The sequence below is a fragment of the Scatophagus argus genome, chromosome 4, assembly GCF_020382885.2.
Source record: "Scatophagus argus isolate fScaArg1 chromosome 4, fScaArg1.pri, whole genome shotgun sequence".
Taxonomy (NCBI): Eukaryota; Metazoa; Chordata; class Actinopteri; family Scatophagidae; genus Scatophagus; species Scatophagus argus.
The window spans coordinates 4,180,398-4,324,576 of NC_058496.1; the positions used below are offsets into that span (position 1 = coordinate 4,180,398).

Sequence of the window (144,179 nt, forward strand, 5' to 3'; positions counted from 1 at the left end):
AAGGTCCTAAAGGTGTTTGAGCCCAAAGCCAGCCAAAAGAGTTTGCGGTAGGTGGCCTGACCCAAACACATGAGAACACAAACGAGCACAGCTGGCGGGGACAGATGCCCCCATTTGGAGAGCAATGGTGGGTTTTAACCGTCTGTGTCATTGGGCTGGCTTGCTGAGCCAGCCCTCAGAGTGGAGTCGCTGCTCAGGCAGCCACCATGCACTGTTTTCAAGCTCAGACGATGCCCCAACAGGCTGCTTTATTAAAACACCATCTACTCCAGGAGGGAGACAAGTGTTGTGCTGTTCCTGTCAGTGGCTTTCCTTTTCTTGTGCTTATTCAAGAGAAAAGTCTCTTTGCCCCCAACGCTCAGAAATACACTTGCAAACAGATGCTACCAAGCACGTATTACACACAAGAGTGCTGTGATGTTTTCACCAGGCAGGTTTATGACACAGTGTGATATAAAGACTCGTTACATTCAAAATTATTATATTACATGAGTAGGTATTATGTTACAACATGTAACTGAGATTAAGAAAAAAAATCAATTAGTAAATAATAAAATAAACGTTCTGCACTGTCTGATGAGGTACTACAGTATCACTAGCAGACAAACTGAGGATGTTTTAAAACTGGGTCTCTCACATCAGAGTGTGTGAAACATCAGTGAGATGTATTATTATCACTTCTCCTGGGCTGACTGCAACTTCCCCTTCATTCAAATATCATACCTGTAGGAATACAATATTTTCTTTTCCGCCAATAACCCTTCAAATCAGAGTGCCTCTGCAGCTCTCCCAGTCAGAGCACTGCACAGACTGAGCGAATGTTCCTCCCTTAGTTGATTTAACTGTCATATCACATCTGCATCAGCAGCAGTGGTGCTGAATCCTGTGTTGAAACCCCTCATTAGTGTTTCAGTGCGCTCTGATTGCTGATTGACCAGATTGAGATTGCAGGCATCAAAGCTATTTCCTCTTCCCAGTCACATCCTGCCCCATATACCCTTCTCTATCCTGTCCTGTCTCTCAAGCTGTAAGTTTCGAAGGGTTTGGTTCAGGTCAGACCTGAATTCTCTTTATTCTTCAGGCCTGCTTTTCTACATCTCTGACTTCAAAGTTTGCTCTCTTTTTTTGTTCAGTTAAGCAGTTAGAGATCAGATTAAATACTGAAAAAGCCAAGAAACCCAAACTCTTCTTCACACCAATTTGATCGCATGAAAAGTTTACACAGGGATTCAGCCAAGTACACGCCAGACCGGAAAGAAAAGAGGATTACATTTGTGTTATATCCCCCCAGTATACTCACAATATAGTTTACTAAAGATTAAAAGATACTACTTTCTCTTTGGCTTTTGCCCTTCTGAGACTGTATGAGAAGAAACCACATTTGTCTAATGCTGTCAGAATCACATTTGCCTTCCTTGTGAATATTACAATGCACCTGCTGTTACCAACCATTAACCAGCAATCACTTTCACCTTTCTTTCACAGGAGGAGCAAAATATTTCCTCCATGCATATCATAACTCCATTGAGTTTCTCTCAAGTCAATTTCAAGTCAGCGCCGAATATATTTTGTGCAATAAAACATGCATAACTGCAGCGATGAGCTCAGTGGTTATTCCTTTTCATTTCCCCTTCATGTCTTTTTCTCTTTCCTGATATTGATTTCAAGTCACAATTTTTCTCTCTTGATAAAACTACTCGGTCGTTTCCTGTGTTTTGGCATTAAGTTTTAATGACATGCAGCATTCATTGGCAGAGATGAGAGGGCGGTTGGTTTGAAAGGCTCTCTGAAGTGTAACGCTGCACCCAAATGGCTCACTGGGCTTTCATGCCAATTTGGTATGATCTCTGCCATCTCAAAATGTAAATAAAAAAGCTTATGCAAATGGGAAGGATTTCATATTTCTGCAAGGATTTAAATGTTTGTTTACTCATATGAGTCCCTGGGAGGATATGTGTGTGTTTTATGTGAAGTTGGGGAAAACATACTGTGTAAATATGCAGATAATATTGGCTTATTTTTGATGATTTTGATGACAGGTTTCAATTATCTTGTTAGGCATAATATATGTGAAAGAAATTCAGCAACAGAAACAGATACGACACATAAACAAAAATTCTCTCTGTTCTTTGTAAGACAGTGACTGAGTCATAAAATGTAGACCATAGCACAACAGTACAAACACGTGAACATCTAAATTAAACAGAGCTAATCTAATTTCAAGGACAGATGTCAGAAATGTTTTCAAAAACTTGGCTTGAAAGTAAAAATGTGGTTTTTTGCTTATCTGCTACAGACTGACCTTTGTTTGAGAGATGAGCAACATTTCAAAGACTGAATACAAATACAAACCCGAAAACGTCCCTACACCAAAATGCCACATTGAATTAGGTTGTGTAAATTCTCTGCTGTTGTACAGATGGATGTTATCAGTAAATAAGCCACTGCATTCATCACAGTGACCCAGAGATTCAGTCTCACTCTTGTTAAAATGTCCTTGAGGGTCTGATCATGAATGAGATAGTATGTTTACCCTCCAGATAACACAATTACCCTTCAAATATCCCAACATGCATGCATCTCTGGCTTCAGAGGACAATCCATGTGGCACATTTATGAGAGGGAGCTTCCTCTCTTAAATCTGACTGTGTGCTCACTCCTGCAGCTCAGTCGGTTTGTGAAGCTGCTCAGCTATCAATACTCTGGCTATAAGCATTGTACTTGATAGCTCAAATGCACACACACACACACAAACACATGCACATGAATTTATACACACACATACAAACATACATACAAACATATGCGTCCAAACATACAGCATGAATATACGCACACTTCCTGCTGATGGTTTAGTTTGAGGATCACTAGTCACTGGAAAATATTTTCTGAGGGAGTCATCCCATTAAAACACTTTAATTACAACTGGCTGAGCACAGTCCGCTGGCGAAGTGCAGCAAAACATGTGATGAAATGATGATGAGTACATTCATGCTAGTGGCCACTGTGTGATTTCCACTGCATGCTAAACAATAGAGAAGTAAATACCTCAATTTACAGGGGGGTTGGCGGCGGGGGGGGCTATCCTGGCCTGACTATCCAGCCTATCCTGGCTGACTGACTGGTCAGTGGCAGGGCTGACACACAAAGACGGCCAACCACACATACACGCTCACACCTGGGGGCAATGTAGAGTAGCCAGTTAACCTAATGTGCATGTTTTGGGGTCTGTGGGAGGAAACCGCAATACCCGGAGAAAGTCCACGCAGGCACAGTGAGAACATGCAAACAGATCGGGATTTGCACCTGGAAGCCTCTTGCTGTGAGGCGACAGTGAAATCATAAATTAATTATTCACATGTAAATAATATAATCATATAAATATCATATAAAAGATTTTTGTGGAATGGAAGGACTCAGTTGTTGACATTAAACTAAACTAAACCTTAGTTTAACTACATACTGACATATTTTAGTTTTACCATTAGGGCAATATCAATGATCTTGAATGTGGGTTTTCTGTGGGAAATTGTAAGAATTTGCATAAATAAATGTATGACCACAGTACAGTAAGAATATAATGTCAACATTTCTCACCGGCAAACCATTTCTTGTATACTAGGGTTTGAATAACGTTTGTCCAGAATCACTTCCATTAACACTGTGTTATTAGTATGACAGTATCACTTTAATCACACTATGCAGAGTTTGTTATGTATTAGGGCATTAAATGAATCTGAAGTGTGTTTTAGTGGTAGGCAACAAGTTATTAACAAATTGTTAAGAAAATATAACCTATAACAAGCAAATGTTATGTTTCACAGCCTGAAATATAATATAAAAAGCAGCAGAGGACAATAGCAATTGTAAATTATAGTTGCTGTAAGAAAAAGGATGAAGAGAAGGAAGACAAACGAGTAAGATGAAGATCCATCAGCAGAACTAACTGGATAAAAATTACAATTAAACATTGAAGTAATTTCTTTAATTTGCACAGGACAAAGCCTGAATGGCTAAGAGGACTTCAGATGATGGACTTCATCATTTATAACACGTAATTATATTTAAAATCATGTATGTTGAAACTACTGCACTTCTCCAATCATCTGCAAAAGAAATCTTAAAGCTTTACCTACAGTATTGAGTGGTTTAGACTCTATTCCTACCTGGACGTTGTGCAAGACACTAAAAAAATCCACTCTAACAGGCCCTAAACTCTGCCTTTTCTTTTTGACGTGGACTGGAGGCTCATTGGAGCTCGACTCATGCATCTTTCATACATAATAAAGTTGTTATCACCTCCATTAAGCCGTCACACTACAGAGGGACAAAGACTTCATATCTGGATGTCTCATCTATCTCGTTTTGTCATAGAACAGTAAATATTTTATTTTATCTCTTTATCTCTTAAAGAATCATTTAATGCATCTGGCAAACCACAGTTTGCTTATATTCATACTGAACTAAAAAGAGAAAAGAAGCTCAAAGCCTGCAAATATTTAAAGAAAAAAGCAAAGATAAAGTAAGTCATCCCAAGTTTTCTGTAATGTTTTCTGTGATGTAAAGCGAATGCAGTCCAGTAGGCCAGATGCATATTTTTTGGTCATCATTCAGAACACCTGTTAAGGAACCAGTTCTGATCAAGTTGAAATAGTTAATTTCAGGCCATTATTCCCTTTCACCCTCTGCTCTTTCTTTTAATTTTCTCGCCAATCATTTGGATCTTTCACTACATAATAAATCTCCTCATTAAAGCTTCTTATTCTTTTGCAAGGGTCATGATGCTCACCCTTAACTACACACAGAAGAATGAAACATTGAAATTAAATCACAATGAAGCCGTGAATAATAACCATATCCAAGTCAAAAAAAAAGAAAAGAAAAGAAAAGAAAAACATCTCCTGCTGATGTTTGTTGCTGTCACTGTCACTTTGTCTGGTGAGATGTGCAAGTTTTTCCTCATGTCACAGTTTCCATGTAATTAAGTAGTTATTTATTTATTTCACTTGTGACATTACTACTTCCGCTACTAACACGACAAAAGGTTGAGCTGCAGCAAAAGCCGTAAACAAAACAATGACATATTATCACCCTATAAAGTTGCAATGCTAGGCAAACATTCTGTTTGCACATGGGGCTGATACAGTGCAATTTTAACAGTAATAATGATGTTTTTTTGGCAGTATATCAGATCTGAAGCCCCATATTACCTGTCTTTTTGCTCTGTTTTGGGCTAAATCAAAGCCTAAAATAAATATCTGGCTCTTTACCTGCTAAATGCTCCATTCTGTTCACAAGGTAGTTGCTAACTGTGTCCATATTTGGTGCTGAGCAGATAGCATACAGAGGATTAATCAGAGCATTTTAGCAGAAAACAGTTTCCTGCTGCAGCTGGAAATGATGCTGATTAGAGACTGAAGAAGCCACACAGCCATTAAATCCAAAACAATGAGCTAAAAGACCCTCTGTAGAGCTGCAGATCTGGATGAAAATCTTCTGTAGGTTCACTACTACAAATGACTTCTCTCAAACTTCTCAAAATGTTATTTAAAATAATATGTGAAGTCTCCTGACTTGGAGCAGAGATTCTGTCCACTAAGGATTGTACCGTAAAATGTCCTTGTGTTATCTATTTTAAATAAATTAGGCTTTTGTACAAGTGTTCTCACAGAAACCGGAGTCGTTTTAACACCTCAGTGAGACGTGAGACTGAGGCTCTGAATCACTTTGGATGCACAATACATATGTAAAGATCTTTCCAAGTTTACCCCAATAATAAATGTTAGTTTGAAGCTTACAGATGCTTTGTAGAGGTAATTTCTGTCCCACTTCAGTGTTTTACAGGTACAATAACTGAACCCAAAATAACAAATAAGTTTTTCATCAGTTTCATTAGAGAAGTGAACAGTGCACACAAGAGTGGCCCAGTTCTGCCAAGAAGTCCCAAAAGACTACACAAACAAGATAACAACAGGGCGCTTGAAACTCATTTGTCCTCAATACTGATTGTGACAAACAGAGCACCATGCAGACAAATTTGGTCCATATGATAAGTGACACTATATATAGCTCAAACACCGGGTGGCTTTGTGATGTTCCAGATATAAAATGCTCAGACAGGCATGATGAAATTTGTCTGCACCGTTTTTTCAAATGGGGCAAAAAGTCAAAACCCTGTTAGATCACAGAGCAGACGTTGTGGTTAAATTTCGTTACTTTATCAGCTGTAAGCACTTCTTCAGACTGTGTCAAAGGCAATTCCGATCAGACAAATTAGATTTCTTTTTAATCGCTTTACACGGGAGTCCATCCTGGAAAAATGACAAAGGTTGATTTCTTCAAACACTTGTGACCTTTTACACTTGTGCATTTAGATTCTGGATGGACAGGTGTACAGGTGCTCCTCATCAGTCAGTGAGAAGAGAAGAAACAACTACTGTGATCATTACTGCTTTTGATGATTTTTTTTTTTTTTTTTTTGAAAGATATTACATAATGGCAGACTGGTAAAGGTGTTGAACTTAAGATTTGAACTTTCTGTGTGGTTTTCCTCACCATAAAAACATGAATATTAGATTAATTCTAGCAGTGGCCTATAATGTTGATCCCATGAGCTTACTGCCCACTGGAGAGAAGAAGTTTCACTATGTCGTGCTAAGTAGATGATCAAACAGCCTCCATTATGATGGACAATGGGGCTGACAGGAGACGCGGTTGGAACAGCAGGTCATCAAGTAACTGGAGACAACTTGCCAGTTTTTCCAAGTTAGTGTCCCATCCAGGTACTGGACAGGCTCTTTCTCCCCTGGCACCACCTTGTGTTAAGTTAGAGTTTATGATTTTCTGCATAATTTTTTTTCTTATTATTATCTTATTCAGCCTGGTAGTGTCATTCCCTGCCAGACTTATTTGTTTGAACCAGCTGAACCAATTCAAATGTAAATGCACACATTTGATGTAACTAATTGTACTATTTTTTTTATGAATTGCAAATATTTGATAACTAGTTTCCATGACCGTGATGTTTTTCAGTGTCAGCATTCGATATTTGCACATATTTAGATGACAGTGGAGTGTTTTCTGATTTTCACAACTTTTGCTAAGCACAACCATATTCTAACATAATTCTATTAGTTCTGGAAATACGTGTGCTGGTTGTACTCACAGATTTACCAGACATGGAAAACTGAACTATTGTCTGAGTTCCTTCTAGTTTTCTGTGGTAACGATGTGACAGTTTGGCAGCTACGCAGCAACCTGTCTTGCCTTTATGTTGAAGTGAAAATGGTTCACCAAGAGACAGATATGTGATCTTTTGAGCAAAAGGGGGTGTTAAATGCATTAAATTCCAGTGCTTTACACTTTGCCTTACATTTTCAGATAATGTACTTTCCACTCCTCAAACCCAAGGATCAGAATGACACACTCACATCAGCGCTGGAAATTATTTTGTGTGTACTGTACTGTGAAGCAGAATCTGCTCTGCAGAAAATCTTGTTAAGATGTCTACCTTGACAAAATGAGCTTTATGCATGATGAGAAAATGAAATGACCCGATACTTCACTACTGTGTTTTCAACTTAATACACCACCAGACAGAAGGGGACCCATAAACACAAGCTCAGAAGTGTCCAAAGCTGGATTTACTAGTGAATGCCACTGGTTATATTATCAGCATAATGTTGTGTATTATCAGGATTGGCTCATTCATCCCAGACAATATACTTATTGTATTGGATTTATTGGATTTTGTCTTTTGTGGCACTGAGCGGGTAGCATGGATAACACAATAAATACAGGAAGGATTTTGTGGCTCTAACAGCCATGTCTTTTACAGCTATGCAACAAACAGTGATATGTGCCGTATGGTGTGAGAATTTCAACCATATCACAGTTTTCATCAACTGAGGGCTTATCCTCAGCTCTTAAAACTTTGCATTATTCTGCCATTAATATTTCTAGGATTTTGTTCAGAGCGATATAAAGTTTGAACATCTAAACCTCCACTGCAAAGAGCAAATTCCATCTGCTTATGAAGACTATGATACAACCAAACACTGAGGGAAGAAAGTGGACCGTAAGCTGAGATTGTCTGCCAGCACTGCAGTGTTGGAGCCAGGTCTAGTCACACCTCTCTTTTCTTCATCTTTCTTTTAGCGTTGGGGCAGAACGTTTCTGATGGGAACGAGACCTCTAATTTCTACACCTTCCTACAACTAGTTTTTAGCAGATACTATAGACGGAACATTTTATTTCCCACCCTTTCAGTCTGGCAATTTAAAAATAACCTCTCTGAATCATTATATGATCCATCTAAAGGGACAGTCCACCTCTTTTTCACAGATGCATTTTAGTCTGCCGATTCGTTTCAGCAGTTTGTTAACCTAAATGTGATCAGGAGGTCCCCAGAGCAAATTTGATTTGCCTTTTGATAAAAGAAGTTACGCTGGAAATAAAATGGTCAAGAAAATGAGTCTGTACAGTCACACAAATATTGAAACTAAGATGGCAAACAGAGTGTGGCTGCTCCATTAAACTGACAGCCTCATGCTTTTTTTAACAAACCAGGAATTGTTGTAAATTGACAAATGGATAGATTTTAGGATGTTGGGAGTACACCAGCACAAAGTGAGAAAACAAGAAACTGCAAAAGAACTTCTTGTTAGCAGTCATTTTCCTGCCTGTCAGCGCAGGTTCCTGTGAACAAGGCGATGGAGCTCAACTCAAACAAATTAACACAATGAAAATGAGTGTACCTTACTTGTGAAATTTTGCCACAAACTTGAGATTTTATACACACATGCAAATAATCATTGAATCATTAAAAAGAGTGGATGACTCACTCTCACAGTGTTTGGGCTGTGCAGAACATCTCTGTGAAAACACACAGCGCTCTGTATTGATTTTGATGCAGGTAAAATGCCACGTTGGAAACATCCAGTTAAAGAGGGAACAATTCTCCTCAAAGACCACCAAAAAGTTTATGCTCTCACTTTGAGTGTAAAATCACTACCAGTCAAGCTTTAATGGAAAGGACAACCAGACTAACCTGATTGTTTTCTAATAAGCTTTTAATTGTCAAGTGACTTCACTCAGCTGTGTTACAAGGCAGTTACCCCCCCCCCCCCCCCCCCCCCCCCCCCCCCACACACACACACACACTGACACTTTGATAACTGAAACATTACTGGACATTTCAGCTATCACCGCAGCCGCTCACACTTTGATCTCCTGCCACAACTGTGGGAACTCACCTGAGAGACAGAGAAACTGCCAATGGCAGGACAAAGAAAATCAATGAAAGTAGCTCGGTGCTGTAAAACCATGTTGACACTGAGCCAAGCTCTATGGAGTAGTGGTTCTGGCAGTGCAAAGACAACAACTCTTTAAAGGAAGTTTTTATCTTATTAATTAAACTTTTAATAGCAAAGTTGTATTCATACTATTTTTTAACTAACATAATTTGTAATTAATTTCACTTTTCAGTTATGTTCCCAAATGTATGAGAAGGCCATGGTTAGTTAAGTCAGCAGTGGATGTGTGGAAGATGTTTATCTGATGCAGATGGCAAGTAAAGAACTCATTCTTGCATCTACTTGTGATCTGCTGGTTGCTGCATTAATACTTGAGAGACAAAGGAAGGTTAATATTGATAATTTCCTTCACAAAATGTGTCTCTCTGCAACACTTGAGGGATGAACATGTGACACCTCAGCCTCAGGCTACTGCGTCTGGACCTCTCAGCGCGTCAAGATGAGTGACAAGAGCGGTGGTGGGGACTTGACTGACTGAGGATGAGGAAGGTGGGATAAAGAATGCATGCTGTATCAAGATCTTTACTGAAGGAATAAACACAATAAAAGATCAGACATTTGAATAAAACAAAGCAACCATGTCATTTTCACAGATATGTTTTTATTTGTCAAACTGAAAGAGGTTTTTTTGTTTGAAGCAACACATCTTTTCCACTGTACACAGTTTTTCGCTCTCTTCTCCAGTCTTGAACCTAACCAGCATTATAATAGGTATGTTTTCTACATAGTGTTTGACACTCAGATTGAGGAGGTAAGAAATAATATGTGAACAGTGGGCACAGAAATACCAAAACAGGATGACTTTCATCTTCCGCTCCCTTTTTGAACATGTGAGATGAAGCTTTACATTTCACAAGACAATCGACGATGAGTACAAAGTAAAGGCTATTAGATCCTTACGATGTGCAAGAACATAATGTGCCTGTGGACATCTTTGTTATACTGTACTGTTAAAACTCATAAATCATGCAAACGTCCTCAAAGCTTCGTAGCAGGACTGCAAACAGGAACCTGTCTACAAATATCAGTCAGAGCAGATGCTCGCCGAGATTTCTTCATTTGGCAATAAACAACTGGAGAGTAAAAATGGAAAATGTTTACAGACAAATAATCTGTTTATGCTTATTTCGTGTCCTTGAATCTAAGGAATGACTGAGCACACCAATGACAATTTTCACACGTTGGTAATCTACAGCAGTGTAATTTACATGAAAGTACACAACAAGTTTGGCAGCATGACACAAGATATCCCTATCTTTAAACACATCAGCGCCGTTATAGTGGACTCTATCATATATTCAATATCAGATTCACCTAACCAGAGTACAACTGGCTATAGTCTGTTCCAATTATCCAGATAACAATCAAACATGTTTTTGTTTTATTTTCAGACTTCATACAGTTACTACAACAACATCCATGTTGATGACATGACAGCTGAGAAAGCAATAGCACACAAAAGTATAAAGTAAGCTCCAAAATAGTTGGACGGTGACACACTTGTTGGTATTTTCCTTGCTGTGCTTTTCATCATTTTAGATGCAGAATGAAGTCCAAAAATGTTGCATTTTAGTTCATGTTACTTCCTCCTTAAGGCTGAGCTGCAATCTGATACTATTGTATTTCAGTGATATGAAATGATTGGTTGGTTGAGTGACTGAGAGCTGACATGTCTTAAGTGAAACATGAAGCATACAAGTGGACGTGGCTCCCTTCAGCTCTTATTCTAGCACTCAAGAGCTTTGGGAAAACTAGCCAAGGGTGGACACCAGGCCTGACTAATCCAGGACTAATCCAGGCCTGTTTTTAAGCTGTGCTGAATGGGCTGTAAGGTTTGGCACCATCGCCATAGCTCAGGTACTTGTTTGCTTCGATTTATTTAACCAGCCAAGAGTCGCTGTTCATTTACTACAGGATGCAGCAGAACCCATACAGTGAAAATTGCATAAAAAGAATGTTTTGACGTGATTGACATTGCAGCATCTTTATCCCCTGTATCCTTAATGCATCTGAACAATTTTAGCATCCATTTGAACATACAGAGAACTGCTGTCATGTCATGCGAAAATACCCACAAGTTCTTTAACATTTCATTACCAAAGCATCTCTCATCCAGTACAATAATAACGAACGGATCTCCTGGAATAACACTGCCCATATTTAATTTAGAGCTCCGTGCTGTTGCCATAGTTCATCATAATTGTAGGTTTCAGATAATGACATGTGTTAATATATTATTAATCTTCGACATTTGTTCTCTTTTGAAAATGAAGAAATTAATTAACCATTATCAAATAGCATATTATGGGATCAAATAAAATAAAAGCCTGCTTTCAGTATTTTCCTTATGCATATGTGGACATGGTTTAATAACTGTTCTTTCTCGTTTGCCATTTAAAATAATAATAATAATGATAATAATGATAACACACAGAAATCTTTAAATAGGTGGCCAAAAAAAATCATACATTTGCGGGTTATTGAATGACAACAATCCTGAGCTTTTTAATTGATTCACCTTATTTCTCCAAGACAACACAAAGACACTGAACACAGATTTTATGTATCTGACAGACAAATTGAAATAAATACAAAAAAAGAACAAACACAAATGGTAATTCCAAATATCTTAGAAAAGGTGTGGTGATAACTGAATACATAGAAATGAAAAAAAAAGAAATTCGGTTTAAGAGCATGAAAACATTTTAACAAGAGACAGCCTGTAAGCCTCAATGTCAGTGCTGCAGGACCGCGTTAAGCTGCACCGCTTGTTTATTGTCTCCCACGTCATCATCTTCAGCAAGCTTTTGCAGTGTGTTGTAATGTTTCAGAACTATTTAAAAATGCACATAAAAATAGGTCCCTAAATCAATGCTAGTAAAGTAGTAAATTAAGTTGCTCTCTGGGCTGGAGGCTTTAAATGATTTGTCATAATATACATTTATAATTCACGCACCATGCAATTTCTTAGTCTTTTACATATAATACAAGAGCATTAATAGTGTTTTGACTGTAGTAATGTCAGTGTCCATTAAGGTAAATGCCTTGAAGACGTGTGGTAATCAAAGTAAAAACACATCTGATAATGTGATAATGCGTGACGTCTACGTGGTATTTTAGACAATTTACTTATGTTATGATGTTGGTTAATCATGTCTGATGAAGTACGGCAGACATATTTCACATCTTCGTTAAAAAGTGACACTGTACAATAGCTTTCATGGCAACAAGTTAAAACCACAGCGAGACCCCCTATTCAACTTCACCCTCTCCAAAGCCCACCCACCCATCCCATATATATTACAGAAGTTCATTCCAAACAGGATGATAAATCTTGAGAAGAAGACAAAGATCACGCTTTGAAAGAGGAAACTAAAAGACAAAAGTGGATCAGGGGCAGGTCTGAAATCATTGTACAAAAGAACAAACAGCAACCCACCACAACCAAACACGTATTCTTGAAAAATCCATTGGAAATTGATTTCTTTTTACAGGTTGCACAGTTTATTTTTGAAGTACTGGGTGGGACACTCCAGTATGGCAAGAGAGATGGAGGAAAGGACTTCACTCTTCCTCTGTGCAGCCGAGTATCTCTACACGCAAAGTGATCCTGCCGTACCATGACCAGGGGAGGATCCGGATGAGCCGAGCATAGATGGGGGGATCTATCACGTTCTTTCTGTGTGTGTCGTTGTCAAAGTTCCCTTGGAATACCTATGAAAACAGCAGCATGGGGGAATCATTACATTTGCAACTTATCATGAGTTCCCATGATAAAACCAGAAACAAGGAAGAAATAACATTAATCTCAAAATTCAATTTAAGTGACTCAATAAATCAAATTTCCCCAACATGAGGAAAAATATCTCTGATGGCTCCCTGAGAGGCAGGTACAGAACGTTCATGCTGGATTTCTTTCCCGATTTCTCCAGACTGCTACCTCTAAGGCCTCATGCCCGAGCGGGTACTGAATGAAGTGTAGCCAATCAGAGCTCCAGTTCCAATGCTGCCAATAACAGTTGTAGCTTCTCTGAACCCAGCCCTATTCTTTCATAGGCGCCACACATGTAAGCACATCAGCAGTTTCCACCTGTGCAAAATTGAGGGTTTTTAGAGCAGCGCAGCTGGAAGTCACACCTCTGCAATTAGCGAAAGCCATCTATTGTTGTCTCTCCTGCTTACTGAATGGTGTTATTAACATGCAACTCATGCTTGCTGGTCTTGTTTTCTTTCAATTTAGTTTCACTTTTTTTAAATTCACAGCTTGGAAAAAAAAAGGAGAGTGGCTTTGGTGGCTTCCAGAAATGCTGTTGTAAAAGAACCCTGTTTCTGATACGCTTTGTGTGCGAATACACACACACAAACACAAATCAAGATATATCCAGCTAAACATTCAAGTCCTCAACAGCGGGATTTCATTGTGCGCACCACTTTTATAATGATTCTGTGACATTTAGATAAGGCTCTTTAGATAACAGATCCAGATATAAACAAACTGTCATACTGGGAAATGTAATCTATTATTAGAGGCTTCATGATGGTGTGTGCTTAACAGACAACATAATTCTGTATATGAGAGGAAAAAAGATCTACAGAGACTGCTTTATTGAAGGATATGATCATTTCAATTAAACACACATGATTATGCCTGTGTAATTGGGATGAGATGGGTTCACTGTTGTGTGGAATGGAAAAATCTGTCAGCAAAATCCAAGCAGGTGGTGGAGACAAGGGTTGACCTTTTTAGGATAAAGCTTCAGCTAATTCTCTATCCGTTATCTGTTGTGTTGTTTCCAACTTTGCACTTCCTGTCTTTGTTCTTTTCCCTCCAAGTCTGATTGCTTGCTCCACCCTGATTAGTTTCACCTGTGCTGTTACCTCCTCTCTACAAAGAGCCCTGCCTAGTTTGTGCCTCCTTGTTTGTTATGTTCCTCAGTGACATTTGTACCAGTGTTCCTCCGTGTGTTTTGCCTTTGTGGCAACACCAGAATACAACTGCAGTAAAAATGTTCAGTCCACAACACTATATGGACAAAGGTTTTGGGCCACCTGACCATTACGCCAACAGGGACTTTAATGACATTGCATTCTATATACATACACAGCTTTGCAGCTCTAACAGCTTCCACTCTTATGGGAAGGCTTTCCATGACATTTTGGAGTGTTTCTGTGGGAGTTTTTGCCCATTTGTGAGGTTCACACACTGATGTTGGACCAAAAGGTCTGGCTCACCAAAGGTGTTGGATGGGGTTGAGGTCAGGGCTCTGTGTGGGCCAGTCAAGTTCTTCCACACCAAACTCATCCAACCATGTCTTTATGGAGCTTTGCTTTGTGCACTGGGGCACAGTCATGCTGCAATAGAAAATGGCCTTCAACAAACTGTTGGCCTCAAGGTTGGAAGCATAGCATTGTCCAAAATGTCTTGGTGTGCTGAAGCATTAAGATTTCCCTTCACTGGAAGTCAGGGGCTGAGTCCAAACCCTGAGAAGCAGCCCCATACACCCTTAAATTCAACAACAAAGAAGTATATCCAAATACTTTTGTCCATATAGTGTACTTCTCCCAGTCAGTCTGCTTAGTGTGTTCTGAGCTTGTATTTTCTGTTTTCAGTCTAGTCCTTATTTCCTCCTTATTCTTATTCTTGTCTTATTCTCACCTTCCACCACTACACTGATATGTATATAGCCTGTACAGCAGTATCTTGTACAGTGTTTATTTATAACTCTTTTTATTTTTGAAACTGTTTTGCACACTTTTGCTTTTTGCACTCTCTTCTGTTCTTGTGAGCTGCCATGACAAGTGAATTTCCCTGCTGTGGGATCAATAAAGTTCATCTGATCTTATCTTATTTATTTGAGCCATTCGTGTCTGTTTTGTTGTTTCCAGCTTTGCACTTCCTGTCTTTGTTCTTTTCCCTCCAAGTTTGATTGCTTGCTCCACCCTGACTACTTTCACCTGCGGCTGGTTACCTCCTCTCTACATATAACCCTGCCTAGTCTGTACCTCCTTGCCAGTTTGGTTTGTTGCTCAGTGACATTTGTACCAGTGTTCCCGCTTGTCTTTTACCTTCCTGTTTTTGGGGGGCTTTATGGAAGGTTCTACTTCACCCAAATGTTCTTGATTATCAGGGGCAAAGTACTTTTCGATGGTATAGTGACAACATGAGGAAGTGCACAAACAGCAGTAGATGAGGCCTTTTTCAGTGTGGTTGCTTACACAGAGAATGTCCACAGAGCTACCTTTTGCTCTGTCATATCCATCTTTTGACTTGATCAAACATGCTACTGTTTGACTCTTCAATATATTCAATTATGAACCATTGGCACCACTGCTCCAATTATGTTTTTGGGCCACTTTATTCCATTTCATTTTAAGCCTAATGCCACACCATCATTAATAAAATAAGCCTTGATGATTCACATAATTGCATGTATCTCAGTAAGGATACAGCATATAAAGACTGAATCATGGTTTGCAGATGTAAAAGACAGTCTCATGAGAGTATTCGCTGTGCATTAGCAGCTGGATATATAAGATGCAATTGTTGCAATGATGTGACAAGATATCAAACCTTCGGCCCCTCTTCTTTGCATATCTCTGTGTGTGTGTGTGCATACAGTTCTTTAATCTGTCATTTTCAGTGCACTTGTGAGTTGCTCCCAATGCAGACTAAAGCTGAAATCATGTGACAGGTGTATACTTTCATTACTTTTCTTATTTCAGTTGTTTAATACAACCAAGTGCAGGGCCACCTTTTCATCCTACACACATTTTCATCATTTTCCTCCTGCAGTGAGACACATTATTGTGCTGTCTTTCTCATCTACACTGACCTGAATGTAATCACTTTTCTGTGATGTGAAGAGGTCATTTCAACATAAGGTTTTGAGTGTACACACACTAAATTTTAATTATGAAACATAATCAGTCGTAAAATTGTCATTTAGAAGAAACCAGAGAAACTGGCAAAAGGTTTAACTAAAAGGTAACAATGAAGAAATATACAAGAAACTGCAGACACATTTGTGAGTTTTACAGGGCTCTCGTGTTTAAGCAAGAGCAAAGTTGAGACTCCTGTGTAATTAGAATTTGTTCAGCAGGATGCTTTCACAGAAAAAGGAGATAAAACAACATCTGCTGATATGACTCTGTCTGAATGTGCACATAATGCACTTTCTATTCAGCTGACATGCGGACCTAAGAGATGCATGGATGTTTTAGTAAATGGGTGCTCTGCTGCAGGGCTTGCAGTGGTACTAGTTTTCATCAGACTTAGACCCTTATAAATGATATCAGCCCTTGATTTCCGAAAATATAATAATAATAATAATAATAATACTAGCTGACAGACACTATCATTTTGCTCTGAGCGAGACTGAACATAGGAGCTCAGCTTCGCGGCTGAGACATGAACAGACTATTAACTTAAAACTTTTACTCTTAAACATAAAAGGCAAGTCCACTTTAAGAAAAAAAATAATACTTATTAAACAAACCAGATCAAGACGAGTGCAGAAACGAAATAAAGTGCATAAACAGTGGGCACAGCGCAACTGCTCAAAATCAAATAAATATTCTTCAAACCACCGGAACTAGGTCTTCTACTACGTTCTTTCATCTATCTGTCTCTAGTGGGTTGGACTAATCCAAAACAGTGAAAACAAGGGAGGTGTTCTGAAGACAGACTGTTACCTGTGAATCCAGGGTGCTCTGAAAACACCTGCATTAGCACTTAGTACTTTCCTCCTGATTAAATTAACATGGCAAAAAATCAGACCAATCAGAATTTTGGTCAAGCCAGAACGTAGCGAGCAATAAATCGACCAGTCGACTGGGAGATTACAGCCCTAAGGGCCTGCATACTGAAACCTAACACAGATCATGAAATTCAACAAAACCTGTTTCTAAACATTTCACATTGGAGAGTGGGAAATGTGTCCATTTTTTTGCCTCAGCTGTAAAGCGACAACCAGGGCACATGATATCACACAATAAAAGGCAGGACAAAAAACCATAAAAGCAGCAGCTGACTGAAATATGACAAGAATCTCTCCTAGACTGTCTGGGGAGCTGTGCAGTATCAGTGCAATGTCTCCAAAATACACTGTCTGGAACAGGATATGTGGAGAATCACAATAAGAGGACAGATACTACGACACTTGGAAGGAAGAAAAAGAAACGGGGATGAGCAAGGTGATGAAAGTCTTGTCGACAACGACGTATCGGCAAACAACTTCAAGTGCATGAAATAATTCAGGGGGAGAAAGGAAGTGAGAACAAAATACTGTATGTCATTTTGATTCACTTGGCAGCATTTCAATTTCACACAGCTACTCTACTGTAAAGAATGTACATAACATTTTGAACAGTGTTTACTGCAATATGACTGAGCATCGTAAACTTCACAATGTCAAGTTTCACACAAGTACATATACAGATGTCATAATTATATCTTATATATTTATTAATTCATCTCTTTTGTTTATTTGAAAATGGCCAAACACAGCGCCTCGATGGATGACCTTCCCAAATTTCATCAGGACTGAACTAGTTGTGCAGTAGGGTGACAACAGCCGTGCTGTGCTAACATGGCCACAAGCCAAAACAGCTTCTGATCTCTTTCTGTTGATCCAATTTTGACTGTTTTTCGTGACTGTAATGGTGTCAAAAATATGATTACTGAATTATTAATAGTTAGAGAAGCCTGAAAACTACAACAGTCAGTGCTCTTGTTTTGTCCTATAAAACTTTGGTATCAACATGTGTGCTGATTGTGAGACACAGAATGGCCCCTCTGCATGGTGACTTAGCTGTAGCAGAATCAAATGTAAGTTCATTTAGCAACAATATCAGGAAAATATAGGAAGATCAGATACTGACTGAGCCCGTTGGTGGAGCCGACCGGTGGGATTTATGTGAGCTGTGAACTGAAATCGTCTCACTTCATTGCCCCAAGAGTAATTATTTTACCCAAGAATCAAGACACGAGGGTACATTTCTCTGTGGTGAGAATGACCCAGGAGCCCCAGTTCTGCACACAGTATTGATTTCTAAGGGAGGCTTTGTATGCCTCTATAGACACAATGCTGCCCATACCCCCTATTAGTTAAACGTGCAGCACAGGTCAAGGAAGCAGGTCGCTCAGACCTCTTTGCTCTCTGCTCTCTCGCTGCCTTAGTGAGCCACAGTGAAACCAGGAAATCTGAGCCATATCTTCACTGAAAGGTCAAGAGTGGCCTGCTGGCCTAGAGAAGGCAGTTGCACTCAGTCATGCTCAAATGCAACCAAACTACTTCTTCAAAGAGGATGGCAATAGGTTTTCTCACCTAATCCTGAAGTAGCCTACATTAAATATTGCAGCCAATGTTTTTACAAGACGGTAGGTAAAGAAAATATTACCATTGGTGGTTAATCTTAAGGATGACTGTATTCTTAGCTATCTAACATTCAGTTACCCTCTGACCTGGTGAGAACTGAAGACTCTAATGGCTAATTAACCCTGTGTCACCAGAGTGAAACACCATTAAACATAAATCAATTACTTTTGTGCTTGATTGCTCCCATCAACTGACTGTGTAAATATTGACACCCAGGAACAAAGCGGTGGTGCAGGACCGGGCCAAGTAGTGACCCAGGTGTGGATGGTGTGTGCATGTGGGAGTGAAGCCAAGCCGATATGTGCAATTATGGAACGTATCCCAGTTTAATTATGTTTAAACAATGGACTGTGTTGTTACTTGTCTCAGTTACAAGAGCAGTACACAGGTATTTTGGGATTTGTGTGTAAAGAAAAGGTAACAAGGCACCAGTAGAGGGATACTGGTGTGTGTGTGTGTGTGTGTGTGTGTGCCACTGTGCCCCGCTTTGACAACATCTGTATTCTGACAGAGTCTCCTCTCTCAATCTAGATCTGACTGCCTGCAGCCTCTGCCACACAGGAGCTGGAGGGGGGAGCTGAGAAGAATACTTACAAGCCTCTATCACTTTGCCCGAACCAGACACACACGCACACACACACACACACGCACACACACACACATGCACGCACGTTCACAGTATATCCCTGCCAACTTGAGCATTGTGGCAGGAGGAGCCTCAGGAGTCCGACAGCCAAATGTGTCCTCTAGCATTAATGGCTGCTTCAGCTGACTGAAGGGGGAAAACACCTTGAAGAATCATACATCTGAACATCCCCTTGGCTCTGTCTAGGGACAAACTGATTGACATTCTCAAAAGCCTTGCTAAACACGCCTGCCCTCTAATACAGAGCACATACACTCTGACTGACTGCCTGTCTTTTGTTTTGCTCTGAATTATACAGCAGTAACAACACAGAGAAGGCTGTAGATGGTTACAGAAATCCTTGTGTAGCTTTAATTAAGTGTTGCCCTCTGTTGAGTTATGTCTGAAAATCAGATTTAAAGCTAAGACATAATAAAAGTAATGAGTTCCTAGGATTTCACCTGCATTTTTCTCTACCTCCTTTTTGCTATCTCAGTCATCCAACACTCAGTATTGGGATTGCTTGGGTGAATATCACGCTGAGCAGGCACTGGCTCGTATCCAAAGATCATCATGGGTGTTGAAATTATAAACTCCTCAAGCAAGGAATCTGAACTGCAGAAATGGAAAATATTTCTGGGCAATGCCTGGATAGGGGCATAAATTTATATCTGGCTACTAAAGGGTATTATTTAACTTAACAACGTGCAGTCATATTTCAGCTATAGGTCCACCTCACAGAGCCAAGCAAAGCAGAAGCTCATCTTTCAGAAAATCAAATTTTGAAAGTATATAAACTCAAACAAACTGCTCAGAATATATGAGAAAGACAAACATCGTAGCTGATGCTTTCATGTGCACAGATTGCAGGGCATGGACTGCAGCTGAACTGTGAAATCAATTATGATGGCAAATTAAAGAGTCAAGGATTTTAAGCCTTTTCACAAATGTGTGAAATAAATTTGCATGAATAAATGAATGTATGCCAATGTGTATTAAAGACTGAATCTAGTGTAATCTAAATTGATCCATTTTCAATTACTAATCCAATATTGAGCCAAATAAGGCTCCAAACTTACACTTACATTCTCAAATGTAATGTTTATTAGATACACAAAGGAAGACATTCTCTCTCTGCATTTGAAAATTCAGAGAGAGAATGTCGTCAAAAGTCCACAGACAGCTGACTCAATCAATCAAAAATTATACACCGTAAAGCATTCCTTAAATGGTCTTAATTACTTTTATACTTGTGACATGGATGAAGATTGCATTGCAGAAGTGATTTTACAGCGGATTATACTATAGATATATCATGGTCTCAGTGTACACAGAGTGATTTGAAGCACCTCTACAGTATTTGCTTTTTCTACAATATGCATGTTTGCACTCTACGAGATTTTGGTTTCCTGACTTTCCATAGTCAACACATCACTAACACATGAATGAGCAAACAACATAGGGCTTATCGTTCAATAACGCAGCAAAGGAGAAAAGTAAAGACTACCTCTCTTACCACCAGCACCTGAAAGACACGGGGCTGCAGCCTTAGCTGTGACCCTGTGCCTGCAGCTCTCCTGATATCAGCAGAGAGGCTGCTGCAGTCTTATTCTGTCTCTGCTGCTGTGGCCGATTGGAATGGACGTGTACTCTGTTGAAGGGCCGTAAACAAGATTTTCAGCATCTTACTGACCAGGCCAAGTTGACAGCATGGTCTTATCAGATCCCAAACCAGAGAGAGAAAGTAGGACAGACCAAACAAGCCCAGTTTGAGCCACAGATAAGAAAATGCTAAAGTGAAGTGGAAAGGAGAAACAGACGAGTCCTGGATTGGACCTTTTCCACTCTTAATACTTAAAACTTGTCGACATTTGCTGCTGTGTATATTGTCTGTTTCATGTCTGTGCACTTCTTCTTCTCTCTACCCAGACTGCCCCATTCTTTCGTGGTGTGATACATTATTCAAAACTTTAGGCCTCGCAGTACTTGCAGACATGCATTTATGATGCCGTAGTAGTTTTTTTTCAGTATGTTTGCTTGCTTATGGTACATGACAGTAAAGACTATTGGATTAATATGTTAGTAGAAAGGACTTAACCTGTGCAGCTTGTGTTTGATCTTGGTTATTCTCTGAAATCTCTTTACCTTGTCCTTCCCCTGTTTCTGATCTTGATATACACTCCACCGCTCTCCGTCATTACTGTACGCCACTTTGTATGAGCCGACAAACTGGACATGGCCAAAGTCTTTTGCTCCCTGGGTGATGATACCTGTGACCTTGGTGGGCACGAGCAAGTCCACCTGAAAGAGGAAAGAAAGATTGAGAGAGAGAAAGATCATTAACTGTTAAGTTAAATTTCTCAAAAAACTTGGCTGATGAAAAAGTGTTAGAGATGCAATATTTTCACCATCTATTAAGAATCTTTTTTCTATTTTCTAGTAATGTCATCAGAGAATTTATTGTAAAAAGACACTCGGCACAAGGAGTCAGTTTCCATTTTTCACAGAATATTGAACAACAAGCTAAGTCCACAACCTTGTCTCAGCAAAACAGAAATTGCATGCACAGCAACTTCTGGGCCCTGCACTGCTCCATTTGGGTTAATTTTTAATAGCTTCTCATTTGTTTCAAACAATTTACAGCACAAGGGTGCTATAGGCAGTACAGACAAACTTAGCTTTATTGATATTTTAGGGTTCAATTATGCTTCATTATTTAGGAAAGTACACAACACTGTTGGGCTGAGATTCAAAACGTAGTTAAACCGAAACCTGAAACATGTGACAAAAACAGTGAGTAATATAGTTATATCACATTTACCCGATTCACTCTGCTTCAGAGAAAATGTTGTGCAATTACATCTAAAATGGGTCAAGCTTTTTTTCTAAGTAAGAACTCTCCTCTCTGTTAATCATGTCAAGTGAATAATGTATGTGAATAGTTTTAAGTGGTTGTGGTGCTGCCTACCATAAATGACAAACAAAAAAAACAACACAGGTCATATTGTAAAAGAACATTAAGGGTATCAAGAGTATTAAGGGTATAAAATAAAATCAGACACTGAACTGTCAGAAATGTAAAGCAGCAAGTTTTCTGTAATGTTAGGGTTCTTTGAACACAATGGGAGCTGCGCAGAAAAACCTTCACATCTCTGTAGCACATTAAGCCAAATGTTCACTGTTTTTGTATACAATAAAACACCTTTAATACTTCTAAATATCTTTAAAAATATAACAAATTATAAAATAAATATTTAATGGCGCTGCCCCGTTTATTTTTTTTCAAATCTTAAAATGCCAATAGCCTAAATGTCACTGTAAAGCTGCCTCACTTATCGGCACCAGTCGGCAGCGGCATGAAAAACATGGCGGGACTTGGCATTTTGCTGTCACATGGGAAGATAGCAGTGAAATTTAGAAGCGCAAGAGAGAGACAAAAACGTACTGCATGCAGATTTATCTCTTCTGCTGAATATACATAACGCTGAGACAGCCATACATCATACTAATTGGCCTGGTCATAGGCCAGCGCATGTTGTGTCATGCTGCACTGACAAACCAAAGTAACAGCTTAAAACAAATAAGTAGACAAATTTGTGCATGACTTATGTTTCATTCCACCTGCTCGTCCTGACTGACTGCAGAACACCACTGTGCATCTCAGCACATCGCACTGCACTTTTATTGCCTGCAATATGTTTCAAGAGCCAGATATTTTTTTTCTTCTGAGCAGTGATATGAACGAGCCTTCCGGCTTCTTAAAGATGGAGGACTGCTCCCTGGGTATTTGAAGGGTCCTCTAAAATGCAGACCCCTGCCGTGCAACATAAGCAGACACAGACCTGGGTCCTGACAGGCACGTAGCCAAAGTGACTACAAAGCCAACTCTTTACTTTCAAAAATGCATCCAAGTGGAAAAACTCCCAGTTCTCCATTTGTGAGATGTTGAGCTAATGAAAACAGGACAAAAGCCATTGAAGTTTGCGTGCAGACATAATTCAACTGTTAACAGTACTGTGGTGCAGGTACGCAGTTATGCAGATGCTGCACAGAACGTATGCATGTTTCATTTGTTGTGAATCCACTATTCATGAAGTTTCTCCTGAAGCCTCTGCTTCCAGTGTTGTATAAAATTCATTTCTGTTTATGAATGCAGCTGTAGACACAGTGTGTAATATGTGTCCTGTGATGTATATTTATATCTTCTTAAAAGAACAGCCCTATTAAAAAAAAAAGTCACAACAATCCCTAAGGTAAGGGGGGACTGTGCAGAAAAACAACAGCAGGGGCTGCTTGGTTGATTTAAAGGAGCATGACACTGTGAATTGCGAGGCTTTGATTATGCTCCAGTTGCAGAACATTGAGGTAATCTCGTTCTACCCAAGCAGCCAAGTCTGCCACCAAAACAAAGGCAAGCTTGAAGGGGAACTTGTAATTGCTGTCACAGGTAGCGGTCAAAAAATACAACCGCCCCAAGCGACACTGGCTTTCAACACTTTGATGGCCCAAACTGAATTAGGGAGCGAGATAAGCTTGTTAAAGCAAGGCCCCTCTACTCCAGCCTCCACCTTCTGTTCTTTCTTCCATCACGCTCTAAACCCCATTCCCTCCTCCATGAGCTGTTAACCCAGACATACTTGGAGTGTGTAAAATCTTTGCAGCAATCTCTGAGTGCTAGTGGCATAGATGTTTCAAAGAAATAAAACACAAGAATCAATTTTAGGATTTTCCTTGCTGTGGCTGAGAGATTCATGTTGCTCCAGTTTAGCTTACATATTCCCAATAATATAGCTGCACACTGAAAAGGGAGACAGGGTCATTTACTTATTTGTACTTCTCTTTGATGGCAGCATACGAAGGGGCAACATTTGTGCACTTCTGCCAGACAAACACTCATCTCCTCTGCTCATTAAAATGAGAGCTGGTGTGTAAATCTCAGGTCCTTATTTGAAGTGGCTTTGCCAATGCAGGATAAAGAGATTAATGCAGTGAGAGGCAGCCTTATAAGAAGCAGAATGAGGCCCAGTTTCCTTTTTTATGAATACAGCACATGCATACATAGCATCCTGCTGACATTCCCCCTACAGCTGTGCTAATTTAACTATGTGTTGAAGACTCATTTAATCTTCAAAGCCTGCGGGTAGTGTGTGTGTGTGTGTGTGTGCGCGCGTGTATAAAATGCATACTCTGTATATTCTCCTAGGCCACGATGCAGAATTCAGAGTTGCTTACACAACTCACAGAGCCATGAGGAGGACATCGATATGGCCCATCAATCCCACCACAGGGCAGCTATCATCAGTGTAAAGCTGTGGCAAAAAACAGCCTGTTTCATTGCTCTTTTTTTGCTCATACACTGTATCACTAAAACATGCTTAAATGTGACCTTTTGCTCTTTGAATCCCTCTGTTGGGAGTCACCCTAACCTTATGGACGTGGCTCTCAGGTCTCTGACCACAGTTACGTTTCTGTGATTTAACCTGAACAATTCAATTAGCCCCTGATCACCAGAAACTGCCCATATAGGAAATGACCAATACATTCATGTTCATAGAGAATTTCAATGTCAAGCTTATTCTAATTTTGAACACTATTATAGACATACCAATGACAAATAAATAAATAAAAATAAAAATTACAATTTATATTGTTCTATCACTGGATAGGTAAATAGAGCATTTACAGTCACAATGGTTTCTTTGAGAGATTCATTCCAGTGCAGTGAATAAAAAGCAAGCAAAACCCCAATGAAAGTTGATGTGCTATCACTGACATGACATGGAGAATAAACTGGGAGCCATCACAGCCCCTCAGTGTGTTTTGGGCCATAGCAGGAGTGACTGGACTGATTTTGAGTCCTCTTTGTATGAAATTTTACAGGAGATGTGCTTTATAAGGTCTGCATGATATCTGATCACAAGCCGCATGCCGAGGAAGACTGTTCTGTCCTGCTGTAACCCTTCTTTCTAAAGAAAAGGCCCTTGAGCTGAAAAGCAAACCTACACTGACTAAAAAAATGAGAAATGAGGCTAAAGGCAAACGATTTTCAGGCAGATGGTTGACTGAGTACAGCACCTCTTTACTGAATGCAAAGAAAAGCCCGTTTTTCAGTGTGTCATGACACCTCTCTGAGTTTAAAACTGTGCTATTTTACACAAAGGTGAGCTGGCTGAGCTGGTTCTATTGGAAGAACCAGAGCGCCACACGACAAAACAAGCTCCGCATAGCCAAGTCTTCTTTGCCTGGGCTGGCTTACCTTAGCCTTTTAACACGGTGATCTAGCCAGGTTAAAAGAGAGCCACTTTGCACAACTCGTTCGCTTGAGATGTTATGTGACAAGTTTGATTATTTTTGTTTGCAAGCAACATACTGCATCGTACTTAGAGCACTCGGTAGTAACATCAATCCAAACTAATTAGAGTTTGTATTTATTAATTTTGCTTCTGTTTCTGTTTGTTTCTTGTGTAGAAAATAAACAGCCTGCAGCTCTTTTTTTGACTGTTTGACAAAGAAGCCCTAATGATTTATTAAAATGTAAAATCGAGAGTGCTGATATAAATAGCCGCAGGTCAAAGTGGAAAAAGAAGAAAAAGTGCCATAAAAAGCTAATAGCTTGCTGATGGCGAGATTTAAATATTTTTGAGAGGGGTACACCTTTACACCTTCAGGCAGCTTGTAGCATGAGGCAGACCTACATAAGGGACTGTTAGGATAAAAATCCACAAATTAACCCACATCTCCCACCAGACACATAAAAAAGATTTCTTTTATAATAATAAAAACAAATTAAAAGCCCTGCTTAGTGTTACAGCAAACAAAGGAGAGATGATGACTTAAGAACATGCAAGATTTTTCTGTGCCACAGCCTACAAGTTAATTATATAGAATGAGATGTTCTGTTTGGAAATGTGTACCACTAACTTAATTAAAGAATAGTGTGATAGTTTGACTAAATATTACTGACACATAGTTGTGTCCTTAGATAGCTGTCACATCTTGTCAACCTAAACCTTGTTATTAACCTGCTGCCACTCCATTTGGAAGCTGTTTTATTTTATACTCCTGTTTACATTGTGAGGAGATGGTCTCACCTCCATCACTGCATTCTCCTCTCTTGCTGTTTCTTGCACACCTACCCACAGACAAACTCAACACAAATTGAGACAAATTAATTAACTTCATTTTCTTATTGTTTCTTCTTGCACAGACTGTGTGACTGTGTTTCACTCTGTGGTTGGTCCTTTACATCAAAGTCTACAAGTTCTCAGACTTGTGTAATTCAAATTAATGTTAAATTGTATTTTAATTTTCAGTGAAGCTTTTATGGGACACACATCCTCAGATACACACACACACAAGTTGAAGTCCCCTGCATCATATTGTCTCATGTTGGTCAGCATGACACATTTCAGCAAGAATTTAAACATTCAGTGCAGTGGTTAGAGTTTCAGGTTCAATTCCCAGTCTGGGCCCTTCTGTGTTGGGTTTGCATGTTCCCTGCACCTGCGTGGGTTTTCTCTGGGTACTCTGGCTTCCTCCCACAGTCCCAAAAATGTGCACATTAGGTTAACTGGTTACTCTACATTGCCCCTAGGTGTGAGTGTGTGTGTGTGGTTGTCTGTCTTTGTGTGTCTGCCCTGCACTGGCAACCAGTTCAGGGTGTACCCTGCCTCTTGCCTGTAGTCAGCTGGGATAGGCTCCAGCCCCTCCTCCCCACGACCCTGACAGATAAGCGCTAGAGAAGATGGATGAATGTTTTTTTTGAAAGTGCCAAATGTGGAATGCAACTCTAAAGGCTTTTCTGCTGACAGAAACATCTCCATGTAGAATGAGCTGTTCTGACATGAGAAAAAGATGTCTTTGTCACATGATGATTCGATTTGGCAGTACATTAAGAGTCAGCTGGCTGGCTGGTCAGGGCACATCCTACATCCAAAATGCTGGAGATATAAATACAGGAAAAGCACTATGCAGTGACTGAATTGCTAAATGGTGGCAAGTGTACAAATTTATAAGCCAAACAGTTTTACATGGCATGGACATTGCTAAGCATTGAACATCCTCCCCCTTCCTCCCCTTCTCTTGAGTCTTCATGCCAACATACATTCACCTTCACAGTATGCCTAATACGATTAAACACATCTTGAATGACACCTGCATGTATATAACCCGAAGGAATCTGCAAAAACCAGAATGAATCTCTTCAAAAACAGGATGTGCACATGCATTTTTAGCCTTGGTAGCAGCATGGCTCTAGGCCACTACTTTGGCCATAAAATTTAGAACAGATATCAGTGGTGCTCAGAGGATGAATCTTTGTGCATTTGGGAATCTGTTGACTTGTTATCTCGTGCAACATGTATCCAGTAAAACACTTCCTGATCGACTAGAGGGATTGGCACAACATTTTGAACAGACATTTACAGTCCCCTCTGACTGGATTATAATACCTTTGGCGTTTCCAGTTCAAAATTTCAATTCTCTTGCATTGCCATTGCGTACATGCTGATGCTCAGACATACTGAGCAGCTCTTAGTCTTATTTATACAACATACAGACATATGTCCTGGTCCTGCGAGCTTCTGTTTTTAAAAGATGGGATTCTATCATTTTTGGGGGGTTTCACAAATACTTCTTGCTTAGCTTAGATGAACTGGCAGAAGTGCTGGCAAGGCTGTGCTATGCAAATATAAATTCTAATATTTTAATAAACTCTGTAGAAAAGTCAGACCCTGCCTTAACAGTTTGCAACACAAACACCTGCATGCTCAGCCTTTTGTTCTGCAGACATCTTTTTTCTCCATCTATAATTCAACACAATACCAAAGTGCTTTAAAATAGAAATGCACCTTTAAACCATGAAAGTATTATTCACTCCCTATTTTTTCCTCTCCAAAACAAAGACAGCCTTTCATAAAAGCCAGTGCATTAAAGAACGAACATTACTACCTGAAATTCTAATAGCCCACTCAGAGCAAACGGCCACAAACCAGATGGAAGCTCAGTTAGCATGTCAAGTTCGGTCTAAATGGTTGCATGAACCAATGAAGGGAATTGGCCATGGCAAAAGGAACAGAAAGGAAATCATCCATGGTGGTCTGGCTCATTTCGAGCAATTACAACAAGGAGAACAGCATCTGTTGAACCAGCAAGTTGCCATGTCAGTATGAGTGAAGTGAGGGACTCACATCCATATGTATTAAAACAAAAAAAAGGCTTTGATGCTGCACTAGTAAAGGACTTGTGGGATTTCACACTCTGTTTAATGTTCACTGTGACGAGACATGTGATGGGCACTTACTGATAAAATCTAAAGTAGTCTCCCTGTGTGATCATGTCTGAAACCAACTCTGCAATTCTTGCTGGAGGAAATGAAAGACACACTTCATATTTCTTTCAGAATATTAAGTCAATGTGAAACATTAAATGATTTAATGATCAAAAGAATGATGTTCTAATCCTAACAATGATGACACAGGTTTTAATAAGTGCTACAAAATGAGTAAAAAAATATAAGATTGTTCAAGACCCGTTCACGGCTGCTGCACTTACAGCTCATCCTACCTCTCTCCCCTCCCCTGCTGCTTCCCACACGGTATATAAAATATTCATATCAAACTCTCACATGTGTGCACGCATACACACAAACAGTTTGCAAATTAAACATAGTGTGCTTCATATGCAATAAAAAAAATAAGAATAATAATAAGAAATTACAAAATAGATATTTATGGGCATGGGTGGTCTTTGCAGTATGATACTTGCCCTGAAATTGTTCTACAGAGCCATATCTTAACTTTGGACTAATCTGAATTAATCATAACACTAGTGCCTACAGCACGTAGCAGTTCTGTTTAAGTGCAATCCAGGCTCTCAGGGGTACAAAACGTATAGATGTCTGATTTAAACGTCAGGAATGAGTGGGGGATACCCTGGCTGTCAAGAGATGGCTCAGAGACACTCTGAAACCGTAAGATACACATGCAGAACTCAGTGGATCCAGTCTCGGCTGCACTGATTTAAGCTCTGGCGCCTTCACATTCGACAATTCCTGCAGATCCCACGATTGCAGCAGGCGCTGCTGCAGACTCATGAATCACTCATCCCAAGATAAAACGGATAAATACATCCTACATTAGCTGAGAGTAAGTGAGAGGGATGGAAGTAGAGAGAGGGAGAGGGAGAGGGAGATGAGGATCAGGATGTAGTGCTGAAGGATAAGATGGCTTCCTTTGGATAATGAACACAAAGGAGCTGCATTGTACAGGTTCCACTCAGACATGAGGAAGTAGATGGAGGGAGGAGACACTAAAAACTACCCAATTGAATCAGAGAAGCAGATGGATTTACCATCCCTTCCGTAACTCCATTTGGAAGCTAATTGAATCAGCACAGTAGCTGCAGGGAAACTGAATAAAACAGAGCAAAGAAAGAGCCATATTGGACAGGATTAAAATGAGACTCTGATGATAATGCCTTAATGAAATTTCAGGCATGTTTTCAAATGAGTGTGGATTCTTTCAATTCAGCATTCTTCTTGAAGTCGTGGATAATGTTCTCAAGATGAAGTAGCAATAGCTGAGGGAAAGATTTTTGAATGAAGGAGTCTCTAACGGGGTAGCCAGCAGCTAGATATCCAGTATCAGAAGACTCCCATCTGACATGCTTCTCCACAGAAGCCTGATAATGACCCACAACAATCACCATTAATAGGATCTTCCATACTTAAAAAAACTTGCCAAGTCTTGTAATCATGCAGACACTGAACATGGCTACATGGTGCAAATTTGATCTCGCCTTTCTGAAACTGTGCTGGCTCATCAGCTAAAGCAAATGCTGGCTGAGCAATCTGCAGCCATGGTTGCATCTGTTATCCTGGCTTTCAAGCTTTGTACCAGTGGGTAGAGCCATAGCTCAGATCTAGTCTACAAATTGTGGAAAAGAAAGATCTGATGCACTTAATTATATTAGCTAAAGCTGTATTTTTAATAATAGACATAGGAGTACAATTTGCTATATACAATGACAACTTGTTGGATCATTTGTTTGGATCACGTGTCAGTTATACCAACATTGTGCTGGATGATTAGTATCATCATGCTAAGCTGTGAAGAAGTTGCATGCAAACAAGTGCAGATGCAGCCTGACAGGTTGAAAAAGTACGCTCAAGCCATTTCATACATTTCATACTTTTTCAGCTAAATGGTTCTGTGCTTCTCACTGATTGCAACAGAACCCACCTGGAGACGATGTCCCTCTTACATTCTGTTTCTTTAATTAGTTCAGCAAGAAAACCTGGCTGCAGGCGCTGTGCCTATTGATTCGGTTTTAGTAGGACAAATAATGATAAAAAGCTGAGCAGCCAGTAGAATGAAAGTTGTATCTAATGTGATTAGAACATTGAATAGTCCGATCTGCAGGGACAAGTGCCTTTATCTCTTCAGCCAGATCAATATTGTATGACAGTAATAAAAAGTGCTGGATTTAAGGGGATATCCTTTGTATGCTGCCTTACAATTCATGGTGGGAAGGACTGTGTTTTCCATTTGGGGGCATATCAAGTTTGAAAGACACAGAAGATGGCTCAACCTTGAAAGCTCCAATACATTCTTATTGTTCAATTTCCCGTGCAAATATTCGCACAAAAAGTATTAGTCTCTGGTCCTTAAAATAAAGACATGATCATTGCCACTCCAGATGATCAAAATCCCTCTTCATTCCTTTCATGCCACAATGCATTTACTCTCTCCAAGGCAGCTTTTCTGTTTTTTTAGAAAGGACAGGCTTCATCTTTGCTGCATAAACACTTGAGAAGAGATGAGAGTTTCAGTGGGACAAATTAAAGCCATTCTCCTCTGTGGATGGACCAAAACAACAAAAAAACACCAAGCTAATGCTAATGATGAAAAGAAATAGACTTTGTTGTCAGCAGAGCTGGTTTTGAGGTAGCGATCTGATTTGGAAGCTGTACTTGAAAATGATAACACCCGATTTGATTAAAACAACCGCAAGCTCATAGGCAATGAGCAGGAATCAATCTTGCATTATGTTTACTTATTGTTCCTTCTAGCTGAGACCATTCCTCTTTGCTTTTTGTGTCAGCCTGCACTGATGCATTAGGATCTAATGGCAGCTCCAGGAATTTACATCTGTAGTATATTAATTTATGAAATTGTGATTCATAAGGACATCCAGATTTACACTACAGTGAGATGAAAACTTTTAAGACAATCAAAACTAACTGCAGATGAGAAAATGGTGAAGCTTATTAGAAACAAAGGAGAGGCACCTGATTGATGCTGAAACTGATTTACAATTCAGCCCTAAACAAGCCCATATTACAAATTTATCATGTTTTTGTCCTTAAACCTCACATTACTCACATAATTACACTAACCACTAGGCCCATTTCAATGGTCAGATACATCAATATGCCAAAATGGACATAGTTTATTATGTTGTAGCTGTGTTTTTTAGGTAAAATAAAATCAGACTAAATGACTGCAAGCTCTGCGGGATGCTCCAGTATGGAAATGTGACATTCATTTGATTTAACTTGCTATGATTTCAAATTTTAGAAATGAAAATGGAAAAATCCATGAAACATTGCTCTTTGAAAAATGTATTTGATTTAATATTTGGTCACTGCAAAATAAAGTGTTTCCTTAGGGACTTACTGACCTTGAGTCTTTGGATACATTCAGTCCTCAGTGCCTCAATGCTACTCACTCGCCCATTCAAAATGTGGCCATTAGGAACAAGCCACTGCTTGACCCCTGGTATTGGTCATTTGCAGCTTTTTTCAGAACTATTCATCAAACTATTTCACACTCAACAACAGTGATTGAGTAGGGTTATAGGTGATAGGCGGGCTAAGGTCATGGTGTGTAGAGATTTTTTTTTCATTAATGAATTTAATGATTGTTTCAACAATTTGTGGATTAATTTAACGACTAATTTATCGATTATTCTGACTTTGTTTTAGATTCCTTGATTAATATTACTTTACCCAGATCACACTCAATATGTCAGGAGAATCACTGTTTTGTCAAATCCAGGAAGTGAGAATTCAGTGTCTTGCCCACCTCTTTGCTGACCATCATCATATCTGGAAGCCATGTACTGTACAGGTGGATTTTTACCAAAGTCAGGAAACAAATGGCCGCAACCCAATTCTGTCACACAGCTGCAATGTTTTCTGAGAACTGTAAACTTCGACCACCAAAAGCTGCACTTTTGAGGAGGTACCATTTTATCATTCTTGCCCTCAGTTCACATTAGCTACCTGGACACCTGGGTGCCAGTACAGTGTGTCTGTGAAGCTCAAGCAAAGCTTCATCATGGCATCTACTGTATATTGATCCACCCTGACCATCACAGTAGTATTCAGTAGGAAGGCACCATCATTTCTTCAATAATTACAGACTCCACACCTTTGCACAACTCACCAACCAACGGTCAGCTGTGGAAAGAAACTTTGAGCCCTCAACAAAGTTTATACAACTGGGGCTGTGATAGGGCACTTTACTTTTCTGTCAACTTGTCTTTGTCTCTTCTGTCTAGGCTTGCAGTCCCCTGCTGTGTTTTGTCCTTGGAGCAAAGAGATGCTTCTCACCCATGTGCCTACTGTGTCTTTTATTTACTATTATTTACCTCATCGGCGCAAGCCTGCACTCTCAAAGTAGTCATTTGTTTAATTGTTATGTGGGCTCTTCTTTGCATATGTCAGTTGACATTTATTTAAGTTCCCAGGATGCTGTTATTTTACTGCTCTGCCTTTAATCAAAAAAAAGGATGAAAATAATTGGATAAACCTGTCTAATATAACGTAAACATTGATCTTTGGCCACTTAAGTAGAGCAGACATGGTTATTATTTAATTACTGCAGGGTTAATAGTGTAGAATTTGATTGATTCCATGGATGCAGAAGTAAAACTGCATGTAAAAATACAATATGCAGGCCTCTGGAACATGCTTATCCAATATGTCACATTAGCACCAATATACTATTTGCACAGGGGCTACTGTAGTTCTCTCAAACTTTCCACATGCACGTTTTAGCTCACTCTGCATCATCAGAGGCAGAGGTGATTATCAGAGTGCCACAGCCACACAACACACATATTTATCACTTTAAGGAGATAATTGGCTGTGAAAACCCCGGAGACGGGGGATAACAAATGAGGCACCAGAACGAAATTACTTCCATAGCTTGTTTTGTAACCTTTGCAGGCTACAAATAAATTTAACAAGTTACAAGAAAAGAGATGCAGATTGCATTGTAAGTGTCTATTGAGAGTTAAGACATTTTTACACAACATGTTGGGCTGTTATTCAGGAAACCTACAGCTCATCATTACTCAATGCACAGATGTACATGATATGAGCACATATGTTAATGTTACCATGTCCATGCCCCTGCAACAAACACAGCTGCTGATGTTTGGAGAGGCCTAGCGAGGAACTGATAACCCCTGATTAGATATGGAAAAACAGTGGAAATGGTGTTACTTTAACTGATAATATTAAAAACCTTTCTGTCTGTTACATTTGTGAACTTTTGTACCACTAACACACACTATGTAGTACCTATACACAATCCAGCAATGGTCACATGAGGCATCCCACTTGCTTATTTGGATGCTGTGTGACAGCAAAAGAGAATTTATTGACATAAAGGAAAACAACAACAGCTAAATAAATTTAATGTATTTTTAGTGATAAATCACTTATGTAGTGGAGTGTCTGCACAGCACTAGCTTAGATCTCACTGGGACCTGCCGCTGTACTGTAGCTAAACTAAAAGGTTAGTATTGAGTTCAATCTTGCGTGCAAAGCTTAAAGATTGCACCGGACCAAAGCAAACTCAAAGACCCTTTCTTTTTCTGCTTTTTTGCCACAGGGATTATAATCTTAAAACGTTGTGGCAAAACAAGCTTGAAGTTTTGCAGGAAATGCAATTTAAGGCCTGTAATCTTTTCATCCTACTCTGATTAACAGTACTTTGTCAGACGGCTAATGTCCACTTCATAGACAGTTTTTAACCTGATATCTTTATGTGCTAAAGGATAACGAATCTTTAAATGCTGAATGGATTACTGAAGATATAACAGCACTGACTGCATCAGTCAAATATCACATACATGCTTAGATTATATGAGACATTTTCTCTTTTAACATTTTCTCTTTATTTCAACCACACACACACAGTAACACACTAACAAACAAACATTTATAATTTTCTGTATTCTCTCATAGGTGAAAAAACGCTGGTGCATGTCTTTTTTTTTAACTCAGAGCTAAACTTAATCAAGACATAAATAAGATTGATATAAGAACTTGAAGATTTCTTTCAAATATTTAAATAAAAATAGCCTCAAAATTTAGTGCAAGGCCCGGCCCATCAGTAATGCTCATATGCACACCAAAACATAGCAAAAGATGAGAAAGAGAAATGATGATGGTGAGCCCAGGTGTGTCTGATTGGGGTCTTTGTTTTCTGTAATTTAGGAAACAACAGGAAACAACTCGTCTCCTTCACTTCCTGTGAATACAGATACCACCTGGAACATTTTCAGTGCTACGAGCCACATGAGAGGTGATTCAAAATTCAACACCCAATTCCAGAAAGCAAATCCTTGCTCAATACTTTGACTGCAACGCAGTTAGGAGACGTAAGATGTTTACCATAATCAACAAAAAAATAAATAGTTAAATTAAAAAAATGCAGTGTACATGTTGCATTAAGAGGGACACTGTGAAATTGAAAAGGAGCTGCTGTCTCTCTGGCAATTTGTCTATGCTATGTGGACATGCTAACGTGCATAATTAACTAATCAGCTTATGCCAGCTGGAACACTTGGCAGCTCAGTCTGACAGCTTCGGCTCCTCTCTTGAAAACATCTTGAAAGATTCTGGTTTGGTCTCCCTCTGTGAAATTTTATCTACTGGCAGGCCAGAGTAAGTTCAGCTTGGGCTCCCACATGTCCACTTTGTGGTTTTTCTGTTTTTTTTTGGATTAGTTTTGTGGGCCAAAATTATTCAAATCTTCAGTGAGAAAATGCAATGATAACGTAATGTAATAATGTAATAAACTGATTCTTGAAAAACTACAAATCAAGAGACTACCAACTATACATAACAAACATACATACATACATACAAAACATATTGAGGTTAACAACTATGAAAAATAAAAATGAAATCCAAAAACAAGAATATTTACAGCTTGGGTAAATATTCATATATTGCTTACATGTATTTGAAGTATTCAGAGGAATATAACAGACAAAACGTGTGTGTCAGTTCCTGACTCTTTGGTTTGCAATTGAAATGAGATCTTGTCCAGTCCTAATCAAGAACTCCGACAGTTTGACAATCAGTGTCTGTAAAGACTTTCCCACTGCTTCCACCGCTAATCAGGAAGCAGGTGATTAATAGAAATACTTAATTTATCATTAGCACTGATTAATTCTGTTAATCTTTAAGGTTTAAAGTCGTTCAGTAACGTCACTGAGAATCAATTATTTCCCATAGCAACCAGTATAAAGACGACATCGACTGTGGGAGTTTAACAAATGCATGTAAGATGATGAATAACAACTGGTCAGTTCCAACAGCTGTATCAGTACAAATGTCGAAGAGCACCCCACAGTATACGACTTTTAATGTCATATATTGTATATGCTTGTGTGCGCAGAATCCTTGGCAGTGGAAGCCATTGATTTTCTCACTGTGTCCGTGTAGCATCTCCCCATTCCTGCCGGCACAGCATGTAATATGAGACCACAAGTTTTCCTTTACCCACAGCAATCAATTTTGTTTAGCCGTGGTCTGGATGGGGCCTGCCTAAGTACCCGTCTCCCCCACCACACAGCCCTGCATACCTTCATGCTTGGCTAAAAGCTTTCAGCGTAATAAAAAACATATCTGACTCAAGACCCTTCCAATCAGTCAGACGAGTCAGTGAGACTACAGAGGGCTAACTGTGTCACTGCTAGTGAGGTGGTGTGTGTGGTGTGAGCGCAGCAGAAAGGCCAAGAAATCAAAGCAATCCCTCTGATCTTCAATTCCCAGAGAAGACGATCCACATCATGATTCCTTCTATGCAGTATCAGTTTTGCAGTTTGAAGATGTGGTTTCTCAGTGAAATGCAAGAAGCAATTACTTTTTTTTTATCTTAAATGAAGAAGAAAGAAAAATTCCAATATATGAGGCCATGCATGAGGGCACACTGGGCATGTGTGAATCCAACTGATATATATCTTAAACTCCCTAGGTCTCAATCAGTTTCACAAATAGTTAATCTGAAAGACTGGGATGCAACAGTTCACTTGGAGACATGCCTTTCAGGAGACATTTTCAGCCATCAGTTACTGTAATGAAAACAAATGGATTGGTTGTTTTCAAAGAGATGGAAAGCTTGGGCTGCAGCCAAAGATAACAAGGCTAAACTCCTCCAACACCGGCAGTGTGGGTGTTAGATTCAAAAAGACTGGCATGGAAAAACAAGAAAAAAAGAAATCACTACCTATTACTGACTGTTTCTAAGAATAATATTGAGAGCTATCGAAAAGAGGTAGGATTTCAAGATATAATTTCATCACAGCTGACAGTGTATACATCAATGAAGTCTTTCCCTATCAAATATAATTAAAACCATTAGCTTGCAATACCATGTGAACACCATTAATTACTATGCCAAAGAGGTAGGAGCTAATCTTCAGCATAGTGAAAACCAGCTGTCTGCTACAACCTGGCTGTCTGTTGTTTATGTCCCAGCTAATGCTGTAGCAACAAAACAGAACAGATATAGCTCAGATAGCATCTCACCTGTAGCCACTGTGATTGGTCACTGTGTCCGGCCGTCCAAGCATTGACCTTGCCCTGTTTGTCCAACCGGGCCTTTCCCGGCTCCCAAGTGAACATATCCATGTTGAGAGTCCTGAAGATGCTGGATGCCGTGACCTGGTAGTCCTGGATATGGCCTGACTTCATTCCCAGTGGTTCAGAGCAGCCTAGCAACAACAAAAGAAAGCAGATTGCTTCTAACCTTCCTGATCTTATATCCATCCATCAAAAAAATAAAATAAAATCAGAAATCAGAATCGGCTGAATCTGAATCTGAAATCCAAGTAGATTTCACATGAACATGAAGACTTTGTTTGTGTTTTGCAACATAACAGTGAACACAGTAAGCAAAAAATGTTAGGAAAAAAACAATACAAGTGAAGAAGCATAAATATAAAATAGATATATGGCACTTGAATTTACAAAAATATATGTTAAACAATGTGCTGTTTTGTCTAGGAATGAACAAAGTTCACAATATGAAGCATAAAAAATACTTGAAATCCACAAGATAGTATGAAAAACATACTTTGTATTGTGTTGTATTATATATTTTCAGCACTCTAATCGCATAAAAAAGTGCAGAATGAAACTATTTATTTGCACATACCTGTTAGCTCACAACCAAGCAGCTCCATGCGTAAGGTGCAGTGCCTCCTGCAGACTTGGGGGTAAATGCGTACGTACTGGGCTTCGATGGGAGGTGTGAAGGAGTTGGCTGATGGGGCACTGTTATCCACATTTCCTCTGAAAATCTGTTGCAGGGGATGAAATAACAGCAGATGAGGGCAGGGAAAATGGTGAAGCAGATCAGTTTTGCTGTAATGTGGCAGTCTATCTGTCTCCGTCTCCCGTGTCTACTCCACACTCAACAAATTGCTATCATTCAAGGTCAATGAGTTAGAATTACAGGGAAAAAAAAGACGATTTCTCGCACCATTTGAGCCCGTAATTCATAAGAACAGTGGTGTGTTTAAAATTAGTGCTCCAATTATATCGCCATACCTTCTGGAGTGTTTTATTCAAATGACCTCAGATAGTCTGACAGATACTGTCTGGTTTGAATGACTGATTCACAGCATGTGTAAGGCACAGGAAAAGGACAGCAGAGCGGCAGAAAAACCAGGGAGAGACAGAGCAGTGTTTTCATTAGTAGAATCTGTCGTCAAGAGGCAACAGGTCAATGTGAAAAAAATCCCCAAACGTCAAAGACTGAGCGTGTGCGACTACTTGACGACTGACAGGTCCTACTGTACAGGTACTTAACCCAGTCAGCTCGTGCTGTTGTCATTTCCACCTCCAAAATTACTGCATACACATTTAGACTCTATCGTGCACATACATAATTTCCACATGTCCAATTTCATCTAACAACTACTCGCTGAAAAAGAGAAATTTAAACAACAAACAAAAATGAGATCATAGAACACACAACCCCAGACTCAATGTTCAGTGTTATAAATCTGAGAAAAAGTTTGGAGGTTTGAGGTCATTCGGAGCCCGGCCAAATGGAGGACAGCCGTGGTTTGCTGTCAGGAATGATAGAATGCTGTGTGCCCTATTTGGTGGCTGTTCATCCCCAAATAGTATAAAAATTCAATCTAGAAGTCATAAAAGAGGAGGGGGGTAAGGGGCAGCAAGATGGGCCCGGTGTGTGCTAGCTAATTAAAAAGCCATCTCATCATGTCCTCCACTCTGCCCTTGACTGAGTGCACAGTCTCTAGTCAGTGTGCACGTGTGTGAGTGTGGGCATATGTGTGTCTTTCTCTGTGTATTAGAGAGCGAATGGCTGAATGGAAAGAGTAGAGTGACGGTGATGAGTGTGTACATCTGAGTTTGTGTGCCCACGTGTGTCTCACCATATCCTCGTCTTTCCCCTTGACTTTGTATGTTCTCCAGCTCTTCCCGTCATCACTGTAGGCTACTTTGTAAGACTTGACGTACTCAGGGCTGCCGATACGCTTTGCACCCTGGGTAATTAGGCCGGTTACCCTCATTCTCCTCTGCAAGTTTATCTGTGAAGTAAAAAAAGAAAAATCATGAAATTATAGCTTCATTTTCAGATATTTTGAATGTGTGTGTTCGTGTCTCTTTGTGTGTGTGAGGACTGTGCATGCAAGTCATGGGAATCAATTTGCTCCCTTGTATCTTTTCTGTCAGGGCCATCCATCTTATTCAGAAAGTCTGTGATCAAATGGAACATTTAATCAATCCTCACGCTCCAGATCCAGTCTGACAGCCCTGTGCAGACTGTCAATATGGTGCCAATGTAAAGCAGCTTGGAGAGCCAAGAGGAAAAGATTAAGCTACAAAAGAGGAAAGTGATGAATGTTTCCAGAGATCCTGTGTAACACACACAAAGTGGGATCATTATCATCTAAACGAGATGAACGTGCTATGTGCTATGTGCTAAGGTTTGCTTTGACATATTTTTCACTAGCAGACTTTGATAAAATGTGTTGAAATTTGAAAATGACATCGTTCATATTTCCTGTCACAGATTAACAAGAGCAAGTTCATCAGGGTTGGGATTTTGCCATTATCAGAGTGGTTTTGGTGTGTTTATGTTTACATCACTACATATTCATAGTGCGACAGTTCTAGTTGTCAAGTGCAGCTTTAATATCACGTTTACCTTAATGTCTTTACTTAACGTCTCTACACTGAGTGGCCATCACACTGTATGGTCAAAACAGAAGCCAAAATCACTCAAGGCTGCTACATGATGGCTCCTAAAGGACCCGTCCGTGCAGCATCTCTCGCAGAAGTTATTCTGTTGGTGTATCTTGGTCATAATTAAAAATGTCACATTAAAGAGCTATATATTTCAAAGCATTTATTCAAAGCAGCTGGTGCTTCTGAATCTAAATTCATGCTCCCATGTCTCTGCCTATTAAATAACCTACCTCCAATTACACAATGGCAGCAGGCCATAAGAGACCTATAAGTGATGTTGCACATGTCACACCCATGTCTGTCTACACTCTACACTCTATGTCTTGAAGTGGCTCACTCGCTCCGTAATTCTGCTGAACTTGTTTTAAAATGTCTCCAGAGTTATTTTGTTATTTTTCTTCACGGCTGATGACAGCTCACTGCACTGCAACAACACGAAGAAGCCTGTGGTGACTAAGGAGCGGTGCTGCGTTACTCCCAAACTGTCATTAGAGGAATCCTTTTTTTTCTTTTTTTTTAATGGAGGATATTAATAATGATAAAAAAAGAAAAAATGAGATAAAGGAAATCAACAAGCATGACAATTATTCATTAATCATTTGGCACCAAGATGCTCTGTTTTCAGGGAAAAAAAAAGACAATTTAGATTGTCTGGCTCACCCACTGACAAAATATAAAAAGGAAGCTGTTTAGCATAACTGCAGAACAGAAGGGTGGCAATAATACAGCAATAATGAAAGGACTGGAATCCAGGACCTGGAATGGCCAGAGCTAAAATAGAAATGCAGACAATTTTGAATTACAAACCACAATGATTCAAGGTCAATATTATTCTTACCGTTCTTACCAAATTAAGCACACACATTCGAGACAACAAAATCCATACCTTAATGTGACATTGCAAACCAACAAGACTGTATTTAAGTTTATGGTTGTTTGAAGTTGAAATTTCTTTCTGTTTAAGAACCTGAACCACTTTAAAGCTGATTTGTAGGAAATGAAAGCCTAACTCCAGTGGCAATGAGACCACATTCAGGATGGTATATTCCAGGGACTTGAGCTCATTTTCCAGTACAGAATGTTAGTATTACTATGAAATAAGGCAATTTACAAGTAAAATATTTGAGAGCAAAGGCTCAAACTGAAAGTCTGAGCCCACTAATGTCTCCTGAGGACATTAGAGATCAGAGTATTGGCTCTCATGGATCCAGCACAAGAAAAGAACTGTATTTTCATCAACATTTGAAAGTGTCAAAAACTAATAGAGTAATGTATAAAAAAATTCTATTGTGGCATGGGTTTTCTTTTCTAATTTCCATTTGTAGATACAACACTCACTTACACCTATTTCTCGACACACTCAAACCAAAGTATCAAGGTAATTATACTTTAGGAACACTCTTTTAACCTTAGAGCTGCAATGACTCGCTTTTTCTCATTTGTGGCATTTTGTCCCTTTGCTCATGTTTTCACCATAAACATAGATATGTGTGTCACTAATTAGGAGCCCTGTCACTAAAAGGCCACTGCTGGGGTAATTGGGGGAATCCTTCACCTTTTTAATGACCACTCAGAAACATACGTCTGTCACGTCGGGGCTAATAGAGATGGATTTATTTGTTTGACTGAGGCGCTGTTGTCAATCTCTTCTATAAGCAGACATTGTCTTATATGAGTCAGTTTGAAGGAAAAGTGTGAGAGAAAGTTGACCTAAAACGCTTAAAATGGGAAACAGTGGGAGACAAAAAATTACACGGAGAAACACAGATTATATCGCAATAAATTTAGCACATAACCTTTGCAAGATACAGTACCATTTTCTAGTAAGTATAGAAGCTTCACAAAACTGCCATTATTCTTGAATGCCTTGTGCAATTGAACCCAAATTTAGATGACACATAAGCAGCCACGATGTTTTGATGCAAATCTCTGTGCCCTTGGCATACGAATGCACTCGCTGAGTTTGCTTTAGAGACTTTGAGCGAAAGAAAGCTTGAAGGAACACTGTAGAAGACAAAGTTTAGAATGAACTCTTACCCTTTCACCAATTCACCCTTTCCATTTGCCTGAAACTCAAGAGTATCTTGTGTATGAAGTGCTTGCGTAAAGTCTCCGAAGAAAAGCACTTCTATATCAAATCGTTTCTGTTCTCTAACTTTATTTGCAAGACAAAGAAAATACCATTTGCTTGCATGCTCTATAACTGGGTTTCTCTATGAAAAACATTCACGCTTGTGAGAAAATGGTTCAGCATGAAACCACTGCCAACATTCTGGAACTGATTATGTCCTGTGGCTATAATTCATACACCACCTTCAGGAAACACAACTTTGAAGCATCCCTGATATTTTTGGAACTGTTTTTCTACAGTGAATTTTAGTAAATGGGCAGCTGTCGACTTTGTCATGATCCTTCTGAGAATCATATCCTTGATTTTCCACTGGTTCTTTGAGATCACAGGTATATTTATACTATTAACAGCAACGACTGACACGTTTATTATTAACATCTAACAAGCCAGATCCTGAATTGTACTGAATAATGGCACAGGCTGTGTTAAGATCTGCAGAAAAATCTCATGACTCATCGTGACTACAACCAAAACAATTAGCAACTATTTCTTTAATCAATCCATCATTTCAGTCACGTAACCAAGCAAAAATATCAAAATGTGAAAGTTACTGTTTTTCTTCACCATATAGCATATGATTGTATCTGACAATCATATCCTATAAAATCATATTTTCATCAATCATTTTGGATTGTTGATTTGAAAAGCTAGCATTTTTCAATGTGTTCTGAAATCATACGGACACAGTTATCTCATAACAGAGAAAAATTATCAATAGTATAATAATTTGTATATTATATAATATGTATATAATATTATCCTATAATCATTGATTGCAGCAGAAATTTAAAAATGTCTCCCAAATGCTTGTTTTGTTGTAGTGCAGCTGTAAGGTCCCAGTTCACAAACGCCTCATATCTGAACCCAAAAGCCCTCTGCTAAACAATGAAGAACAGCATTACACTTCTTTATACTTTCCACTATTCTCTCCAGAGCTCATTAAGCCTTATTTCAAGAGTCCAAAACACCTTTATTTAGAGCCTTTAGGTGAAAATGGAACCAACTACACAATGGCTAGCTTCCATTCCTTTGTACTGTCAAGACCACTTACAATTACCAAATGTAATCATACCAACAAGCAAAACATCACACACGCATATAACGGTCAGGAGCATGTTGATCACACACTGAGATGAAAGTGTTGAGGGAATTGCAGCAGTACTGTAACAATTAAATTGCCCTCTGTCCTTGAAACTACATAAGAGGCCTGTTGTACTGCTGTGGCACCTGAGCACTTACACAAACACATACACACATTAAAACAGCCTTAACTTAATAGAGCACATTGTAATAGTAACCAAGACTATGCCACAACCCTACAGTAACAACCAACAGTATAAGTAATCATGTCATCACTCAGACAGTTCACAACTGGATTGCATACCTTTAAAGGGTTTGAAATGACATGAACAAAAGACCATAAATATGACTGAGATGTTGTGGCAGGACCAGAAAAAGGCAGCCCCATCACTTGGAGTGATTTGAAGCAGTTTTAGGGAAGTGGTCAGACAACTGTTGGACTGCTGTTAGAGAATGATGAATTACTCACAGCTGACGTGTTTATAGAGCTAAGTGCTAAAGGTGCTGCATTCAGTTTAGGCTCACTAATAACTGCAGTCATGCTGTGATCACAAGATAAACTGTGATGGAAAGATGATGATTTGTCTCAAAACCACAGAACAGAATGTTTAAATGTAATGTAACACTGCAATGAAAAGGGAAAATCTACCCAGAGAGACACAGAGTTAGACTCTAAGCAGGCCTCATATGTACATACTGGCACATTTCTGCAAATGTGAATACTGATGGAAATGTCCATCTGAACATTATGACATTAACAGTTCATCTTTCACTGAACTATGGAGAGAGCTTCTTAGCTTTTGCAAGTGATTTGGATTGTTTCATTCTTCCAACACAGTCAGCTGGAGCTATTCTCTGGTCAGACTGGCAGCATATTTCCCTTGAGTGTTCAAATGCAATTTTATGTGTGAGGTAGTCGTGGCGACGCTGTGGAAACTTGATATGCTCACACTGCACAGATGTGTGAACAGCAAGCTTGCGCAGGCACAATTCGCAAACACAAGAACCGACATAAACATAAACAAACACATATACGGTGAATGCTTTGTCTGCACTTCTGTGATGTATTATTCAGAGTATGTTGCTCTATGCTTGATTCATTTGTTGAGGGTTTATGGGGAGAGAGCTGACTCTGGCTGACATCCAAAGATACATACTGCACCAGAGAAAAGCTTGCCAAATAGCCAGATAATTCTGATCCCTGTCCTGATAGGTTTGTCATCTGTCTGTACACCCCGTTTCACCTGACAGACATGCAAACACAGTCACTCCACATCGCTCTGCACTACAAAAGCGCCAGCAACGACTCCTTAGCATAATCCCAAAACACTGACATGACTGTACACCTCTGTACTCACGTCCCAATTATCCAGGCCCTCTGTAGAAACACACAATGCCAACAGCATCCCGTGCAACATCCCACGTGGCATCATTAAAGTCAAACAAACCGCCTGAATGTTTCATGTCTCCTCAGCCTCTGCATGAGCCAGGCTTTTCTCTCACTCATGTCGGCTTTTTCTTTGACTCTCTCTCTCTCTCTCTCGCTCTCTTTTCCTTGTTTTTTTTTTTTGTTTTTTACAAATCCATCTCTACCCTGTCTTACTGTTCTCTTGTTGTTAGCTACAGCTTCAGTTTCTCTATCATGCTGTCACACTGTAGTATGTTTTTCTATTATACTTTGTTGACGGTTCACTGAGTGTGTATCATGTGTCTGATAACATTTCACTTCAGAGTTTGCTGTCTGCATTTCTGTCATCACAGACGTGCCTTGAGATTAAGACCATCATAAAGCTGAAAAAAACATTAATAATACTTAATTTTACTTTACTATAATATCTATCTGTGGAACACAGTGTGAGTCACTGGGACTGGACTAAACATTCAGCTTGGAGTTGGCGAGAGGGTGGTGGGGGTGGAGGGTTAGCATTACATCATATAAGTCGTGTCACTAGTTGTTTTATATGCCACAGCTGTTTCAGCCTGGTCATGATGATTCATGACTATTTGTTCAATATAAATCCAGACAGTCAGTTCTACGCTGGTCTTGTATTCATACACCGGGGCTTTATCATTTCAGGTGAGGGAACTGCAGCAGTTTCAGTACTATCACTTTAATCAATACCTTACTGAATGAGGCTGGCAACATATAGGTTTCAGGGGTTAAAATTCTGCAATAATACAAACTAAAAATGATTTTTCTGTGTTGAAACAGGCTCAAACATGTGCAGCAATAATTCTGGACCATCAGCCAATCGATCTGTCTGTCTTTGACAATAAGCACAGGCTAATGGCACAGCATGAAGGTCGACTTTAACAAAGCCTCAGTAAAAGGAAAGCTGTGTGTATCAATACTTTGCTGCTGTAAACATATAATTTCTTTTCATTTCACAGCTATTTCAGATGAATGAATGGCCCCTGAATGACCACAGTAATCACAGAAAGAGTCATCAAATTGTCACACTAAATTCAAACTTTTCTGTGGATAACAGGCAAATTAGTAACAGTAGTTGTAGTAGTTAATATTACTATTGAGTGTTGTGTAAAATGTTACATCTGTTGACAGCACAGTGATCTACAGATCAGCATTGACATTAAACATAACAAAGTAGCAGTGCACTGAATAATTAGAGTGCTGTGCCCCCAAGGAAACTCAGTTTAAGACACAAAATACAGCGAGTGCCAATGCAGCTACACTCATGAGTGTGTCACAATTAAATGTCAAAACAAGGGATAGCACAGTTGACTAACTGGGAGCAAGTCATCATCATTAAGTGAGCTGCAACACCAGCTGAAAACTGTTATACCCTCTCACATTGTTCCTCACACTTCACTACACCTGCATCTGTTCTACCAGCAGTATACCCTTTTTATTGTTCTTTATTACCAGTAAATGAAACATCAGTTTTACAATATCAGTGATTAACTCTAAGGAGTTGCATTTTTGCATTCAACGATTTATACTATGGCTCAACTACGACCAAGTGGACAGTAGGGGACTTAAATAAACATCAATCAAATTAAAAGGCACAACAAACAAGACAATAAAGGGCATCTAGAAATAAAAGAGTGTCTGTGTCTTAATTCATGTGCTTGGCCTTGTGTGTCTCCTGTCCTGTGATTCTGCTTTACCTGGATCCATGGCCATCTGTCATTCTCGGCAGCAGTCCAGGCATTGACCAGGCCCTTTTTGTTGAGGCGTGCAAAGTACGGGTACCACTTCTGCAAGCCGAAGAGAGCACGGTGGGTGGAAGAGGCTGTTATCTGCTGGTTGGAGATTATGCCGCCCTCCATGCCCAGTGGTCCAGAGCATTCTGAGTGCAGACAGGGAGAAACAGACAGATGTGTTTTCATGTAATTTCAGCAGTCACAAATCTGTGAGTCTACGGGCTGCATTTATATTTTTAAAAATATCACAATGGCCGCATTTTGTAATAGCTGTCATTTTGTCCCCACATCTTGTCTCATTTTTCTCCTCGATGTATCCACATCAGAGTCAATATCGTTGTTTATCACAGTCTCACAGGTGAATACGTTCAGTCTCCTGTGCCACTTTTCCTTCAGTCTCTGCTGCTGTATCTGTATTGCGATGGCCTTCTATTGAGAGGTTCTCTTTGAGGTCATCATTGATTTGTCCAGCTTGACTCCTGTCTCTCTGACTATAAATGTTGCTTTGATTCATAACAAGAAAAGTCCTAATGTTGCCATTATGGCAAAAATCTTTTTGAGTCTCAGCAGTCAACAAGGAGACTCCTCTCTACCTTCATGTTGTCCATATCCGAGGGACTAACAGGTTGCTCCTTCATCTCTTACATCAGTAACAGAGCCCTCAGGCTACCCGGGAGAGCTGCGGCCATTTCTGGACAGCATCATCCCCTAAGTCAGCAAGCTTCCTAACAGCTTTAAACATCCTACAGGCCGCAGTATTAAAGTGGAGAGGCATAACAATTAAATCCTAATTGGTACATCCAGAAACATCAAGAGCATTTTAATAGACATACCTGTGCTGAAAGAGATTCTGGCAAGGTTTATCCATTAGGGAATTTATTGTACTGCAAAACAAGTACTTCTTTGTGTTTCCAATTTCTGTATATATATAAATAAAACTGTCTGCTGCTGGCTCAGAATGTGTTGATGGCATGGAATATATATGCAAATTGAATAGTCTGCCTATAATAAGTCTGCCTAAAATATAAGATAACTCAACCTCTGTAAAGGCATCATTACTAAGGACTCAGGTTTTCCAAGAAAACAACCTAAACAGTTCAGCTGGGATTGAATCGTGGCTGCTGTGGCATATTTCCATCAAATCAAAAGCAAATCAGATGTGTTTGCAGGTCTTCAGAATCCTTCAGCTAAATAAATTGTATTACAGAATTGTTCAAATGAGATTATAAATGAGATTGTCTCTCCACTGGATGTTGCTGAAACCTTAAGTTGTAATATTAAACTCATTCAGTCACAAATATCTCAGAAATTAGTTTCCCATGCGCAATTGGAAAGAAAATAAAACAGCTTAGAGGTGACACGAAGTCGGCTGAAATTCTGCTAAACGGGCAGGATGTTGAGACCACAGCATCACCGCAGCTCTTCTGGGCTGCAGTCATCACAGCTGTACTGATGATGTACTGCATTAGATGTGACACATGCTTAAGTTTTAATTACTCTTTAAGCCAAGCATAGTTGACATAAATGCAACGATTTCTAGGCGAGCTTTTTTTTTTGTTCTGATATATCTTCCCTAACTCAACATGATTTGCAGTTATTAATTCTGCAGCTACCCCGCCTCAACTTTTTACTGTACAAGAAGTGGCCTGACAGCACTTCTGTAACTAATTGTCCTGTCAAGAAAAGACAAACAACCATTGCAAAATCTGCTCAAGATAGAACCACTAACCACTAACATTGACTGAATACTCTTCTGAGTATAGCAGTGTGTATACCCAATGGCAAGGCAGTGTGTGCTGCACAGAGAAACCTGAAATTGCAGTTTGAAGCACTTAATCCTCTATCAGTGATGAAAATCATGAAGCTGAAATGGTAACTTTGTATTGTGTAGGTGCAGTAAATAAATATAACAGCTGTGTGTGCCTTTTTCAAATTTTGGTCTTTTCTGAATGGAAAGATAGTTTAGATCTACAGAGGTATAAGGATTAGTATTAGTGATGTTGTATTTAATTTATTAATACACAATCATATTCAGTTTATGATGAATATGATGTGGGAGGGAATCCTCCCACTCTGTTCTTGGTGTTTATTTCTAATGAAAACATAGATAAAAATTATTAGAGTAATAAAACAGATCACACAAGGGATTTATTAGACTTCCTGTGTTGAACTGTGGTGGGTCAAAATCAGATTAAATTCTAAGACTAAAATGTACAAAACTCATCTGAATTGCCCTGTTGGTCACAGGCGACTGAATGACTCCTAAAACCACAAGTGCTGAGAAAGTGAAAGAAACCTGAAAGTGTCCCAAAAGAAAGACTACATATCATAAGCATTCAGTTTAGCCAGAGGCACCGCTCGCACGGCTGAAATGTACGTGTCCGCTCAAACCAGCCTTCAGGGGAAGCCTGGAGCAACGGTCACAGGAAGGCAGTGATACAGTCCTCTTCATTTAAGCAAGTAACAACCATAAGCATTTCAAACGCAGCGCTGACACACAAAGACGCCAGCAGACTGGAAGTGATGAGAAGACTTCGACGAAGAAAGCCAAGCGAAGGATAAGAACGGAACAATGAAAACAAAAACCTAACACGACGTCTTCAGCTCGTAAAACACTGGGGGTTCTATGGCAACACAGAGCTGAGGAGACAGTCATGTCGGAGGACAGTCTAGGGGGATCAACTGGAGGCTGAGAGCGAGCAAAAAGTATATCTGTATGTGTGTGTGAGTGTGTGTACTGCCAGGCATGTGTTTATACATTCCACTACGGTGAACTACTCTTGCTTCTTCACTAGTTCTTCTTTGTGTGTGACTCATCGCCTCCAGCCTGATGAGAGGATGGTGTAGGTGGATGCGGTGGCCTTCTGCTGAAGCAAAGAGAAGCTTCAGATTTCCTGATATCTGACAGATGAACTTCATTTGGTCCTTTTAACAAGTTAGGAAGAATAAGGAGCTTACATTGTGAGACATGGTAATCCAATTTAAACTCATTTAAACTCTAAAATGGCACAAAGCACTGAATATGTTTTCTTTTTGTAACACTAAGAAAAAACAGACTGAGGGTCTACAGTCATACAATGGTTTTGTAAAGCTGTGTAGGTGCTCTCTCTCTCTCTCTCTCTCTCTCTCTCTCTCTCTCTCTCTCTCTCTCTCTCCCCCTTGTCTAGCTGTCGGTAGCCTCATCAAGACCCTTGGATCAGGATCATCATTCCCCCATGAGATTTGGCCTCCGCCCTTCTTTCCTCCTCTCCTGAGTTTGCTTGTTATCCTGTCTCTCTCGCTCTCCCCTCATATGTTTGTTTGTCCCCACCTCTGTGTAAATGCTGTGCTTGCCTCTTCTGTGTTTGTGTGGCCTGTCCTTTCATCAGGTCTCCATAGTGGAGAAGAAGTCATGTGGCTCAGGTGCTACCTATCTGGTGACACCTGAAACTGCTCAGTGTGCTTCTGGATCCGTACTGTTCACTTAGGTTTTGCAGCATATATCTGGATCTTCTTATCATAATTTGTATATAACGGCAATTTTGTTTACCTGTTCTGTGCGTAAGACATCTATTGCACATCTGGTAGAAGGATTCCTCCTATGTTACTCTTCCTGAGGGTTCTTCTTTTTTTTTTACCCTTGAAGAGGAATTTTTTGGATATGTTTACACTCTCTGAACCAATAGTCTGAGACAAAAGGTGTCGTCTTTACAGATTTTAAAGCTTTTTATGATATCGGACTTTAAGTAAATTTAATTTGAATGCTTACACACAGCAAACTAAATGCTAATGTCATTTTGTTCGTGTTGTTTAAGGATCAAGGATCAAAGAACTTTTATTGTCATACCAGCTCACATTTACATGCTTATGGTACGAAATTAGGAGTTAGGAATTAACATTCATCAGGTTGGAATATGAGGATGTCCATATGTGCCACACAGCTTACAAAAATAATTAGGAACTGGTAGATGCTGAGATTTTAGACAGCACACTTTGACCTGCAGGTGGAATAGAGGAATTGTCAGAGGATCACCAAAGTCACTGGATTCATCTTCGGTGATCCCCGAATGATTGTCCAAAATTTGGGCGTCCCCAATCACATACAGAGATTTTAGTTTGAACCAGAGAGACCACGACTGCCACCCTGAAAAAGTGTGTTTCAGACAAGCCCACAGAGAAACAGGAACCAGCTAGGATCAAAATATCATTTACCCCATTTCCTAATCAAAAGTAAAGAACGTACAGGGATCAAATAAATACTAAACAACACTCTTCATGAATCCTGACTTTCAATTTATTAGGGACCCCACTTGCTATCACACATGCTATTCTGGCACAAGCACGAAATGGCATATCAAGCTGATTTAACTCCAGCAGTGAAATAGAATCTATTTTTCCTCATTACGACTTGACATTAGAGCTGAGGTGCAATGTTGCATCAGCAGGGTATCATATTTTATATATATTTATACTCGTTGTACCTCTCGAGCAGCTCTCTTGTAAGGTATTCTGAGTGGATGTTGTGGCAAGACATTGTTCCAAAGCCGTGGTCCTTCTCACCTTGCGGCAATGATGGGCCACCCTTAACGAGCTGCCTGCCTGTCGCCCGTCAGAGCAGCACAGCCAGCCAGCCCCCGGGCCTTGGCCTGCTGGCCCCTGAGCATACATCAGTCCTGCGACAGCACACATCACTAATGCCACCACTACCATGATGTGACAGCTGAATCCATCTCCCACAAGCCCTACCTACAGCCTAAACAATTTAGAACCCTGCTGAAATTAATGCCAGCACACCAATACTAATGAGCATGCGGTGGAGAGAGGGGATGAGGAAAAGAATAATAAACACACAAAACAGACGTCAGCCATACGCTGGAGGTTCCACAGGTGACGAATGAGACTGAATGAATGCACCTGCGTGTATCATACGTGGGCGTATGCGTGTGACAGCATATGTGCAGCTATGCTTTCCATCATAAATAAGCATTTTTCCTTTACATTTGCCAAGAAATGGAGAGGAACTTTTAAAGTCAAAAAACAAACTTTTCACCATTTTGGTGGAAAAAAACCTATGCATAGATGGTCAAACCTACAAAAATTAGGACGCAACCACAGTTTGGCAGGATGATCAATTAATTTTATAAATTTTAACCTGCCATAATTAAACAAGTAAACCAATAATGTAGTGCCTTGAGACCAAGCCAAAGGAACCACAATAAACAAAGACTTTAATTAAATACATTAACTGTATTTATAGATTGTGTTGCAGATGTACGAAATAAATAGGAAACGTTAAAATCAGAAAAACAAAAACTGTTTAAGAAGGGGAGTTAAATACAAAGACAAGTGAAACAAACTAATGAATTTAATGGCACCATTCGAAAATGTGGTGAAGGAGGCATGTGGTTGTTTTTCTTGAGCGCCACTCAATAGCTGTTTTTTATGTTTCTGTCTCTGTGACTTTCGGTAAATAATGTGTTGTGTGTTGTGATTTGTGTCTGCTACCTTGGCCTGGCTTCCTGGTAAAATAAAGGTAAAGTAATAATAAGAGAAAAGAAACAACCCAATGAACTTTGCATTATCAATGTCATGTCAACATTTGCAGTAAACAGCCTGAGCTTCCAGCTTTCTGCAATTTATTTGATACAGAGTTACAGGGTTTTATTTCATGCAACAGGGTGGAAATAAGTTGTACTTCTACTGACTTAGCTGCTTTTGAAACCTTGACTGTCATGAGCTTTCCTCAATATTGGCTCTTTAACCAACCATTTAACCTGTATTTGTGTCTGATTGTGAATGTCTCTGGATGATTACAGCAGTAACAAACCCAAATTTGTTTCAGCGAAGAGGTTGAAGCTTGGACCAAGTGTTATCTCATTGGATTTTATGCATTTTTGAAAATTTTAATGATATTCATGTTGGCAAGTGATAGATGTGATTCTTCTCACTTCTCGCTTTCCATTGGATCATTGGATTCAGTACTGAAGATGCTGTAATTATTTCAGCGAAATTGGATAATCACTGAAAGGACTGGCAATAGCCAAAAGCTCAGAGCGGCTTTCACATAATATTCTCTGGCACTATATTTCTGGTAGAGCCAGAAAACGTACAGCAGCTTAATCTGCAACAGCCAGTGTGTGCGAAGGACTTGCCATCAACCTACGTCGTGTGTGTGGGTTGATGGAACAAGTCAGGGTAGATGATGAGTTGTTACATAGAAATACAGTCCAGGCACCTTGTTTCTGTCACCGGGGACCCAGCCGACTGTTATGATAAGGCTAACACATTCAACAAGTAATGCATTCAAACAGCAGTGTCAGAATTTGGATTTTAGTGTAAAGGGGCATTACGGCACGTTTACACATTACAATCACTTTGCTCAGCTTGTGAGAAAAAATTGTCGTCCGAGCGTGTGGAGAAACTTTGTCAAATATAACTCAAACAACATCACAGCGATGTCATCAGACTTCTCTCAACTCGGACTCAAAGGCTGCTGATTTTCAGCTGAAGATCTTACAGAGAAACTATGTTACATTTGCAAGATGTGAGCGCTAGTCAAGCAGGGAGATTGTAATGAAAGATGCTATTCAGTGAATTATGGGAATTGTAGAGTTCCATTTTGGAACTCAGAGCACAGTTAGGACTGAAACTCTGGAGAGGCTTTGATTTGCCTCAAAGTTTTCTAACTTTATGGAGATGCTTTCTAGAAAGTATTAAGATCACTGTTAAAGCTTAGACGAGTATTTTTTTTTTTCACATAAACTTTATAAAAATCCTGCTGGTTATCATTCATATCATTCATGTTCATAAATGCAGCTGCTGATTTCTACATTTTCATGGTCACTGAAACTGGCGGAGCAACTGCAATTTCACTATTTAACATTTGTGTCTTTGTTATGTTTTCCTTTACATATTTCTCAGCTCCAGCTCAGCTTTTAGGACTTTGGTACATTTAGCTGTACTCCAGAACAATGGATTTCAAATGAAACACACAAAAAGTGCTTTTTAGCTTGAGCGGTGTTCCAGGGTCATCATCATCTATAGTGGGATGTGTAGGACTTACTTCCCTTTTCACCCTTGGGTGACATGTATAAAAAGGGCTACAGTTTCCACACAATTCATATGCTGTGGCTGTGAACACTAAACTGAGAGTCAGCACTTTAATCTCACGCTCACTGCTCAAATCTAATTCATGAAGGCCAGAACCAAAACAAACCATCCTAATAAACTGCCCTGGAATTCTGAGAACAACTAAAGATGAATTAATGGATGTAAACTATGCCGTAGAAATATTGAATTAATATGGGAAAATGGAAATGAGCATCATTAAACAAACAATGGAGCTTAGCATGTGTTCAGTCTGCAAGACTAAATCTTTTTCCTGGAATTTTTCACTCACACTCCAACCAAATCCATCAGGCCATGCCTCTTTACTCCTCTTGATTGTTCATAAATTTCCGTTTGCCTTCTGTCATTCAGCATAGGAAAACAAGAAGAGCAGCTTGTAAAAATTTCTCTCTCTCTGTCAGACATTTCTAGTCTGTTGCCATGCTGAACCTACACTAAGGCAGAAAATCTGATTAATTAATTTGCGGGTAGCAGTACAGTACAGGGGTGTACACTGATACATTAATCCTTACACGTTCCTGGACAAAATACCCATGGTAGCATAATAAACACACGGGGCTCCTTTGAGCTTGGGGTCTTGTAAGAGAAAGCCACTTCTCATAAGACAAAGCGCTCTCTCTTTCTACACAGCCACTGGACACAAAGAATTAAAAGAAAACTTGCAAGCCCAAAGTGGCCGTGAGTACGATTTCATTTCTTTTAAGGTTTGTCATCCATCCATCTATTTCCTATACTGCTAATCCATCAGTGTCGTGGGGGGGCTGGAGCCTATCCCAGCTGACTATGGGCGAGAGGCTTCACCCTGGACTGGTCGCCAGTCAATCACAGGGCTGACACATAAAGGCAGACAACCACACAGGCTCACACCTCGGGGCAATGTAGAGTAGCTAATTAATCTGATGTGCATGTTTTTGGGATTGTGGGAGGAAGCCGGAGAACCCGGAGAAAACCCATGCAGGCACAGGGAGAACATGCAAACTATGCACAAAAGGGCCCAGACCGGGATTCGAACCTGGAACCCTCTTGATGTGAGGGTTCTTTCAGGGAATTATCAGCTATCCCTGGTACCACCTAGGTTTGTTATCCTTTAGGGTTTATTATGTTTGTCTGAACATGTATTTTTCACTGTTACTCGTGTTTTGAGAAATTTTGAGTCTCTTTAGCTGTGTGAAAATACTTTCAAATGACAGTTCTAATCACTTTGTAAGATACAGTTGAATACTTCATGCTTCTGTTGTGTAAGTACAATAATCAGGATTACGAAACAGATCAAAAAGGAAACAAATGTCCACCAAGACTTACAAAACAACCCTGAATAACCTCTGAAAAGTTTTCACCAAAGGTTGCTGCAATATCCCCTGACGTGTGGTTAGATGTTCTTTCATGGAATTATCAACAAGCTGTCTTTAATTGATCAATTTCCTTGGTTGAGATACAACCTGGCATCTGTGCAGCTACCTGCAGCATGAGGTTTGCTTAAAGGAAAAGAATGGATATTTGTAAAAGAGTTAAAATAAACATGAGTACTTACTGTATTGACAGTTCCTCCCCATGTACTCCCCTGGGCATTCGCAAGAGTAGTTGGCAACCAAATCTGTGCAAATTCCCCCATTCTTGCATGGGTCTCTCTCGCATTCATTAATATCTGGAAGAGAAACCGAGAAACAAAAACAGGTGCATTAATTTATTTGAAGCAGGCAGGAAGGCAATTAGAAGGACCTCATCCTCATTAGAATGCATTGGTAGCAAGCATATATTGAATTTTCTCTGCATGTTACTTGATTCTGCCTCCCCATAGGAGCTCTCACAAAGACAGTGGCTTCTTGAAACAACTACATCACTTAGCTCCTCAGGAAACCATTAAGGCTATGACACAAGCTGATGTTGTTAAATGTTAAAGACAATTAACCTGTAGTGTACTTTCTTTGTAACTCAAATAACTGCCATACTTATCAATGTAGTTTTCAATGTGATGTGCTCTACACACCACGCTTGCTCAATTCTACCAAAGTATATAAAATAAACAACTATGTTAACAACTGCTTTACAACATTTTATAACCTCCAGTATGACATGTACAAACTGGATGAAATGTGCCTGGACTCTGTACTACTACTACAGTACATCTGTAGTGTTAGTAGTAAATTCTGATGCTAAACAAGATTTTGGAGTGTTTGTGATGTCAGGGCTCTGTGTGGGCCAGTCAAGTTCTTCCACACCAAACTCATCCAACCATGTCTTTATGGAGCTTTGCTTTGTGCACTGGGGCACAGTCATGCTGGAATAGAAAAGGGCCTTCAACAAACTGTTGCCACAAAGTTGGAAGCACAGCATTGTCCAAAATGTCTTGGTATGCTAAAGCATAAAGATTTACCATCAGTCAGGGGCCGAGCCCAAACCCTGAAAAAGAGACCCATACCACACCTGAATTTGATAATAAAGATGTGTGACCCAATACTTTTGTCTATAAAGTATAATATAAATGACACAAACTTTGGCACATATTGTCTTCTATTCATGAAAGCACCACAAACATATAGAACAGCAAAAAAGAGTATCAACATGTAAAAATGTCACAAAAATTACTTTCTGGATTAGCTCTTCTCTGATTGATTCATCTAACCAGTTACAGACAGTCACAGAATCCAGTGTAACCCATCACACCTATTTGCACTTTACACTTTGAGTTAAGGGGATTATAGGGATAGTTTATGAAGGGAGGAAAAGGTGTAAACTTTTGAACAATTTCGAACAAATTTCTAACAATTTCCAAACTTGCCTATGGCATCTACATTACTTATAATCCTCTAAAACATGAGTCTGTGACTCATAGGTGCATTTTGGTTTCATAAATATGTAACCAGGCTTGAGATTTGGAAAGCTTAATAAAGTGAAACATGATTAAAGTAAGACTGTCACGGTGCTTCATATCTCTGAGATTTTATCTACAATAGCCAACTTGGGTGCATTTGTAATATCTTGAAATATATCTATTTTTTTCAGCGAATGTCTTATGCTCTGGAGAAATATAGTCATGGTCTTCACACATAATGGTCACCGAGGTACTGTGACTGCAAGCAGTGGCAGCTTTAATCTGCAGCAGAGCGGAAAGCTAAATAAATATATAAGTAGAGTGAAGTAAAAGAGAAGGAAAAGCCCAGGGAGAGAGAGAGAGAGAAAGAGAGAGAGAGAGAAAGAGAGAGTGTAAGAGAAATGAGAAATGTTTTGTAAATCACCCAAAAGTCCATGGGGGATCCAGGAGACAACTATATTTTGGGTGAAAAGATGTTTGATGAAATTGAGCTGTAAAACCTTTCCCAAAAGACAAGAAAAAGGGGTGTGCAGGTCGAACTCGAAACACATGTCTATTTTGTATTTTATTTATCTGGTACACTTGAGGAGATACTGAATGTCTGCCTGGACGTGCAGGTTTCATATCGAACAGACATATAGAGCACAATCTAACACACGTTTTTGTTTCATTTATTTTTCCGCTGCGAGCACACAAGCCGGCACATGCAAGGCGAGGCCTGCTGTAATGTGGTGGCTACATCTTGCTTCAGATATAGAAGATGACAGAGAAGCCCTTGTATTTGTGAAATCATATACACAACTATTTTAATTAACTAAATGTATTGAAAATGAAATAAACAAACAAAATGAACAAACAAAAAAACAACACTCCTACGGACGTGATTTGACTCAGTTCGTATATTTCCCTTCTAGGCATGTCATCTTGTGGACTACTGAGTACAACAAAAGAGTGGATTTTCACAGTTGGCACAAAAAACACCACTCTTAAAAGACAGACCGGATCAGCAGAAAAATATGCAAAGGCAAACCGTAGGGTCCACTCAACACATAAATTAGTAGAACAGAGAGAAGTGTTTATTTACCCGATCATTTGACATATCAAGCTGTGAAGATTCATTCTTATGGCATTTATTATGAGGGGGTATAGCCTTCGTCTGCCTTTCACTCAGTCATTGCACAAGTGGTTTGTGATTGTTTCACAGGTTCAGAGCTATTTAATAAAGCCATTAAGCCCCGATGTGCAGTTGGCCCACAGTCCCCATCTCCTCAAAATGAAATCAAGGTTGGATGTAAATCGTCTACCATCCACTGGGGATCGTGCACTTCTACATTCTATGTGGTTTGCATCGACCTTTATGAGATATCTGTGGAGGTACATTGTATTTAAAATATTGAGTGGGGCTTAAAACTGAAGTTTGAAAACAGACAAAAACAACTTCTTCATGAACAATAACAACACTGTGACATTTGCACATACTTTATAAAAAAGATCCAGGCAGACGGTATCTTTGAACTGTTATCTGATCTGTTTCATCAAATTAGGTTGAAAAATGTCATGAAAAAGAGCCACCCAAAGACTTATGGTCTGTCATTAATAGGATGGATTTGGGTGTTTTTGGGCATGCTGCAACATTCTAACTTCTTACTATGATCATCTGCAAAGTAAACAGTATTCAGTTGTTATTGTACTTCTCAATAGCAACCTATCATGTTTGTGGGATCTTTCGTATAGCCCAGCCTCCACTGTAACCGTGCTTTGATGAGCTTTAGTACAGGACAATATATCATTACAAATCAAAAAAATACTCAACATGAATAATACAAGAAACTAGACTCCTACTGACAACATAATATTATACAGTGATGAACAAACACACAATTGTGAGGCGTAAACATCTTGATTATGGGAGGTTATTGCAATAAGGGGAGATTATGTTTTAATTATAATAAGGAGTCCTCTGTGAAGAACTGCTAACCTGAAAAATACAGACCCTAGCCTGCCTTACAGAGGAGAGTAACAGCCAATCCTCATTAAACAGTTCAACTTCTCAGTTTTAAATGCCCCTAATCCTAAAAATACCCTTACTGTTAGCAACAGAGCCAACACAAAGAAAAACTACTAACACAGTTATTATTCGAAGCTACAGCATGGCTATGTGAAACATCATTCATGCATATCACAGCAGAATAATTTGTACAGGGAATATTTGGTGTTTACTAATTGTCTTAGTGGAACACTCAAATGGAAATGTGATTTTATAGCCACTTGTGAAAAGTGAGGTTTAATGAATTTGATGCATTAGCTGAATGTCGATCCATCTGTGACTAAATGCGGCAGCATTAATGTGAATATCTTAACATAAATGACTGTTGTTACAGATTAACTTAGCTTAACTGAGCAAGCGCTTGTGTGTAATATGTGCGAAAGTGAGCCGAACATCCTCTATAGAGACCATTACCTGAAATATCAAGGAAGCAAAAAGCCAAGAAAAAAAACAGAAGTAGGAATGTAGGTCCATCTATCCATCCATCCATCAATTCAACCATACCAGCTAACACTTAGGGCAAGAGGTACACACTGGCCAGTAGCCCGGAAAAATGTCAACAACCCTCAGCTCATCTTGCACTCAACACAATCCACTGCTATTTCACCACTGCAATCATGCCAAATGATAAATGATGAATATCTATCTAATATCTGGTAAATGTAAATGTAAAGTTCATATCCTGCTTTGTTGCCACCAGTACGGTCCATTCAAACACAAACGTGAGCCAAACAGAAAAGCAACACAACCAGCCTGCTTTATAATTTTCTTCCTTTTCAAGAGGGGGGACCCATCAGCAACTGGGAGATCAGCACAGAGAAAGTGCTACTTAAAAGCAGTGTATTGCCAGCAAATCAGGCGGGGGGGAAAAGGATTACTTCAAGGAATGCAGTTCATCCACCTGATAAAAGCTAGAGAAGAGCGAAGAGGAGAAGCTTTAAGACGAGAGAGACAGAAACTGTGAAAGAGTGAAAAAGAAGAGTGAAAGAAATGTATGGAGGGAAAGATGTGATGGCCCGGTGGTCAGGTAAATAAACACAACTTGCGTGACATCCTTACAGGCATGCATCCAAGGTTTCCAAAGTTTCCCTCAATAATAATTCTCCAAGTCTGCCATTCTGCATTTAAATATGTCATTAAAGACTTAAGTATGGCAAAACAACATTGTCAACTGATGTCTTCAGTTTAATGGGAACAGTGCTATCTTTGTTATAACAATTTCACAAGCCAGTTCAAGTAAAGATTTCTGCAGTGCAAGGAGACAATAAAACTACAAGGCGTGCAATTTAATGCAATAAAACATGCAAGCTCTCCAATAACGCTACTTTTGTTGAATCTGTGCCAGGAAGACGCTGATTCAACTCAGATTAGATTTAGTAGTGTCACACTGGATTGTAATACTTTGCAAAGTGGCGGTTGGTTGTTTCTGAGGGACGTTACGATAAATGAAAGGATTACCACAGGCTCTCTGTTATCACCTTGAGACATTATCATCTCTCACCCTTGCCTCTGCTCAGACAGAGCTTCCTAAAGCTCTGAACCCCAAAATATTTTTCTTCACTCTCTGGAAGGCTTCATCATTCTACTGGAACGTGTCACTCCTTGGCTTTTCTCCTCTATTGCTCTCTAAAAAGCGTATCAGTCAGACAATAATGAGAGCAATGAATAGTTCTATGTGTCAGGAACTGAACCTGGTTGAACCTGGTTGTGAGCACTAAACTGCCTGCTGTGTCCAGAGGCCCAAGCAGGGAGGGGTCACCTGCTCCTCTCCACTGAGCTGCACTGGCCTTTACAGCGTCTGCGTCTGCGACTGCCACACAAACACACATCCCCATGAATCTGCTTTTCCAGTTCATTCAACACTAAATCCATTGTGTTGGATCTTGCACAAAGAAGAGTTACTGAAGACGTAAATGCGCCATAAAAAAGAGGTATAAAAAATGATGGAATTCCATCAAGTGTATTAAAGCCTTCGTGTCCACCTGGGTGGAAATAATTACGTGGTAATTGCTGTTGGGAGGCACTTTAAATAAGAGGTTAGAGAACTGACACAAAGCAAATGTAGAAAACAAGTTTTGCCGACAGAAAACATGCACTATAGTTTTTCAGTGTAATTCTCAAAAGCAAGAAAAAAATGTCTTTGAAAACATATTCAGAAATGTCACTTTAACCTCCAGATTTCCTTGTTATTTGTCTGACAGTTGATCCAGCAGGAACAAGGAGACATAATGTAAGTGTGGATTACAAACCAAGGGACAGGTACAAAACACTGCAGATGTTAAAAGTGATATTGGAGAACAATACCATTGGACTGCGGTCGACAATTGTTTTGACACTGTTAAAACCACCAGAGCTGACAAGCAAGCGGTTAAATCCAGCATGCAAAATGACGCTTGCATGTTCACTTTTTCTCACGTGAATGTTTGTTCCCTACCTCGGTCAACGGTGCAAAACAAGACATGTGTTCAGAGAGAGACACTACAGCCAGAAAGCTAATGTTTGCTGCAGTTCACAGCTCATGGCTCTCTTTTTGTCTGCACCCAGAGTATTGTTTGCCTGTCAGTCAAGAACTAAATCATACCATGGAAATTCAAAGTATATATGTAGTAGCATCTTAAAGAACTGGCCCCAAACAACAACATAAATCACTCAAATGATTTAAATAAATGCCTGCTAATAGCTGGTAATCCTTACACACTTGTAAAACACCCAGACTCAATTAGCAGATTAAAAGGTAATGTCCCAGCAGTACTGCCCCGACATCACACCCCCTTGCTTCATTAAATTACAGTCAGATGTTGGGTAAAACTGAGTAAAGACCCCTTTTTTCTCTGCCAAAACACTTTAGCCGCACAATGTCAAGACTTCGCTTTCGTGTGGAGATCTCTCATCGTGTTACAGCTCTGCATCTGGACTCATGCACACTTTTCCCTGGGGATGTTTCATCTTATCTCATCTGTTGTCCAGTGGACTCACAAATGTTTGGTAGGCAAGCTGGCTCCCTCTTGACCTCTCTATCTAGAAAAGATGCAGTGGTTTGACCCGTATGGTCAGTGATCGACAGGAAAGAAGTGGACAACAGCTTGTTTATGCCTGCCACATCATTAACCCCTGACACTGAACACTCGTAATTCCTTGGAGATAATTATCTAATTTTTGTTGCTGATGCTCTGTAATTCACGGTGGTAGATGCTGGTTGGAATGATAAAAATGATCCAGTCCACACAGGACTGAAATATTTTAGGACTGAGGAAAATAATACAAAATTAAAAAGGAGTAAAATACTCAACGATAAAGACAATAACATCGACAACAATAATAAACCAAATGAGGTGTGGGGTAGTGGGGGTTAGAGAGCAGCTTTTAAAATAATTTTGAGAAGTGATTCATGAGATGCCACTGATTCTGCGAGCCTCAGATTTTCCAGCAGGGACACTGAACAGAGACTGCAGCCAATTGGCAGACAAAATGAATTCATCAGGGCAAAAAAAACAAGCCCAAATCAAAACACACAGTCATTGATTTTACATTGGATTCTTGTAGCGTAAGAATCATTTGCTTATCAGCTATGTGAAAGAGAACTTTATTAGCAGAACAAAAACATCTCAGGATAAAGACCATTTATATATTTATATGCAGTCCACCCAAAGGATATAATATTTAACACTGGTTTTGGGTTTATATGCTGCACATGGTTTATTCAATGCCCAGCGATTCAAATAAGAGATGAGAACATGACATGTGATTGAATGCTTCAAAAATTACAGGAAAACACCACAGCGTCTTCTGCTATCGTGCCACATTATACACATGACAACACTGTACTAACACCATGGGAACAATAGAAACATATGGTCAGCCAATAAGAGTTACAGTTCTGATAACAACAGCATAAATCGTGCTGTCCTGTCTTCTGTTCCCGCTGTGATCAGTGGGTTCATCTATCCTAAGATGCAGTCTTCATTTCTATTTATTTCCTTTGTGATTATCATTTTTCCCCACCTATTTTTTTTTTTTTTGATGTCACACAACACTCATTCGACAGAAGCAAAGATAAAAGAGCCAACTGCTCACATCTCCGTGACAGGACACCTCGGTAGGCTGTATGCACAGAGTGTGGGCTTTATCACCTGTAAAAGTCACATACATGCAATGCTTTACCACCTGCATTTCATCTCATGTCATATCTAATCTCATCCCTCCTGTTATTGTCTGTGCTTCTCATTCATTTTTTCATGAGTGAAAACTCACAGAAGCTTTAGCATATTCTGTAGGTGCAATACACATGGACGCAGATTGTACATAAAGTATCTATGCTCAATAGATTATTGCATGTCTATGTGAATTCTAGTCTGGTTAGTTCAATAATGCTGTGGTACTTCAAGCAGTGCTGCAGTACTCAGAGCTACATCCTCACACATGGATGATCAGCCTTGGATGGTTTGTTTGACAGGTCCTGGTGTGGTGAAATGTGTCTAGTCCACGCTACACAAGGCCAAGACAAGCCCTGTCTCTCCAAGTTGAGTCAGATATTGAAGATGGAACACGGAAGTGTCTCTCTCCGCTGTCAGTCTTCAATCTATCCTTGCCTTACCAACAGCACTGAAGTGACTATCAACACATAAGACAGGATTCACAAGTCAAGCATCCAGTGGAAAGAGACATTTTAAAATCACCAGATGTATCCTTGAAATGTGTTTTCAGAGTGATTTGTGTTATCCTAAGTCATACACAATAGGCTTAACATGAGCATTGATTTTATTGATCTCTGATTCAGAAATTTCTAAAATCTCATATCACATGAAGGTTAATTTTCACAGTGGTGCATGCTGTATGCTTCAAGGGATATGATGATGCATGAGGTTGTGAATTCAGGATTAAGAACAGTGTATTCCAAGGACGCGCTTTTTCAAGTGGGATTAGCCCACTGAGAAGTTATTCACAGCAACACTCCCGAAGCCGTTGAAAAGGTATTTTAGGATGCATTGCATAGAGGTTCTGAGAGGCAAAACACTCATCATTTCGAAGATATGCAGACCGGGGGCTCCTCCGAAGCTGGGGTATGCAGAATGTGAAGAGACAGAATGACACTCGGAGCAAAGCCTTAAGTGTCATTTTAAGCTTACAGATGGAGCCTCCACAGCAGGTTTGTGAGGGGAATACTAATCTACCTCAGAACAACGGTGCGATCCACAAGCTCTTTAACATCACAGTGGTTCACTTACTGGAACGTTTCAGAGACACCGAATTGGTATGAAATGCTGATAGAAATTGGAAGGAGATGACGACAAAGAGCAAGCAGAGGCCTGATGTGGGGGGGGAAACAAGGATAGGAAGAGACGTCCGCCCCAAGACCACAAGGATTGTAGGGACATTTTAGTAAGATAGCTGAACCAAAGTGCAACACAGCCACATAAATTTGATTTACCATGTCAGTTTAGCATGTGTGTATGCTAACATTTGATAATTAGCAAAGTGTGATGGGGATGAAAAAATAAATTTTGACCGCATGATGGTGGCAGACCAAAGGTCAGGGGATCAAGTGAGTGCAATTCATCCACTGGGGAACATGAATGTATGGACAAGGGTAGCAGTACAGGCAGACTTCACTGAGCTATAGGGCCATTAGCTCCACGGCTAACTGAACTAACAGTAGCCACAGCCAAAGATAACATATCAACATATCAGCATCAATATAACATATCAACATATAACATATCAGATACAGCTATCCAGATAGGACGTTTAAGAGCAATTGGTCGTTGCTCTGGTGATGTGATATTTATTGGAGCTACCTTTGAGTTCTTACTATATTTCACAGATTACTCCTGTAACATAAAATCTGAAGAAAAAGCTTCATTGTGACTGAATATTTAAATCATATCTACATCATCACAACAATCATCACTAAGAGTTTTGATAAGGGTCAGCTTCTGAATGGCTTATGCAGGGTTTAATATTGATAGTGCTGCTAGATTAAGGTACTTCAGTGGTTTCAACAAAGAGCAATTTCACACTGATTTTATTAATTCCTTTCCTTGCTGACACTCTCTCTTTTCAGTATCTAATGAACACAAGAGGAGAACCCACAAATGGTCATTCACATATCCATATAATTTTCTTCAAAGCTGAGTCAAATTTATGATTAGATCACAGGTAGAATAATAATATAAGGTCTCCCTGCTATGCACCAGTCAAATTATATGGTCTCAAAACTGCACATTCCCAAGACCATCAACCTTAATTCCTTTTTTCAATCACACTGAATGAAGTATGTAGTAAAACAATAATGATATTAATTTGGCCACACACACTGAGCATCCTGAATTAACGCAGCTCTGTGAAGTCAAACCAAACATTAATCAGTTTGCTGTTTTGGCCTGCAGTGCCAGCCAAAAGCCCTGGGCAGGACTGGGTCCACCACATGGGATTTGGACATGCATTTCTATTTATGCTTGGGCCATCTGCCAACAGGTCCATGCCTAATGCAGAAGCTAGGAGGTGACAGTGCAGCTCTAGTGTCCAACGGGGCCTTACTCAATTAAGTTCTGGTAACAGCTCGTTCCCTATAGCTCCTCCACAGGAAGGATAAACCAGGTGAATGGGTGCTCATGGACTGAAAATACGGGAAGGAAGAAAGAAATGACTTGAACAAATAGATGCAGCCTCCTTTTCTAGCAATTCTCAACTTATTTAGTTAATTCATTTATTTTGCTGTTTTTTTATAAGGCACATATTATCTCAAAAAAAAGGTAATTCGGATGCACTTTGACACATTCACATTTGTTCAAAAGTGCTTCTCTTTCTCTAGAAGTCATCAGCCTGAACATTACATGTAGCTTCCTGAAGGAATTCTGTGCCATCATGTTTGGTTTTAAAACAAATGTTGCACTGTAGAAAAAAAAATGGATTACCTGTAATTTTGCTAGCAAAGCATCACTGTGCCAAAGAAGAAAGGTCATCTCACTCAAAGTATATTTCTACAGCAGTTTTTACTTGGCAGGATTTGCAGAACTGAGTGCTTACTAGAGGAATATAGAAAAGGTGACTTATCACTTTTATATTGTCAGTGATGAGTCAGAGCATTGACAGATGAGGGTGTGAGAACATGCATAGACCCAACGTTGACAAGATCAAGACGAAATAAGCACAGACTGATCCTGGTGAATAGTGTCTGGTGCCATTGTTCATTGTCTTTTGTTCTATGTTCAATTCAATGGGGAAAAAACATTCTGTTTCGATCCATCAAACAAAAAGCTCTATCTAGGAAGCTAGATGGCACAGAAAAAGTGGCCCTAAAGACCTTGATTCCAGCTTGTTTCCCCAGCTTGTTATTCAAAATGACCTCTGACAGAAACAAGATGGGGTCAGCTCCTCGTGGGATGCAGAATGGGGCAGCAGGATACCCGAGAAAATACGACAATTGAAGCACAACACTGATCTGTGACTGGGCCTCCTTCAATTTTGTGAATGGATTGTACACACAAAGAAAGAAAAAACCCCTCACACACACGCACACATAGGATATAAGCAATTAAAACCCCTATAGAGGTAGTGAAAGTAAGGAGGATGCACATGTCAACCCAGCAGATGCAGCAGACTAGAAAAGGTAGGCGCTCACCCCACATCTGGTATGGTGGGAACACCGTGCACATGCTCCCCAGTGTAGGTGCCAGCAGTTATATTAAGACAGTAGAGACGACGTGCAAATGTGAGCTGCATAGGCAAAGTGGCAGTGACACATATCTCAAGAAGTGGCACCACACCACAATGCCTGAATAAACCTCTCTGGGTTGTCTGAAAGCTTTTTGCCTGAGACTGACAATATCAATGAGACTACCACAATAACACCATCAGAAACAGAAAGTAGGGGAACTATTAACCACTATTCACAAAAAAACAAAAAAACAAAAAACAATGTATTCCACTCTTTCTTATATTTTTTCCTTCATTCACTCTTTTTGTTCCTCGTGAATGCTGTGTTCATAAAGTCTGGTTGTGTTTTAAAATGTCACACAGGTGTTAAAGATGTATTCGACATTCTATTTATCTACACAGATGAAAAAAAAGTTAAAACATAAAAGTCAGCCTGGAGGCCATTTTTGCTGATTATAACTGAACCACTACACAAAGAGGTAGTCTGCTGTTTCCCTTCCAGTGACACAAATGTGCAGTGCTTTGAACAAAAAAAAAAATCAAATATAAAGCGAGGCTGAAACAACAGGACGAAAACATACCCATCTTTCCATTTTGATCTGCACACACCGTCCAGACCGTTGCAGAGTCTTCATGAGTAATTGATCATTGACGTTTGATGTTTGGCTGTGTGACTGTAGTCACTTATTTCGGATGTTTGGTGGACTATGGACCCTTTCCCCCCAGGATTCTACACTCATCTCTTCCTGTGAATGCTACTTTCTAGCCACAAACTGAGGGCAGTGGGTGGGCTGTGGGGTTGTGAATGTAATGTTGAGGAGGATGTCCACAAATGGCCATGTCCTCCACACAGCTCTGCATCACAGTAACGGAGCAGTGGGGAGAGCCTTGAGGCTGGTAATGTTCACAATAGTTCTGAAGCCACCTCAGATAGTAGGGGACTCATTTTCAGATCTGTTATGACCTGGGGAACCTCTAGTAAGAGCCAATCTTTATTCTGAATATATGAAAAAATTTAAAAAGAAATACAACATTGTAAAATAAATATGCTAGGTGTTCTTGAGTGAATAACTTGCTAGGAAATTAGATGATGCTATAGTGTACCACTGCTGCTGCTAATGTGAAATAATGCAACACAATAATCAGTTATGTGTTTATTACTCAAAGATGAGGAACAAAAGAAGGGTAGGAGTCCTAAATTTTAGAAAGTTATTCTGCAAAAACAAACTGCTGTTAAAAGTTATTCACGTTAATTTATGCATATAAAAATAAAACTGGTGCACAGAGTAACATAATTTTAGTAAAACTTCCCAACTCTTGTAACCCTTAGGCTGTAAAGACGAGACAGATTTATACCTACAAGAACAAACCTCAGGCACTATGACTAAACTCATGCCTCTGTTTGTTTTGAAAATAGGTTAAGTTTCTGTGGGGACAAAGTGCTCCTTCCGCCTGTTTACCATGGAAAGTTTTTCTTTGACAAACTTTTTTACTAACTTATAGTTCTACTTAAATCAATCTTAATCCAGTTAGCTAAGCCTGCCCCGAAAACTTTTTTTTTTTTTTTTAAGTCAAAGTGAAAATCCGCCCTAAAACAAAATTCAGCTAAACTTCTCATATGATCTAAGACACTTAGTGGATTTCTGCACATGAACAACTTTCCCCCGAAGCTATAAATAAAATAGCAACAGCACTTTGGTGGAGCTTCACCACTGAGACGAATGGGAGCCTGATTTTGCGGCCACAGCGGCAATTTGCAAGATCATTTGTTGGAAATAATGGGTTCAATTTCTGGCTCAGAATTATCATTTTGATAAAATAACTATGAACAGAATGACCAAACAAACACTCATTTAGTCCACATGTTTGAGGCTCTGGGTACTGTGAGAGGAGCAGCTCTAGGGGTGATGATGCCAACATTGTTGATGAGGTGGAAACTTCTGGCATTTCTATAATTGGAAAGAGAACTTATAATGATGTTCAAAAAGATCAATGTAACCATTTAACAATTTGATTTATTTTCTGTTTTGAGGTCAATATATCAACGTTTAAAGAATAAAAACATACTGTTCTTTCAACACTATATTATCTGTTAGAAAATGAATTAGCAGCTGAAAGAAGTTGGGATTTTTAAGATGCCATTAATATTTAGGAAACAGAGAAGGGCATTTTCATGCTTCATCATCTTCATCTTTCCTGGAGTGACTTTAACGTTACAGCCTCGCAGTCAAGTAATAACGACTAGCTAACTCACAGTGAGAGGGAGGAGAAAACCACAAGCCCACCGATCCCTCTCCAACCCACCCGCTGTCCTCTCTCAGTGGCCTCCATGGGAGGAGTGGAAGGTAAGTCAGCTAACAAGAGCATCCTCCCTCCCACCCTTCCTCCACCCTTCACTCACTCCCCAAACTGTAACAACAATCTGCACGCTGCTACAAAGTCACCTCCTGTGAGGCAGCGGCAGGTTTGAGAAGGGCAAGTCATTTTTTGCTTGAAGAGGTTCACGTAACCACTCAGAGGTGTGTTAGTAAAGTGAAGTGGTGGGTGTTCACAAGGGGGAGGAAGAGTTGCTGGAAGAAAGTGTCTGCCTCTGCCTCGTGCCTGACAAACAAAGTCTATTGTTGAAGTCAAATGTCTAAGGGTTAAGATGTACATAACAGCTGTCCTTTTGATACTCATTCATGCCGCCTCAGGGTACTGTCTGTGCTGTTATCTTGCTCTTAAGCAGTAAACTGAGCACAACAAGGCAGAAATAAGTCAGATCTCTCTTTCTCTTGCCCCCTATCCATAAACATCCATATGAAGCTGTGAAGCCAGAGGGCTCCACTGGAACATTATAGAAGAAAAAGGAAATATAAGCAGAAATGGATACCTCTACACCAGCTGCTAAACACATGAAGCGGGTCAGTAATACAGTCCTAACTGCGGTACTAACAATTAAGCACAGACAAAGTCCTTAGTGGTTTTACATCAGGCCAAAGCCATGAACATCGGCTGATCATCCTGTGACGAGAAGTGATGGAGGCGGCAGAGCTAATACAGCATGATAGCAACTGTCAATATACAATCAAATACAGGGTCACACTTTAAAAAATTTCACACATCATACAATTAGCCTAAGTCAATTCCGCCCTGCTAGTGTGTCTAGGAAAGAAAAGCAAAGACACATATTGATCAAAGAAGAAGAAGGAAGCTGCTCAGAGGGCTTGCAGGCTATGGAAGTATGGAAAGAGAACTAATGTGAACATCAGTCATCTTAGAGACAATCTAGTCAAACTAATTCATTCAAAGCTTGTATACATTCTGCATAAATAATCGCCAGTCTGTATACACTGGCTGAGATAGTCTGGAAAACAGTTTCTGTATCAGCTTTGATTTTCTCTGGAACTTGCAGTGAGCTCCACATACAGTGTTTAGTGATCAAGCTTCAGCTCTCAAAGTGAAAAGAGGATGACATATCTTCATCAGATCTTCCCACTTTCTAAAAAATGACTTAGTATTGCTACATCAAATGGGAAAAAGCCTCACCAAGAGGTGGGCTTGTTACACCAGACTGTTAATGGTGAGAAATAACACATTTCTGTGCAGAAAAATAAAACACTACCGAAAAAATAAAAAAAATCTGCCAGTTTGTACTTCATTTGTCCTTGATAGCCAGAATACGTGGGCCCTAAAAATGCACGATGACCGAGGCAATCATTCCCAATCTCCACACTGACAGTTCATTACAATGTTTGGCTACTTGCCCAATAACATGCCACTTGTTCTCTGAGGGACGTGACGCCGCACTGTTGGAAAGATGAATGACTCAGTGATTATCAAGGCTCTAATAATAAAAAGGCGGTGGCACAAAACCAGTTAACTCTGGTTTTCTCTGGTGGACTTAAAAACAGCAAAGTGAAAAAATCAAGTTTGAAATTAACCATTTAAGCAACAGAAACAAGATACAGTAAGATTCCATTGCACATAAAGTGAATGGGTTGAATAAGACTTGTGAAACTTTAATTTTGATGCCTGCTGTGACTTCACGCTGCCATCATCTTCAAGTGTGATTGTCTGACGTCTTCTCTAAATACAGCAATCTCAACACCTGTAGTTGACTAACTAATGGCTGTGATCTTAAACGAAAAGGAAAAAAACAGTTACTGCCTTGTGGCTGTATGCCTCCTCATACACCAACAGTAACATCTTTAATGACATTGCATTCTAAGTAGGTCAGACGCTGATGTTGGACCAAAAGGCCTGGCTCACAATCTCCATTCCAGTTCATCCCAAAGGTGTTGGATGGGGTTGAGGTCAGCACTCTGTGTGGGCCAGTCAAGTTCTTCCACACCAAACTCATCCAACCATGTCTTTATGGAGCTTGCAGGATCAAGTTCCCTCCCATACATCCATCTGAACAACCATCACATACCTCATTAAAACCAAATTTATTGAAAAAATGAACATTTGATTTATGACCTGTACTTGAGTCTGCCACCAGAGGGCAATCAAGGTGTTTTGGCTTCACTTTTCAGGAGCTCTCATGTTGTCCCTTTTAAAAATAAGACCAGCCTCATATATGTAGTGAAGACTATGGAGGAATTTTAATAAACGTAAGTGTATTAGTATTGTATTTTTTTGGCAAAATGGAAATCATCATATGGACATGTATGATTCCCACGAGAAACATCTTGTCTTCACTTAGTTACCATTTGTACGGAGGAGTACAAAGGACTGGTAGACCTTCACCACATGCTGCCATGACTCTCAGCTCAGTATTAATAAAACCAATATGCTTGTGGTGGACTGCTGTTTCTCCATTAGTTTCTAAGTTCTATTATAGAAACAAAAAGACAGAGACAATTTTTTGCTTTTTTGCTTTGCTAGTAAAGTTGATTCTGATTATAAAAAAGCAGCAGTTTCTAACCACTTCACACACATCTTCAAGATCCATCCAATCAAGCTGGTTTGAATGTGAGCACCCAAGACTGGTGTCACCAATTCAGTATATGACCAAATGTGAAACATGGTCACAATCTCCCCTTCTATTCTTGAATTATGGCCTTGAATAATGGCCAGAAAAGTGTTATTATGATGCCACAGTGAATTTGGCTTTCAAACCTTTTGGATATAAAATGTCATCGGTTCATCATTTTATCCAACCAACACTGAGTACATACATACAGTTCGGTATGTGGCTGCCCACCAAAGAAGTCTGAAATAGGTTGTACTTATCCTAGCTGTCCATGTGTGACATCGTTCCTGCTGTGCTACACTAAACTGGTCTGACAAGCAGGACATTTAGTGCATGTATTTAGGATAACGTTCAAAGGTGTGAAATTGGATTTGGTTCTGACAGAGCAAAGAGATGGTGAGAACAGCAATAAAAAGCCAGGGCTGGCCTACACATATGTTACATTTGTACAATAATGCACAGTATATACAAAGCCGTACTCTGATCTGGGCCAACGCTGATTTAAAACACTGGATTACTGTAGATATCACTTAAGATAAAGGGTAATCCTACAATCCTGAATCCAACTTCATAAACCTTCTGTAAATACTGAATCCTGAGTGACAGGTTTGTTCCTTCAAGGATTAATATTTTACAAAGACTAGAAGCTATTCTTTTCTTCCACCTTCGCTATTGTATCAGCAAATGTGAGTTTTAACTGCCTTCAGCAGTGAAAAGGGATAGGTCATTATCTATTAAATTGGTTGATATTCCCTAAATAACACACACATTAAGACAGATTGTTCAGAAAGCCTAAAACACCCTTTGTTTTGTATTGATTCTTGTATCCTGCAGAAATCACATCCAGCATTTTCTGTCTCATTTTCATTCTTTTTATTAAGTTTGCCATCCATTAAAAGTAAACAACATACTGTAATAAAGTCAGCTAAGCTGTTATTCTAAAGGGACAATTATTTATATGCTTCTGTCATTTTTTTTGAAGGAATTACCCTGATGCAGGATTTGATTATTAATGTCTTCAGATACAAAACTGTTCCTTTCTTTCCCTTATTCTGTCTCTCAACCCACTCTCTTCCATTCAATTGTAATGACCGTGAGGGAAATTGGCAGACATTAATGTGTATTCAACCCACATCAAATCAGTTTCTCACCACCCTAAGGGCTTAATAGGAAACAATGACTGAATTATGACATGAATGCTAGCCAATTGCTCACAATTCTGGCTGGAAACAAACACAATGACATACCATTGATATAGTCACTGGCTCCATTTGCCTTTATGGAGCCTCCATGTGCCTTTCATTAAACAGGAAATAAAAAGGGTGAAGGTAAACCAAATAATGACTGATACAGATTGTCCAAAAATAAAAGCTCCTTTCCTCTTTTCAGTTTGCAAACATTGCTGTTTTTGTTTAAACTTGGTGTAAGTGTGGAACAATTATGAGACAGATTTATATATAGTTTGTGTATACACTGATTAACATCTCTATGCCTGTATCTCTTTCAAACCAATAATGATCTGTCTCACCACAAAGTTGGTACTATACATTACATCAATTATTAATCCAAAATTCTGAATGTTTTCATGCAAAGATATCAATGTATAAGTTTGGTTTATGTATTCTACTGGAGGCTAGCTGACACTGATTTCCAACTTTTACATTCAGATAAACTGACACATTATCAGGCTTTCAGTTCCTGATTTAAATAACAGTTATGTTATTAGTGTTTTTTATTAGTGTTTGTTGACTTTGGAACATCCGAGAACAGGAGCGATAGCTAAGAATACTTAAAAGTGAAACAGACTGCTTTAGAAAAAGTTGACTTGACCTTTTGAAACCCTGGTTGCTCCTTGTTCTTGTCATGAACAGTTATCAAATCAGACAGCTCAGCTGTGTGTTGTGGATTTTTGGAGAGGAGGGCTAAAGAATGCTTTTGTAACAAATCACTGGACGTTTGTCTTGTTTGCAGAACAGTTATACTGACTTTGCTTTCTTTCACTGTAAAGCAATGACACATTTTTTGCGCAATTACTTTTACTGGTGCACAATTGCTGGTGTAGGTTGCACCCACATCGCCTTGTATACCTCATATTTGTGTTAGTGATTACCCTTGTGCCCAGTTTCACAGAGCTAAAGGCATAAGAGTTCAGAAAGTCTGTTTAAAGATTGTACCGAGGTTGAGAACAGCACCACTGGTCCAGTGTACGTTATTACTTCATAGGCAGCAAAAACCTTCTGACAGTAACCTTTATTAAGAGCATACTCAACAATAGAAAGCAAGTTCAGCATTTCTTTTCTCTACCAAACCCCACTATCATTTTGCTGAATTTGCCCTTTCAGGAGCGATTTACTTCCTGTAGGCTCTTCAACATTTATTCACTGCTTAAGGTTATTATTTGCGTTGGAAAACCTTTTAGATAAAACAGACGAATCAGATTTCAGGGAAATGGGGTTGAGGCAACACAGACAACCTACAAATTTTTTGATTTAGTATTCTGTTTAAGGAGTATTTAAGTCTGTTATGCCTCTTTAGAGAGGAGGAGAAGCGTGGCTCAACTTACTGTGTTGGCAATGAACTCCACTGAAGCCTGGTGGACACTTGCAGACGTAACCTATGAAGGTGTCGCCCCTGTAGGTTTCACTGATCTCACATATTCCTCTGTTGTGGCAAGGGTTTGGATGGCAAGGGCCTGTGTGGGGAAAAGAGGGAAAACTCTGTTAAGAAGTCTGCTTTTTTTCCACTATCAACACAGTGTGTTAAGACAGTGAGACACTGATAATGGGCTGCATTCTTTTTACTTTCTTGTTTACTGTGTATACAAGTACACAATGGTCTAGGTAATTTCTCAGTTCTGGTGTAGCACATCATTTTCAGTGTGTGCATGAATTAAATGAATCTTGCTAAGCAAACATTCTCAAAAAGCATTCTTACAAACCCTTACCAGTCAGAATTAAGAAAAACTGAACAAACTGCATGTGCATTTAAGGATATATGCAGTCACAAAGTTTAAATTAATAAATTAAATGGATCTTGTGAGACAATGTTTAAGTAAAACCATTTGACAGGAAAAAAATATGAGGATGACAGGAGAGCAGAGAGAGGCTGGCTTTCAGTGACTGCTGCTGGTCTCCGTGGTCTGGAGGGCAGCCCAAGGCACCGTCTAAAATTCACTGAACATGTCCCCTCTAGGAAGGCAACACTTCATCCTCACAGTGGTGAGACGAGAGAACGGACTAGCAGAAAGGCAGAGCATTACCGCCTATAAGCATGGAAAATCAGAATGCCAATACACACATACACACACAAGAGTGCAGGGGAGAGTGAACTGCTCAACCAAATAGAGGTTGTGTGGATACTGAGTGGAACAGCTTGAATGTGAAAGAGGAATATGTTATGATACCAGCAAAAGCACAAAACAGGCAATTAGTAGGCTATTTCTTGTGAAATAAATATGAGTTTCCTTTGAAACAACAACAAGGCCAAACAGCTAATTCTTTGCATCCCCCAGTTTATATGCAGGAGTGATCGACAGCACATTGCACTAAACAGTGCAAAACAGTGAGCGACAGCATAGATGTTTCCTGCTCAGCTGGGTATGATTCATAGGCTTGTTGGATAATTAATGATTGACCTTCTGCTATTCATTCTTTTCCATAACGAAAGTGGTCAGTGCTGAAACAGGCCGTGCAGAGAACTATCTGTTCTATCTGTTCAAAAAACCTTTTGTTTGTTTCAAACAAAAGTAAAGAAATGAAAAAAAAAATCAATTTAAGTTTGGCTACAGGAACATTTATTCTGACTTTCAAGATTCCCCTGGGAGCATTAGATGTATTTTCAGATCCTGTTTATGGGCAGCTAACTGTGGATATGTGTAACTGAACTCAACAGGAGACATAATGATCTCCTGTCTTTCTCAGTGCTCTCAGTACACAAAGTCACCACCAGAAGGTAGTTACTGCCATTTAATCAGCAATTTTATAAAGTAGATTAACATACAAAGTCTTGTATGACCTTACCAAAATAATTTGTCCTTTAAAAAGATATGCACTGCAAGTCACGTATGCATGTATAAGGTTTGGCATAGTTCAATCAACATGTATTTGCTGATGGTTTTGTTGCTTGTTTTTTGCTAAGTGTAAAGTTGTGAATGGCTTTTACTTTGTAAAAGTTTCTACATGTTGCCATTTCTCACCAAGTACAGCACAGAAAGTTTGCACATGCACCAAACACTGATTTGCAAGAGAATTCATATCCACTGCCACAGAACACATGTATTTTTGCTGTGTGTGCAGCTCCCCATTCATCATTACCATTGTTGTCTTATTAATATTTGGGAACAAGGAACACTGAGAAGCTCTGCAGCCACTAGTGAGCTCATGCTTTAGGGATTTAGCAAACAAAAGAAATAATTCTGATCAGAAAAAGTTAAAGATTCATAACTCAGATCCTTTTTTTCCTCTGTGACTGGCCGCAACAAACCCTTTTCCAATTTATTCTTCGCACAGTTTATCTCCTTAACACCAATGGTGATAACCACAGCTTTGAATCAAATTTCCCCCCTACTAAATGCATATGACACAGCAATATATTACTTCATTGGCAGTGCCCACAACACGGTGCCACATTACTGCCATCTAAAATCCTTCTCAGACTAACCTGCAGCATGGGGCCAAATGTAAATGACAAGGCCTTGACGCAGGGTTATTGGTTTCATAACTCAAGGGCCTGCCAATAGTTGTCTCATCTTTTAAACATCGAGTTGTACAACTGCTCTGAGGCTGTCAAAACTTTGTGGATTGAGATTGGATGGGAAAACTTTAGAAGTCTCCCATTGGATATTAATGCAAACCTGGCTACAGCTCAGCACATGCTGAACATTAAAAAGGTGACATGAAAACGATGGCTGATGGTTTATATGATAACTTGTGCTCAGTCTGAAGTCAGTAAAAGTCTGTGGAAAAAAAAGTCTTTATTTTATTATCTTTTTAAGCTTCCTGTCTCTTGATGCAATTTCTATTCTAGTCTTTTGAGAGTAATAACTTACTGTTGACAAATAAACTGTGCTGCTTTGACAGGTATTTTATTTCATTTTAAGTGATAAGAAAAAAGTCTCAAGGGTGAGACTATCATGCCCTCTTAGTCAATTTGACAAATGAACAGCCGTGAGCACAATATCCAACAATGTCAAGTAAATGGGCGCGGCCTTGGATTATATACTACATCATCTGCTCGACTATTTAAGCCTTGCCTACAACCCAGAAAATGTATTAGCTGAAAATGGAATCACTAAAGGAAATAAATAAATAAACACCACTAGCAATCTTAACACTGTTCTCTCGTTGAAATTAGTAAGCCTCTGGTTATGAATTACAAAGGAGTTAATCCTATCGAAGTCCTGCCATTTTCAAAGCCAGGACCTGTATCAGTAGTAATGAGAGCGGTGGCTAATCAGTCGAACAGAGAAACATATAATAGCTTTTACAGAGGCCCTGCTCTCTGAGGGAGAGGGGCGTGACAGGTTTCAGGGCTGTTTTGACATGACGATCTATAGTCACACCAAGGCGTACTGACAGCCTCCCTAATGGAGAGCGTATAAAGCAGGAAAAAAAGCAGGAAAGGGAAGGAGGCAGAAAGTGAGAGTCAGTGTGAGTGTGCGAGAGAGATACAGAGAGACCGTGTTCTGGTTGACATTTTTTAGATATAAAAGGCTCCAAAACATTACAAACCACTATATTTCTGATATTTCTAAGACTGATTTACTGATACTGTCACTTAAGGAGCTGCTTGAGAATTCTGAACCAAGAATATTTCAAGGTGATGGGACAGCATACGTTTACACACTATGTACTAAAGAAGAAAAAAAACCCTGATGGATTGCAAGAATGCAGGCTCGGCTCCTTGCTCCCAGTGAAAGGAAATCTTACTGCTTCAGCATACCAAGACATTTTGGACAATGCTATGCTTCCAAACCAGTGGCAACAGCAAAGGGGAAGGCCTTCCTCCACCTTAGCACGACAGTGCCCCATTATACAAAGCAAGGTCCACAAAGACATAGCCGGATGAGTCTGGTGCAGAGGAACCCAACTAGTCCACATGGAGCCCCAACCTCAACCCCATCAAACACCGTCGGGACAAACCAGAACAGAGCCAGGCCCCAGCGTCCAACACCAGGAGTCAACAAATGCTCCACTGCTTAAATGGGCAAACCCCCCCCCCCCCGAGAAACACTCCAAAATTCCACGGAAAGCGTCCCCAGAACAGTGAAGGCTACTTTTGTCTATATAGTGTAAATAAATTCATTCTCTGTAACGACTGACCTTTTTCAGAAAAACACAAATGCATAAAGGCATAGTAGAAGCAGAAGTGAAACTGAAAATCAAGACGCATCTGAAAAACAAACACAAAACAAGCAACACTTCCAGAAAAGGCGAGGAGGTGGACATTATGTGTCTTCTGAGGAGATGCTCTCTTTGTAAGTTGTGTGATGCGTGTCTGGAGGAAACGTTGGCAGCTTTCTTGTGTGAATGTCAGCTGCTGCTCTGCTGTACAAGCCAACGCTCGCTCAGTGATTGATGGGAGCCTGTGTTGTGTCCAGCACGAACGCTGTGATTTCTTTTCTGGCTGCAAAGAGAGTCCAATCAATCAGCTGTGAAAACCTGACCAATGGTTAAGCACAGGAAAGCATCCTTTGTTTCCTCACAGATCAATCACGGACGCCTGACATTTTCGGGGTTAAGACTACGTATGTGCTCTCACATCTTAGCTGACAGCTGTCACAAACATTAGCTGGTTCCAAATGTGCAAGTGAATACTAATTTAACTGCACTGCACTTTAAAACTCAACCACTTAAAAACGATATGTTTTACAATGCTCCATTGAAGCAGAGAGGCTTTAGGTATTAAGACTCACTTGATTTCATAAGAGGGATATAATTAAGTACTGAGCCTCTTGTTCACTCTGTTTTTTTCTATTACAAAGATTCAAGAGTCAACATTCCTCCATAAAAAAACGTGTACAATGCACTGTTTTACAGTCATTTCACTGACTATTCCATGCAGGCAAAAAGAAAGAGATCTTGTTAGAGATTTTCAAGTGTTCACCACATAAGTTGGGGTCATATAGAGGTCTGACGGAGAATTAATGATGCCTCCTTGATGAAGACTTCTGTTGATCCCAGTTAAGGGGATTGTGTCGAGGGGCAAACTCACCACTGGAAGAGTCTTTAATCTAACACTCTTACTAACCACAAAGAAGAATTCGCACATGACACCCACTTTACTTAAAAAAACAAAACAAACACACAACAACTTCATTTCAAGGAGATTCAGTCGACAATTAAAAGTCACAACTGAAGACTGTCAGTGTGACTGTTAGCTGAATTTTACGTTCGATTTCTCGTTGACAGGACAAGATAGTCCATCACCTGTCCTGTAAACTTTTTATAAAATATTCTTTTCTAAAAACAAAAAAAAAAAGACATTTTACCTGCGTTGAGAGGGTGAAATTTACATTAAAGGTCTGCAGCTCTGAATGTGCAGCCAGCCGTATAACAGAGAAATCTGACATGGCCTAATTGTGTCAAATCTATTTTAACCCTGCCTACGATGGCTTCACTGGTTCACAGGCTCATGGTCACTGCACCCATCCTTCACCTCGACTGATGAAAGTTGGCACTGTACCACCAATACTACATCAGTGCTCTCAGCATGCGCCGCCGTACGTTGGTGCTTTTAGTGAATCTCTGGCCTCCTATTCTCCTGTGCCCTTGCCACTCTACCGTTTCAGCCCATCAGCATTTGACAATGTTAGACAAATGCACTTAGAATAGAAAGTAGAAGGAATCACGCCGAAACAAAATGGTTTGGAATATGTCAAACAGATATCCAAATGGGGAGGTCACACTGAAGATCAGCATCATTCTTGGAAGATCCAGAGAAAGCCAGAAATGGAGGCTGTCTTGTCAGAGACTAAATGCCATGAAAATGTCACAGTGTTGTCCCTGTCTCCCAAAGGTCTTCTCTACAAAGGCATTTTCCTCATTCTAATGTTTGTGAGCAATGCCAAATTGTACATGGTAAAAGAAATTAGCTCTAGCTTAATAAGATTTAAGATAATCAGAGAGAGGCTGGCACCATCCTGTCCAATAAAAGACCCCTTTTCTGTGTTCTTGCAAAGAGACAGTTAGTTACCTACTTAACCTTAAGGCTCAGTTATGCTTCTTGAGGTCTCAATGGTATTTTGAGCATGACCATGCTGCAACCACAGGGCTTGTGCGTTTATAGTATTTGCTGAGGCACCTGCGGCGTTCTGGTGAATTTAATTTCGGGTAACAACATCACGACCTTTTGCAGCAAAATGACACTGCACATATGTCAGCCGTGCTGCCCCTGCACTGGGCTTTGCAAAATTTTAATTTGCGGATGGTGTGTGGAAGCCAGAGCCTTGTCCTCATGAAGCCTCCACGAAGAACTGTGCCATGCATACCACAGAGGTTTCTGTGAGCATAAAATTAACCCATGAATCACTTTTCACACAAAGAAAAACAAACAAAACAGTGAAAATCAGATACTTTCAGTAAATGATGTGCTTAAACTAGATATTAAAAGTTGTAATAGCTAATAGCTAGTTATGCATATGTCATATTATGTCATATGAAATAGCCCATATAATATGTGGTATATGTATAACATATGGTGTTTTGGAATGTATAAACACATATCAGTCAGCAGCACTCATGTCTCAAATAAATAATAATTATTGACAGAAAAAACTATTATAGCACTCTTTCTCTTTCCCTCTGTCTATAATTATGGTAATTATAGTCTGTACTGAGATACTCGAAAAAGAAAAATTAATTTTGTACTTAAGATGCTGTCTTATTTTCATACTGGTACTCAAGATAAGAATTGGGCAAAATCTATTGTGTTAAACATTGTCCAAAAAAAATATTGTTTACTTTAAAAGTTGTTTGAAATCATCAATCACATCCTTCGATAACATTGTAACTAGGGCTGTTAACAGGTATCAGGTGCTTGTTTTGTTCGTTTTCTTATAAAGGCATAACATTTAAATGCAAATTATGTTAGTGTGTACTTTAAATGTGTATTGTAGTGGCTAGCTGTAAACTTAATGCCCACGATGGCACCACTTTGTATTGTGTAGTGAAATAACAGAGTCTGACCTTCACTTCCTGTCTCAGATGAAATATTTCTGGCTCATGTGAATCCATAACCACCGTGCACATAAATCTCCCTAAAGCCAAACGCAGGATTCACCTATCACAGCAGTCGAAAAACTATTTGTACGTCCAACAACACCTGCTCCCCAATTCAGAGCTCCTGCTCATTTTGTAAGTGCGCTGAAGTGTAAAGTAGATTGTCCTACATAAACTTAGCTTAATAAATGGCTACTGTATATTAATAGAATAATAATTTGTTCAATAGCTGACTAGCTCCGGAGCCAATTAGTGAGTGCAGCAACGTTTAAATGACTAGTTGACTAACCACGCACAGCATGTACTGAGCAGGGCTGTAATTTTCTAAAAAGAAAAACCAGGTTTTGTGTGTGTGTGTGTGTGTGTGTGTGTGCACACGCGTGTGTGTGTTTGACTGATCAGACTCAATAGGAAGAAGATGCTCTTTTAACACGTTAACATTCAAAATCACTTTTAAGAAATAATTGAGGCTGCCAAAGTGGTAGTATTGTAACTAATTAAAATGCGACGTGAAAATTACAGTCTCCACAGAACACCGTAAAGCACCCTTAGAATAACAACAAAAAAAGAAGATGAGCCATTTTGGCCCACTGCATTCGCTACTCCATTATTGTTATTCAGTGTAACATTCCCTTCAGTCATTTCTATTTCTGAGGGGGATTTTTTTTTTTTTTTTTTGCAGCAATAAGGTGACAGAATAATAAGACACGGGCCTTTTTGTATTCTTATTGTGTTCAGGAATTTTCCATTTCTTACAATATGAACAGACTTTCATACGTAATGAAAGAATCCCACCTTATGTAGATAAAATGTAACCAATTTGCTCATTTTATTATTCCACTGGAGCAAAGAGGGCAGAACGAAACCGAATATTCTGTCACGTTCAGCACACTAAGCACATTTCCTTTCTCAGTGTCAAACGTCCCGTTTTAATAGCAGCTTCTGATGCCATGTAGATGGAGGGCTAGCGTACAATCCAATTAAATCAGCACGGACATAAGACACAGAGATACATATTTTATGTGCACAGACAAAAGGCTGTGAATGCGTAGATGAAAGCTATGAAGACTGTGAAGTAGCAGCTGATATGTTGAATTCTTCAAACCTGTCATGAGCAATTTGGTCTTCCCTGTCACCCTGTCCTATTTTCTCTCTGCATCCAATTCCAGGTCAGTGGTCACCTAATTCGGGTCATTTTCAGATCTGATAATTATTCCTTGTGCTGTTTGCCACATTCTCTGATATGTGTACAGTACACAGACAAACAGCTCGGACAGCACGATTTATTTTTGCAAGCAGCAAAGTGGAGTAGCTTTCCAATGAATTATCATAAATCTTAAATAAAGTGCCATTCTTTCATGATATGTTCACAGCTGGTGTTCATAGTGTTCTCAAAATATGATAAAAGCAGGTTGACAGCTGTATTGTCTATGTGCAACAGTCTCTGACATTCATCTTGCAAATATTCAGCCTATTGTGTGACATTTAAGCCAGCAGATAATTAAATTTGAACCATGCATTCTGACTTCAGCAAGAAACTTTAAATGTTGAGATTTGAATTATTTAAATCAGTATTAATGGTGTGAAAATAAACTTCTCAGTATTCACTTTTGGCTTCTTAGAGCAGATGTATAGTCAATGAATATATTAATTTGTGTGGCTGCACTGTGTTTGTGTTTCTATCTTTTGCCTAACTGATTAGGGTCTGAGATGACACTATGGGTTTAGCACTGCAACAACAAACCGCTTTGATTTCTGGGGTATTATGTCTTATCTAAATAAATCAGTCTTGTTTTAACCCATTTGATCTCAAATAAACAAGCAGCAATTAATATTAATGAAAAAACCGCAGACAAAGACAATTAGACGGTGAGGATGCACTTAGAAGTACGAAGTTTGTATTCAGTTGTAGCACTTTCCCCCGGATGTGAAGTGACATTTTAATTATATCACTGATGAAGATAAATCAGGTTCTTGTTTACTGTTGTCCTCTGCGGTCTTGCTTTAGTAATGAAACCCTCGTTACATTAGTTCTTTCAATAATGAGAAACAGTACTTCTGAATACCAAATGTGGTCTCTAAGGAAGATGATTTCAAAAGGAAGTTTCAATATGATAATTTACAGGTCTTCCTCCTACATGCAAACACTAAGAGGAGGCCAAGAAACACTGAGTGAGCTGCTTGGAAAGTGGATACACTGCACCTTCAGACTGATGCTAATGGCATGCATTTAGGGGTGCAATGCACTGTGCTTGACATAAAAGACGGTAATGTTTTGAGATATTGATATTAATAATGCTACTCTGACGCTAATGGATTATAAAGCCAGAGCTCTCACACACACATTAGGAGTCATTTTTAAAAAAAACAGCCTGAGAAATGACACTCGGTACTCAGGTATTCAGAAAATTTCCCTCACGATGAAAAGCAATTGAGCTCGCGCAATCACTGCACTGAACTGGACTATGAAGCTCTGAAAACAATCTTAAACCTCTGTACCACACAAAAACAGGATATTTTTCCTGGGTCAGAATAATAGAGGAGGTTTAAACAGGACTGCCTTATGAACTGATCTGTCAAATCATATAATCACGAGTGCTGCTGACTAAGCACGATCAGTGAGTCAATACAGGGATTAGAGTGTGTGGTGATGAAGGAAGGAAGGAGCTTGGCCAAGAATTACAAACTGAAAGAGCTCTCTTCCCTCCTTGTGTCGGTCTCACACACCCACAAACACACACACGGACATACGCAAATGAAAGGAAATCACGTTACCAAGCAAAATTTCCCACCTGCTGAAGTTGGTTCCTCACCATCTGCTGCTGTTGAAACACACAGGAGAAAAAGAGACAAGGGGAGGAGAGAAAAATTATATTAGCGTTTTCACAACTATGTCACAGTGTTTGGTGCTGCAGCTGCACATAACGCTGCTGATTCAAGTATAGCTTTAATTGCACTGTGCATGACCACATGTGCAGTAAAATCTGACATGTAATTCAAGAGAGCAGACGGCATGCAAAGCGAGCCACACCTGCTACCTGTAGAGCACCACATCCTGCCAGCACAAATACTCCACACTGCTGCCATGAAGCGTAACCTGGCACTGTGTTGCAGCCCATCCCCCCATCTGTACAGTCTTCCTATCCTACGTCCTGGTCGGTGGCCTTTGACTAATATGTGCTCATCATTCTGGACCAGCGTAGGATTAGCCCCTGTGGCAAACATGCCTGTTCGCTGCATCCCTGTTCCACAAGCCCCAGTCCAGCTCCGTGGCTGAGATTTGGTCTGTCTACTATCATTACCACAGCCCCCCATCTCCATCATCACTCATAAAATTGCCCTGAAAATGTGCCCAAAAGCTGAATACGGCTACAGAGGCAAAAGACCAAGGGCATCAGATGCATGGGATGAAAAATAAAATTACTATTACAGCTGGGGACGATCATAAATGTGTTACATGATGAGAAAATTCCCTCGGAATGGTTCAGTGGATGGATGGACAGACAAACACTGGGACTGGGAGCTCATGACCATATTTAATATGCATGTCGGCTATTTCTCAGTAACTAATGATAATGCCTACCATTGAGCTAGCTTAATTAAAGTATGATTCAATGTCATGTACATGTTTTCATCCACAGTGTTGAATACTAATTATGCATTAGCATATGGACGGGGTTAAGGCCGCATAGATCATGAGGCTGACAGGGAGACAGTTATGAATGCCAGCATTTCATGGGGCTGCAAATACATCAAAAATCATTTTGGAAAACTAATAAAGTCTTACTTCCAATCATAACAGAGAAAAATGCACAGAGTTAATTTTTTTTCTCCTCTTCACAAACCAAACATCAGCGCTCTGTCAGTCTGCGTTCCCTGTGGTGTTTTTGGATGTGAAAATGAAATCACTTTGCAGAGTGCTCTCAGAGGGTTTTAAAAACTTTTACACTGCCAATTTGATTTAATGCGGTACTTTATTTCTGGTGAAGGTACAGCAAGATAAGCTGAGCTGACTGTTTTGACAGACTTAGGACATCCCCGGAACAAATGATTTCAGCTCAGACAGTAACCATAAATCGCTTCACAGCTGCTGCAAACTAAAGGCGGAGAACAATTAGACACCACTGTGATAAAAAAGACAAAATCAAAGAGTTAACTGAAGTCTTTAACACTGCTTTAAATGTGAGAGAAGAAGTCACAAGGAGCCAAAGCCAAGCACTTTCACGACACCTCATCTGTCTGGCAGCAGAAGCTCCGTTTGTGTTTTCCCATGCACATGAGCCTGTCTAACCCAAGAACCAAACACATTCCACGCTTTACTGACTGTAGAGCCGTTCTTCTTCTTCTTCTCTCTACCATCGGGGGTCACGATACACACAAACACGCAAGCACACAGACACAAATAGCTTATACTGCACAATTACACACCCACAAAGGGAAAAAAAAACAAATAATAAAATAATCAAAAAAAAAAAAAGCATACGCCTCCGAGTGCAGACAACTATTCACACCCACACATAAATACACATGCCGAGGAGATGAAGATACATAAAAGAAGGATTTTTTTGTTCATCGAAGTGCTGGAGTGGTGAATCATAAGACTACATAAAATACTGAGTGTTAGTTGACGGTATTCCATATAAATGAGACAAAACACCCCATGTGAGATGCATCACATGGGGTGTTTTGCTTTAAATGAGCATCACTAGTTATTTGTCACTCTGATGAGAAAATGTACTTCGGATTTAATTGATTAGAAGATGAGAGGAGTGTTTTCCTCTACAGAAACAGTCAAACAGCATACTTAATACTAGCATACTAAATGTTCACTTGGTCACCTTACTGGGTAAATGCGTATCATGTGATGTGTCATAGGCCAATCAGGGAAGTGAGCGTGCCTCACCTAGAAGGACCCCCGTTTACACTCTGCTGGCAAGCAATGTCACATTGTTAATTAAAGCAAAACCTCTTAAAGAGGAAGTAGGGATGAGAGATTGGGTCAACATGGTGTTTGACTCCCTAACATATGTAAGCAAGCTTTTTAACACAGTCAGTATTGGTTTGTCTGAATCGTGAGAGTGTTTTCTCTCTAACCTTAACCAAGTAGTTTCATTCTACTAATTTTATCCAGACCTTGGACATCAAGCAAAACAAATACTATTTATAGTTTTTGGAACAAAAAAACTATTTTATTATTAAGCATGATTATTTGATGAATAATACTTAGAATGCCCTGTGTTATTTATTTTCTATTTTATCATTTTATTAGTCTTGTAAGTATTACTATGCAGGCCTTCAGGGAGGACGCAAAGAGGATAATATGGAGTGAATCAACAAATGGCTTCGCAAACTGGTTTAGAGCAGTTGTTTCTCTGTCTTGCCCTGCTGTTGAAGCCACTGTTTCAAATCTTCTGGGACTGGAAATGCTATATGGTATTACAAAGCCACAGAGAACATACTGCTGTAATGGTAGGAAAGAGGTACTATGTTAAGACTTAACACGCAGTCATAAAATCCCGCAAGTCTTGCTCATCTTTTAATTTTCCTCCTCATCAAAGTTGTCAGATTTTTCTCAGCAACGGAGCAAGAAATACTCGTACAGTGAATCTTGAAACAATGAGGAGCTTCTACAGGTGGCAGGTAGCAGGTGTCCTTGCTACATGCTGTCCCTCAGAAAGTACTGGGATATAAACATGGATATTAAGCCATCAGTTTAACATCTATTGTGTCTTTCAAAGTGGTGAAAACCAAACCAAATTAGAGCTGTAAATATACACACCAACAAACAGCTCAGGTTAATATTCTCCATTATTTAGCAACAAAACTATTCTGCTCAGCAACAATTTAACCAAAGTGTGCCGATTCATGTAATGCATGTGTTTGAAAATCTTTGTGTCAGGTAGCCCTTGCACTCACTACAGATACCCGAGCGTACTTTGCATGGCTGGGTGAGATACACAGTGTTGTAGTGCATGTAAGCGTATGTGATGGCTTAGAACGAGAAAGTGTTCTCTATTTCTTATTTTCGAAGTACACTGCTGTGTGGGGACATTTCTAGGCATCAGCCTTTGTGCAGCACAACAGCACGAGGTCAGGGCCACGTTCACTATCTCCATGTCTCTGTCTGTCATGAAAAGATGCAGGCACATCTGTGTGAGACACAATTAGGCAGATACTGAGCAGAGACACACATGGAAAGGATGAAACCTCCACTTTCACTTTTCACACATTTTGCACAAAATCTGCAGGGTTGTGTGGAGGTGTGGGCGTGTTTGTGCTTTGGAAAGTAACAATCAGAAAATAACTTTTTATTTCTCTACTTTACTGCTTTATTTACACTAGCAAATGCTCTCATGCCATCTCTTGTTCTCTCTCTGGATGTTTGAGCCTCAGGAGCAGCACCAAACTATTCCACATGTTATGCATTTGACGCCAGTGTAAAAAAATGTAGTTCTGGTGATTATAGTCTGAATATTATTCGGATAAACAGACAGCAACTGTATATAGAAAGACAAATGAGGACATTACCTGACGCAATGTTCCATTTGTTACGATAAATACTTGCACACATGCACACATACATGCATCCTGAGATGCACTAATACATCTGTAAAACATGGAACGTTCTGGAGATGACTTATTTAAATCATCCCTCCTCTTACTCCTCCTCATCCTCCCCAGGAGAAGGTCCTCTCTGTTGCACGAAGAGCCTCCATCCTGGGACATATTGGTTTAATCTGACTGACAGCCGGGAGGCAGTAATAACCATCCATAATCTAAATGGGAACCAGCCAGCCTATCCAGCATGGGGCCGATATGACCTCAAGGTGTTCAATGGAGATAGAGAGGCCAGTGCACAGGTTGAACAAATACAAAACCCATAAAGAACACACACACAGACACACAGAGAGGAGGATACACATGCATACATCAAAACACACAGATTAAGAGGTTCACATGTACACACAGACAGTATATGTGTGTATGTAACATGGCTGCAACCAACAGAATCTCAACAGAAATCGAATTCATATTTATATCAGTACACACAGAAACGTATTATTATTTGGTTTAGACAAGGCACACAGTTGGTGTGTTGATATGCAAGAGCAACAACCTGCATCACATGCACACACTCACATCCAATCATACAGTATAAATTACATAAAATCAATACCGCAGTATGGATCAATAGTACAATTAAAAACAAACATTACTGACACTTTGGGCTTCAATGTGAAAAAATCTGATCTATTTAAACCTGCATAGACTGATTTTATCACAGTAGACATGAATTCATGAATCCAAACACACATCCAGCTCATCCAGTTCATTTGTTTCTGCAGAGTGATTTAGCAGTGCTTGCTGCTGAGGATGAGGCCACACTACAGGCTACATTATCTGCTGGTCATGGTTCAGGTATGGCATGAAGTCAGTGAAAATTTGTGAAGTGACTATAGCTGCAAAAAGCACTGCTGACAAGAGCTAAAATTAAGAATAAATGGTTGAGTATCAGAATTGAAGTTAAAAGTGCATCATCACCCTGTCCCTTTAATAGGACTTCTTCTTCAGTGGTGCTGCGTCTGTGACATCAGGTGACAAAAGTTCCTTTTTCTATAAAGTAACCACCTTACTATGATGTTGAGCTAAAGAGTGCAGGGTGAGCGGTGAAATCTGGAAAAAATGGTGAAAAAAGCAGTGAAAAAATGGAATACGCTTTTGTATTCCATTTTTATGACAAAGTGAACGGCAAGACTCTTTGGTAATGCATCGGCAATGATTAGCAGATTTACTGGGTACATGGCTAATGTGATATATTTGCATGAGGTGGCAAGAGAAAGGCAGGAATCTGTGAAATGCATGTGGATCACCTTCTATAAATCATGTAATCACAGAATCACTAGCTGACAGCTACCCTGAAATAGAACTGGAGATAGTGAGAAAAATTAAATCACTAGAGAAACCTGCAGTGCTGTCAGCCTATTTGTTAATTACTTGATCTGAAAAAAAAAAGATGAACTTTTCTTTGTAGTATGTGGGACATGGTTCACAAGCTGACAGAACAAAAGCATAAAATAGAATAACTTTCCTTTTTTGTCTTAAATAAGAGACATTCTGTGAAAGATTTTCACAAATAAACATTTCATCTTGTCTGCGGTCACTTTTGTTTCTCTTTAATGTGGTTACTTTCCCTTGTTTAAGTTTAAAGAAGGGGAAGCTAAGTCCCACTTCAGTTCTTGACAGCTGTGAGTGATTTTGAAGCCTGTAAATACAGACAACAAGCTAGTTTTCTCACAGCATCACTTAGTGGGACAACAAAAGGCTTGATAGGATGCTTGGCACCAGTCTAAAAGACTAAAATGAGCTGTAGGCCGACTGATGACATGCTGTAGATACTGAGAATATTAAGAACAGCAGGTGCTAGTTTAGGTTTAATAAAATGTGTGAAGTTGAAATTAACTCTGTGTTTGATTTGACAATTTTCATTAAAGAGAAAAATATGCACAATTTTAAGAATAATTGCTCATTAGATATAACGCGATGAGATAAATTCATTTAGACTGTTTCAAGTGGGACAATGCATGAAATATTTTCTCTGCTTTTCCAGTGTTAGCATTAACCCCATCACCCTGCAATGCTTTCATAATGAAGATAAAAGTATTGTTTTGATGTACTTATATTTGTGAGAGGTCCCCACAATCATTGCAGTATTGCAGTATTGTAATAATGATAGAAATCTGCTGCACATTCGTGGGAGACCCAACTGTTTCATGATGTGTGATGGCTTTGACCTGCTGGATGTTTTGTACATTTTAAGTTAATCACAACACCTGGCTTTTTGATGACTGGTGCAACATACTGTATGAGTGGCTGTCAGTCGCATTTACATACACTATGTGGACAAAAGCATTGGGCCAAAGTGAAAATTAGGCTTCTTGTACATTTCATATGTGCACATTGTATATTGCATATTTTATTTCATATCATTTGACATATTATCATTTGCATAATTAGTCAAAGGCAAAAGAACATATACAAAAGCATTCTAGCTTGTAAAATGCAACCTGCATGTTAATCGTATGACACTGGCTGTATCCGTGTGTGTGAAGCAACGCATCGGAGATGGCTCTGCTGTAAAATGTGAATAAAGATCATTCATTCATTCATTCATTAAGCCCATTACAGTCTGTGGAGCATATATGGCACCTATGTTTTCCAGCATTTTTCCAAAGCAGCAGGTCAAATGAGGATGTCTCCTGTCTGCAGAATCAGTGCAGTCCTTAATGTGTTTTCTCATCAAAAACTATAAACTATTTGATCAAACTATTTATGGCCCAACAAAGTAGCTGACTGGACTTAAATGACTAGTCTGCATTTATGGAAAGCTCTGCATGATGAAGCTTATCTCTCTTTCATTCATGGCCAGTGCGCTCAAGACAAAGTCAGAAACAATGCGGGTAATGGATCATATTCCCATTTAGCACCGTAGCATCAAGACTGACAGTCAGCTGTCACTGCAAACGCTGGCAGTCCAGTCACTGCTCGCCGGGGCTGACAAATCCTGTTTGTGTCACTCAAGTCTCTCCACTTATGAATCTCAAGCACAAAAACTTTTGTTAGACTTTTCATGTTTCTTTCCATCTTCTGGCAGTGAGTAGGAGCCGCTGAAATCATGATGCAGTAGTTTGAAGAAAGACAGAATCCTTAAAAATATCACATAAACCAGTTTAATTTGCCACAGGGCTGCATTTAATTACTGAATGACTCAAGTCGCAGTTTAAAATGTTCCATGTGTTTTCAGCCATAAATGAGCAGTATTAATTATCACAACCAAACTGTCAGGCAGCTGCAGAATAAGAATGACATAAATTGCACTTGAAACAGTAATTCTAGGTAAGAGTTATCATTAATTTAAGTGACACTATTCTGCAAATCAGCATTTACACTCACTAAGTTTTGATGTGGTGGAGAAAGTGAGAAAGCAGTTGAGAAGAGCCTAACTGGCACTAAAACATTTCAGAATTTATACCATTTCATTTTTGCTCTTTGTGACAGAAAATGAATGAAAAAAATGTTGCAAATGAGGATTTATGTAGTTTCACTGTGGCACATATGGCAATCTGTTCACATATACTGCATTAGCACTAAAGATATCACCTTTTCTCGTGCCCCTACCCCTACCCACACACACACACACAAACACACACTCACTCTCCAATCCCCAGCAGATGCTCACAGCACATCTGTCTCCCACATAACATCACCCTTAAAAGTGTTTGTTCCATCATAGCAGGGCTTATTAACATTAAATCATTTTGCTATGGAGTGGGTGGCTAATTGTAAAATGACTCACAGACACAATACCAACAATAATTAGGGATGCACTGTTGATGTTCTTCCAACTAATGACAAGGAAGTGCAGCAGCATACCCCTTTATATCAAGCCGAGCGGTAAACACCATTTCTCTGTAAGTAAATAACCCATCCATCCTCATTTCACTTTTTTATCAGCAGAGCACGAGTGCAGGGTAAAGTCCTCCATTAACGAGAGGCTCTCTGACATGCGGTTTACAAAGGAGACACACAAATACACTCTGGATACTTTATGAGGATGCTTTACATCCCATTTTAACCACTTTTAAATTAGCAACATCAAAGTAGGCCTGCACGACACAATTTTTTTCAGATACGGACTACAGCTGATTTTCAATGTATTTTTTCGCTTTAAAACTGTATATCCTGATATATGGTCACAATCTTTGTGTGAAATTTGTCGTAGATAGTATATTCTTGGGTTATGACCAAAATGTTTCTCATGAGATCACACTGAGTTTTCATCACCAAATTCTAATAAATTCACCCATAAGTCCAAGTGAACATTTGAGCCCAAATGCCCCCCAACTCCCTCTTGCATTTATGCGAATGCAATGAACATACAGACAGACAACCTATGACACAATGCCTCCAGCCTTGGCAGTCGGCATTGCAGAGGGGTTAACAACCATTATGTCAGACTATATATAGGGAAGTGTTTTTGTGATGTGGTCAGTAGAGAGTGCAGACATGTCCATGGCCTAATTCAGACTGTGCTTTTGATATGCAACCCATGTTTTATAAAGTCTGCTCTTCAGTATCAGAATGCAAAACAAAGTGTCAGTAAGTATTATGTTTTCTATAGTGCTATAGTCAGTATTGATTATCCATACCCTATAGGATATTTGTTCAAGAATGCAGATGAATACAGAAGTAGACAAAATTGATTTTTCTTTCTTACAATTGTCAATAAAATGCAGCCCTTCATGCTGATAATTGAAGATGTGTACAAATTCTGAGCTTCTGATTGACCCTTCAGGCAACAGATACAAAACACAAACATGTTGCCTGTCATCCAGTCTGATAAGAAAACCATTCATTGACACATTAAGCATTGCTATTCTTCCAGAAATAATTTCAAAGTAAATAAAGGTTGCTGAACTTTTTAATGAGCAACAGCCAGATGTCTTGGCACAGAGGCTGATATGCATGGCGGTGCAGCAAGTGTTCCTTTTTAGCAGGGATGTTGTTTCAGAAACATGTTTTGCTTCCTGTTTGTCCTACTGTGCAGAAAATAATCATATAACCAAAACATCCATCATAAATGACATCTAAATGTCATAAAGAACTCAGACAGATGGGGTGGTGGGGGGTTAGAATGTGTAAAGTTAATGATGACCCCAGGAGAGTTAGATGGGGACAAAAAAATGAACTGTTTTTTTGTGTATTTGGGAAAAAGAAACTCATGAAAACATTAGTTCAGCTGCTACTGAAAAAAAAAAAGTTTTGAAAATTGTTATACAAATGTATAACACCTGCAAAATGAACATGTGGTCAAATCAAAATGATGGCTTCAGAGACTGTCTCCCATACCAGGGCCAATGTACAGTACATTAATTTGATCAGAGTATCCAAATGAATAATGCAAATAAGGATTATAACCCCAACAGTGCCAAGAAGATGAAAAATTGAGCAGGGAGGTAGGGAGGTGGAGAAGAAGAAAAGGGAAGAAGCAGAAGCGGCAGCAGACTACAGCTGTGCAAACTGCACACTATCTTAAAGGAGCAGTTCACACCAGAATCATAACTTACAACCTCACGTATGCGAGCAGGCTGTGCAAATCAGATTCCACTAAAGTGTGCACCACGGAATGGAAAGAAAGCAAAAAAGCAAATGATCTCCCTGAGTACTACAGCACAACGACCTCATTACGTTGCTCAAGCTGTTCCCAGAAATTTTATGGTAATTTTCTGCCCCGTTTGGATCACAAAACACTGTTTACTTCAATTATCTTAGATAGAACCGCAAAGGTTAACTCCTATTGTCTTTGAGAAGACAACTGTATGCGGCAGTTTTCACTGTTATGGTGAGGATTTTTTTTTCTTTTTTCTTTTTTTTTTGTAGAAGAACACTTTATCGTCTGTAAACACGCAAGACATTATACCAAACTGCTCAACCAAACTCCAGCGTTATCATTTTTGGCACAGAAAGCTGCTGTCATGGGCTTTGGATGCACTTAACGCAAACACCTACCAGAGCTGCCATCTGTTTTACAGGATTTGGTTTCAGGACTTGACACCTACAGCATGATGCACAATGAAGCGTGGTACTAGAGGTAAAAAAGATTATATAAAGTATATTTTCATTCAGTTTCTTTTATCAATACCAGCTGTAATGACAGTGCTGATAAGGCTCACATATCTTTCATGCACGAATGTTCTTTAAATTGTTAGAGGCTATAGATTTTGCAAAAGACAGAAGTGTCTAAAGGTCATCTTGAATACACTTCGCACATGCAGCCCTGAACATACATTCAGCTGAAGGGCCTCCAAAGATGGTTGATTTGTCCATGCAGAGATTTGCCTCAATACTCTACACATATTCTGCAGAAAGAAGAATAAGCAAAGAAACCACATCACTGTACGTCAGTACAACTAAAATGGGTCCTATCAGAACAGCATTCAAACAAGGACAAGAAACAGCTTGTCCTTGAGGGACAGGGCTTACCAATGTGGTGATCATAGCGGCGAGTTCATCCTGATGCCACTGCTCTACATACACATCTATACTTAGACTGTTATGTGTTCAAATCTAATTTTAAGCAACATTTTTTTAAGTTGAAAGAGAATAGCTGAAATAAAAAAGCCACCATCAATCTACACAAAATGATCTCTCCTTCCATTGTGTAACTTGCTGTTCACCAAATGACAAAGAATCCAAACTTGAAAGAGTGAACTGGATCTTTGTTTCCTTGCCAAGTGTGTATCTGAAGTGTAATTTGTTCACATCAAAGACGGGAAGAAGAGAAAACCCTGACTCATTCCACTGTATTCCACATTGTTAGTGTAGTAAGGGAGGAGGGGTGAAACTCTCACTCCTCCTAATTGGAAGTAATAGCTAGAGGGAATAAGCTAGCTTTGGCCTCGGGGAGGAGAAGGCAAGAGGAGAGAGAAGATGTTTAGAGAGGGCTGAAGATGCTAAACATCCATAGAAGAGGAGAAAGACAGTGTGGTCCTCGTAAACCGAAAACATAGGCTGCAGCACACAGCTTGGTGTTCAGAAACAGCTCTACAGAGACAGCACACAAAGGAGGAAAGAAAATGAACACACAGGAATGTAGAGAGGAATTAAAGGGAAGCAGACAGGAGAGAGACAGAAAATACTAAAAGCAGCACATCAAACACATGTAATGAATATTGATAACACAGAGCGTGCTGGCTGCTAATGCTGTGAAAGCTTTTGGGAGGACCCAGTCCACAGAGAAGACATCTGCGTCTTCGTTGCAGGAACATTTTGAAGATGAGAGAAACTGTAGGTGCTTGCTGTGAAGTCAGTCTATTGCTGAGGGCAGTCCTTTAAACTCTGCCCCCTTATTGAGTTCAGCTGATTTCTACAGCGAGTGGAACTGAGGCAGAATGGTCCAGTAGAGAGGTCCAAGCAGCAGTTTCCTCATTTCAAACAGGTTGTAATCTAAGGGCTCGGTCAGCATTTATAAGAGGGAAATTTCAGACTGAAGTCATTTCACTGAGATGGAATTGCAGAGAACAGTAATTTTGCTCATGGCTGTGAAATCAATCTGCTCGGAGCTTTTATGGAACTTTGGTGAACTCTAAAAAAGCAAAATTGAACCACTGACCGATTGCTGTCAAAAGCACTGACCTGATACCTGGGACTGGAGATCTGACAGCCCAAAATGAGAGACACTATGAAATTGTGTAGTATCATCCAATTTTATTTGCTGCTGCAACAAACGTTTTATACTGATTAAACAAAAAGACATACAAGGTCATTAGGTTTAAAAGGTGCTCGTTTTTATTTACTAATTTAATACGCTTCAACAGCACTCCAGACCTTGAGAGAATACGTTACAGAGGCACAGACGGGTCTCAAACAAAGTTAATTTCCTCCTGATGCGTGTGTCTGAAAAATCCCATTTTAGTGTCAGAATGTTCAGAAGCTATGAGGCCTGTGACAAATGGGTCCAATATTTACTTTGGGTCTATGGGGTGAAAGAATCTTTCATAAACTGTGCTCATGTTCACTTATCCCATTATAATGAATAGACTCAGAACCTGCTGCTGGACTCCTACAGGGGCAAAACCCACATGATACAGAAATGAACTCTTCAATTCTGTGATAACATAAGCTAAATAGGCCTAACAAAAGCCTGCAGCAATCATGGCCTAGAATCAGCACCCATAATGAGTATTTTGTGGTTGAGCGTTGGTCACTGGGAGGTTAGAGGATTCATCAAAAGTAATCATAACCTCAAAGGCAAAGTCCTCTCTTTGGAGTTTCTGTCATGAAAACAACTTCTGTTGCTACAAAAGCTTCCAACCATAGCAACTCAAAGGAGTGGGGCTCTTTCTTGCCAACCAGAAGTATCGTAACCCTCTATGGTCTGGGTAAGCTCAAACCACTTTCTCTGAGAAATGCTTTTCATCGTTTAAGACCACCTCCACTGCTCCTCTAACTTCATACTGAGAGTAAACCAAATTTACTTTTCAGGCAGTCTGTGCTGAGATATATTCCCACAGGAGTCCTAAATTCCAGATAAGACCATCAAGGCTACAGTGCATGGTGTGGTTCAGACCCAAACTGTGCTCACAGAAAGAACAGAAGAAAGCGGTTCAAAGTGAGGGGTAAATAAATAATAATAAAAATAAAATTCCAAAAAAGAAAAGCCCATCTTCTTTCTTTTCTTTAGTGTAAAGGTCTCCATCCTTGTTAGGAATGAGCTGGTCCCCCATTCTGCCCTCTATTGCTCTCATTACTGTGTATCCTGCCTCAGCCAATTCTAAGCCCTGCAGAGGTGCACAGAGGGCTTTGTCTGAGGATAAGATCGATACCTGTCCTCATCATGGGCCAGGGGCAGCGATAATGCACTCAGTGCAGGGTCTGGAGGGTTCACAGGAATTTGGAGCAACCAGGGACTAAGGACTCGAGCTTTCCTGAAGTGAAACTATATGACCCATGGAGTAACTACTGAATAAAAACAGTTCAAAAAATACGGTGATGCATTTTAAATGCACATATTTAAAGATTTTATTGTGTCATGTTGCCATTACAAATCACTATAATTTGATGCAGCAGCACCACCTAATATAAATGTAACAGGGTTAATTGTTCACTGCATGCATCATGCCCCTTTTATGAATACCTAATTCATGTGGTGATTAAAAGCTGAATTTGGCAACCTTTGCCAGCCAACCACCACAGGACAAAGCCCAGGTGGCCCAACCCTGCGGATCCCAACACAATACACCGTACCACAGTATTTTTCCTCCATATGCAGCATCCTCCCAAGACACTGCAGGCTCAATAAATTATAAATTCTCTGACCACAACACAAAGTTGAGCCGTAAGTTGGCTAACCTCTGAATGCCCTTAGCTGTTCTTACATTGTAAAGTGATTTATTTTGTGTGATGGCCTCGGCAGGTTACTGCTATAAACTGCTGAGATACAAGTTAACTCCTGGGGCAGTAATTCTGTTAGATTCACTACCCCTGTATTGTAATCAATGACAACTATGGCACTGCTAACATGCATAACATGTTAAATGGTTATTTATGTGTTATAAGGTTTGGCAGGAGCTGATAAATATGAGTTGTCTGATCTTTGGCATTAATTAAGGCATCTTAAACTATGAAATCAACAGAAGTATGTATACAAAAGGAAGAACAGTTTAAAATGTATAAATGTTTTCAATGTCTTACATCAAGCCGGGACAAGTGAAAGGGAAAGAGGTGGAGGGGAAGTCGGCCAAAACAACCCATTTCCTAATAAACTTTACAAATGGGCTTGTGAGTCGCAGTTGTGTTATTTTTATTTACATCATATTTCTGCTTCTGCTTCTGATATATGTAACTTACCAGTTCTATTGATGTTAAAATGTATGTTTGAACCAAAAGGTGGAAGATGAACGAAGTGACCTTCTTGCAGATCAGTTGTGAAAAATTAGAACTTTTCTTTTGTATCATGCAGCAAAAAAGGTGCAGCATGATGTGTTTGAACTAATTTGCCTCACTTAACAGTACATCCTGTAATGTACTGTAACTATGATGAAACGACATATTGTCTACATACAATTTTTAGCTCTCTGTTCCTCCCTTATACTTTGCTACATTTTCTGTTATACTTCCATTCCACTGCATTTTCAAAGTAAATATTTTCTCCACTACATTTATTTGATAATTATTATAATCAATTATTTTTTAAATTAATTTATTTTATTATTAGTTAGACAAACACAAAAACACTGATCCTGATAATAGGTCTATTCCCAGTATAAAACAGCGATCACAGATTTGATCGCAAAATTTCTTGTGAAACTGTGTATGGCCTGTTGAAAAACATCAAGTCAAGAGTTTCTGGGAGAACACACATTTAGGTCTGAGGGGAGGGCTAATCATCAAATCCATTCATTATCTCCTGTTGAGTGGGAGCTACAGTATGACTGAGCGGACAGCTGATGTTAAAGCTTGTGGCTCGATTCAGGCTTGCAACACGCTGCTCTCCCTTCTCTCTGCCCCCCCACCACCTCGTTTCTCTGCACGCTCATTACAGATGCCCTAGTTTGCTCGTGAGCCAGGAGACCCTTGCTAGCCTCATTACAAAGTTGGAAACCTCCCATCTTTTGTACCTTTTTTCCAGACAAGATCTCCCACATTCATGCTTGTATCCCAGAAGCATCATAAAAAGATTCATCAAACATGTATAAAGAAGTGGAGCTCAGATCTCATCTGAATCTTCACGCTAACTGCCGAAGAGGAAGGTGTCGGTGATGGAAAGCGCCAGAGCAGATTAACAGGCGAGGAAAGAGAAAGGGGACGGGGGAAAAAGGCGTTTTACTTGAAAACTGTGTGACTAATTCACAGAATTAATGCATATTCAACAGCACATGAAGGCACTTCTGTGACCCTGTTCGTTAAATGTTTACCTCATTAGCTCTCTTGTTGTCATGATGTTTTCCATGTGGCATTTTGGATGAAAGGGAAATTATGCCACACAAATACGCCCTGACTGAGCAAGCGTCTGATTCAAAATTCACAAAGGATGCAGCAGCACAGCAAATTAAATGTTTAGTCGTTTCTCTGTGTAAGAGAAAGGGAAACACAGAACTTATCGTAGGTTTCACAAACCCAGGAAACAAATTTACCTGCATGTTATCATTGTTTCATCAGCATTAAAGAAAGCATTCCAAGGAACATGCTTATTCACAATGAAAAATACTATGTGGAAGCTGCAGCTGGCTTTATTACACCATGTTGCATGAAGTAGTCACAAGATATTTTCTGACCCTTGTTATACTTAAAACTCGCTGTGCATGTGGACTGGAAAGGGCAGGCCTTGACAAATTGAATTTTTTCATCTTGCTTACCCCTTAGTCAGTGAGTTTCATGTAGCCAGCATGACCTACTCTCAGAGCCTCAGTGTTGAGCACTACAAGGCTCAGCATGCACCAGCTTTATGAGCGATAATGCACAGTCACGGCTGATTACCGAACATCCAAATATTATATTGTGGCTTTCTTATCAGTGATTAAGTAACTGCAATATTATATAAATAGCCGCAAATATTACATTGTAGCTACTTGTCAGCTCATTTCGGTTGCAAAAGTAAGACTGAGCGGGAGAATGAAAATGTCACTTTGCATTCTTATTGGAAATGAATAGCTGATGTGCAACTGAAGGACAGGAGACACACAGGCGTCAGACAGAAACAGACAAGCATGACTCTGCGAAATAAGCACCTGCTCCACAAACACAAAAGTCTGACACACAGTGCAGGCACAAACTCTGATAGCTTTATTCATACCATCAACCCAGCTGCTGCAGCCATCTCAGAACAGTGGTTTGATGTGTTATAATTACAACATGTGGAGTTTGTGGAAGAAAGGGGGAGAGTGAAAGAGGGGTGAGACAAACCCCAAAGATTCCTCATCAAGGCATATGAGGCGCTTAAAAAAATAACACTCTTTGATTTAAACTTTTGAACTTCTTCAGCTAATTTAACTTGTCAGACACCTCAAAGCTTCAACACGCTGAGAGATTTACAAGCACAGCGTTCACAGTGCAGTTCACTAAGACTTTTGCCTCCATCTGCAGTGGCGCACACCCACCTAGAACAGCTGAGGCAGGTTAGAAAGATCACACTCGTAAATATTTCATGCACCTCAAACAGTGGTGAATAATACAGAGACCATCCAAGCACACTACCTGGCTTCGAAACAAAGTGCGACATTGTTCGGCACGGTGAATGATGTCAGTGGAATTAGCTTGGATGTACGGCATGTAAACAAATGCGATGTGAGCAAAATCTCTTTAAATAAGCCTTTAAAGAAACAGTCAATAAGGTCTTGACAGCTGCTCGTGGGTGTGTTTCAACCTCACACTATTCTTTTAACTGATGTGTCTATAGTGAAAACAAACAGCAACAAAATCTATATGAGCAGCTCCAGTCACATGTAGCTTTTCCTTGAGAAGCATTATAGCAGAATAACACAAGCACACTGTCCATTGTTAAATCTGTCAATTGACAATAAGCTGAATTCATCCTTTACCTGTCAACGTTTCAGGAGGAGCAGCGATTGTGCTGCTCTTTGTCAAGGCATTTCGATGTTCATCTGAAATGGGGCACTAAGAGCTGCCTTGTTACTTGTTGTTGCTGCCTCCGATTCAGAGGAACTTGATTGTACATGTTTTAATTTATTAGGGCTTCAATTTGCCTATGATTGCCTCATGCACCCCTAAAAAGAAGAATATGGAGAAAAAAGTAATCTAATAATCAGCTTCTTACCCGGACCTAACAATTACCAAAATGGCGCAACTTGTTGCAACAATTTCCCATTTTTAAGGGACAATGGACTGCAATTACACAGCAGAGAAGATCATCTTTTTATGCTTTTCTAATGGGCTTTACTTTGAAGTTTGAAGGTGAGTGGTTGCTGTTCATTGAACTTCACGTTAAAGAGGATTTTCATTCTGGCTCTCGGCTGTCTCTTTCTTTCCCTCCCTCCCTCTCCCATGTCTGCTATTACACACCCAAGGGTAATCTAAAACATCTGGACTGAAGATATTCCACTTTCAGTGTGTAAATGGGTAGCATATACTTTATGCCATTACCTCAAATAGTCCTGCTGAAAAGTAAATGACACTAGTCCAGGACAGATAGTTCATATTTGAACAAAAGTGCAATCTCTCGGTTCAAGTTTGGCCTATAGACTTGTAATATCAAAGAACATATGTCATGATTTCTTTTAACAAAGATCAGTCACTCACCAAACACTCGCTTGTTGGCATTTAGTCCAGTTTAGTATAAAACCAGGATGGCAGACATGATAAATAAAATGATGTGTTGGTCTTTTTGGCAAATGAGTGAACTATGAATTCATGTGCAGAGCCAGATTTGCTGCCTAGACATTGTGTATTGTGTGCAGACATTTCTGGGTTATCTCTCCGGGCTTCAAGCCCCCCCTCCAATTAACTTTCAACCTCGGAATTTGTTTTCCATTGTTGACATGGCTTTTATACCCAGTAGCATTAGCCTTCTTCAATTAATTGGCCTAAAGTCTAAAATGTGTCCTTGAAAGTAGCCACACATACACACAACATTGTTGGTTAAGGTTAAAATGCAGTACGCTTCCCGACTGATGAGTGTGGGAATGAGATGGAATACACAAACAAATCAAACAAGGCCTGCATCTACCAGAATGTGAGAGGAAAAAAAAGAAAGATATAATCAGAATGATAGATGGTAAAATGGTACCTGGAACAATAAAGTACATTCATGAAAAAAAGGAAAAGGGTTAAGTTGCCTTTTTAACCCTTACGTTCAGACTGTTACATGAGGGCTCATTATTTAAATATGCCTCTAGAAGAGGAATAAGCAGCCCACATCTTCTTAGGGCTTTTCCACGTAAGAACTTAAGTCTCCTGCACCCATCTGATCTCAAATAAGTAGACTGAGCTTATTGAAAATGCAGGTACACCACCAGAGCCCGACAGAGTGACTTCATCAGACAAAAGCAAAACTCTGTGCTTTAACTCCAAACTTACTCTGACTAAAGCTGGCTTAGCTTCAGTCTGCAGCAAGTACAGCATGCTAGTTCAATAAATAAAAGCTTAAATGTTGCAAGCTTTGGCTTTATTTGGAAAATGACCCTCAAAATCTCCTCCCATTACAAAGTTAATGTGAGACTGGATGGCCTACACACACCTGCCAAAGCTGTAAAACTGAAAGCTTTGCAGACATTTTTAGGAAAGAGTCTTTGAGAGCTGGAAAACTGTATAAATTACAAGTGTACACTTAAAAGACATTTATATCCTGACACGCAGCAGGTATTACATGAGAAAAAAATGTGTCAGGAGGTGGCTTTTTGTGTAAAGATAAAACATTCAAACTTTCAAGAGGTCTATGAGTCATTGCATCCATGTATAAGCTTTAAACTCTGTCGGGGAAAAAAAAGACATTTCATTTTTAATCTCACTGTCTAAAGCTTTGGTCTGGCAATAAAGCTTTAAAAGGCTGAAACTGCTCACACCTCCTCAGATTTACAGGCTTCTGCAGTTCTGCACCTTATCCACAATAATTTATTCTGTTTATTGATCTTCTGTGGAAATGTGGACTCCTTCAATCAGGGCCAGTGCTGATAATGAATTGGCTGATGCTGTTCTGACACCTCCCGGACAGAAAAGGGCGGGTCCAAAGCTTTCAGTATCCACTCACACTACAATACGAAAATTGAGTTTGGGTCACGTAAAGAATGCAGTGGAAATCCACTCTGAGGCATGTCGGAGAGCTTTGCATTCCTGCCTCACAACTCCCTTCCTACACATACACACAAACACACACAAACACACCTACACACAAGCATGCAGTCATCGAGGAATATCTTAACAGTTTGACTCACTTTACATGTGTAGAGGCAGGGGTTTAAAAGCACAAAACAATTAAAAAAGGGAGACTCATTTATACAGTAATTGGTAATTGCACAGCCATGTTGTTAGTGCAGACGATATGCTTTAAACTTAAGGTGCTTTTCAATTTGCAGTGAAAGGCTATTTAGTTATTCTTTGGCTGGATGCTTCCTTTTAAAATCATACTGAAAACACAGCGCAACTGGCATTCTCAGAGTAATATAAAAGAACAGAGAATGGTGAAATTTGTGCTCTCACATTTCATAACTGAGCAAAAGAAGAAGCAGAGTGAGGATAAGGAATGTATGTTTAGGAACGAGGCCAATCCAGATTTCTTTGGGATTTATTTCTCATTTTACGAGTTCTAATCTGATTTGAGCTGTGATTTAAAATGTGCACCATGTTTAATGATGACAGGTGGACAGTAGAGAAGACTAATGTTTTCAATGGCAATAAGCACAATACTCTCTGACCACCTCAGAGAGGCGTTATTTGTGAGGAAAACTGGACACTGTATAATGAAAGAGAGTAGCCTAATGCTACTCACTACAGTAAGCATTATGAAGGCACTGCAGTGTTCACACTCTGAACATAAACTCATGTTTGTGTTTGTTTTAGGGTAAATACTCATCTGATGTCTACTGATTATTTACCCTGGTCTCTATATAAAGGTGCAGCACACATAGCAATAAATCTATATAATTACGAAACAATATAGAAAAAGTCATTTGAATACAGTTTCAGTTATATCCCCGAGGTGCAGCCAGAAGTAAATGAATGTGAGCAGATAAAAATGTGCTGCTCATCTTCTCCTCAGCTTATACGTGAGTTGCTGCTTGGTGAAATTTCAGAGAATTCAGGTTAAAACCACAAGTTTGTAACTTAATTTCAACACTGTGTTAAAGTTATTCTATCCAACAAATCATGCACTCTCAGGATGATTGTGTTACATATGCCTTTGGATATCAAGTGGTGCAGTGCAGTGGTGGCCAAGTTTTTGAGCTTTTCCAGGTACCATGTAAACATCTACTAATTTTCAGTAGTACAGTTATTTTCTGCGTTCATCACAAGACTTGGTCATAAGGCTACTGCTCACACAGGACCATCCAATAAGATCTGCAATAATGAATAAGTGAGTGAATGGACCAGCTATACATTGCATGTTAAAAATGATTTGTCCAGACAACAATTTATGGAAAATTGTACCATAAAATCAGGTTCAGGGCTGATGTGTTCTGTCTGGATGGCTTTGGATATCCCTTTAGATGGCAAGCCTATCTGTTTCTATGAGACCTGAGACAGCAAAGTGAGTCAGCCTCAGCAAAGTCACGAACAATCCCCAACAAGCTTTTACACTGCAATCAAACCATGATCTAACTTCAGTATCTACTGTATTTTTGGCACACACACACACACACACACACACACACACACACACACACTGAGGGCCTGCCCGTGCCTTCAAAAGTTGAGTCATTAATCGTGACCGAGTGGGATTACTTAAAACCAGCATGTGGTCTTATGAATGCCCAAACTATGAAAGGGTGGTCTTAGCTGGGACGAAGTGAAGCACACTCAATATGAAGTGACACTACAAACGATACATTCATATAATCTTTTTCCACTCTTTCTTCTTCTTTTTCTTCCTGACATGGTCACAGCCTGAATTTTGACACTGGCATTAACAGAACGCAAAGAAGAATCGCTGCTTAAGCCAGGCATCATAACGTTACATTATGATACGCTGCTTTTAGTACACGTCAGACCTTCAACATGTCTGTGAAAATTCAATATCCGGGTTTCAGATTTTTGTGAAGAGAAACATCAGACATTAATTTAAGTATGAGGGAAAAACAGACAAACTCTTGCTACTGCTGATGAGTTTCTGTGCTTGTCTGTTGTCTGTGTGATGTGTGTTTCTTTTCCCTCTCTGACTTACAAATGCAGAGTTGACAAGCCTGAAATCACACTGAAACGCTAGCACTCGGCCTAGAGCACCGTAGGTCGCCAACACCAACATTTTGCTTGAGTCAGACACTTATGACTACTCAGGTGATTACTGAATTACAAGAGAGGAAATCAGATACAAACACATAACAAAAACAACACTGACAGTCATTTTGTTTCTGTTTGAGTCTGTGTTGGCTTAAACAACTTTATGTTACCACTGCGATGTCCATCCTCAACTCAAGGCTGCACTCAAGTTATTTGGTAAGCACTTACGGTACTCAGCGTGTGTCCTTGCAACCTCTATGACCGTCCCTCTAGTGCCCTCACGGTAAGTCAAGCATGAAATGTAGGCAGGACAACAGAGGCCACATTACAGCAAAGAAAAATAGCACTGTATCCCTTAACTTGTCACCACAGGAGACAGATGAACTCTCCCTCAGTTATTATAGGGATTCAGGAACATCTGCACTCACAACAAGAAGCCCAATCAAGGTTGGCAAACATGAAAAAAATAAAGATAACAGGAGTAAGTGGGAGGAGAAGTCTTTGTGGAAAGACGGATTCCAATGTTCTGACATCCCATGTTGCATTTTCTTATGTGTGGGTTGCCGTCCAATGAGTTACCGGTACTTCGATTCCTCTGGTTATCGCGGCAACTGATCTGACAGGGGTCTGACCTCTCTCAACTGATTGAAGACTGTGCCATTTAAACCAAGAGCGAAGGGCACAGTAGAGGCACGCTGCAAGTCATTGTTATTAAAAGTCACCTGTACATCAACCATAACCTTCACTGTCGGTGAATGCAATGAGCTTTCAAACTGATCGTTATCATCTGCAGGCATTTAACATTCTACTATTAATATCCAGTTCATTAACTGTTTGCAAACTGGGGAAACAAATGATAACAGAGTATGTTTGGAGAACTAACACAAGGAAAAGCAGCAAATCATCGCAATTGAGAGGCTTTAATAGGCAAATGTTTGAGATTTTGCTTTCAAAAATGTCAGAACAATAATAACAAGAACAGGAATGGTTGTTTTGTTTGCTGTCATTCAGCTAATCAATTACTCCACTCATCACTGCAGTTCTGGCTAATACTAAACTATACTGTACTATGTATACATTACAGTGATCGATATACATCAAATAACTGAATTTGAGGTATGACAATTGACAGTTATACAGTACTGTGCATCTGCTGTAGTATAACAATGCACACAAGGAAAATGTAAGTGAATTAATCCGTGCTGTGTCTTAGGTTAGATGGCCCCACGATATCCCACGCAGCATTAAGTTGCATCCTGCCAACATTTCCATCCCTCTTATTTCCAGCCAGGTTGATTGTTTATCCAAATGCCCCAGATGTTGCCTGCTGCTAGAAAGTAGACTTATGGCCTTTTACCTCAAATTCTGAACTGACCAATCAACAGTCTGTGAACTAGATGAACATCCCACACAGCCAATCTGAACCGACAGTCACTGTGGAAATGGCAAGCTGCTTCATCCGTGTTGAGTCTGTGAAATCTCTTAGCGAAATGAACAGTGACCAACAATATTAACACTAATCATGATTCACCAATAGCAGACAAACACACTGCCTCTCCAGATGGCTGTCCATTTGCCTAAAAGGCTATAATTGCACAGCTATTATAACAAGACTGAGACTAAAATTAAGATGCATAAAATTCATTAAAACTGACTCTCTAAACAAGCACAAAAGCATCTTACATTTCCATACAGAGGGCTCTCTGGTGCAGTCATGTGCTTTGTCCAGGCAGACAGGCAGAACCCCAAACAATGTGTGAGAGTCAGCACCAGTAACCAATGAGAGGAAGTGATGTATTGCACACTCACTTGGAACAATGCAGTCTGTTTTACCTGAAGGCGAATGTTTCTGCCCCATCAATTTGTTTCAGTGGACAGAGGCGCCCTGTGACATCCTCAATAGAGTATTTGGTAGCAGCTGTCTCTGAAGACATCTGCTACCTTTGAGCAACAAGAAAATGCAAGCACTGCCTGGCTTTTGCGCAATGAGGAAAAGATTACTAATCATCATGATGCATTCTTCGTGCCTCCTTCTTTATGGCACAGTGTTTGAATGCTGTTAGATCTTTGGAGCCCTTTTCAGGCCGACTTTGAGATGTCAGGGGGGAAAAAAAGACGGAGCAGTTATGTTGCTAAAATAGCGACCACGGTGACCATTGGTTCTAAGGATGCTCACACATACTTCAGATAATGTTCAGATATAACACTCTCCATCCACCTCGATTTACTCCTAAAACCAGCTCCTCACTGTGGATGAGGTTACAGCTGTACTCCATTTGAAAAGGAGACGGAGAAAAATCCCTTTACAGTACCACAAATTTAAATGGGATGTGATTAATTGAGGGGCAAGTTCAGGGTGTATTTTTAACTCACTGAGCCTTGAAATAAGTCGACCCACGGCGCCACAGCTCCCTGCTTCTCCTCTGCATTCATTATGCCAGCTTACCGGGGAGTATTACGTCTTGTAACAGCTGACTCTGAGTTGACACTGTGAGGCTTGTGTAGCCTTAGAAACTCTCCTGCTGTAGAGACAGAGGTCTGTACTATGTGTGTGATTCCTGAGGCAAGCATGTTGCCAAATGAAAAGAGACAGGGAGGGTGGCATGACCCACTTCCATAAGGGCCACACTGCTGTCTTCACATAAACACCATAGGTACTGTTCTGCACTGTTCATGGAAAATACACAAACACTTAAACATCCAAACACCCAGAAAAAGGAGGATGGGGGGGGGGGGGGTAATTTGAATGCTGATCCAGTGGGTCAGACGGGATCTTAAAGCTTTCAACGCACTCCTCTCCATATAAGACAGCCTAACAGTTTTTGATAAGACTCTATCAGACTTGCAGTGCACAACTGACCTCCTGGTGTCATCCGAGTCAATGCTGGTACCGCGACGCAACCAGTACAGAAGGCTCTCCTCTCCTCTACAAATGAGAGCATCTGGGTCTGTCTGGAGCTCACGTCGAGACATCTTACCAAAATCTCTTTTTCTGAATTCGACTTGGTTAAAAAATGACAAAGTGGCGGTACGGCTTCTTGGAACCAGTGGAAGCACCACAGGGGAGCGAAGATTATCACTGTGAGGACGCGCAAAATACTGGGGCCGTGCACATTTCTACCTTAGATGTGCGCGACTGATGCCTGGGCTGATTTGGCTCCTTGTCACACTGTAATTGCGCCTGGATAGAAAACAACGACAACAACACTACGAATAATAATCACCTGTTTAATTAAGTCAAACAAGTGAATCAATTAACTAAGCGGTCTTGTGCAGATTACAGACGCGAGTTTGGCATTGCCAAACCGTGCTGTTAGGCGGCTCGTATTCTGCAAGCAATAAAGGCTCACACACACACACAAACGCACGCACAAACAAATATATGAAATATATCCTGCTCATGTAGGCTTCCCCCTTTAAAATATTCAATGCACTTGCTCACTTTCAGCACCATGTAAAGGTATAAAGGTGCTCATCAGTTCGGACTGGTCGTGTAATAAAAATGTTCTGACGACGACAATGACAGCCGGTCACTTTTCCACTCACCTTTCACGTGCTGCGGGACAGCGGCGCCCAAACACAGGGCGATGGAAAGGAGTAGCGGTCCCATCCTCTCTCACGACAAACAGGTCTGACTTCCAAGGTTACGCAGACGTGCTGAAAAACCGCCGAGCAATAGCCAAAAGTTGTCCCTCCTGCGCTCTCGCCGGACTGTAGGATTTGCCCTGGGTGCTGCTGGTATATGTCCTCTCAGGTTAAGTCCTCCCCTCTGTGGTAAAGTCAGCAGAGAGACGCGCTAGTCACCTGGATTGTTGTTAGTTTTTGTTTTTTCCACCTCCGTGCTGAGGCAAGTGAAGTGCGGCTGCCGGGTTCCTCTCCGCTGCTGCCTTCCCCGCTCCTACCGCAGTGGTGCGATGTGGTGGAGAGAGCGACGTGAGCGCTCAACGCTCCCCTCAAGAAGCACTGCTGTCAAGTGTCCTGGAGTTAGAAGAATCTCCACGTCCGGTAGAGACTTCCAAAATAATACCGGGTAATTGATTCCTTTGAATTGAAGATAAACTGCATTTGCCTTTCTTAATGCAAAATATATTCCGTATATAGGCAACATTTTATTATCATCTTAGTTTTTCTGCTTTCCACGGATTGCAGTGCTCAGTCAATGAAGGCTTATGCAGGCACAATGTTGTTTCGCTCAGTAACCTATTTGATGCATTTATTATGACTTTATGACTTTATTAAGATTTTTATTAATATTTAAAAAAGAAAAGAAAAACAAGTTTTGTTTTGAAGGTACAATCGCCCTACATCCTGCCTGGGCGGTGCACATTGACGCAACTTCAAGGACGGTTCGTTTGGCTCACCGGAGGATGTGCGCTTCACGGTCGGTCACAGTAAAGCGACTGGGGAACTGTCTCGCTGATGGAGACAGCTCTTCCTTCTCTCCCCTCCCTTTCATCCTCCTCCTGAAGAGCACTTCCAAAACGCCTGGCGGGATGGGACTCTAAATTGTGTATAATCAGCCTCTTCAGCCTTTCCTTAACCTCTATTTCTTTACTCCCCATGGCTTCCTTTGAGCCGGAGGAAGTTGGGTAGCTGCTTCAAGTGCCTTTCCTCTGGAAAGCCTTGTTCAGTTTTTAAGTGCAACTCTTGAACTAGCATTCCCACCCAAGATATTCAATTAGATATTTCTGTGAAGTCATGAAGTTTGACATGGTGGAATATATGTTGTTGTTGTTGTTGTTGTTGTTGTTGTTGTTGTTGTTATGAACAACACTTATACATCTTCTGTGGACATCATGTATATTTTCGTTGTAACGTTATTAAAATGATCTCCCTTGTGTCTTTGTTGGGGTCTTATCTGTTGTTTCTGGAAGAGGCAGGTGAATGTGTGGTGCTACATGATGGTCACTGAAACACAGTGTAACATCACACTCTCAGTTTGATTTCATACCAAAATTAAAGTGTGTGCCCACGCCTCAACATGCTTACTATGACTCCATGAATGACTGCAGCACCACATGCACAATTTCACAGCTTAGACTTGCCTTTTCCTGTTGAAAAGTCACTTAGTGAAATGAAACCTGATCTGATGATCTCACTGAAAAGCTGATCCTAATGGCCAGCTTGGGATTTCAGCCACCCATCCATTCAGACACCACTGACAAGGTGCCGATGATACTGGCTGTCGGTACCTTACTGAGTGGCGACATTTCCAAAACTAGATTATTTTGCACAGGGGCGGCATCACAATAATTGTTCATGTGCCATGTGTGATATTTTAGCCAGCACTGATTGGATTCTGATAGGCCTTTGGATTAACTGAGTTGCACTTTGGTGATTGCAAATTTACACCGATTAACCCGTTGTGTGGGCTGTAATTACAGAACAAATCAAGAACATTTTGCATTTTTAAAATATTAAGGTGTGTGTGTTAGAACAACAGTCTCTGCTTGCAAGGACATGCAATTACGGATGTGATGTCCTCTTCAAGTGACAATTACCTGACATCAGTGTATCATTTTTAGGAGACATCACGCATCCTGTTGAATACCTGTAAACTCATTTTCTGTTTACTACACATTTTAGTGAGGACGTTCCAACACGTGAAGGTAGGATGGGGCAAGACTCAGGCTTCAAACTGATGTGATCATCCAGCGTTATACAGCCATCAGTCTGACCTTGAGGTGCTTTTAAGCTGCTCATCATGAATCATGAAAGATATCAAGTGTCCTGTGGTATAATGTAGATAGAGACCTATAACTGTGCATTTGGTCAAGACCTATAAATCACTGTCATCAGCGCCCACAGTAAAGTCCGCTATCATCTTAATGAAACGCTGCCCTCTATTCCTATGGTTAGAACACCTCCCATTGTCTCAGGTTTCCAGACTGCATGGCAGATCGTTCTTAGTGGAAAACACGATCTCTTTAAGATTTTTCTTCACTAAGAATGATTATTAACAAGAAGAAAACAATGACTGGGCTCAAGAATTTATCAATGCAGTGACTGATGTTGATCCTGCTTATCAAGACATCAATTAAAAATTCATTCTTCAAATCAAATGAACACAATACCTGTTTTTTCTTATCAGCTACAGCCGTAAAACACACTAAACTCCTCATTATAATTAGATTTCATCTACACCAGAGACCGAGAAAGAGAGGGAGAGAGAAATCAAACTGAGAGATGATCAGAGAGGATTGGTCACCAGTACTGAGGCTTGCTGGTAAATCTGTACACAAGTACAGTCCCCTTGACCCCCTCCCAGTCTCTGCTGCCAGCCTACACACTGAACACAGCTCCAGAAACAGTGCTCTTCTGTAAATCCTTCCCACTAGGATATCTAAACCTCGCCACAGCCATTCCGGTCTTCAAACTCAACTCTCCTCCTCTCCTCTGCCCTTGTCTTTCCCTCGGCTTGTCAAGAGGCTGAGCTCAGACGAGACAAGACCTCTTCAGCTCACATCTATCCTCATTTAGGCACAGGGGGACCCATTTAGGATGAGCAACGGGCTGGAAAACACAGTGACCTTCTCATATTTGACTCATTTACTGCTGTTTTTATTTCAGCCACTGAAAATGGACGCCATGTTTTGATTTCTAGCAAAAGTTACAGGGTGCAGAGAAGCAAACAATCCACACCTTGAAGGACACAGAGGTTTTATCCTGTCCTCCGAATGGACAGCGGGGCTAAACACCTTAAAGATGCAGACATAATTTCAATTGAAACTTTGTGAGTGAAGAATCTATGAATTCAGACTGAGAATGTACTATTGGCATGAGTCTTTATTATCTGCCTTGCCCTCAGCATTTTCATAACCACAATTTTAATGAGGTTAACCTCTTTAAAGGGGTGGCTAATGGGATAACCACTTTTTTCTTCCTTGCCCGTCTGTGTTTGTATCAGTGCCTTCCCTCTTCTTTCCCATTCCCTCTGTCTCTCACAGGGTGGAGAGGAGGTTTTTCTCATCCACTCGAGCTGTCTCTCTCATCTCCCATGTCTCCCAGGTTCTCCTTCCCAATCAGACGTGTTCAAGGCCTCTCTCCTTCTTCTCCTTCTCTGTGCGTTCGCCACAAAGACAGTCTAACAAAGGCCTAAGGCAGAGAATAAGAGAACGAGAGACAATAAAGGGAAAGGGGTGGTGGCGGTGGCGGTGGTGGTGGTTGGAGGGGTGGTGATGGTGCTGGTGGGGGGGCACAGAGCAGGATGGAATCAGCGAGATAGTAAAGGAGATGGATGAAGAAAGTGGGAGAGACAGAGAAAGCGAGGGGCAGATTGAGAGAGTAAGAAAGGCAAGCAACACTAAATTAGATGCTCTTGGAAAAGAGACAGTGAATTAATTCCAAAGAGAATATTGCATTATATCTTCTCTTCCCGTCCTCTCTCAGCACTGGGACACAGAGCAGAGTTATGTGTACCCACAGCAGGCTCCTCTGTTTCTGTCTTCTCTCTTCTGCTAGTCCCAGGCCGCTGATGCCACTGGCAGGAGTTTGCGCCTTCCCACTCGTTTTCATTCTGCTTATTATTATACTTTTATTCTGCAGCAAACACACTGACTGCTAAAATCATATTGCACCAAAAATGAGATTTTGATTGAGGCTATGATTGTGATGTTTGAAATAATGGGCATTTGGACATTTTGTCATTGAAAATCAGACAAATTGCACAACGTAGCACGGGATGTTTCATCTCCAAATAAATTTATATAAGAGAGAAAGAAATCGACTGTCACAGCAGTGGTTTTCATTTTTTTTTTTGTATGTTTTCATTGTCATCCACTGATTTTAGTTTTCTAGAGTGAATGAACCATGATACATTGCCTGACAAAGAACATTTTCCATAACTCGCCCACTGTGTGACTATAATAATGATGATCTGCTACCATGCACTCCATCCCATCTGTTTCCACCTCGAATATGTCCAAGGCAACAATCTGGTGGTATCCTGAAACACTGGTCTGAGCCCCCATATTGAGAAACCTGAATTTCTTATTTAAACTACAGTTGGAGAATTATAATATTTGGTGGCTGGGTTTGCTGAGTAGTCGGCTATGCTCTGCTTACGTTCCACTCTGAGGCAGTCAGTTTGTCAGTTTGTGATGAAAGCACAGTAGAATAATACGTATCAGGTTCTACTGAATGAATAACATGAGTTTTCACATTAATCTAAATGTTCTTTCTCATAGGTTAAGGCCATTATTTAATTGGCCAGGAATTAAGCCTTTGAGTCTTGTTCAAATATCTCTGTTGTGGTTTAACATCTGACTGACCTAATAAATACTATGTAAACACTCACTCCTCCACATCTTTATCAACACTTTGACTCTTTTAAGTCAAGTATTTAAGTCTTTAACTCAGTGCAGTATGAGTCAGTGTCTGAAAACAGTTTTATTTCAGACAGGCATTGCTGAAAAGGTGAAAATAGCAATAATCACCAAGAGATTTCAAACATGAAAACAATTGTTTTAAACAATCAAATGTTTGTTGCGTAGCTCAGCAAGGCTCCTTTTAACTTAGCTCTGCAGATGCATCAACTGAAGAAGGCTTAAAGGGGTGTTATTTTAACAACCACAAATTTCTCATCTGGCTTTTGATTACAGACAGCTTCATTCATTCAGATATTCAGGATTGTGTTTTGACCGTAGTTTGTTTTAAAGTTATCCCCTCTCAAGATGTTCAGCTGTTCAGATTTTGTTCATGTCACGTAACTGCTGAGATCGAGGAGAGAATTTCACCTGCAAGTTAATAGCTTTTCTTCTCAAAATGAGCAAACATTTTCGTCACTGGTTGAGGCTTACGACAAAGGAACAATTTATAGAGATGGAACTCAACACTGCAGTTGTGACACACACTAGTGCCATACTTTGAAACAAACTAAACAGGCCATAGTGAAAACACAAATGCAGGGTTATGTCCAGTGGTGGTTCTTTAAGTCTGTGAGTCTCTGCAGCTCACTGTCCACGCCACAGTGCCCCATATCAACAAGGGAAAATGGCTTGGAAGGACTATATTTCTCATGCAAAGATCGATACACGGTTCACCGCATGAGACAGCAAGATTTCTAATGTAACAATGTGAGTTATGGGGAAGTCCTCCCACCCCCCTGCATCACCACCACCACCACCCTGATCATCAAATTGAGTGAGCACAATGACCCCTACCCATCACCCTAAAATCCCCTCATATTCTTCCTTCCTGTTGTTCATCTGTGGTTGTTAACTCCTAGAATCAGATTCAGCAAAGGGTCCACTAAGTGCTATGATGGCTTAGGCCAAGAATAACCTTGTTTGTTATGGAACCTGAGTGGATCAGAGTCTGTTACTGCTTGCTTGGTTTGATCTCATCAGTATTTTAATCAATCAACTGTTCCATTGCTGGCAGCTTGATCAAATCAACAGCCAAGGTATCCATACTCTTACGGAGGTATTTGTCGCTGCTCTACTTTGCATGTTTTCAGCTGTAAACATGAGCAAATGCAGGCAATGGGAGTCAGGGCTAATGACACACATTTAATAAAGTAATGTGCCTGTTTAAAAATTATATTACTGCGTGTTCTGTAAATGAAACAAAAAGAACAGGGAGGCAAATGTAGGTTTTCTTAAAGAATATGCTTTCTGACAAGAGTGATTAAAAGGCAATATTTTTTCAGTGTCAGCAGTGATGATTAATCCTGTTTGAAGTTTGCTTTTTGCCAATAAGCAGCAGGGGCTGGCCCTTGTTTGGCCTCTGCACTAACCTCAGTCTAGACAAATCTCTTAAAATCTATTCAGCCAAAACCAAAACTATTTGGAGAAAGCTTGAGTCACAGCGTGTTTGGCCTTCCATTTTCCTAACGTAAGAGTGATGTGAATATGTAATGTAATAACGTAAGTCCATATTCAAAGGACATGTAGACACATGGGTGAGTCGCTCTCTCCGGAGAGTGAGAGCACATTTTTAAAGTAAGCAAAAGAACCAATCAAGGGAATCGTTGGTCTGTGCCACAAAGAGCCTGAAAATAAATTATATCAGCGGTAATATGAGGGATAATGGTAAGGGTTTCAGGTGAGGAGATATCATGCCTCAGTGAACTGCTTACAAAACCATTTACTGAGGCTGCTTGAGGTCTCTGTTCCAGTGAAGCCATAGAAAGTATTTACTGACATCCCGAGGGTCTCACATATTATTGAGCTGCATGAAAAAGGCATTTGGGAATCGCATGAATGTGTACTTGTCTGTTTACTTCTTGTTGTGTTCGTGTGCATGTGGATTATTTGCTTGTTATTGTGTAATATTTAAAAAGGCCAGATAGACAGCAAAACTTCCAGTTTTAAGGCAGTATGCCCAGAACAGTAAAACAATTGTTAAATGCTAAGGCATAAAGGCTGGAAACAGTGGGCAACAGCCAGTCTGGCTTTGTTTCAGACATTAACTCAAATGTTTCATTCTAACCATTCAAACATGCAGTGGGCACAATCTAAAATTGCTTTTTTGCTTTTCACTTTCTTTCTCAAAGCTTTCTCAGGGATTCCAACAGCTAGTATCACTGGTCAAGACATGTCAAGTGAATCTTTCTTTATTTAGCTCATTTCATACGCAAGGCAAAACAATGTGCAGTTCATAAAGTTAAAATACAGTTGCACCACAATCATAGAAGTGTAAGTGCAGAAGATAAACCAGCAGGAGTTAGTGGAACTGTACAAGAATTAGTGTAGAATATACAAATGCTAAAATATACAACACACACACAGCCGGCCTCTCTTAGCTCATCAGCCAGTGACTCTTTTCTGTTCAAACTAAAGTAAATACATGGATTCAGACTGTGTGGAAGTTATTCGTTCCAAGTGATATTTAAAACTTTCCAGTCAGAGTATGAGTAAACGTTTCTGTGCCTTTGAGCTCTCCAAAAGCCCCTCACTCCACCCCCGCCCACCCCGCAGCTCAGGCACAATGTTGATGACACATCTTACGCCAAAGCACATGAAGTCATTCTGTGGGTGGAAAAGTAGGAGATGAAAGAGAGAAACAAGAGGTGACACTTCACATCAAGCTTCCATTTATAGCGAGTAAACAGCAACATCGCAGTGTTTACTTACTCACGTGTGAAAGTTGTTTTTTTTTCCGCAAGATGAATTATTGAATAACTTGAGGAAGGTGTTGACACACTGTAAAGGTGAAAGAAGAAGAAAACTAAATGTCATTTCTGCTCTGTTTTTAATTGTATTGTTCAGTTTTGTGTGGGAGGATGCTCAGCTGAAATGAACTTGCTTTACATTTGAACAATTCAACGACTAATATGCAGCGCAAACTATATTACTGAATGACTTTGTGAAAACTTTATTTAATAACTTAGAAAGAAAGCTGTGACGACGAGTGCCTTGAAAAATAAAGCATACAGGGAGAAGAAAGGAACTGAGAACAATCCAAGGTTACTTTCTTTTTTGACATGCGTCCCAAACTAAGGACCTCATTTATAATGGAAACAAGGATATGAGTATGTTTGACAATCCAATGCCCTCATATTAGTATGCTACAGAGACATTCCCTTAACTGATATCGATAAAGATCAGTGCACTGGAGACCAGCATCCTTGAAAAGCTGCCTTTTTGTGGTAGGTAATCATCCAGAACAGAATTATTATTATAATGTTGTATTTAGATATATTATTATTATTATCATTTTGTTGTGCTGAGCTTTCAATCTTGGCCAAAACTAAATATGAATATACTTTTATAAGCACCTCTGGTTCGAAACCAATTAAAAATGCAATGGCGTGACATTGTGCACTCGGCAGGTTTTCTTCATAGAGACAGTGGGAAAGTAGATGTTAAGGATTAATCTCTGCATCATCACTGAGTGCCTTGGCGAAAACTATTAAATAATCAATAAGTTAAGCAGAGCTGGGATTGCTGCTGACATGACAGTACCATTGGTCCCTGGGTTATGATCAATATATCGACGCTGCTTGCAGATACTGTCCCTCTTCTCTCTATGGATTCTTGTACCATCGCATGGTCTGAGACTGAACACCATAAGATGATAGCTGTCAGGAAATGTTTGTGTCCATTCTCACCCAGCCACTCATATAAAATGATGTTTATGCACCCTACCGGAATATGTAAATAATTTAGAGGTTATGCAAGGGATTGTCTTGGCCGCGCTGGTGTCAGGCAGTGAGAAACTCTCTGCAAGGCAAAGGAGGCTTTTCAATTTTCTCACCCCCCCATCCCTTTTTACAAAGCAGTACACTTGACATTTTTCCATTCCAATTCAAGAGCCATCTTTGAGCAGCGTAAGCCTTCCAAAAATTGTTTCTTTTCCCCTTAGAGATCTGAAAAATAACAGTGGGAACCGAGGATGCTGGGTCCTCAGGCACTGCTGGTGGAATCTTTTCCTCATCGATAAGGAGATTTTTGCCTCTCACAAGACTTGGCTGGATTGGGACACGGTTCAGTTAGGCTCGCTGCAGTAATATATACAGTACATATATGAAGACAGACTGTTAAATATACAGTGTGAGGTGTACACCACAAGAAAACAATTTTCTTTCTGTCATGGCTGTTTTGAAAACATATATTCTCCTCATACTTACAAAGTGTTAGTCTCATCCTATTATTGAACATCCTCCTGCAATCACACAAAAAATAATTAAATATGTGCAATTCATTTTCCCCACAGCTTAGACAACATACAGTAAATTCTGATTGGTTTTGAGAAAAGGCACACAAATTATGTCTAACCCTACAAAGAAAGAAAGTATAATTAAAAAATGGGCATATATATAAATTTTATTCATTATATTTGAGTGCCTTCTTTTTTCACTTTGTGAGCAGACTAATTTTCATTTTTATTATTACAGCACTGACCAGACCAGTTGAATTTCCCTCTTGTCCTGTAGGGAAAAGAGTTGTTTGAACCTGAATGCAAAGTCCAGCGGATTGAAATCTGCTCACTTTTTTCCTCACTATTTAAATCTAGTCACAGTTCTAAGACGAAGGGTGCAGGACTGTTGAACACTGTACAAGGATGAATCTGTAAAAGATCATGTTGACAGTCTAGATACACAGAAATCTTCATTTTGAGGATAATGTTGATATTTAAGCTCAGGAGGCAGAATTCAAACAGTGCTCTGAGCTCTTTCATGTGAAACGGCCATTTTCAACCAAACCTCTGGGCCTAATCCAAAGTATGCAGTTGGATCGTTGATTGTACGAGTCATTGCCAAATTGCAAAAAATCTGCTGTTTAATCAGGACAAACCTGGAGTACAAACAAGTCATGTGTTCTGAAAAAATACAATGATGAATCTGAAGTGGGGATTTTTATAAAGCCAAAATATGGAATGTGACTACATGTTCTGTTTTTGCTGATGACTGACAATGAAAAACAAATCTAAAAGCTTTCATTTCTTGCCACTGGGTGTCTTTGCAGGCTTGTCTTTTCTGTCAGTTGAACTGGAACAAAGGCAAACTGAATGGACAGTAACATAACAGAAACAGCATGAACGTGTGTGTGTGTCTGTGTGTGTGTGTGTGTAGAAGCTCTGTGGAGTGACCAATACAATAAAACCCACTGACCTGAGACAAACCATAGTTTGCTTGCAACAAAACTATGCAGGCTCATGTGTTTGAATCTGTCTCTTCTTTCAGAACACAAGACTTCTGGGAGTTACACCTCCCAAATCTACATATTTTTGGACTATCTGAGGAACTTCAGCTGTTTCCCATTTGAACGTCAAGCTTGTTTGCTTTTGGGAGAGTACAGGGCTTCAGTGTCAGACATGGTGCTGACATTTGACTGTAATGATACACTTTTAAGGTAAGGACAGAAGAGATACAGTCTTGGCAGGACAACATAAAACACAGCTTTTATTGGGAGGATATTACAGGTTTATTATGTTCTGTGGAAAGCAGGAGGTTACTGGACATTCTGATGTGTGTTTATTGTTCACCGCTAACTACCATATGCATGCAAAAGGCACACCGAAGATTATTTTTCACCACATCAGCATTTAGAATTGGAATAATAGTTAGAACAAAGCTATTAATGGGATAAAAAGCCATTTCGATGATGGCACTACATAGCAGATGAGTCTACAGAAGTCCAGATCCCCTAAGCTTCTCCTTTTCTTTAAAACACGAAATGAATTTCCTGTTGACAGACATCTCACTGTCAACACAACAGATGAGCAACTGTTCTGTTTACCTGTCGCCTCAGAACCTCTTTTCTGAGCGCTCAGTGTTTTGTCTAAAATAAAACAAATATTTTCAAGACTAGCCAATAAAATCTGATTCTTGTTTATGTAATCCTGCCCTTTCATCTTCCTGCATGCATGTGTCTGTTTGACTGATCTTCTCTCTCCCGTGTCTCCTACACAAACATGAGGCGCACATATGAACATGTTGCGTGCTGAAGACAGTCAAGCCCCCTCTCTCTGGCTTCCTGTCAGTTCATCTGTCATGGTCTCTTATTTAAGTATTCCTGTTTGTCCTCACAGTTGTCACGACAACGTTGAGACGTCCCCGCATATGTCGCAGCTCAGACGGGACATGAGCAATTTGGTCTCAAAAACCACGGCCTTGTTCCGAGCATGACGGTCCTACCAGACCATTGGGTCAGATCAGAAATCTGTAGAATCTATAAAACTTCTTAGTGCAAAAGATGAAGTTCATCTGAGGTGAAGATAAATGGATGTCTGCAGTTCACTTGCTCACTTTCATTTGACTGATGTTTTTCCCTGTACACCGTCGACAGGAAAGCATGACTAATAAATGGGTCTTGCAGCAGTTTAAGTTATTCCCACCGGGAGCATCGTGTTATTATCGTGAACTGCAAAATGATGAGAGTCCTGTAAAAGGAACTCAGATGTTACGTGTTTCAACTCAGCCTCTTTTGGTTCATAGATCATCTTTAAAAACCATTATGTGAATAATTACTTGTTGTAGTCATGCTTTAAATTTATCACAGTTAATGTGAGTATCGCAGACAGTCTAAGTATCAGTGATTGTAGTCAGTGTATATTTGTATTATATGTTATTTTGCAATGTTACACTGATATTTGCAAGCTGTCATTACCCGAAATGTGCAGTTCATGGGTAAACTTGAAAGTTATTCACTATATCTGGTTAAGAAAACAGTACATGCAATGCGTTATCATATTACAAAGTCTTTCGGGCTCCTGCTTCTAAATGTCAGGGAAGTGTGCATGCCTGCAGGAGAAACTTCACAGTCTGTTTACAAGTTCTTGAGGAGTACTACTGCATATGTGAAAAAGTTGTATAAAGCCTTTCGCGCTTCCAAACTGACACTGGTTGGGGCTGAAGACTACGTTTGGAAAAAGAAAACAAAACTGGAAGTGTGGAGTTAAAAAAGTGAATTTACCAAACTCTTAAATTTACCACTCTTTATTTCTTAAGGGTACATTAGTCACAACTGGCCTAACATAACTGAATCTCCGACCTAACAGTCTCTGGTCGAGTTTCATTGTGGAAACAGAGGTATTCGCGTGCACATCCAAACCAAATCAGGCACGTGCTGAGCCAAATGTGAGCTAATCATGAAAAGAACATATAAACAGCTTGCACACCGCAAGGCTCCAGTACATTTTTACTGCACCCAGGTGACACTTCAAGAACAATTGCGCTTCATCAGATTGAGTTGCACTGTGGGTCATGTATATGTCAGGTTTTTCAAGGAAAGTGAACAAAAAAGACAATAGTTTTGCTGTACTGATCTCTCTGAGTGAAATGCTGAATGAAGGGGCTTTAAAACTCACATTTACTCTGATTCATTTTATGCCTCCCTGTAGTTAGTGGTTTATGCACTTTGTGTTGCTTATCGTCAGCCCAGAAATAAATTTCCACCCACAAACAATAAATAGAAAGCAGCAATTCAGATATTACAAACATTTTTTAAGCAGCACACCCATTCAGAAATGATAAAGAAGTTCAAAGCTGCCATTCCTTTCGACATAAATTTGTATCAAGACTATTTATCTTGCTTTGACTTAGCCAGACAATGATTCCCACATATTGCTAAACAACTTTTTTGGTTTATGCTCACTGTGAATAGCTTTCATTGGAATGAATGAGCAGTCATGTTTGAGTACCTCAGTCATTGTATGGTACATTCATGTACCTACTTCAGTCCAAACCCACCATTGGATCTGGCAGCTCTGCATACTGCTTCAAGAGGGCTCGTCACTGGAACGAAGAGGCACTTGTTACTGAGTGTCACTTCAAACTGTGGAAACGGGTGTTTTCCAGTCCACTTCATCTTCAGCATGGGTGGCTCATTTCCAGGGGGTCTGCATGCATAATGTCACATCACCAGTGAGCATGTTGAAACAGCCACCCCCCATTTTCTGTGTTTGACAGATTGATAAGTCACCAGCTCAGGTTTCATTCACATAGGTGCCTCTCGGCTCAGTAGTTTCTTCACCTGAGAACAAGCTGTTCAAATGGGGTAACATCAGACTCTTGAATTGCCAGAAATTTTTTACAAAGTGTCTAGGCAATTCAAGGGCTGGAACCAATCTTTAGTAACTGCACTGTGCAAAAAGTTTTTTTTAATTGCATTTTTATCTCACCAGGTGCCTGTTGTGCCTTTTGGGATTTTATGGTTACAGCAGTTCTCGTATTAGAGGGACTTGGGGCCTAAATAAAGACTCTCAGTCTGCACTTAGTATCATGCTGTGAGCTTGCTGTGAGAACAGACAGTCTGAAAGGAAGTGCTTCCTTGGAGGCTGAATTCAGGGCATGAAACTTCCTTTTGTAGTAGACACCAGATTACCAAAGACACTTACTGCGAATCTAACAGAGATGTAAACAATGCCAAGGCATAAGGACAGAAAACAGAGGTGAACTTTGATAGCCATTTGATAGCCAACCAAGCGAACCCCCTTCTGTAGCTGGGAACCGGAAAAGAAAAAAAAGACCATGTGTATGTTTTGCTTGGTTGAATACTTCTTTCATCTTAGGATTTCAAGTCTGACTAAAATGTAGTAATCGATTCAACTGAATGTCACCTCATGATGTAGACCTACTGTAAACCAACACTTCTGCATAACAGAAAGAGAGAAGCAGAAAAGTCTGCTTTGTAGAAAAGAATGCGATGAAGATGGAGGTATTTTGGAATCTCAAAACAACACAAAGTTCCTTTGTACTTCTTTTTTCACATATTTATGCAACCATCTGAGGTGATCCACTTGGTGTTCAGAGATGTGCAGCAATCTCAGAAACCACTGACAGTGCATGGTATCCAGGAGGCAGTGGATGCTCGCGCCATATACATGGTTTTATCCCTACAGGCAGAATATATTTTGTGTGCTCCAAGATACTGTTGCAGTATCCTGCCTTTGCATTTATCTGTGGGGGTTGTTGACAAAAACAAGAGGAAATGCCTTGCGTCTCCTATGGAAACTTAATTCCTGCACTGCAGAACTGCTGTATGGTTACAAGCAGTACGGTTCAGTTTTGAAGAGGAATGCTGCTTTTGCTGCAATCAGGAAGGTTGAACACTTACTAACTTAACATATGGCTTGGATCTACTTGGGCTTTGGGGGATTACTTGTAATGTTCTGTGCATGTTGGACTGCCTGTACAATATTACAGCAAAATCACAGTGTAATTTGAGCTATTGTTATCCAGTAGATTGAGAGATGCCAGACTTCACCACAGCACGACTATTGTGATGCAGACCTTTAACAATTGTTACGCCTCATCACTGCATTGAAAGTTCAAATTAATGAAACTTAAATCCTTGTTGCTGCTGACCTTTCAGTGCATGTCCCAAACAGATTAAAGCTGAAACACAGAAAAACAGTTAAGTTTTATGAGATATACAGTGATGATGTAACACACTCCTGAGGACATATACCTCTAATCTATAATCTATAATCTATTCATGAGGAGTTTAGAACTAGAATAACTATGAATAAAAGCATACAGACAATACAATACATCGTAAAATTTCACATTTAGTATATTAAATTTGCACAAACATTTGAATGAAACATCTCTACAGCCAACAGCCAAAACAACCTACATGGATAAATAGCACTACTTGTAAGAGAGAAAGTATGTATTTTTGATTTCGGTGTGAACTGTCCATTGAAGTTGTTGTCATTGATCGATAACTTTGGCGCTGGGCCACAACCATTTCCACAAGAATGAATAAACATGCAGACAACTAGCAATGGGATAGGTGGTAGGGAAACCCAAGTTTCTGGTTGCTTCTTCTTTGGTTACCTCCTGTGTTGTTTAGCTGGCTTGCAGATTTTAAACCTATTCTGCCATTTTTCTTGCTCTGGTTGCTGTCTCATGAGCATGTTTTCCTCTTTCCCGCAAACACACACGATTTTGCAAGTGCATCATGATCTTTAAATCAAATTCAGCTGGGGGAGGGACTTGACCAAGTCTTTGACCTAACCATGTAGTCAGCTGGGATAGGCTCAAGCCCCCTTGTGACCCTGATGGATTAGGATTTTGCAAAATATATATTTGTTTTCTTGCTGAGACTTAGATGAGAAGATTGATACAGTAAATATGAACCAGCAGCTGGTTAGCTTAGCTTAAGCGTCTACTATGTACTGTACATAAATTGTACGTATCTGTAAACTGCAAAGCATGTTGTTTACTTCATCTGCTTTAACATTTCAGCTTTAAGTCAGGGTTGCAAAATGTTTTAACCTCACTTAAAATATTAAACTTATCTGTGTCCTTGCGGTCCCCAGGCAAGAACTTGAAAATACAGCATGTAGGGGAAGAAATGACTGAACCTTCACACAGCACCGACCTTACAGCTGCAAGCCAAGGTTGCAGGGACACATATTGTGATTAATATGTTGTGGTAAATAAAAGTAAAAGCACTTTCACCTGAATTGGATACTACACCTTGTTCTGACCAACACATTGTGTCTGAGAAGTGAGAAATACTGTTGCGCAGCAAACTCGTTCATACATTCTGCAAATGGTCTGCACTCCATTACTGACCCTGACATGATAACTTGTGGCAGATAAATGGCACCTTGCTGTATGCCTATGGAAAGGGATTATAAAATATTATTGTTATTTTCATGCATTAGACCTTGAGGATACGTTGTTAGCAGACACCTTTTCACTGCGTAGGCTAATGCGGTTCTCCTATCTCTGACTGCTGTCTTTCGTGTTTGTTCTTCTTTCTCACTCCCTGCTCATAGCTTCTCACTTCAGGGACTGCATGTGAATAACACAACAAATTAGTGGTGGGTGCTGTCAGAGCCCTTGCTGGTTATGTGTGCTGTTGTCACTGTATGTGTGTGTGTGTGTGTGTGTGTGTGTGTGTGTGTGCCGTGTGTCTTTGCTTTATACATCAGTGATATGTAAGGTGAGACAAAGCATGAAAAAATTGTTGGTGTGTGTTTGCTGTGGTGTTAGTGTGTCTGCTGTGTATGATTGTGTCTTCCAGTCTGCTAATAACAGCATGTGTGTATGTCTTTGCGTGTATGTGTGTGGATAATGATGACTGTGTGTGCAGGGGTTACCATAGATGCTATTTGCTTTTGTGTCTGCACGTGCCTTTGTACAACAAGCTCCTGAGTTAAGTGTGATTTGGACCTTGTTTTCTTTTTTGCAATTTTAATTGTTTCAGTTTTAATGTTGTTTTTATTTTAGAACATATTGGAATTGAGCTGAAATGATTACATGAATATCTGATCAGCTTCCTGGAATAAAATTGATAGGTAGAATTGTTTTTGTAAATCTGTAAGTGTAATTTTTAGAGCAAAAAGGAGCCATTTTCCCCCTTTTTGTGTCATTGAATACTGAATATATTTGAGTTTTTTTGTGTGAAAAAACAAGACATTTGAAGACATTTTGCTCTTTTATTTATTTATTTTTACAGAAATATTGTAGACCAAATAATTACCCAAAAATGAGTAGTTTGAAAAAAAAAAGTTTCAAAAATGAATCAGTAATGTAATCAGTAACTTGTCTCACCCTTCTTATACCAGAGTCACCACAGGGAAAAAACTGCAGCTGTGTTCCAATTTTTCCACTTATTTGGACTTGGCCTAGTGGTGACTGTGGCACCAAGTGGACGTGCTGATAATAACACACCGGTGTGATGTTAGGAGTGACAAAGCCAAACCTTTTTAACCCACAGAGGTCAGTCAAGCAATGCTTTTCCACCACAGCAGATTTAGTGCAGAGATGCTCTTTAAGATCCTTGCAGGCTTGCAGCCATGAACCTTAAGACCTTTGAAAGGATGGATCTCCACAGTGAGAAAGCCCGTGCTGCTTGGTATTTTATCACAGCCCATTTAATGCTTCCATTGAGAGTGGGCTGTGTGAGTATTTTAGCTCATAACACCACAACTGCACCTTTGGTAAATCACAGTAACAGTCCCACCTCCCCACCCCCTTTTGCTTCATGATACACTGCATGGCGCTTCAGGGTTTGCAAAAATTACTGATCAAAGCTGTCTTTAAGAAGCATGTCTGTGCTCCTACTCATCTAGCACACTGTCTTTTTTTGTGTGTTGATGTTATCAATGCCCTGTACCATAAAATGAATGAACAAACATTGCCTCCTGCAAACATATCATGTGTCCCTCGGAAACACTAGCATACTGTATAATCCAGCACATCAGGCAAAGCCAAAATGCTGAGTCCAAGAAACCTGCTCGCTGCAAATTTCGCTGCCTCCCTTTGCCTTTTCTGCTTACTCGTACACTTTATCTGCATGCAATTTTTACCCAAGACATGGGCCTTCACCACACAGACAAGAAGATGCAGATCTCTGGCATGTGATTCCTCTGTTTCCTGTCGGATCTCTGCTTGATTAATATTTCTCGCCCATTGAAAGACCTTTCCATAAAGTTGTCTTTGATGATAAATGGGAGCCGTGTAAACAGGAGATGTGGGATATGTAAATGACTTTGGGTTTGGTGTGCTGCTTGGTCCCCAGTCAGATATCACATGGGAGAATTCTCCATGTCTTGGATACAGAAGAGAGGGATGTTGATATGAAAGGGGTTCCTGGGGGTTTGTGCTGATGCAAGCCCATGTTACAGTGGGAATTAGCTTACCAACTGATGCATGTGGTTGTTCAAAGGGGGCTGCCAAATGAACCCAGTATACGATGCTTGGATATAACTGAATCATTGATGTCTTACATTTAAACAGGGAGTTCTTTTATTTGCATTGAGGGTAAGACTTGAAGATCTTTTTTATGGCTTTGGCATTTAAACAGATCGGGTTGTTCTGGAAGCAGTAAAGAATGCATGATCATAATAAATGAATTTAGGATTGCATCAGATTAGTAGCAAGTGAGCCTGAGGATGCCAAAGGCTGAGTGGCTACCAGTTAAGTGAATAAATGAATGAATGAATGCTTTATTGTCATTGTATGTCAGTATAATGAAATTAGATGTGCCTCATTTGATGGTGCAAACACAAAATAAATAAATAAATAACCATTTTCTGCTTGTTAATGAATTCTCGCAGTACAGTCTATATCAGCTTATCTTTCTCTGGTTTATGTTTTCAGTTAATAATGATTTTAAAAAAAAATCAGCATCTTCAAAGCTTACAAGTAAAAAAAAATAAATAAAAATAAATCCAAAATAAATGTACAGGCTTGCAGAAGAAATAAGGTTTTAGATTTTCCTGAGGCCTGAAGCATATTAAAGCTGGTGTTGGTATTGAAAAACCAATACAATTTAGCAGTAAATGGACCAAGACCATTTTAAAAGCTATTTGAATGCAACCACTCATCAGTTTAGTTTTTATGTCCACCCTAAAGGTCGTGGGAGTTTTCCCTCTGATGTTTGCTTACTTCCAGTATGGCTGTCAAGCACATACATTTGACTAATAACAGAACTCAGCTGACCCTGATCAAACCCCGAAGAGAAACAGCGTCAGGTGTTCAGTGCCAACAACTAACATGACTCCTGGGAGCCACTGTCCATCCAGAATCACACAACTCTCTCTCCACACTGAGACAGTTAACTGTGGAGACTGTAAACTATAAAAGTTATGGACCTATCGATTCCTAAGGGGACATTTATAGGAATTCACAACCCACCACAGACCAAGCAAATTACTCAGGGTAGTAGAATAAATTTATCCATCTTGGGCAGTGTTGAAACTGAGTAATATTTCTGATTAACAATGGAATGAGTCCAGATGTGCAAGCCCTACTTCCCAGATATTTTGTATATATACATTTTTTTAAACATAATGAGGAAATGTTATTGTTTGATGAGTCACAAAAATGTTTATGGTTATGTTTGGGAACTGTTAGTGCTTGGTTAGGTAAACCCATTTTAATACAAAAAACAAAAGGATTTTAATACAAAAAATGTTGATTTCTCTTGTACATAGTGTTCTAAATTATATTACTATTTTTTTTCACTTGTGCAAATTGTTTATTATAGATGCCTACCTCTGTTTTTCACTATGCACTTTGCTGCTGCTGTAACAATGTGAATTTCCCCATTGTGGGACAATAAAGAAAATCTTAATCTTAATCTTAAAAGTCAGCAGTGGTGTGAGGCATAGGTATAAGCATAATTTTTTATTTTATTTTTTTTTACATTTCACCAAATTCATGATCTTTCCTGCACCAAAGTACAACCCAATATAATGTTATGAAGCTTATAGTTTCTTGTGCGTCTTTGGCTTTATGGTAAAAGTCATAAACATTCACATAGACTCCGTCATGGTCATGGCAGGTGTCACATCATGGTTAATGACAGCGTCATGTTCATCGCATGCGAAGTGCATAAAAAAAAAAAAAATGTGCACAAAAAATTGTTTCACACAGTACATCACATCACATCAAATTGCACTACATTGAAAATTCAATTTCTGGTATTCTGTGAGCCAACAAAACTGCACAGGGGAATGCTGATGTTTTAAATAAATCTGACTTGACTAAAATTTATACTAATATGACAATATGCAATATTCTTGCAATAATTATACTTTTAATATTAACCATGAAGCATGGGTCAAATGATGTGAATGCTGCCAATAAAGAGGGAAAGGAATAAGAAAAAGCAACTCAGTAAATAAAGTGAGAGTGTTCTTATGGTTCAGGGTGATGAGAGCAGTTTTCCAGAGTACTCAAATAATTTAGTTTGGAAAGTAACTGTGTGAGCTTGCTGCTTAGGAATAAGAACTCTGTATAGTTTCTGGCATGAAGACAGCCACGCAGGTCATCTTGTCAACAAATCTGTATTTATTTTGCTGTGTGAAAGCTGTATAATAGTTAGACGAGGCATCAAATCAAACGTAAACCTCTAAGTCTTTAAAGCCCCCTCTCTCCCTCACTGATGAAGCGATGTTCTTGCCTCCATCTCTTATTAAGATCAGAGCAGATTTACCATGACCACCACCAGGGTCACTTCCAGCCTGCTACCACTAAATCAAGTAAAACTTTATCTCTGTGTTTGATGTCCTTTGTGCATTAAGATGAGATAAACATAAAGAAAAGAACTGATATTAGAGACTGACTGCAGAAACATCTGATGCATCAGTTCTGTGAAAAATAGAAGATTTCTGTGATGTGTGCATGGTTGCTTATTTATGATTTATTCATTTTCCTCCTCAGGCTTAACATGCCAAAGGTGTTTTGCTTTGGCTATCTCCAGGCACGAGAGGATGTCTGTCAGTCAGCAAGCAAAACTGGAGAACCAAACAGACTGTTCAATTATTATCTACCTCTGTGACGAAGATAAGACCAGTGCTGGTGCACACGCTGTCATACACACACACAGACACAGATTGCTGTTCTGTTGACTGCAGACGATTCTATGCTAAATATAGGGTATAGTAGCACAGCAATGTGTATAATGCAGGAACGTTTTTCAGTTTATAATAGATTAAGGTCTTGACGCCGACCACATTTTCCTTGAAAACAGATGCAACACAGGAATTATTTAGCTTTTCTGACCCACTTTTCTGTCTGTATTTCAAAGAAAGGTGTGCACATGAGTGATGAACATCACCCACAGCACATCCTAATCGTTTTTTGTAGAAACAGCCTCCTCAGTGTCACATATGAACTAGAAATTTGGACTTATGGTTAAAAATAATCTGTCTGGCAAATGTGTCCTGAATGATATGTTGATTTTGACATACTTTTAAAAATGTCAATAACAGGCATATCGTAGCTTTTAAAATGATGTCAATATGCACAACAGGTTTTGACCATGCAAATAATCGTATAGACAAATGAAATTTAGTTTGGATGATTGTGAAACTCTCTCAACACACACTACACAACTCCTGCAATGCAGATTTTTACTGCTGTGTTTCAGTGTTATTTGACTTTCACATACTTCCTAAAAGTGCAAGAGAGAGAGCATATCATCATTCCAAGCTGAAGGCTTCTTTCCACTCTGAACTGTCATTAATATTACATGCTGGACTTTTACAGCGGCCTATTTGTCATGTGTCATGGAACTGCAGACAAACTCACATTTTTAATATTTGCAATGTGAGGAAGGAAAGCTACACAACACCAGAGACAGTTTGCCGACATGGCATCATATTAAAAAGTAGTTATATGTCAACAGAATAAAGTTATAACCCCACAGTTCATACACCCCTGTACACCCCAGTGCAACATAGACTTAACTGATCTGGATTTACACCAACGTGACAGCAATGCAGTAAGTATGGGATTTTTAAGCATGGATATTTTTCACAGCTGGAGTTTTAATAAACAATGCATTCCATATAATATTACAGTGCACTGTAGTATGACATGCCTGATTAATTTATTTGGAAAACCTGGTTAATAAAAATCTAAATAAACCTCATAAACTCATCAGAGCCATACCTCATTACTAGTTTGGAATGTCAGGAGTTTGCTGTAAACTTCACTGTGTGAAGCCTTCTCAAAACGATGCGGTCAGTGCATCTCATAAGACTTCAGCTACGACGTAACCGCTGATGGTGGTCTGTTTAGGAAAGTTACAATAAAGACTAAAATCTAAGGTGCTCTCACTCAATTATACCGCACCAATTAGGAAAACATATCATAATTGTGTGAGATTACCTTTCAGTGTACATGCATTTTTGCTAATTGCGTTAAACTGATCTTTAAGTTACCACTTTATCTAAAACCATCCCCTCGCACCTGACAGTCTTGCATTTGCAGTTCTTGCAAAAATGTGCTCAACAAAAAGTTTAGCCTACTTGGACAGTGGATAAATAATTAAAGATCTTAATATAGATAAGCTATGATGTAATCAGTTCTGTTCTCAATATTGGAGAAATTAAGAAAATCAATTTCCCACATAAAAGTTGTGCTGCAAACTTTATCTCACCAACTGCGTTTCTGATAAAGACATTTGTCTATGATGCCTTTTCACTGCTACCAAAGCCAGAAGAGAGATCTGTTCCTCGAAGACCGTGGCATTGTGCAACTCACAAACATATACACACACTGATCCTGGTTTTAGTGACAGAGAGAACTAAATGGTCAGAAATGTGGGTATACTTAGAGTCAAAGTGCAACAAGCCTTTGCCAAACATCTAGCAAAAGTGCATCATGTACAGTGGGAAATGCACAATTTTTGACAGCCAAGCTTGTAGTTCATCTATTGTTGCCCTAGGTATGCCTTGTATGCTAGCAGCCTGCGTACAGAGTTAACTAAATTATAAAAAATATGGATTAATGATTCAAAGTAACCATTAGGCAGCTGAATGTTATGGCTGTGTTCACAAATTCAATCTGAAATGGCTGCAGGCAAACTGACAGCACAATGTACTTACATTTACATAACATCTGTTAAAGGTGGAGCTCTAAAATTCACATATAGTGCCGGACAGATTTTATTTGTTACATTTTGAGTAAAATTCATGAAACTCTTTCTAGAGTGCTTTGGTCAGAGATTAAATGATCAGAGTAGAATTTATGAATTCACATTTTTAAAGATTTTGCAACTGTTTTGTCAAAGTTGCAGCTCCAACGAACGAACCCACTCCTCCCTCTACTACTGCTGCTCCAAGCTAAAGGCAAGCCCAGAAGCCCCTCACAATGGCAGCTAGTGTGAGTCTATATACAGTATATATGAGGGAAATAAAGCAATATTAACTCTACCCTGAATCTGAGTCTATTGAAAATATCTAAAAGAACCAATAACAGCACCACTGGAGTACCGGATTGCTAATCAGCAATACATTTAAAATCCCTACCTTTGACAGTGTTGGTGAGTGAGTCAAATCATTGGGCCTAACTGCAATAACTCCCTGTTGTTTTCAGAACACCTGGCCTTTCACCTCATGTTTCTCCCTCCACACCTCTGCTACAAACCCCAGGGAGATACGCCTTGTGTTTTGAAAACCCCTGATCTCCAGAGGGTGCACTGGTATACCATGAAACACAGAAACAGAATTTTTCACCCGCTTAAATCTACTTTATGTATCGGTGATAAGTAGGCTAACTGTAAATACTACCTTCTGCTTTTTCTTAAACTTCTAATTCATTTTTTTAAAGATTAAATGTACAGCTAGTGCCAAACATTGAGAAAGTTCTTCATAACATAAATTCACAAGAATGTTCAGAAACTTCATTTCAGTAAGTATGTTTCCTCATGTCTTCTTCATCACCTCTGCCACAGGGGTTCAAATGATGGTTCATTAGATTTTATGGCAAGATCGTAAACAGACAATCAGCGAAAATGTGACACATGCAGAGATGGCCTAACATTACATTGGCACCTGGGTCTGTTTAGTGCAAAACACCTGAAATACTTTAAAATGGAAATTGAAGTTACTCCCCTGGAGATTTCTGATGAAAGGATCTTTGCTGGAAATCGAAGTGCTTATCAAATAGACAGTGTGGCTGGCAGCTGCTCCGAAAGTTAGATTTGGGATGACCTCATAGATCCCCATGGCTCAACACTTGGCTGGACATAAGAGGTGATGATAGCTGGGCAGATGGGCACGGAGACGGGGAGCTGCAGTGACACAGAGGTAGAAACAGAGCTAATATTGAAAGAAAAAAAATGCCATAAACTTGAATGAAATGGGGTCTGATAAAACCAGAAAGTGAATGAAAGAGAGACAAAGAAAGAGAGACAAAGACATTCAGAAAGCTTTTATTTGTGTCTCCAAGTATATAGGATCCACATGAATGTTTAGTACTCTGCATCTGACACAATTTTCAAAGACTGGACTCAGTGTGGAAGCTGCATTTACAGGCATTGAAGAGGACAACAAAGAAAAAGTGGTAGAAGAAATGCATATAGCAGTGTGTTTCTGACACATTTATTAATGATATATACCCAAAATAAAGTCAATTAATGATATATACCCAAAATAAAGTCCACTGTCACCTCACAGCAAGAGGGTTCCAGGTTCAAATCCCCCTGTGCCTATGTGGGTTTTCCTCCCACAAACCCCAAAACATGCACATTAGGTCCCCTGGGATGGGCTCCAGTCCCCCTGCGACCCTCAGTGGTACAGAGGACGGATGGATTATAAAACTGAGAAAGCTAGACTGACAGTGCCATCAAAAAAAAAAAGAAATGTATAGCATGATTTCATGTCTTGTAAGCGCTAAGCCCATCTATTTCTCCAAGGGCAACGACAAAGGTAGCAACAATACACAAAAGCATAACAAGCAATCATGGTGGCACTCCATTATCTCTAATGCCCTTTCAAAATTCATCTGACATTATTTCTGCCTGCTGATGAGACACTGTAACATCTTTGTCACGCTTTTCAAATCACCAGGTGAAAAGAGACATTGTCATGCTGGAAAGCACCTTTCCCATCAAGACAAAAATTCATTTTGGAGTGAAGTGTCACACTGTACAAAAACGCAGAACCACTAGAGGCTTTTCCTCATGGGAAAAAATTGTGTACCCACTATTCTGACTTTTCTTGCACGTACCATAGCAAGATAATAAAACAGTGTTGTAACAAACATATGGGCTGAAATCTCATTTTAAATACCCATCACAGAAGTTTTATTTTTATTCAAAACTGAATTAGGTGAGAGCTGATCACCTTACAAAGAAATAAAATATAAAACAAAGAGCATAAAGCAAAAGACAATAAAAGTTGTAGCAGTCACAGTCATGCAATTAGGGACAAAAGAAAGCTGCATTTCATTTATGTAATAAGCTCAAAGGAAACCAGAGCTGAACTGGACAGAATTTACTGTTTATATGCATATATATTTTATTTTTTTCTCCAGATTCCCTTTATTTTTTAAAGACACAATAAACAATTTATACCACTATGGGTGTCTAAATAATAATAATAAAAAAACAAAAAACAAACAAGCAACACAACCACACAACAACCACAAAAAAACCTCAGTAGCGTAGGATCATGGGAGTTGAGTTTGTGGACTTCCTTCCCCATACTTTGACTTTTTCCTGGACGTGGAAATTAAGGTGACAGACAAGCAAACGAAACGCACTGTTACCACGATCAAATGAGTGTGATTAAATTGATGGATTTCTCTCTTTTTGAACAGTGCTGGAAACATTATAATAATGTAAGCACAGAACTCAACAAACGGTACATAAGAAAAGCCTAGTCTTACACATTTTGATGCTGAAATACTACATTATATCTAGAATCTATCTATAAGCGAGAATGACTATATTCTAAGTCCCAAGGAGTGCCAAAAGCACACACTGTGAGATACACACTGAGATACACAAACACATGCAGAAAAGACAACCCAGAGAAATCAAAGACTCTAGACTTTCTCAGTAAACAATATTATCCTGTCCTTGAGCAGAAACATTATTCCAGTGAAAATGTACACTTTATATGTAAATGCCAGAAGTGATTATTGTGTTATTCTAATCAAAATAGCCCTTTAATATTTTATAAGTTGTGGGCTGAGGGCGGAAAACAAACTGAGGCTGTAGCAGTCAACCTCATGCAATAAAGCCGACTGTGTGTGCTAACTCCCTCCTCTGTTCGCTGCAGAGGTGTAGAGAATGCTATAAGCCATTTTTGATGTGGCTTTTTTTTTTTCACTTCAGATAAGTGACTGTTACACTCTCCTAAATTAGCATGTTTATTGCTTGCTGTTTCCCTGCCATGCCTGTTTGCATATCAAGCTCTCCGTCCATACACCCTCCTTCTGTTTGGTTTGAAGTTGTGGGATTGTTAGGCACACGTTAAGTGGAACTATCCCTGCTTTCAGAATGGACAGTTGTACTGCTGAAACACCGAGCTTCTCTTGTGCTTTATTGATCTTTCTCACATATTGCCTAATAACATCATTTTTAGAAACTGAAAAACGGGGGGTGACTTCATAGAAATAGAAAAAAAAATCAATTTTAAATCTTTTTTTTTTATTTTTGGTGGGGTGTGGGTTGGGGTTGCTTGAATGCAGAATAACAAGCTGTAAAATTTGTTTGGTCTCCGCCAGATCCAGAGGGAATTATTTGCCCTGTCAGTAGCCAGATGTTCCACAAATGCAGCAGTTAGTTGTTAAGTGCACCTGCCATTTGGTGCAGGGTAGGTGGCCTTATTCTTTTGCTGGGAGTAAACAGTAAAGTTGCAGGCCCAGAAAACCAAATCAAACAGCTGAAAGATGCTAAAACACTCAACAGAGATGGTGTGAACTGGAGAATCAGGTCACAGCTCTTTCTGGGTTCATCAATACAAGCTAAAACCTTACACATTCCTCGTAGTCTTTTTATCCATTGTTATTTAAATTCTCATAATTGATCAAGGCGAGTGTTGGTCAGAAATAGAATTCGTGGGAATTTAAAAATCATCAATGCAAAAGTACTGTGAAAGCCATTAAGTGCAGTTGGAAAAGTCAGTGTTCTACACACACTATTGTCATGTAATATTACAGAGGTATATTACAGAGATACAGAGGTGTTGGGAGCTCAAGTCTAAAAACTGGAGAACTCTCAGAACAGTGTGCTCTGTTTTTTAACTTGGTCATTAGATACTTCAATGACATCTGATGCAAGTGCATGTGAGCATCATAGTACAGCACAGCCAGTTACTGGGCTTGGCTCATTACTGACATTTGCTTTCCAAACAATAATAAACACAGAAACTTGAAACACGCATACCAGAGTTTGACCTGTAATGACCTGCAGTTTACCTCAAGTCATCAAAGTCCCAGTTCTACATGTTCTGTGCTCTGCTGCAGTGCTTTTCCCTCTGCATGAATGTTAGAATATGACACGATGGGAGGAGTTAAAGATGCTGCAGGGTCCCCCAGGTATAAGAAATTAGGTCATGTTACACAGAGAAATGAGAGATTTCTGTGTACAATGTGCTGTAGTAATTTATGCGGGTTTCAGGGTCTCTCTCCCCATAGACTTGGGTGTTCTATCTGAAGATCTGTTTTTTCTGCATCTCCACATGCCTAAAACAAATCAGTCCATGAGTTTATTTTTGGTGTAGCTGTGATACCATTAATTAGAACCGAGAAACAATGCTTTCTCACCACCGCTATATGAAACATGTTTTTGTCTTGAGGTCTAAGTTCCTGAACGTTACATTATACATGAGTCTTACGTCAGATGGCAACCTGAATCCAACAGTGTCCTTTGGTAATACTTTAGGTTCGCCAGTTGTACTAATGGTGTGTCAGTATCAGTACTGCAGTGGTGAAATTATGGAACAAGAAGATAATAATTTGGGACGCAGTTCCTCATCAAGATGTCTTAAATTGCCTGGCCCTTCGTTATAGACATTACTAAATTATGGACGTTCATTCTTCCAACTGTTTCCAACAATTAGCGAGTCAGGGAGTAACTATTTGAGCTGTCATCTTCCTCACCAGGAAGCTTCCTGGACGCTCTACAGATCTTCTACTCTTTAAGCACTGTATTGTTACAACGTACGTTCGAATAAATTGTTGATTTTGTTCCCAGTTCCAGCAGTCAATGAAAGTTTCCACACAATATACAATGAATAGGTATGTCCATTGTACCATCTTCCTAATGTTTTGTGACAACTAAAATCAACCATACTTGGTCATTTTTAATTTATCATTTACTAAGAGTAATAAAATTGAAATAACAAAATCTTAGGCTTCAACAAAACAGAGGAACAAAAATACACAGTTTATATATCACAATAAATTAACATCTGAATTTATTTTTGCCAGACAACAAGCAGCTGCTGCCCTCTTCCTTTCCTCTGCCTTGTCTTTAGAGTTTTTGCACATGACTGTGTGGGCGGCCCTGCATGTGTGTGCATAAGGTGATTTTTTTTCCCAGTCTGAGGCAATCATCACCTGTGATTGCAAATTTTAAGATGTAACTAGTGTACAAAATGTCAAAATTATTATGCTGGTTTGTTACACTCCAACTCATTTACCAACACTTGTTAGGGGCAGCAGGCTGTAAAACTGATTTAAAAGTTTGCTTTACTGTTACAGAAATGGGGAAAGCTCACTTCACTGGCATTTCCATTAACTTTCACATACCCCATTATGTCCGAAAGGTTGTTATAATATCCACCTCATGCCTCAGACTGATCAAGTTGTTATATTAGCCTACCGTTAGCCGCAGTTAGCTTAAAGGGACAGTTCACCTAAAATCAAAAATACATATTTGCTTCTCGGCCATAGCACTATTAATTCATATACAGTAGACTGTTTTGATGTGAGCTGATGAGTTCTGGAGATATCGACTATACAGATGTCCTCCTCCTCTTGGCAAAAACAATAATAAAAAAAATAAAAATAAATCACCTCTTTCCACAAATCATGACCCGGTTGCTCGAGATAATCCACAGAACTTGTTGTGAGCAGTTTTAAAATGGAAAAAAAAAAAAAAAAAGCTAATGAATAATTTATTCCCTGTATTGATCCATGGCCTAATGTTCCACTAAACATCACTGAGATCTGGGGAGTGTTTTTTGAGTTACTGTGCTCAAGCAAACACACAAACAGGACCACAACATCGTTTTGGTAGTTATGTTGATTTCTATGAAGTTCATTTCTAATCACGCCCAGGATTCTTAGAGAATCAAGAAGAGTGTGGAGGCATACAGACTAACCACATTAGAAAAATAAAGCAAAGTCTGCTCGTCTGCAGTGTCGGGGCCATCCCGAAAATGGAAATGAAAGTCAAATGGTCAAGCAGCCAGACAGAACCAATTTCAAGTTTCATAATGGACTTCCTCAATAGTTTTGGTCACTTTGCTGGGTCACTATCACTTGACAAAGAGCTGCCACATTGATGCTATTGTTTCATGTCTCCTGTGGTCAAAACAACTTTGTGCTCTAATAAAGGTTTTTGACCCATAATGACAGCTGCAGCAACTCATAACTGACATCAGAACACTTCAGTGATGAACGCCACCTGGCCTAGAATGAACACTGACGTACATTCTATCAGTGGTCTAACTGGCACAGTACTGATCATAGTGCTGCAGAACCATGCATTTCAAGCACCCCTAAGTCAGCTATAGAATACAAACTCAATGTGTAGTTGAGGGAATGGATGAGGGGGAAAAGGAGTAGGAAAAAAATGCATCAACATATTGCTGAGTGTGCTAAAAGGAATCCCATCAAGTGTGAAGCTGTCTGGAGTGGCTTATACACACACACTCACACACACACACACACACACAAATATCCACCACTCATTAAGGCAAGCTATTGTTCATGCTTTCTCAGGCCAGTGTGGTCATATTTACTTGAAACAGTTACATAACAAGGCAGTGTAAATGCATAGCAGGGATGAATTCAACAGCAAGACACAGGACAGCAAGTGTCTCTTAAGGAGAGGTGGAAAATCCATATGAAGTGGAGTCAGTGGTGTGCTGTCCTGAGTGGCCTGTTGCAGCCTTATTAACAACCAGAATACAAACTTAGTCGATGACATGCACTGCCAGATAAATTTATTGTGTAAGTGCTTCTGACACTTTCTGAAAGCATATTAAGTTTTTGGGACACTTCTCGTGCTGTTGCTTTGGATTCTGAAGAAAGTGTTTCCCTATAGTCCTCTCTCCATTGTAGCTGAGCGCAGCCTAATCTCTTTTTGTTTGAAATTCTTAACAGCGGCTATCTTCCCAGAGTGCCTCCTTCTCTCTCGCTCTCTCTCCCCTTCCCTGCTGAGGTGAGCAAAGTGGTTTAGATGTGGTGAGAGGAATGATTCCTCTGTACTCCTGTACAGATGCAGGGACAGCTCAAAGAAGCTTATGCACATTTAAGGGTTAGCAAAAAATACTTTTACAGTAGGGCAAAAGGCTTGTGATCTGAACACTGGTTGATATCAGCATAAGTACCTCAGCAGTAATCAAACACCAAAACATTTGCCCTGAACCTTTTTTTTCCCCCAAAATGTGTCCATTCTGTAACTCTCATAGAAGTTTTACTCTCCACATGACATACCATGTCACATCACGAGAACATGCAATGAGAACAGAATGATGTAAGCTGCAGAATCACAGTGACTTCTAAACCTAAAACATATTCCAGTTGCAACTCGCATGATAAAACTGAGATTGATGACGCTGCATTAGTTATGTATGACTTAGTGTTTGTGTGTTATATCAGGGGTGTCGGCTTTTCCCACCACCGCCGCACACACACACACACACACACACACACACACACACACACACACACACACACAGTGACTACATATCCCACTCTCTATTGTGCACACCCTTTTGGAGAACTTACTTACCGTGGATGTAGTACTACCACATCATTACTCAATCCCCTCAGGCAAAACTTGCGTTCCAGGCCACCCGGCCCCGAAATTGCTCATGATCTTTCACCACTGCAAAAAGAAAAGAAAGAAAAAAAAACACCCAACTAGATGACTTATTTCTAGAGCTTCAGTATGTAATGTATTGTTGCATTCAAGCACTTTCACGTTGGTGGATGCTTGTATGATGTCCTTGCGTCCGACAGCGCAGGCTTTTTAATATACAAGGAAACCACACATCTATTTTGTTTAATCTAATTTAATGATCCATCATAATGACTATTAGAATGGCTATTCAACACTGAAAAAAGCTGTATTGCTTTTTTAAACAAACACTTGAAAGCAAAATAACACAATACCATATGGAATGAGTGCCTTTAGTGTAGAATGCTTGGGAGATGATGAAAGGATCTTTTCACCAGATAATTTATCACTGGGAGAATTCCTGGAGGTCCTATGCAGTCCCTGTAAATCATCCTTTCGATTCTGGTGATAGATGCGTATTGTGGCCCCCAAAGTTAAACTACAGTGCTTTGGGAGTTGTTGTGCATGTAGGGAAATGTGATTTTAACCAGCTCATGTGAGAAATGACCCCCTGGTCATAATCCCCTCTTTCTCCCCAGTGCATAAAAAAAAACACATTTTTCTGCTAATGCATGTAAACAGCAGTGAGAAGAAGAACAATTCAGAGTGGATGAGTCTATATATGGAATGCACCCAAATATCTTGATTTACTGGTTATTTGGAGGGTTGTGCACATCATCTGTGCTCATTAGTGTGATAGAACCCTGTTGGAAAATTCTTCATCTTAAAGCTCTTCCATGAATGATCCTTTTTAATTATAAAAACTTAATTAACTCCACAAAAGCAAACTTCTCTCAGTGCAATTAAAAGTGTGAGGTTTGCAGTGTTGTCAGACGTCTTCCGCAACACTCTGTCTGTCTGCACCAAACTTATCCTCATAATTCCTATGAGAAAATGTTTGTTTGGATTTTCATCAAAATGTGCTCAACAATACTGTACCCAAAAATGAAGAATCCTTATGTTGTTTTTCATTAACATTTTGCTTTGGTATAGTCACTTTTTGCAGTGTAGTCTCTGTAATAAATTAACAATTGCGCATATAGACCATTGCTGTTATTAACGAAGACGTTTTACCAAAAAGCTGTATGTATCTGGTTTGTTGATTTGTGTGTTGCACTCTCTGTAGGTTCCATAAACCAGCACTACTTTTCAATTGAAAAAGAGTAATAACTGATGTTTCAAACACAACATAATCTTTGGTATAATAGAAATAAAGAACATCACAACTTGATGGAGTAGATGCGAACAAATTTTTTATCTTGAGTTTTGTTCAAAAGTGGTGTCATTTGTCAAAGCTGAAATTTGTTGGAGCCGTAAACTTGGTTGTCTTGATTTGCAGGTGATAGATGTGCAGCTTGCTGTTGATTAATACTGAGCTACATTTGACATTTTATTGGCATTCAACACCCACATAACTTATATGCAACTGTTGTTTCAATGACATTTTGATGATCATAATCCATCATGTTGAGGCAGCTTCAACAGAATCTCCTTTATTTCTCAGTAAAAACAATACAGTCCTTTACATATGCATCAACGTTATTTTGCAAGAGACATGGCACCACAGCGTCAAGATTGCTCCTGCCAATTCCCCTAACTGCCTCAGTGTAAAATGCATCAAAAATACTTGCAGATAAACAAATTTGCCTACACTGTAAAACTGAGGTGCTAAAACATTTTGTGGTTGCAGCTTCACAAATGTAAATGTTTCTGCAATGCACCTTCATTACCTCCCACTGTACTAAAGTGAATCCAAAATATCCCATATATGAGCACTGCCATCTTGCGCATTTGAAGCTCGCAGTTGCGCAGTAGTGATCGGGTGGTGGCGCTGCGGGATTGAGTTCCTGCCCGTACGCCCATCTGACCGAGTCAAAAGCTCAAGATCTTAGCAGTCAGTCATGACATTTCACCCACCTTTTAAAACATCACATAACTCATTAAAACGAAAGATGAACACTTGAGCACACATGAACATGATAAGAACTACGTAAAATGACAAAAACCATCTTTGGGAAAAAACTGAAAGAACTGAGAGAACTACTTTTATATTTTTATTTTTGTTTATCTTTCACGCGACGAAAGAAATTTCACGTTCAGTGTCCTTCAAAAAATCACAATTCAGTGAATGCGAGCGAAAAGTTTCTAACCAAAGCACCACAGCCTGAGTTAACATCCACAGAGTAATGTTTAATGATACCTGGAAGCAGCCCAATATAACTGCAGCTCTTTTGCGATTGGCTACCGAGCGTCTCTTTCTCAGAAGCTGGAGGTTAAGCGTGCTGCTCAAGGGCATCTCTGGGGTAACTGGAGAGCCAGGAGACAGTGTGACTTATTCATCTTCCAAGAACAGATGTTCAAAGCATTTTCCCATGTAAGTGGTTACTGGATAAACATATTCATTTGGTGAGTTGAGTCTTGGAGTCATTCTTATGACTAATTAATTTAAGTGCTGATAATCTCTTTGGTCTGCATATTGTACTGTGTGGTGTTGATTGAGCATATTTAACCTTTAAAGTGATGCTGTTTCTAACCCTCAATCATACACTCCTTGAAGGAGCTGACCAGACCTGCCGAGCTACTGTTTTCTTGAATAACCAAATTGCAATCTGCTTTTTTCACTTGCTGAAATATACACAAACTCTAAGAAATAATGTGATTTTAGTTTCACTGTAAGTGTCATTGTAAGGAAGAGTGTTTCCCCAACCTAAATGACTGACTAACACAACTTCAGAGGTACGAAGTATTTTATATGTATGGCTAAGTTAATATACTGTCTCTGATTACTCTGAAATAGTCTTAATAATATGTGTGGTATATTTTCTTTGTACATGTACAATTCCATCTCAAAACCCACTAAAGTACTAACTATTTCTATGCAATCTGGAAATTCTTTTTATCCATATGCAGACAGAAAGTGAATAATAACTCCACAAAATAGAGAGGAAAATGAATTCCTATTAGCTATAATTACTTTTCCCATGTATCCTTGAAGAATGACATGAAGATTAATGAACCGCTCCACTATTTTAAGCAAGGTTATTTAAATGAATGATTTCACTCTCCTTATATCATTGCATTAATCTTAACACAAGACAAATATGTTTTACTTTTTTCTTTAGCATTTGTGCTTTTTGTCATTGTTCAGGATCTTGATTAGTACTCTTTGCCGTGCCCTTTAAATAGCATCCACAAGATAATGACTTGCACCGAAATGACAGCAAACTTTCTGTTTGGTCTTAGGTAAAACCCAAACCCCTGCTCTAGAATCTTAATTAACAAGTGGCTTTGGCTTCTGTTCTTCCGATCAGAAGTATTTTAGATCAATCTTGCAGGTTGTCACACCTTGTGTTCAAGTTGTGTTCTGTTTTTTGATTTTTGATCCACGTGTCACGTTTCATGTGTCATGTGTTTCCATGTATTATGTTCCAGGTTTTTCTCATGTGCTGTTTTATTTTGAAAGCGTCACTTCCCCTGTGTGTCTCTTTTTCATGTAGCTTTGCTTTGGTTTATCTTGATTGCTTGCTCCTCCCTTAATGTGTTTCACCTGTCTCTCGTTATGTTGTGTATTTAGTCTTCCTCATCACTCTTTGTCAGGTTGTTGTTTTGTCTTCATGTTCAGACATTGCTTGACATGATTTTTGTACCACAGTTTTTTTTTTGTTGATCCTGGTGCCACAGTGTGTGCTTGTTTTGAGTTGTTTTGATTTAAATTAAGGACTATTATTTTGGACCTCCGCCTGCCTGCCCTTATTTGACTCTGTATCAGGGTTCAGCTCTCTGTGTCAGCAACGCCACTGCTTTGTGCCACAGGTTGTCCAAGCTGGTGACATGAAAAGCAGAAAACAAGAGCCAGCAAGCTGCAAATACTATACGCAATTTTCAAAATTCAAGACCATTTAATAGGCATGAGACAAGCAGGATTTACTCACTCTACAAATTCAGCTATATGCATTATGCATTACGTAACATTTTCTTATAAAGTCCCACTTTACATTGTGTTCAATAACTGAAGTCAGCAGAGTACAATAAAGAAAATTAACAGCAAGTCGAGTGAGTGGCTCATAAGTTAGTGTGCTGAATGAAAATAAGACTAACAGCATGACATGCTAAACTAACTTAAGAGGGAACAAAATGCATTAGTGAAAGTCCATTAGACTTTTCCTGTTAATTCTCACTCTGTTGATCTTTCTTCATTAAGTTTCTCAGCCTGTTCCTCCATCTCTCCCCTCACTGCCCTGGACTTTCATGTGCTTCCCTCCATCTATGGCTTCTTGATGGGAACATTCACGAAGGGAAAAATCTTGTGTTCTGAGTGGTAATGGAGCACAGTTGAGTGGAGCAGAGATGGCAGGGGAAAGTGCCAACTGTGCCCTCCTACGTGATAATATTGTCATGTTAGATTACCCATCAGCCTGTTGGCACTGCACCGCATCTCCTTGAACCCACAACCCTGCTGAAAAGCAGCCAACTGATAATGGTGTTTTTCTACAGAGAGCTGTTGTCTGCATACAATGCAGGGTGGTATCACACTTATTCCTGCCTATTAAAAAGCTCTCATTTCTGAAGTATGTTTGCCATTGTGCTTTACTGTTATCCATGCAGTATGTCACCATGTTCCCTGGCTTTTTTTTCATCCGCTGTTATTTCAAACCGTGTTAAAACCTCATCTTGCACATGTAAATTTAATCAGTGTAAGAGTAATGCCTCTGGAGCAGTTCAACTCGTTCAGAGCCTTGTTCAAGAGTATTTAGTACTAGGGTTCGAAATATGAGGGAGCTATGCAAGAGAGGGACTGGGGCTCCCCAGAAAGTCTCAAATTGTGTTTTTCCCTTTGTTTTTTGTTTGTTTGTTTGTTTTAGATTTAAATTTAAAATAACATTAATCATATCTTTAAATTCAGTGATCTGCGGGGCAACCTTGGGTTCTGGCAATCAGAACACACTACCCACCTAAACACTGCAGACCCCCCCCCCCCCCCCCAACGCTGGACAAGGTACCCCATCACAATTCGAAAGCAGCTCAAGAATGTTTCTCAAGGACCCAAATAAGGGCCTGCAGACTCCCCAGATCCCAACCTGAATGACAACCTGTGGGATGCACCAGAAAAAAGCTGCAGCAACCTGCACCCAGGTCAGGCCAGCGGACAGGTCAGAGCTGTTCTGGCAGCACAAAGGGAACCTACAAAATACTAAGTAGGTGGTTTTAATGCCGTGGCTGATCGGTGTGTTCTCCTGTATATTGATATGAATACCAGTCCCAATTGTTGAGAGCTTTTAAATGTGTGTGCACGTAACGCCAGCGGAAATACACCTTCCTGTCAAAAACGGGCATTAAACCAGCACTCTTTCCAAGCCAGTCAGGATACAGAAAATAAACTGAACCATGGGAACCACAAAGCAAACAAAAGCATGGATGTGTTCATACTGTGAATAAATAACTTTAACTTTGTGCAGTTTGTGAAGTCTTGCCTTGGTAAATGGAGGCAATATACTTTTTTGTTTACTTACAGTCATAGTCACACTTTTACTGAAGTTCAATATTACACATTGCTGGTGTGTGAGAAGTCCAAATATCATGTGCACATTATCACAACACTGAGTCATGATTTTCTCTTTGTTTTATCAGGCTACGTGTCAATGACTCAGGGCTCATGCTCTTCCTCTTCACTTACACCAGTGTTGTGATGTCTACTGCACAACTGCAGCCTTCTCTGAAATTAATAAGTGATCACCTTCAGAACTGCTAGTGTTTTAGTAGTTGTTGTCTGTGGTATACTGTATACACTATATATATATATATACACATAAAGGCCATTTCTTGTATTTTTCAGCATATGTTTTATCAAACGTAAAATTTTAAATGAAGTCTACATCAGCTAATAAAAGCAACTATGTCATCTCAGAGAGCAGCATATCTTATCTTATCATATCTTATCTTATATCTTGTTATAACTTGAAAGACTTAAGCCAATGGCCGTACTTAGGAAATTTACTGTCCTTCACCAGTCAGTTCTTAATTAGGTGCTAATTGCCAGAGTGAGTTGTGAAGATCCATCATGTCAGGGGCGAAGCGACACAAGGCTGGAGGTGAAAACATTTTCAATTCATGACTGAGTTCTTTCCTCACTTGTGATGAGCTTATTGGAATACCTGCATCCACAGGATGTGTGCATGGCGCTAATGTTGCTAATCAGTGTAGTCCAATCAGTGGCAGTGAGTAACTCATAGCCCAGTGTGAGAAAAAAATATATAACTACCTATTTAAAGCCCAAGCTGTAAGGGGCACGTCTTTCCATATTTTCATTCTTTTTCATTCGGGACTACCACTGAGGTGTTGTATGACTTAAGGTGGATCTGAACAATGCCTTTTGTACTGCTTGCCTAAATATTGTTCAGAGCACAGCTCTCAAGGACAGTTTACCCTGGAATTTGTTCCACATGTCTGTCCAGATTTCCCAGATTCAGCTCAGTGTGTATGTATAAAGTCTCTGTGTTCAAATTTCTGTATTCTCTTGTCACCCTGCGGCAGCTACGTCGTGGCAAATCACTCAAAGAAATATTTTGTGAGTGAAGGGAGAAAAAACCTGAGAGGGTAGATGCATGAGAGAATGAGAACAGATAAATTTGGCTGAGGGAAAAATTGAGTTAATTCTTCAGGCGAGCACAGAGGTTAGAGTATGTTGAATGTGCATCATGCCTTTGGCTCATTTACATTCATTTCTATGCATAAATTAATTGGCGGAGATAAAAGGGAATGTTTGTAGAGAATTCAGAAACAATCAACAGTTGATTCATAAAAGCAATATTTTTATTAATCAACTTTTTTATATTGTAATATAAGTAAATTTCTACATTCTTCTTTATTTAGCCAACATCTTGAATCAAATCATCTTTTCTTCCTGTCACTTGTAAAATCTCATACCACTGACAAAACCACATCAGTTGACAAGGGCACTAAAACAAAACACAAAGCCAAGTTTCTGTTTGGCTATGA

General features: G+C 39.6%; 1 protein-coding gene across 3 annotated transcripts; it reads right to left on the minus strand.

The window, feature by feature from the left end:
- Window positions 1-9,898: 9,898 nt before the first annotated feature.
- Window positions 9,899-107,437, minus strand: LOC124058103 (EGF-like repeat and discoidin I-like domain-containing protein 3). 3 transcript variants are annotated; one of them, XM_046386978.1, is made up of 10 exons: window positions 107,011-107,437; window positions 82,809-82,835; window positions 73,362-73,490; window positions 54,858-54,971; window positions 46,184-46,365; window positions 39,027-39,182; window positions 37,778-37,922; window positions 37,150-37,334; window positions 21,462-21,617; window positions 9,899-13,028 (listed from the first exon to the last, which is right to left on the minus strand). In XM_046386978.1, the coding sequence occupies exons 1-10, from the start codon at window positions 107,072-107,074 to the stop codon at window positions 12,879-12,881; spliced, it is 1,308 nt and encodes a 435-aa protein (XP_046242934.1). In that variant the 5' UTR covers window positions 107,075-107,437; the 3' UTR covers window positions 9,899-12,878. The 3 variants fall into 3 exon arrangements, with proteins under 3 accessions (XP_046242934.1, XP_046242933.1, XP_046242935.1); XM_046386977.1 differs by having other exon boundaries at window positions 82,809-82,838; XM_046386979.1 differs by lacking the exon at window positions 82,809-82,835.
- Window positions 107,438-144,179: the final 36,742 nt, after the last annotated feature.

Bases quoted from the DNA above. Each gene is read 5' to 3' on its own strand.
- LOC124058103 (XM_046386977.1), bottom strand. From the start codon at position 107,074: ATGGGACCGCTACTCCTTTCCATCGCCCTGTGTTTGGGCGCCGCTGTC. The intron at 82,839-107,010 runs GTGAGTGGAAAA...GTGTTTCAACAG, and splicing joins TGTCCCGCAGCACGTGAAAG to CAGCAGATGGTGAGGAACCA. The intron at 46,366-54,857 runs GTAAGTACTCAT...GTCTGCACTCAG, and splicing joins GGGGAGGAACTGTCAATACA to AATGCTCTGGACCACTGGGC.